The 144,179-nt window shown below is 43.2% G+C and overlaps 2 protein-coding genes across 2 annotated transcripts in view; both read right to left on the reverse strand.

Annotated features, from left to right (window-relative positions):
- Window positions 1-47,362: 47,362 nt before the first annotated feature.
- MREG (melanoregulin) lies at window positions 47,363-113,941 on the reverse strand. Its single transcript, XM_082841883.1, has 5 exons — window positions 113,570-113,941; window positions 89,306-89,462; window positions 51,269-51,359; window positions 49,907-50,070; window positions 47,363-49,344 (listed from the first exon to the last, which is right to left on the reverse strand). The coding sequence occupies exons 1-5, from the start codon at window positions 113,665-113,667 to the stop codon at window positions 49,210-49,212; spliced, it is 645 nt and encodes a 214-aa protein (XP_082698009.1). The 5' UTR covers window positions 113,668-113,941; the 3' UTR covers window positions 47,363-49,209.
- A 23,421-nt stretch (window positions 113,942-137,362) lies between these two features.
- Window positions 137,363-144,179, reverse strand: part of PECR (peroxisomal trans-2-enoyl-CoA reductase) — a gene marked incomplete at its 3' end in the record, with an annotated part of 29,279 nt that continues 22,462 nt past the window's right edge. The window contains exons 6-7 of the mRNA XM_082841600.1: window positions 140,123-140,234; window positions 137,363-137,448 (exon numbers count right to left, since the gene is read on the reverse strand). Of these exons, the coding sequence (XP_082697726.1) occupies window positions 137,363-137,448; window positions 140,123-140,234 (198 nt within the window). The remainder of the gene's footprint in view (window positions 137,449-140,122; window positions 140,235-144,179) is intronic.

The following is a 144,179-nucleotide window of genomic DNA, read 5'->3' on the forward strand; positions in this document are numbered from 1 at the left end:
TTAAATGTAAATCAGAAATTACAAGTCCCTCTGAGCTTTCCCTTTGCTCCTAAAATGAAACCCACACCTTGTAACGTGTCCTAGGCTAAGTCACACATGTGATCTGGCCCCAGCCCCTTCTCCAGCTTCACCCCACACCTTTCTCCACTGCATGAATTACTCTCCAGAGGCATTATCTGATTCCATCAATATACCAATCAATTTCCCACCTCAAGGTTTTAACACATGCTGTTCCCTTTGCCTGAAATGCTCTGGTACCTGGTCTTCATCTGGCTAATTCCTACCTCTTACAGGTCTCAAGTAAAATGTACAGTTTTTCCTGACCCATCAACCTAAATTATTTTAAATTATGGTATTCTTTCTCAAGGCACATACATAATTCTTAGCACTCACAGCAATTTAAATCTACCATATGCATTGTGTGTTTACCTTTTTAATGACAATGTCTCCCATTATACTGTAATCTCCATGAGAGCAGGAACCAGGTATGTCACTCTGGTTCACCTCTGTTTCCCCAGCACTGACCCTTATACATAACAGGTGCTCAAGGTGTTCAATGTGTAGATGAACAAATGAGCAGAAACCAAGTTTTAGTGATATTTTTGCTATTCAGAGAGTTTTCATTTAAAAGGTCCTAGTATTTATTTCCTTTTTTAACTTTTTAAAATTTTGATTTTATTGGAGTATAGTTGATTTACAGTGTTGTGTTAGTTTCAGGTGTACAGCAAAGTGATTCAGTTAAACATATACATGCATTCATTCTTTTTTAGATTCTTTTTTTTTTTTAAGATTACAGAATATAGAGAAATATACAGTTGAGTTAAACAGGTCTTGTGTTCAAATACTGCTCGTTCCACTTAATAGCTGTATAACTTGCGGGAGTTTCTTCCCTCTCTGCATCTTAAGTTTTTAAACTGTATAATTGGGATAATATATTCTGTTTCATAGTAGGTTGAAGGTGATTTGTATCTTTTCTTACAATTTTATTGTACGTTTCAATTTTTTTAATCAGAGAAGAACAGTAAGTATTATTTTAGAAAATGACTATTTTGCAAAGATACTGTGAAAACTATTGTTTTCCACTAACTTATGACTCAGTATATTAATTATCTAGTGCTGAGTAACAAACTACCTCCCAAAACTTAGTGACATAAAACAGCAGCAGTATTGCTGATCTTTTTGTGGTTCTGGGATTCAGGAGGGGCGCAGCTGGGCAGTTCTGGCTCAGGTCTCTCATGGGGTTGCAGTCAAATACAGCCAGGACTGTATCATGTTCAGTCATCCGACTGGGGCTGGAGGATGCACTTCCACGGCGGCTCACTCACATGGCTGGTAAATGGATGTTGGCTATTGGTCATTTCCTCCTCTTCTGGATCTTTCCACAGAACTACTTGACTGTACTCCCAGGCTGATGGCTGGCTTCCCCCAAGGCAAGGAATCTAAGAGAACGAAACAGAAGTTGCAGTGCCTTTTATGATCCAGCCTCGGAAGTCACATACTGTCACTCCCACCATATTCTATTGGTCGCATGCAGTCAGCCCTGATTCAGTGTGAGAGGAGACCACACTGGGGCCAGAGTACTGAGAGGCATAGACCATTTGGGGCATTGAAGAAACTCTGGAACTTTAATTTTTCTCCCTACAAGATGCCCATGAACTCTCACCACTATGTGTACTGTGTAATATTGGCAATTGCTAATTGTGATATGACTGGATTTTTTCATTTTAGTGCTACGCTCTTGTTACACTGCCTCTGGTAAAGCAAACTGTGTTGTCTTTTGTGTATTTTCAAAGATGTGTCTGAATCAATTTCATTTAGTTTAGAAAATGGTTAATTCTCAGCATGCCATCATCTCTGTCCATATTAGAACATAATAATTAGAGACAATTCATCATTTGATAATGATGGGAGTGGTTACTCCTCTCAGTTCATTACTCCTTATTCCAATCCAGAGAAAGGTAATTTAATAAATTTGTAACTCTGCTATTTTGATGTGGAAGTTGGAAAGAGGAATGCAAATGAGCGTAATAGAAAAGCCAACTGCAATTGGAAACCTAATGTTTAGTCCCATATCCAATGACATGTCATTGACTGAAATTGATTGAAATATTTGAGCTCTCTCCTTCTTATTTATCCCCCTTACTAAATAAAATTGATAATAACAGTCCTCATCTTGCAAGCACAAATTGGAGTATCTATAAGCTAAACACATAATGAAACACCAGGATGCCTCTAGAAACGGGAAGTAGCCAACTGGGGGAAAGAAGTGAAAAGATTATTTTCATTGCATACTCTTTTGTACCATCCAAATTTTAAATTATTCAATGTACTATCTAGTCCACATCAAAAGAAATTAAATTTTTTAAAATTATTGAAAGGAACTCAACTATTCATCAATAGGAAACTGGTTAAATAAACCATGGTCCATTCAGAAAAGGTGTCCTATTTAGTTGGAAAAGGAACAAGGTTTATCTCTATACACTGCTATGAAATGACATCCAGGATATTTTGTGAAGTAAAAAACAGAAAGGTGTAGAAAAGTGTGCTTAGATAAAAGTATCTAAGAAGGGGAATATATGTGTGTGTGTGTGTGTGTGTGTGTGTATATAAATATACACACATATGTATATTATTATATATAATATGCATATATACATATACATATATGTATATATGTATTATATTTAAATATATATTAAGAAGGTGAATATATATTTATATATATAAACATGTATAATAATACTTTAAAATAATTGGTTATCTATAGGGGAGGGAAGACATAGGGTGAAGGTGAGAGGAATGGAAGTTAGATTTATTTGAATGTTTGTAGATTTGACTTTAAAACCATAAAATTTTGCATAATTATAAAACAAAATTTAAATTTAAAATGTAATTCCTAAAACCTTAACATGAAATGGGACAAATGAGCCTGACTGTGTCCATTTGGTGGCACAACCATAGAGTGAGGAGCCTTTCTGAGTGACTTCAAAGCAGAGGAATCCCCCGAGGGTGAGTGGGAGCCAGCCAGCACTGGTTCTCACAAGCTGTGTGCACCTCTCCCCAGATCTGCCTTCAGTGGCATCAAAGCAGACACAGTGGATATATTTGCACCATGGAAATCAGCAAATGTTACTAATCAGGCTTTTGCTTATTCTGGTTTTGTTGTTGTTCCTTTGTTTTCAGAATATGACTATTGAATATTTACCAGCATACCACTGAATTTAATGGTACCTACTTAGAGACAAAAATAATTCAAATCAAAATCACCGCAAAATAGTTTCAGTAATCATGGTGTTTGTAATAGTGTTGGTATTGTTATTCTGAGATTGTCTTTTGTGTAGTACAGGATAAACAAATGAGTAATTATGTTGCTACTCTTAAGAGCTGGGATTTTGGAGAGTGGGAGAAGGAAGACACAAATGTAAGAAGAGATTAAGTTAAAAACACTTAGTACTAAATTTCAGTTGGAAATATCTATGTGAACACATAATTTTATTTTTATCTAACATAATCATGGGAGTGGAATCAGCAAAATCCAAACTGTGGAAACTCTAGGGCAAACCACAATTTCTTCAACAAAAATAATAACAACAAAATCACAAGACAAATAAAAAGAAATGGAAGAGGGTATCTATTGATTAAAAGAGACGTAAAAGATATTTAACTAATCTCACTGTATGAACTCTTTTAGATCTTGATTCGTACCAAAAAAAAAAAAAAAAAAAGGAAAGAAAGAGAAGAGAATGCATTCCTAGGACAATTAAGGAAACAGATACTGACTGAATGTCAGATGTTATTAAGGAATTTCTATTCTGTGATTATTGTGTATTATTTTGTGTATTGTGATTAGGTTTTAATAGTGTAGTCCTTTTCTTTTAGAAATACATTCTAAAATATTTACATATGAAATTATATTATTGATATGCCTAGGATTTGCTTCAAAATAATCAGAGGTAGGAGTAATAGGAGGAGCTATAGAAAAATAAGATTGATCATAAACTGACACTTGTTGAAGTTTAGTGATAGATACATAGACGGTTAACATATTAATTATTTACTTTTGTATTTGTTAGGAATTTTTCTTCAAATGCTTTTCTAAAGATGAAGATTCCTACACTCCTATGTCTCCTAGATTTTGCCTTTCCCAAGTTTCTTTAAAAATATAAACATACTTTTATTGAGATAAGTTTCTGGGTATGTTTTTACTGTTATCATCTACTAAAAATTCTTTACTAAGTGCCTCATGTGTGCGTCTCAATTTAACAAAATTCACTTATCACCAAACACAGACGTAAAACCATATTGAATTAGTTAGGAAAAACAAGTTAACTCAATAGAGTCAATTTATAGACCAAAAGGCCTGGGCAACTATTAACGAAATGCTTAATTAAGAACCACAAACACTTTCCAAACAATCAGCCATCAAAACTTCTTACAAAGTCACATGCCTTTAACAGGGTGATTGCTGCTATATAACACTACATAGGCCCACACAGAAAGATTCTTAAAGACATCTGGGATCCAAGAACATCTGCTACAGGTGAGCAAACAGAGCCTCCATAAAGCCACAGAATAGACAAAACAAGGTGACCGGCCCGAGGGGCACTTTTATGAATAGCCCTTTAGGAAGAGGCATAGACAACACTCCTACCCACTGTGCATTTCTCAAGAAAATGAAATCACATAGAAGTACAAAGAGGCACCAGCCAAAACCATCCCCATTTGCTTTGGGTGTGAAATATCCTTTCCCAATTCAGACAGACAGCAAATATTTAACAAGGAAAGAAGAGAAGCAGGTGCAGAATTTGGGCCCTCGGTAAGGACTCCTCGCACCTTCTTGAGTCAGCGGTGGGACATTTAGGTCAATGACCTTCAGACACAGGTAGTGCTTTTGATGATTATAAAAAGTAGAAGGCATTTTAAGAGGAGATCCAACCCTGGCCCTGGCCCCAGAGTTAAAACCAAAAACAAAATCCACACACCATAGTAAGTTGGCGGTGAGAAACCTTGGCCACAGTAAACCCTCAAAATGTCCTGAAGACAGACTTCAGGTGAGAATCCACAAGGTGTTGACTTTTGGAGCTCCTAGTTGGTATTTTGAAAGCCTCAAGTAATGCAAAGAGAACAGTTTTCTGAATGACTCCAAACCAATGTCCCCGCAGATATGTCTACTGGGCCACCTGCATCAGAACCACTTTGAGGTAATGTTAAATACAGACCGTCTAAATCAGAATGGCAAGCATGACTAAGGAACCTGCACTGTTAATAAGCCCCCTGAGTGGCTTTTCATGACCATTAAAATTTGAGAACCATTATATTAGACCAGGCTTGAACAGTAACTGTTGTTACAGGTAGCAAAATGCACGACAGCAGAAGCAAAGGCTTATCATTTTTCCTTTATGTACAGTATGTGTAAAATCATTTTTAATCACATATCTCAGATCTATAAAATTTGATGGGAGGATGGGAGTTAGGTTTGGGGGTTATTCAGGGTCAGAGACTCTCCCAACCCCCTGTCTTCTAGATAGATTTCTTGTCGTTCTACTCCTTGAGTCATCCAGGTTAAGAGTTCGTGTTCGTAGAAGGACATTCTGACACATCATTTTTATTGATTATCTATGGTATAGAGTATATTCAAACCAATATTTAAATATTCAAGGGTGCATTCTTTTTTTTCCTTTTTTTTTCTTTTTGCGGTACGCAGGCCTCTCACTGCCGTGGCCTCTCCTGTTGCAGAGCACAGGCTCTGGACGCGCAGGCTCTGGACGCGCAGGCTCTGGGGCCATGGCTCACGGGCCTAGACGCTCCGTGGCATGTGGGATCTTCCCGGACCGGGGCACGAACCCGCGTCCCCTGCATCGGCAGGCGGACTCTCAACCACTGCGCCACCAGGGAAGCCCTTCAAGGGTGCATTCTTGTTGCCTGCTATGGAGAGATTCAAACCCTCGCCCAGATCAGTGAGGGCTAGCAAGAATCTAGAGCAGCTGTATGGCTTTAGATGGGTCACCTCAACTTTCTGAGCACGTTCTCCATGTTTAAACTGAGAACAATGAAAATATCTACCAGGATGTTGCGAGGAGTAAGTGAAGCACTATATGAAAAAGACTTTTGAAATCTGCTGAATACCAATTGAGCATAAATTGTTACAATTACTCATTCGTCTGATAGCATTCAGTCATGTAATTAATACCAAGCATCTACTGTATGCAGACTCTGTGCTGGTAGGCACTGGGCTCTTGCCATTCAAATAAATCACACGTAGTACTTACACGACTATGACAGACAGGGCGGGGTCCTCCATCCAGAAGGGGTTTTTGAAAAGGACAATAGAGAGAATTGTTGAGCTGGGAGAGGGGCACACTGAATGTTATGTTTGCTCTGTCCATCCCATGGGGAGGACAGTCAATACAGCATAATCTGTCCCCCAAAATCATTTATCCTTAGGACGCAGAATCCTGTGGCAGATTCTGGGTCAAGATCTCTACTTGTGGAAACTTGTAGGGATCCAGCTTTGAAATCAGCAAGTGACTAGAAGAAGAGAGTGTACTTCCTTTCCTGGTCTAGGGATTTAAAAGAAAGCACTCTCTCCCCATCAGTTCTCAATGGGCAGTTTTTCTTGACTTTTCAAAAACCATCTTGTACAATTGACCCTTAAATAACACAGAGGTTGGGGTGCTACTCTTTTGCACCCCAAAAATTCAGAGTCAAAAATCTGAACTTATAGTCAGCTCTCCCTACACTTGGTTCCTCCGTATCCCTGGTTCTGCATCAGTGGATTCAAACAAGCCAAGGACTGTGTAGTACTACAGTCCATAGTTATTGAGAAAAGTCCACGTATAAGTGAACCCACGCCATTCAAACCCTTGCTCTTCAAATGTCAACTGTGTTTCTATTTATCAGGAACCAGTCTGTGTGGGTGATGTGACTTTCCTCTTCTTCTCCATTGGAAAGTGGATATAACCGAGCAAGGTGGGCTCAGAGAGGTCTGCTTGGTTCGCCACAGTGCCCAGACCTCCCCTTTCCATATCCTTTGCCACTCCTCCTTCTCCCTTTTCTCAAAGCCCTGTATCCTGAATCTGTCCTAGCAGAGGGAGAAAACTGATAAATCACTAACATGATTTTGGTTTAGTTTACTGTGTTACCTTTCATAGTGCTGTGTGTGATTTAAAAGAGGAAACCAAAGGAATGTACAGATCTTCCGCAATAAACCGACTTACGGTAAACGACTTACGATAAACCCATCGCGACTTACGATAAACCCATCATAAATTGAAAAAATTGTAAATTGAAAGTGCTTTCAATACACCTAACCTACCATACATCATAGCCTAGCCTAGCTTAAACGTGCTCAGAACACTTACATAAACCTACAGTTGGACAGAAACATCGAACACAAAGCCTATTTTATAATAAAGTGTTGAATATCTCATGTAATTTATTGAACACTGTACAGTACTTAAAGTGGAAAACAGTATGGTTGCACAGGTACAGAATGATTTAAGTGTATTGCTTGTTTACCCTGCTGATCACATGGCTGACTGAGGGCTGTGACAGCTGTCCTGCCCAGCATCGCGAGATGGTACCACATATGGCTAACCTTGGAAAAGATCAAAATTCAAAATTTGAAGTATGGTCTCTACTGAATGAGTTGTGCTTTCACACTGCCATAAAATAGAAGAAGTCGAACCATCCTAAGTCAGAGACCATCTGTATTCCTCACAATGGAATTTCAGGAGGGGATTTCTGGGGTGGCGGTGGGAGAGAGATGATCCCCAATCACAACGGTGAGTCACTATGCTCACACCTCTGGAACTCAGTGCCAAGCTGCTCGAGTCTCACGCCCTGGCCATGCTCGGTACTTCGTCGCCCTGAGATGCTACGTAGCCAGGCATGACTGTCGTTGTTGACCCTCGGTCATTTCTTCCTTCAGGAAAAGCCAAAACTTGCCATCCTCCCTGGAGCCCTCCCACCCCTGCCTGATGAAGAACTACTTTTGGCTTCCTAAAATCATTAAGAATGACATAAACACATTGGGCTTGGCACTGGGAAAGGGAAACACTGAGAACATAAGTTGTTACCCAGGGACAACGGTGAAACTTTCTTACCCCCCTGGGAATTCCCCTAATTCCCACACCTCTTTCAAGACTTAGCTCAAATCTCATCTTCTCATGGTGTCTGCCCAGAGCAATCCTATTGAGAACCACACCTGTTCCTCACCCCTTGCCCACGCTCCCAATTATTTTTTTTCTTTCTGCCATAACATTTATCAACATTCAAGATGCAGTAAAATCTATGTGCTTATATTGTCTATTGTTTACGTCTTTCTTCTTCCATGGGTTGTAAGCTTCATGAGGGCAGGAATATTTATTTTGTTCATCAATGTATGGCAAGCAAGTGTGCCTGACACATAGTAGGTGCTCAATAAATAGTTGCTGTTAATATTAATAATATAATAGATACAATATAATTACATTAATAAGCAGGTTGAATTACAGTTGACCCTAAAATAACACAGGTTTGTACTGTGTGGGTCTATGTATACACAGATTTTCTTCCATGGTGAACGCTATAGTACTACACCATCCGTGGTTGGATGAACCCATGGGTGTGGAGCCTTGGGTATGGACGGGTGACTCTAAATTACACACAGATTTTTGGCTGTGTGGAGGGACAGTGCCCCAACCACCACATTGTTCAGGGGTCAATTGTAATGATATAATTTAAATTCTTATAATAATAATAATAATGGTTGTGTGTTGTTGATGGCTAATCAGTATATTTTAAAAGCACAGCTGTTAACTGGAGAGGTGAAGGGGCGGGGGGACCCGCCCTGTGCTGGGCACTGCACAGGCATCCATGTTTATTAATACAGAGTTCCTCATCCCCACAGAATTTCTAGAACAAAGACCTTTAACTGACAAGACCCAACCTGACAGTCAGTCCTAAAGCTTGGCCTGGGTGGCAGCAAACAGGAGAGCTAAAACGTATTGATACCTCCTCCCTAAGACTCCTGGAAGTTCCCACAGGGATAAAGAAATGCTGCCCCATTGGACTTACACCCTATGTGCCCCCCTCCACCATTCCATCCTTGGTTCATTAAGAAAACCTTCAAGGTGTTCAGAAACTCCAAGTAGCTCTTGATCGGAAAGCCCTAGGGAGTTGCCATCTGTTCACCAAGGGCCCTGCAGCAGGCCTGGACGCAGCTGATGAGTCCATCACCACCTGCCATAAAGTAGATAAATCCAACATGGTCTGGGCCATTAAAACTGCATTAAAAACAATACACATGAGCAAATGGAGCCCATAAGACAAAAGCAGGGTTGCTGGAAAAATCATCGGCTCAGAGCAAGGGACTGGGTTTGGCCCCTGCATCTCACCAGGCCTTAGTCAGCCCCAATCACTCAAATCCTCCTTGTCTCCTAAAATCTAAAACAGTAGCCTCAGCACTTAGGATCCTCCCGCCTTCTGAGATGGAAGGCAATCTGTCCTGGAAAATTTCCAGAAGGGCATACACTCAATCGTTAACAACAGTCACCTCTGAGACAAGAGCTCATAGGAGAAGCGGAGGGGCTGCTTTTAAACTCATGCACTTCTGAATTTTATAAATGTGTCAAAACAAGCATGTATTAGGGTGGAGGTTGTGAGGATGAGGATAAATGGGCCAAGTTTTATTGCTTTTGTAATTAAAAAAAAAATCTATCGTGAGTCTCTTGTTTTAGGAGTTCTATATTGGAGGATGAAAGGAGACAGACGTGCCGTGACGTATGTAAATTCTCAGGGAGAGACAGCTCCAGCCTGCTCCGGTGGGTAGCCTGGAAAACACATACCTCATCCGCTCGGGGACCCCAGAGCCACGTCATCCCGGAAACCAGAGTCTCACCTCTCAGATGGGGCTCCACACCTGGGATTCTCCTGTGTGTCTTTAGCCTCTACGAGCCACATTCATATTCACTTTTCAAACAGTTCTACCCCAGAAGGCAGCCTGCTGTGTCCTCTGCAAGTCAGCCTGCCCGGGACTAGGGCTACTCCCAGTCTATCTCAAATGATCCTTTGTTTGCAGGACACCCAGAGTTCTGCTGAACAAACTGGTTTAAACCCTCAAGCCTTGTTCCGACGGGATATAGCAAAGATATTTATGAGAAGTAGCGTCAGGAGGCAAGAGGAAAATGTGGGTAATAGAAGCAGAGGCTTCTGCCTGTGGTGTGGAGCTAGACGTCTGCCCCAAGACCAGGCAGGGAGCTGGGCCGTGCTACCTGGGCTCCACAGAACCACAGTGGCCCCCATTCAAAAAGCCACACCCCGTGGCCCAGAGGCTCCGTGCTGAGGGCACCTTTTCCAAAATGTAGCAACTCAGACGTGTAACCGGAAAGAGTCTGCATTTCCCCGTGGTGTCTGTGACTGAGAAGGAGGTGAGACTGGCGTTGCACAATGACTTCCAGAGTTGGAAGTGACTATGGCGTAGACTCAAAGGGTGATTTAAAACTGGGCTTCACAGAGTCCCCGGAGTCAGGGCCGGCATCTCAGGGGACAAGGGTGAGGCCAAGGGGGTATCTGAGCTGCCCATTCTGCCTTCTTCGAGTGGTTCCGTATTTACCTGTTTTCTATCTGACTTCTGCCCCGTGAATGCCAGACAGCCTTGTGGTCCACCCTCAGCATGGAGTCACGTTCACAGAAACAGCTGTCCATCAAAACTATATAATCCAAAGCAATACAAATCTCTACTCAGCCTCTAAAGAAAAAGCCAAAGGGGTAAAATGCATTCCTAATGAGCGCCAAGATATCTTTCAAATCCATCGCTCCCCATCTCTGCTATTCTCAGTATCCTCTACACGGATGGCAGCTGCTTCCTGAAATCTTACTCTCCTTCCTACTCCCAAAGCCAGACCGAAAACTTTCCATGACATGAAGCCTGTATGGTTCACCCCCCGTCCCCCTCCCTTGTCTCCTCCATTCTGTATCTCAGCTTAGTCGCTCTGGCTCCACTGGCTGGGGTTTGGGGGTTTTCCCCCCTTGCCCCATACCGGAAAGCCCAGACGTTAGTGCAGGGAGTATGACTCCTTCTTCCTTACAAGGCAGGGAAAATGGAGACAGACTATGAATTCTAATAGAGTGAGTTGTTTTTTTCTTTATTGTTTCGAGATCCCGCAGAAAATTTCATTTTTAAAAGGATGCCATTGATCCAGTCCATTCTAAGTGGAGCCTCTGTGAAAACTCTAACTGGTAATCGTCCTGCCTCTATACATTCAGCAACAAGTTTGTTACTTCACAAAGCAATATGCACAGTTTGGGGCCAGTTTTTATTTATGAAAGGTCTTCCTTAGCCAGATTTTTGGTGGGGCTTGTGGTCTGGCCAAAGGTCCTCTGCTTGAAAATATTTCTCTCCATCAACCAGCAGAAATGTCTCAAGTCTAAAGTTCCCACACTGACTTCCCAAAGACTGGTTACATATAAATATATCCCCTAAAACAGGTAAACCCTTCAGTCACTGACACCAACCTCATTCTTTGAACTCAATTCTCAAATTAGCCGGTCAGGCAAGCAGCCATACCTTGAGGCGTTCTATGAGGCACGAAGAAGAAGATTCCAAAGTGCGAGGTGACCAAGAGGCAAGGCCCAGAGAGAACACACAGCAAGGTGGAGGAGGAAATGAAGCAGTGGGAAAGGACAGGTCCAGAGACAGGCCTGAGCCCCAGCCCCCAGAGTAACAGGCCCTGACCCACCAGACACGGCATACTTTTTGTTTTAGTTTTTGTTTTAATTTTTAAATTTTTCATACGATTTTAAAGGCTACTTTCTATTTACAGTTATTATAAACTATTATCTGTATTCCTCATGTTGTCCAATACCTCCTTGAGCCTATTTTACACTCAGTAGTTTGGCCCTTCTTCTCCCCCTCTCCCCGCCACTGGTAACCACCAGTATGTTCTCTCTCTATCTGTGAGTCTGCTTCTTTTTTGTTATGTTCACTAGTTTGTTTTATTTTTTTAAACTCCATATATAAGTGGTATCATACAGTATTTGTCTTTGTCTGACTAATTTCACTTAGCATAATGCCCTCCAAGTCCATCCATGTTGCTGCAAATGGTAATATTTCACTCTTTTTTATGGCTGAGTAATATTCCATTGTGTATATATACCACATCTTCTTATCCATTCATCTGTTGATGGACACTTAGGTTGCTTCCATGTCTGGTAAACGTAAATCAGGCTGCTATGAACATTGGGGTGCATGTATCTTTTTTAATTAATGTTTTTGTTTCCTTCAGGTATACACCCAAGAGTGGAATTGCTGGGTCATATGGTAGTTCTTTTTGTAGTTTTTTGAGAAACCCCCATCTTGTTTCACACAGTGGCTGCACAGGTGTACTTTTGGAGCGAAGACACGTCCTCAACAAGTGCTTCAGCTAACTCACTAACTCTTCTCTCTTCTCTAACAACCCCACCTGCCAGCTTCCTCACCTGGTTCCAAACACCACCCCCATCCTGTTATCCCTGCTCTGTCTCTGTTCCCACCTGCTGCACCTCTCACCCTCCTGGTGGGCTCCAGGGCCTTGCCCTGACCCAGCCCAGACTGTGCCCAGAACACTATAAGCTCTGGCTCTCCAGATCCTCTCCCCTCCACCAGGCCTAGTCGTCTCCCACGTGTCTCTATTTGCTCCTCATAGCTAGACCTCGTGTCCCCTGACTCTGATGAACTTTAGTTACCAAACAGTTTACCCAGGAATCTTTCCCTGCCTAGCATCACAAAACCCCACTGCTGAATCCTTTCACTCCCAGGGCTCTCTAAATGTGTTCAGTGAGTGAGTAAGTAAATGAATTATGAGTAAATGAGAAAAAATAATGAGAATAAATGAGTGAATGAATAAATGAATGAATCATTGCATGCTTTATAAGATCTGGCAGGGAATGTCGTGAAAACTACCAAATAGAGGTTCCCTTGAGTGACACAAGTGTTCACCAGTAACAACAATAGAAAATATCTTATGAAGTTAATGCCCTTTATGTAGCTGTCCTTGGAGCCCTTTCTGACTCCAGGATCTATGGACATTCATTGTTTTTGTCCAATCGGCATCCATTCCCTTTCTTCTGATTTTCCTTGGGGCTGGGATATCAAAGCACCCGTGGCAAAGAGATGAGCTGATGGTCTGATGAGGCTGTGCGAGCCTCTCCCCTCCAGGGATTTGTCTCTTGCATTGAATGACCCAAGAATTGAAATAATTGGAGCAAATTCCTCCAGAAGGCTGTGTCTTGCAGAGACCGGCCAATCGTTTAAGAGGCAGGGTAGCACCATGTGCCCTGGACCAAACAGGGATCTTCCATTTATTATCCATGTGTCTTTGGATTAGAGTTACTTAACTCCTCACTGCCTCAGTTTCCTTTGCTGTATAAAAACAATATGCAGGGCTTCCCTGGTGGCGCAGTGGTTGAGAGTCCGCCTGCCGATGCAGGGGACACGGGTTTGTGCCCCGGTCTGGGAAGATCCCGCGTGCCGCGGAGCGGCTGGGCCCGTGAGCCATGGCCGCTGAGCCTGCGCGTCCGGAGCCTGTGCTCCGCAACGGGAGAGGCCACAACAGTGAGAGGCCCGCATACCGCTAAAAAAAACAACAAACAAACAAACCAAAAAAACAATATGCAATGCCCATACTGGTCTTCTTAGGTTCAGATAAAGATTCAGACTCACAAGACAGCAATAGGCTCTGCACTTAGCATCAGTTTCTTCAGAAGCATATCAGATGTTCCTCTTCAGCCCAAGAGCCCTTGCAATAGTCTACACAGTACATTTCAGGTACAAGGAGCAGGATCCACACCAAACGGGACAGCTCTGGCTTAAAAAATTACAACCTCCCCTCCGGGAGCTAGTGGTTCCTATGACAATTCCTTAGGCATAGCTTGCGAGTCTCTACATTAAAACATGCCAGTTGTAAGAGGCATAGAAACCCAAAACGGTATGTGTAGATCTCCCTGTGTCAGAGCCAGTTACCAATCAGGGGTCATTTTTACCATAATGAATGTTGCCTGGCATTAGGGTTGACAAAAATCATTATATCTTGTCTCCAGAGTAGCAGTTAAGCAGCTAACCTAAGGTCAGATTTCCATATGCTGCAGGACAATTGAGTTTTGTGAGCCCTTTCACCCACAGGATAATAATGGTACCCACCTCATAGCATTGTTGTGAGGGCCAGATGAATTATCACCTGTCCAGGGCTTAGAACAAGGGCTGGAGCCTATAGTAAGCCCTCCATAAGTGCTACTGTTCCTGTAGATTTCAAGAGCTGCCTGCGTTTCCCTCCTTTCCAAAACACGATTCCAGTTTTTTTTTATTTTTCTTCTCTTAGCCATCAGTCATCCTTTCAGTAAGTTGAACTTTTGCTTCAGTTAACCAGAGTACCTTTCTACTGTCAGTGATCAACTCTGGTTACCCCAGACAAAAAGGAGCCTGTCTGACCCAGGTGGTCTAACACGACCTGGCTCTCACACCCTCTCCTAAGTGCCCGATTTCTAAAATGACCCCATGAGAGCCTGAAACATCCAATGTCCTTCTGGCCCAGAGTGACCAGAGCCTAAGGTGCTTTTGTCATCAAGGATGAAAAAGGAAGAAGTGTGTTACTGGGCTTCCCTCCCTCTGAGATTTCAGGTCACTGTGTCTACTAGTGACTTGAAGGCAGAATGTTGTCAGAGAGCACAGGTCTCAGGAGAGAGCTGCCCAGGGACGGTGAGCTGTTGGAGCAGCTCATTAGGAAGAGTGAAAACTCAGGTAAACAAGACCAGGATGCTTCCCCTGGGTGACCCTCGGCCAAGCACAGACCTCAGTCCAGGGAGAAGTCAGTTACAGTAACTCTGTCCATAAAGGAGACGCACCACAAATGCCACGTTCGTTTCTTTCTCCTGCCATTCAGTGCACAGGAATGAAGGCGTCAGCAGATCTGTGTCCCTCCATTTCACTGAGGTAACTGGTGCAGAAGCAGGATGACTCACTTGAAAACATTTCTCCTCCTGTCTCCTTTTCATGGTCATGGTGTCTGGGTTTTGAATTGATAATTCCTCCCCTGGTCCCAGTTTCCCCAAGTCCCTTACCTCCAACATCCTGTGTCAGGTCTGGCTTCCATCTTCCTGCTTCTGACACTCAAACAAGTAGAGCGAGAAACCAATGCGGCTTTCCTGTCCTGGGTCTGGTTGGGGGACAGTAACTGTATTTCTTATTAAAGCAAGTTTTCATGCCTGCTCTCTGGGTCTAAGGAACATTGCCTGAGAAGATGACTTATTTACAAAAGGTGAGAGGAGAAAAGGATACAGAAAACTAGCACGTGTCTTGATACAAGCTGAGACTCCACTGCCATCTTTCCCTTCAGAAAAAAGTCAACCAGGTGAAGCCCACCTGTGCAGCCCACCCACTGAGCTCAAATTTCTTTGTGCCACTGTCCTTCCTGGCATAGATGAGTGCTCCACAAGTGCCAATCATTTTCTTTGTACAGTTGTCCTTCGGTATCCCCGGGGGATTGGCTCCGGGACCCCCAGGCAGGTACCAAAGTCCATGGATGCTCCAGTCTCTTATATAAAATGGCGTAGTATTTACATATAACCTACACACATCCTCCTCTATACTTTAAATCATCTCTGGATTACTTATAATACCTAATACATTATAAATGTTATTTAAATAGTTGTAAGTACAGCCTAAATGCTATGTAAATAGTCGCAAGTGCATAGCAAATTCAAGTTTTGCTTTTGGGAACGTTCTGAAATTTTTTTCCCGGATACTTTTGATCTGAGGTTGGTTGAATCTGTGGGTACAGAAGCCCCGGATACAGATTGCTACCTGTTCTGTTAGTTACCTATTTTATTTCAACATCATTTCAAACATGAATTCCTACTCACCCTCTCCAAACTCAAAAGAGTCATGCAATCACAAGTTTAATGTGCTATCTGTATTATTTCCTTAACAAACACTTAGAGAATTCTTACAGTACCTCAGCTCCCACTCTAAGTGCTTTATAAATATCAGCCCATTGAATCCTCACAGCAACCCTATGAGGTAAGGGCTGCTATTATTCCCATTGTACAGATGAGGAAATTGAGGCTTAGATTGATGAGGAGGGAATCACACAGTAATTAGGAGAACTGGGATTGTTCACCCGGTAGGAGGGCTCTAGAACTTGAGTTTCACCTGAGTTAAACTAAGTTAACCTCTATGCTATTTGGCTATATCTATTTTTAAAACTATTAAAAAGTTTTCATTTTGATTCATACACTGCCTAAAATCATCTCATGGACCACCCAGTGTTATATACCACACTTGGAGAAGCATCAGCTGAGTGGAAAAGAATGCTGGACTCAGAGAAGACTTAACTTCAATTCCTTCTTCACTACTTACTTGCTGTGTGGCCTTGAGCAAATTTTCTGACCAGTGTAAGCCTCAGTTTCCCCACATGGTGACTATAGACAAGAATCCCTACCTCTCTCACCAGTGGTTGTAGAGACTAAAGAAATCACACCATTGCAAGTGCTGTGGGAAACATTATGGCCACAAGTCAACATCATCCCCTCTGATGATGAAGAAATATTTAAGATTAAGGAAATAGTGCCCCTACTTTTTCACTACAAGCAGCCCTCGCTGGTTGGAAAATATTTCAAATAAAAAGTAGATCCTTATGTTCCTTTGTGTTGTAGAGGTTGTTGCTTCTGCTGTCAGTCCAAAATAAATTACTTCATGAAGTAAGGTCTGTTTATATTATTCCACTACCTGATAACTTCCTGTGTATAACATTCAAATGTGAGCATCTCAGCCAAAGGCCCATAAAGCCATTTTCCCTCACACTTCACACTTCACCGTGCTAAACATCTGCTTTTCTTGGCCACCTGAGCTGATGAGTTTCACTTTGCACCACGGTGAGGTCCAGGTGTCAGGCGAGGGCCCAGACATTTTCTCCCCTCATTGCCTCAAGAGGGGTCTGGTTTATAGCCCCATATCCCCCACAAGAGCTGGAGGGGGAGGGAAACACTGCAGCTGGGCGTCATTACCCTCAATCAACGGCCATGACATTTTTTTTGAAGGTAGCAGGCAGGGCCGAAGAAGGTTGCATCCTCACATTTTCAGCCAGGTTGAAGCTGTGGCCATCTGGAGAGATGGATATGAGTATAAATCTCAATGAGGGAACTTTTATTTTTCCTTCTTTGGGAGCTCCCGCAACTTAAAAATTCCTTGGGTCCTCACCCTGGGAGGAATGTGTTTTTTAGACAGAGCCTGTGAATGTGGACAGGGGTCTGATCACTGTTCCTTTTTGCTCCACCTCATTATGCATATGGATTGAGAATAAGGAAGGCAACACTCATGGAGTATTTTGATATCCTGGTAGGGACTGTCATCTGTGATGAATCAGTGAAACCCCAATATCACAGATGCCCTTTGGGAGGATCTCCTACCTGATTCCAAAAACCCTGAGGTATCAAAGGACTTCTTTTGAGTCCTGTGTCCATTTTCACTGTGGGGAACACATCTCAGTATGAGAGAACTTCACCTGATAACTGATCACCATGAAAGGAGAGGCAAGATACACACGGAGGAAACGTCTCCTAAATCCTGCCTGGCTTGTCCCTGTGCCTCCGTCAGCCAAATCAGAGCCTCCTAACATGGAAAGAAAGCAACTCTCTTATTGAAACAATCTGGATCGTCTTTTGAAGGCCAGAGCTTATTAAAGAAATGATTCAAAACATGTTGCAGCTACACCAATACACTGATATCCCAGGCACTGCCCTTCACAGCTTTTGTACTTAATAACATGGGGAACTTCACAGTTTGACAACACCTCAAAGGATGGTGGTACAAATGGAAAATGAACGAAGAGCACAAGCTTACATTCTCTCCTGAAAGGGGTTTGCACACAGGGCGCCCTCTGTCTGACGCAGTTCCCTGCTTACAGTCAGATCCCGCCGGGAATTGTCCTCAGCCACCTCCATTGTCACTAGAACAGATCACTTTTTTTTTTAACGGTCCAGGTTGACTGTAAATAACTGTATTCATTTAATTGCTTGGGATTTTCTCTTCAATCGCCCCTTTATTGCAGGAATATATTAAAAATATATTTTTAATATTGGCTTCAAAATGTGACCTGTCCTTACATGTATACAATGAAATACTACTCAGCCATTTGCAGCAACATGGATGTAACTAGAAATTATCATACTAAGTGAAGTAAATCAGAAAGAGAAAGACAAATACCATATGAAATCACTTATATGTGGAATCTAAAATATGACACAAATGAACCTATCTACGAGACAGAAACAGACTCACAGACATAGAGAACAGATTTGTGGTTACCAAGGAGGAGGGGAGGTGGGAGAGTGATGGACTGGGAGTTTGGGGTTAGTAGATGCAAACTATTACATATAGAATGGTTAAACCACAAGGTCCTACTCTATAGCACAGGGAACTATATCCAATCTCCTGGGATAAACCTTAATGGCAAAGAATACCAAGAAAAGAATGTATATATGTGTATAACTGAGTCACTTCGCTGTACAGCAGAAATTAACACAACATTGTAAATCAACTATACTTCAGTAAGAAATACCTAAAACAAAAAAATGTGACGTGTCCTTCCCACATCTCCCAACATCACTCACTTTATCACCCCACCCCCAAGCACCCTTTTCACTACTGTATTTTATGTTCCCAGGCTATGGGCCCAGAGAGCATCCTGTCCCTCAAACCTTCAGCCTTTAGATTCTATCCACCTTTCTTTTTTCTTTTTTTTTTTTTTCAATTGTAGCTGGAAGAGAAGCACCAATTTTTTTTTAAGATGTTGGGGGTAGGAGTTTATTAATTAAATTATTTATTTTTGCTTGTTGGGTCTTAGTTTCTGTGCGAGGGCTATCTCTAGTTGTGGCAAGCGGGGGCCACTCTTCATCGCAGTACGCGGGCCTCTCACTATCGCGGCATCTCTTGTTGCGGAGCACAGGCTCCAGACGCGCAGGCTCAGTAGTTGTGGCTCACGGGCCTAGTTGCTCTGCGGCATGTGGGATCCTCCCAGACCAGGGCTCGAACCCGTGTCCCTTGCATTAGCAGGCAGATTCTCAACCACTGCGCCACCATGGAAGCCCTGTCCACCTTTCTTTACTAGAGTTGCTGCTTCAGGCACTGTGTCAAACACCTTCCCACCCACTCCTTCATTTGATCCCCAAAGCTTTATGATAAGCAGAATGCCCCCATTTCACAAGCAGCAAAACTCAGGCAGTGGGGGTAACAGAACTTGTAGTGGTTGACCCAGGGCTTACAACCGGGTCTTCTCCAAGTCTCGCATGCTCTCTGTTAAATAGAGAACTTCAGCTCCTCTCCCCTCTGCTCTGAGCTGTCTCAGCCAGCATCATGAGTTGACTTACTTTCCTCTCTGCAGAAAGTGTCCTCTCTCCGTTCTATCTACGCTTAGAAGTCCAGCCTCCCTGAGCTCCTCCCTCTGTCTCCTTTCTTATCACAACCAGATTCCTGAAAAGCCAGCCACACTCTTCCCACGGCTCAATTCCCATCTGCTGTTCACTCCCTTGAAATTGCCCACCAAAAAGACAGCTTCATTTCACTGTTGGTCTTTTCCTTTATTTTTACTATGTTCTGATTCCACCCAGACCTCAGCCAAACAAGCATATGCTGATTCGTATGCCAAGAGGAGATATACTCAGATACACATCCTTATCCACAAAGTATTTAAAGCAACTTACTAAATATTTTTCTGGGTCTTTTATTTTTTTCCTTTTAATTGTTAAACAATTCAAGCTACCTAGAAGAAAGGACTATGTCCTCTTGTTTCCAGTAGTGGGCCTCAGGACATGAATGCAATCAAATTAGAATCAAATAGAATTCAAACCACTTCTACAAAACAAAATCAACTGCACTTGTTCTTCAAATACCAAAGCTTCCATAACTTCAGAGAACAAGAGTAAAAAAAAAGTGATGTTATTTAGGAAACAACAATTTTTTGCAAGCTAGCTAAGATTACATGGAAGTCCCATTTTCCATAGATGGAGGAGGGGTGGAAAGAAGAAATTGTTAGCTCTGTTAAAAACTTGAGTTAGGGCTTCCCTGGTGGCGCAGTGGTTGAGAATCTGCCTACCAATGCAGGGGACACGGGTTCGAGCCCTGGTCTGGGAAGATCCCACATGCCGCAGAGCAACTAGGTCCGTGAGCCACAACTACTGAGCCTGCGCGTCTGGAGCCTGTGCTCCGCAACAAGAGAGGCCGCGATAGTGAGAGGCCCGCACATCACGGTGAAGAGTGGCCCCCGCTTGCCGCAACTAGAGAAAGCTCTCGCACAGAAACGAAGACCCAACACACCCAAAAATAAATTAATTAATTTAAAAACAAACAAACAAACAAAAAACTTGAGTTAATTGTGTTACCAGGAATGGGGTGGGTGGGTGAAGCACTCTGCTGCTTCGCTGGTGTGAGTATAAATTGGTAACACATTTTGGGAGGAAAATGTATGAATATATATCAAAATTAAAAATGCATATACTCTTTGACCCAGCAATTCTACTCTTTTAGAACTAATTCCACAGGTTTACTCATATCTCTGCACAAAGAAAGGTGTGTTGTAACATTGTAGCATTTAAAAAACGAGGCAGCTTAATATCATATGAAATGATCTCCAAGATATGATATGCAAAAAAAGGAATATGCAGAACAATGTGTATAATGTGCTAATGTTTGTGAAGGTAGGACACACACACACACACAGCCTTGCATTTGAAAAGACTATAGACCTATAAACAGACACACATTTGGACTTGAAAAGACTGTCTCTGGCTGCTTGTACCAGAATATTCTCTTAGCACTTGTTTTGGGGAGGGGACTGTAGACCTGAGGTGGGAAGAAAACTTTCTTTCCCTCTAGATTTTTATGTGCTGACTTAAAATTTTTGTTTGTGCAAGCATTAAAGCAAGCATTAAGCTTTTTTTTTTTAATTTTTAAACAAAAAGAAAATTTTTAAAGCTTGGGTTAATTTAAACATCTTTTTTCCCAATTAAGCGTTAAGAATGACTGTAATTTAAACACTTTAAAATGCAATTTAGTGGACTTCCCTGGTGATCCAGTGGGTAAGACTACGTGCTCCCAATGCAGGGGGCCTGGGTTCGATTCCTGGTCAGGGAATTACGTCCCGCATGCATGCCGCAACTTAGAGTCCTCGGGCTGCAACTAAAAAAGATCTCGCGTGCCACAACGAAGAAGCCACGTGCCACAACTAAGGCCTGGCGCAGCCAAACTAAATAAAAAATAATTTTTAAAAAATGTAATCTAAACATTTTCAGTTAAGTGTGAAGAGTTGCTGTAAGATTTGAAAGGCATGCGTGGGCCGACTCTGAACTGAGGTGTATCGGCCACAATCTAGGATGAAAGCGAATTTTCTGTTGCCTCCCACTGGTTTTGAGTTTCACTGTCTTCAGAACTTTTAAATGGAGTGTTGCTATAAAGAAGGCACAAATTACTTAATCCAGACAAAGAGCCAGAGTCTCATTAGTGCATGTTCAGTTCTCCTTGGTCATACAGTGGTCATCAGCTATACACAGGAGATGTTTCTAGGGACAATCTCATTGCTCCGTGAAATACGCTTCCGTCTTCCAGGTTCTGGGTCTCTTTCACCAGCCACAGTCCAGTCTGTCTTTATATAGCAGGTAGAAGGAGGCATCTTCAGGTCAATAACGTTTCAGTCAATATTACTCCATCGTTTCAGCTATCCCCTCAAGCTCTCTATTTCCAGCACTCAGTTGCTAGTTTATGGTACCAGGACAAGTCCAGACCTTCCATTTCTGGCTCAGAATAACTGCTATCTTCCCTCAGGAGTCCCCCTAATCTGACATCTTCTCAGCAGTCAACCTCATACCCCAGGAGAGAAGGGGAAATTCTGGTGACAGGATCGCCTGAGCCAGGGGTCCCCAGCCCCCAACCCGTCCACGGCCTATTAGGAACCGGGCTGCACAGCTGGAGGTGAGTGGTGGGCAAGCGAGCGAAGCTTCATCTGCCGCTCCCCATGGCTCCCCATCCCTCACATTACCACCTAAACCATCCCTCCCCCTGCCGCCCGGTCCGTGGAAAAATTGTCTTCCATGAAACTGGTCCCTATGCCAAAAATGTTGGGAACCGATGCCCTGAGCCATCTAGGAGGCACCAGAAGACAGCCATCAGCAGACATCCTGGGACCTCAGGCAGCTCTGAGGTCCTCTTAACAGCTATTTTTGGAAAGCTGATTTTACAGTAGCCACTGTTGCTGAGTGGAAATAAATCTTTAATAATAAGAATACAGCAGTGGATTGACACTTCGGTTCTTCTGGAACAGCCATCCAGGGATATTCCAGCCTTAAAGTTTTATCAGTTCAAGCCAAAATTGATGTTTCCACCCCACAGGGAACACTTCAGCCCTTCTTCTCTTACAAGCAGAAGTGGACGTGAGAACAAGTGGCAGGTGAGGACCTGGCCATTGCCGGGTAGCCTGTGAGTGAGTGACCACTGAGTGATTGAGAACCCTCTCTGTGTCTCTGTCGCAGTCTTTCTTTACCACTAGTCTTTCTTTACAGCAAAGACTAGTCTTTCTTTACAAGTTTCCTGTAGGTGTGGTAAATCCAAACGCATGGTTCTCAGAAGCTATAAACTCTCGCTTTCTCTGGGCGCCAAGCAATCTTAGAATGTTAAGATGCTTTTAACAGCCCACTCTTCCTTCTCAACTTGAGCTTCTGACATCGATCAAGAAAAGGAGACTGGGCTTCCCTGGTGGCGCAGTGGTTGAGAGTCCGCCTGCCGATGCAGGGGACGCGGGTTCGTGCCCCGGTCCAGGAGGATCCCACATGCCGCGGAGCGGCTGGGCCCATGAGCCGTGGCCGCTGAGCCTGCGCGTTTGGAGCCTGTGCTCCGCAGCGGGAGAGGACAGACCCATTTGCCCTCCTCAGTCTTGTTATGTGCCATCAAAATGCAACTAAAAGTATAAAAACTAGTTATAACCACAAATCACATCTGGCTTTTAAACAATCTCTAATGCACAGATTTAATTTAGCCACACTTTGTGCCAAAAGAGTTTGGATGGTTTTTAAAAGAAGGTTTGTTTCTTCTTCCTCCCTTTTCTTCAGACTGATGTGTTCAAGTTCCATGGTGCTAAGACCTCGAGTTAAGTGAACTACTGTTATTCATGATGGATTTTCAAAAATTCAAGTGCAAGAGAGAATAGAAAGCTCTCCACCAATGTCTGCCTGTTGAAGGAAGAGGAGAAAAATGAGTAAGCAGACAGAGCTTTATGATTCAAAGCAATGGCTTGTGCTAAATTCTTCATAAACAGGTAAATTCTCAAGGGTCACCTTTCAACCCCAAGACTAGAGGTTGATCTTGTGTATGACTACTCATAGGATTCATGATTCCATGACTCAGAAATACCAGCCCGTTTCGGGCACATTGCTTCCCCCACCAATATCTATGTCTCCATCTTTAAAAAGCACGAATTTCTTTCCTATTTTTACCACTCAACCTCAAATGGCTTCGTCTGGTCTGAGCTATGAGATCAACAAAAACTAGTCAGAACTGACTTTTCAGATGTTGTATTTTTCTTTTCTATCTTTGTGAGAATGCTCTGGTGAAAGTAAAGAACATGTGGTCTCAGAAAACCATTACTGTGTAGGGTTTTCAGTGCACAACTCTCAGAGTGCTCCTTTCACAAAGACAGTCCTCCTCGTCCCCCTCCACATGTCCAAGTCCTTCCCACCCTCCAAATCACATTAAGGACTGTTCTAATGACACTTCTTGCCCTAAGACCCAGCAAAGAGCCAGCCCCACATGAGCACTCAAAGGACTGTGGAAGGGTGATGCCATGCTTTTCTGGTCTCGAGGGAGCTGCAAGTCATAAGCTTTCAAGGCTTTCATGTATCCACAGGATGCAGCTCAAGGTAAGGCAGAGGTTAAAAAAGATGACCCTTAGGTTAATAACATTTGGTCTAGGACTTCCCTGGTGGCACAGTGGTTAAGAATCCACCTGCCATTGCAGGGGACATGGGTTCGAGCCCTGGCCCTGGAAGACCCCGCTTGCCGTGGAGCAACAAAGCCCGTGCGCCACAACTACTGAGCCTGCGCTCTGGAGCCCGCGAGCCACAACTACTGAAGCCTGAACGCCTAGAGCCCGTGCTCCACAACATTCTGTAGCCACTGCGATGAGATGCCTGTGCATCACAACGAAGAGTAACCCCCTGCTCGCCGCAACTAGAGAAAAGCCTGTGCCCAGCGACAAAGCCCCAACACAGCCAAAAATAAATAAATAAATAAAACTATTAAAAAACAAAACAAACAAACAAAAAGGCACCTGGTCTAAAGCTTAGCTGTAACTCTTTTCTGAGGAGGTATGTCCACTCACATCCTGTGGTTAAACACCCTTTCCCGCTTATCCTGAAGGCTACCCACAGACGTTTCATCCTGGCTTTTTGCAGTAGCTTGAAGAGGAAGTTACCGATCAGCTTCTTTTCCTCAAAGTACAGTCTGTTTCCCAAAACAGAATGTTATTATTAGATAATCAAACATATATGAGTGGAGAAAAAAATTGTAAAAGACTTTGAAATGGTTCCAAACCACTACAGGTTGCCTTCCATGGAAAACTTGACATTGTGGAAGTGTACACTTCCAGGTTATCTGACTTCACTAGGCCTCTGTGCCTTTCACTGGCTGAGCTATTTTTATAACTCTGTAAGTTGTGGATAACTGATGGTAATGCAAATGATTCTTGTCCAGAGACATGAAAACGAATTTTATTCCCTGAAAATACAATTGATTATTCTCTCCTACTGTGGAATGAGCCGGTTTTGCATCTACTTGTAAATTCATTGCTGCATTATTGCCCGGTTTCTGAATTCTCCTTTGAACCAGTTATAACATCTTACTGGTGCCCTCATTCATTATTTAAATAGCATCACTAACCCATGTTCAGTTTGTGTCTGAGATTCATGATGATATTCTATTTTGAAAATTATCCATTAACACAAGTAATCCAGAAGACAGTACAAAACTTCTCTTCACTTTCCTCACTGAGGAATCCACAGAGTCCTCTCAGGTGGGCATCAACGAGCCCCTCCTTCTCTGGTCTCTATCCTTGTTCTCTGCCACACTTAACCCTAAAGTCTCCTCATTATTTTTAGTCATTTATAGCCCACAATGGGCTCCCAGCCAGCCAGTTCCATCTAAAGGGAGGAGAGAAGAATGTTCTGATTCTTCAGTTTCCTCAGCATATAACAGCTACAGAAACAATTAACTTTTCTATTGCTAGTGTTAATGAGACCCGAACTTCAGTATGTTACACTAACTTCAATTTTCAAAACTTACCTCTAAGAAAGAGGGTGGGAAGGAAGGGCCTAAAACTGTGTTCTGCCACTCTGTATTACGTTTCTTTTCCTGTTAAAAAGGTATGTTGCTGTATTAACTTATAAGGGCAAAGAATCTGAAAAAGAATATATATATTTAGCTGAATCACTTTGCTGTACACCTGAAACTAACACAACATTGTAAATCAACTATACCGCAATAAAAATGAGGAAAATGAAGAGATGTTGCTAATTTATCTTTCCACTAATGAAGATGGTTTCTGTGCATCCACTCTGCTCTTTCATCCTGTTTCTTTCACGGCTCTCAATCAGTTCTGTGAAACAGTAATTGCGCATTCGCTCCACGGCAGGCAGCGTTCTATTTTCTGGACATTCACAGACTTCAAAGGGCTCACAGTTTTGAGAGAATCACCTCCATGTGAATGAAGAGTCATAAAACAAGACAGCAGTGTGGCATTTAATAAACCTGTACACTTTCAGGGTGTCTGTCATGAAGAAAATGACCAGCCTGTAGCAAATTCACACAGCTAAAGGCTGAGTGGAGCACTCAAGCCTAAGGTCCTTGGTTTTTGTTTGTTTGTTTGTTTTTTGCAGTACGCGGGCCTCTCACGGTTGCAGCCTCTCCCGTTGCGGAGCACAGCCTCCGGACGCCCAGGCTCAGCGGCCATGGCTCACGGGCCCAGCCGCTCCGCGGCATGTGGGATCTTCCCAGACCGGGGCACAAACCCGTGTCCCCTGCATCAGCAGGCGGACTCTCAACCACTGCGCCACCAGGGAAGCCCTGTATTTTTTTTTTATTTTTATTTTATATTGAAGTATACTTGACTTACAATGTTGTGTTAGTTTCAGGTGTACAGCAAAGTGATTCAGTTATACATATACATATATGTATTCTTTTTAGATTCTTTTAAGCCTAAGGTCCTTGATTTCTTTGGCATAAATTTGAATAAACCCAACCATCTCAGACCAGAACCTATCTGAACACAGAGATCAGGTACTTCAGATGGCTAACTATCAAGTTACTACTCACAACCCGAAAATGCCACTGCTGGGACTTCCTTGGTGGTCCAGTGGTTAAGAATCCACCTACAAATGCAGGGGACATGGGTTTGATCCCTGGTCGGGGAACTAAGATCCCACATGCCGCAGGGCAGCTAAGTCCACGTGCCACAGCTACTGAGCTCACACACCTCAACGAGAGAGCCCATGTGCCACAAACTACAGTGCCCATGTGCCCTGGAGCCCACGCACCACAACTAGAGAGAGAAAAACCTGCACACCACAACTAGAGGGAAGCCTGCATGCTGCAACACAAGATCCCGCATGCCTCAACAAAGATCCCGCAAGCCGCAACTAAGACGACACAGATTAATTAATTAATTAAAAAGAAAAAACAGAAAATGCCACTGCTGAGTTTGCCTTTCAAGATGACAATTCATGAAATACAGGATTAAGAAAGCTATCTTGCAGGGCACGTGAATGACTGGGACACTCTGCATTGAGACTTCACATTTTGAGGGGGCAGTTCTGGTTGGGGATGCCTTTCTAAAGTGAGTGGGCAATTTATTCCTCCGACCTCCAAGAAGCTTCCAGAGTTTGTCATGCTTTATGAGTCATTTTTAAAGTACATTCTAGACCTCTCTTCCTTTCCAGTCACTCAGGCTTCACAAGGCTTTTGAACTTTCTGTTTCTTTACAGTACAAACAACTCTACCAGCCAGCCTCCTGCTTCTCCCCTCAGGCTATGCGGAATTATTCATACCCAAGGTCTAAAGAGGAACATCCGCATGAAAGGAAAACAGACTAAGGACTGAAAACAAATTAGCAACCAAAACAGCCTTCTCCCTGCCTGTCACCGAGAAGGCCTTTGGTGTCTCCTCCCAGAGTCAAGGGGTTTTCTGAGTTGAAGATTAAAGGATACATTTTCAGGGCTCGGAGAACAGACTCCGTGAAATATATATTTACCGGAGGGGAGGCAACCCGGACAAATTACGCATCTGCAGAACCAGGGCATGTCTTCAGCTCTGCAGGGGTCTCCACGTTGGATTAGCCTGGCGTGAAAGTTTGGTATTCTGCACCCAACAGGAACAGGCCAAAAAGCACAGTTCATATTTTCCTTCATGCTTGGATAAGAAGAAAGGAAAAACAAGAAAAAAGCTAGATAAGCCAAAGAGAGATAACTCTCTTTGGGTGAGTTGTAAAACCTTATCTTAAAGCAGTAATTCTCAACTGGGGTGATTTTGCCCCACAAGGAAACATTTGGCAATGTCTCAAGATATTTTTGATTGTCAAAACTGGGGGTGGGAGGTGCTACTGGCTTCTAGAGGGTAGACAACAGAGAGGATGCAGCTAAACACACTTTAATGCACATGGCTGCCCCCCGCAAGCAGGAATGATCTCATCCGTGTGTCAGTAGTGCTGAGGTTGAGAAACTCTGCCTTAAAGAGACTAAGCAGTGAAAACAGAATTTTTAAAAAGCTTCTCCCTCTCTCTCCCTCTGTGTGTGTGCACGCACGCGCGCGCGCACACACACACACACGCCTGGCGTCACGCATGTGCAACACGTGCAGATTCTCAGACCCCTATGCTCAGAACAGTCCCTGCACTTGATAGAATCCTCTGCTGTTGCCATCTTGAAATTATTAATAATTTTGAATGAGTCCTTGCATTTTCATTGTACCCTGAATCCACAAACTATGCAGCTAGTACTGGTGCAGATGCACGTCACCTAGGAGAGTCAGTCCTTTACTGCAGCAGAACCATATGTTCTCCACAGCACCCCCTTTTCACCCCCAACATTCCACTTCAACATAGCAGTGCACGTTAGTGTTCTGTTTTTTTTAAAAAACCCCTGTTTGGCATATGGCAGAGCTGAAACTTGAAAATATACCCATGTCGTGGATTTCAAAATGCCTGCAGTTTCCCCTCTTTCCCATCAAACTGTCCAGGAAATCCACACAGGCCACCAAGGGGCAGGCAGTGAATTGTGTGACATAAATAGACATTTTCTCAAGGAAAAGAAGCTGTAGGGACTAGAGAGGGTGTTCTTTCCTGCAAGGGCAGTGGGGCTCTGCTCCAATAACCCTTGGAGAGAGGCCAAAAACAATCCAGGGCAAGCATCTCACTACCTGTAATCAAATCAGCTTTCACATCTATCTTTTTCTTGTGAGTCATAGAACATATAATGTTCTCCATTTCTAACAAACCTTTGAATATGCTTAAAATGCCCTATTCAAAACCTCAGTGAGATAAGAACCATCACTTTGCTTCTTATTAATCGCCTTTAATCTACTCCCTTAGGTCCATCAGCAGCAAATTACTGAGCAGCTGTGAAGGGGATGGAAGATCCTGTCCACAAATAATCTGGTTCACTTTTCCAAATGGATCCTTTAAAATGTCCTGTTCGTGAGATTATCTGCCATGCTTACGTTTAATAAAAAATAAAATAAAATAAAAACCCATAAGAGCAACAACAAATTCAGTTTTTGATACTGGACCAGTCTGAGGAACCCTGCCGAAGAGGTCCGGTTCCCTTCGTAGAGACCTGCACAATGCGTCTCTGCTGCCACCTACTGATGACACGTCCAGCACAGGCGTCCATTAGCATCTGCTACTCGGGAATCTGCCTGAGCACTTTAGAACTGCACTTGCAGAGTAAATAGGCTTTGAAAACGATATTAAAGCACAAATCACAGTTGCTGCCACATTAGTAAACAGTCGAGACCATCAATAATAATTTCCAGGTTTGCAGGCAGTCTGACTTAAAACCGTACAAACAGCAGAATTCAACTGCGTGGTCTGGGAGCTTGGAGCGGCGGGACTCGGGAGGGACCCTCACAAGGACTGTGGGAAAGGCCGAGGGAGAGTCCACAGGCTCTGATCGTAACAGCTTGAAGTCTTTAGAGATTTTTTGTTTTTTATCTGCTCCTATGGAGGAGAAAAGATCAAGAGCCGTGAACCCACTTTTCCAGGTAAAGTAGAAATATAGTCCATCACCTGAGACACGCCTAGCTCTCCTTTCACCTTTGTACACAGCAACCCAGACCAGATTTGCAGTAATAGTAATGATAGTGATGAGGTAGATTCCACAAAGGCACAGACTTGATTCCACTCGCTGCTATATTCCCACAACTAGAACAAAGAAATGGTCATAGCTGTCATTTACTGATCATATATTTTATGCCAAGTCCTTTACCATTCTTATCTCATTTCGTCTTTGTAATAACCTATGAGATATATATTACTATCCCTGTATTATTGATGCAGAAAGTGATATTAAGCAGACTTGGTAGTAGCCAGACCAAACAGGGGGAATATTCATATTATATTACCGGTGGCCCACGGGGAGGTGACTGCATCATAATAATAAAATCAGTTACGAGTAGTTACTTTGTGCCAGGACGGTGCTCAGCATTACCTTATTTACTCCTAACAACAGCTCAGAGAGACTCTGCACTTGCTGTTCCCTCTGACGGAACTAGTCATCCTTCAAATCTTTGCATGATTGGCTGTCACTCATCCTTTACATCTCAAACGTCCTCTCTCAGAGAAGACATCCCTGACTGCCTTATGTAGAGGGGTCTAGTTCTGCTCTATCTCATCCCTGTTCATTTTTACAGTCCTTATTGTAATTTGTAGTTACCTTGTTTATTTGTCTACTCTTGTCTTCCGTCTTAGAGACTAGGTTTAATGTTTTCTTTATAATATACTTATAATTAATTAAACATTTGTTTGTAATGAAGGAGTGAATGAAAACCCACAGAAATCCCAACATTTCGAGACTAGTTAGGAAGGGATCTAGCAAAGGAGACTGAAAAAGAGCTATATTCCTGAAAACATCTCCAGAAAAAAAAATTAACGCGAACAATAGGATTATAGGATGCCAGTGAAGCTGTGAAAAACCTGACAATGATTTTTTATATTTTACTGAATGAAAACAATAGCAATAGCACGCAAAACAAAGAGATTATCAATAACATTTTGCAGAACTGAAATTCATAATATTGGGTATGACATAATTAATTTCCCCACTTGTTATTCTAGTTTGAATTCAACAATTGGGAATTTCCCTCACATAATTCTAAAGAGATGCTTATAAATTTCTTCTGTCTGGTGTGAAGGTAATATGAATCAAAGAAGCACTTTTCTTATGGGTGTGGTTCTCCATCCAAAGGTTGGATGCTTTTCTAATATTGACTATCTCAGAGTCATTGAGTCACTTTTCCCAAGTTATGACCCACAGAGGCTAACAATTCACATATATTCTTCCAAAATTCTTACTGTTGCAACAAAAAGAATAGAGTATTGTAGCCTCAGTTGTTTGAGGATAGCAGTGAGGAAGGTTGTCCATACTTCAATTAAATGAGAGGCAAGGAATGAACGATGGAGGAAAAGAAGTAGTTGGGCAGGTGTCCTGGAAGATTTAGATCTACAACTGCCCAAGTACCTGTTTTTTATCCCTCCATCGTGCCTAACCATGCGGAACCATACCGTCTCAAGATTCTGACTCGGGAGGTCTTCAGGGAGCTTTAGAGATCTGTACATTTGTAACTCCAGAAACATTCTGACATGAAGTCAAGGTTGGAGAAAACCTTTGTAAGCCAGGCACTGTGAAAAAAAATTGAGTCACAGAAGTAAAAAGATGACCAGGATTTGGTGCCATCCTAGAGGAATTCCCTTCTGGGAACAATAGTTTCGTAAACAAGTATTTCAATGCGATATGATAAACATTGTGAGCACGTTGCTATGAAAGTACAGAGGGAGAGCTGTCTCCGAGTCTGAGTCATACTTGTTCCGAAGAATGAGGGAATTCTGAGGACTAATGCAGAGCAAGAGCTCTCCAATGTTGTTTGCGATTTTCTATGTTTCCGAATAACTTTTAGTGATCTGTCTTTTGAGAGAGAACCCTCTTTACCACCCGTCAACAGATCATAGAGTTTGAAACTGGTCTTAACTGGCCCATGTACCTTTAGTGCTCAGTTTGCTAAAATTATAATAATAATGAAAGGAAGCTAAAAGGACCTGGCAAGTTTTGTTAAATGGTATCCCAGACTATATACTATGTGAAGGGAAACCAACTTGCCATGGTTGGCGTGGGGCGTTGCCTGGGGTTGCTACAGGAGGGATCAGGGACTTTAATAAAAGTAAGGAGTGATAGCTAGTTTTGAAGATAGGAGACAATAAGAATTAGCACAGCTTTCATTTAACAATATCTGGGTTCTGTGAATGTAGTGAGATCTCTAGGGAAATTCTTACAGGGGTATTTTCAGGTTGGAAGTGCCAGCTGGAGAGGACCTTGTACTGTCCTTGACATTGGATTGTGTGCCTCCAATCGTGTGCCAGTTTATAGCTTCCCAGGGATCGCAAGTATATCCTGGTTGTTTTGAATTTTTTATAGAATAAAATGCTTTAAAATATATACACATTTACAATACACACAGCTATTATAAATCTATCTTTAACTAAATTTAACAGTAAAAAGCTTTTGAAAATGTATATGCAGGGCTGGTCTTCAGAAGAGAATTAGCTATTCAGACATGCAAGCAGAAATCAAGTTGAAGAGTACTGTCATACAAATACTTTTTGGAAATAGAATTGGGTTTGAACCAGACTGTACCATCAATTAGCTGCATCAATCTGGGCAGTTCCCTAGCCTCTCTGATCCTCAATTTCACTATCTGTAAAATGGAGATAGTAAAACCAGCCTAAGAGGAAGATTAAGGCGATAATTATGTAAAGTTTGGTAGTTTTTAAAGTGATGAGATAGTTCACGGAGTGTGGTTTACTAGTCTTTCTACTTTTGTGGTAAAACGTTTTTTAAGTGAAGAGTTTTGGTTTTTTTAAGTGAAAAACAAGTAATGGAGACAAAACCATGGAGGCAGTAAAAAGATCAGTGGCGGGACTTCCCGGTGGTTCAGTAGTTAAGAGTCCTGGCTTCCACTGCAGGCGGCACAAGTTCGATCCCTGGTTGTGGAATAAAGATCCTGCATGCCTTGAAGGGTGGCAAAAAAGAAAAAAAAAAAGGCCTAGAAAACTTAAGCCTTCCATCAGCCTTCAGCCCCCACCATCCATGAAGCTTCCCATTGACCGTTGGGCCTCAATAAATTCATCACATGAACATGCTTACAAAAAACAAAAAACAAAAGGGGCTTCCCTGGTGGCGCAGTGGTTAAGAATCCACCTGCCATTGCAGGGAACATGGGTTTGAGCCCTGGTCCGGGAAGATCCCACATGCCGCAGAGCAACTAAGCCGGGGTGCCACAACTACTGAGCCTGAGCTCTAGAGCCCAAGAGCCACAACTCCTGAGCCCGTGTGCCACAACTACTGAAGGCTGCACGCCTAGAGCCCGTGCTCTGCAACAAAATAAGCCACCACAATGAGAAGCCAACACACCTCAACGAAGAGTGGCTCCCGCTTGCCGCAACTAGAGAAAGCCCGCGTGCAGCAACAAAGACCCAATGCAGCCAAAAAGAAAGAGAGAAAAAATTAAAAAAAAAAAAAAAAGATCAGTGGTCACCAGTCCTTAGGGAGGAGAGAAGGATGAATAGCACAGAGGATTTTTAGGGCAGTGAAAGTACTCTGTATGGTACTACAATGGTAGATCCGTGTCATTGTAAATTTGTCCAAATGCATAAACTGTACAACACCGAGAGTGAACCCTCATGTAAACTATGGACTTTGGGTGATAATGACATGTCAGTGTAGGTTCATCAGTGGTAACAAAGGTACCTACTGATAATGGGGGAGCTACTGATAATGGGGGAGGGTGTGTGTGGTGGGGGGGAGGGAGTGTACGGGAACTCTCTCTACACTCTGTTCTATTTTGCTGGTGAACCTAATACTGCTCTAAAAAATAAAGTCTATGAAGAGAAAAAAGTCCATAATGCCACCCGCAACCTGACCTACTGAGTAATAAAGGCAACCATTAGGCATATATCTGATTATGATTTTCAAATAAATGCCAAAGGTGGAAACAATCTGGGATGTCACAGAACTAGATAAAGAAACAAATAGGTTTGAGGGAAACTGGAGTCTCTTTTCCAGCAGAAACTGTTAGATACAAAAATGATCTTATTTACAAACCCCGTGTGAGTTAGTTGACATTCATACCTCTTCCTCTTTCCATTTTCTGCCAATTGTCAAATGTTCTCTAGAAAAAGACAATTTTTTTTTTCTTATTTTTTCTTTAATTGCCTCTCCTCACAGAGGCCAGGGGAAATCTTGATGCTAACAGACAGCAGAGTGAGTCAACAGTGGCATCTAGTGTTCAACCATATTCTTTCTGCAAAGCCTCTGGACAGAGATAGGAGAATCCATGCGTTCATTTAAGATGCAAATCTGTTACTTTTAACCAACTGAGATCATTGAGACCTGAGCATTTACAGTGCTGTTTCTACAAATGTTCACAGGGAAAGGACGCAGGTCGTCCTAATTCCAGAGACACCCAACATCTCAAAGCCTTGGAGCACACCTCAAGCTCAGGAATTGGTCCATCCCTTCTGCCTCAGCCTCTCCTCTATCCCACGTTCAAAGACCGGATGGTAAGTCTGAGAGTCCCAGAGGTGAGAGCCCAGGGTGATTGTTTAACAGCCTTCTCTTGGAGTAAATTGAATAGATCTTGTTAACTTTGGGAAATAATCCTGGTTTTGCATTAACTTTATCTTGACATCCTGAACTCCTCAATGAATAGCAAATTCTGGGGGGAATGATTTAACCTATTGCATTCTATAAATAAGGGGCTATTTTTTTATCTATACATGCCAGTGGTTTTCTTTGTTTTTCCAGGTTTATTGAGATATAATTGACATCCAGCACCATATAAGTTTAAGGTGTGCAGCATAATGATGTGATTTACATACATCATGAAATGATTACCAGGATAGGCTTAGTAAACATCTATCATCTTGTATATGTACAACGTTAAAGAAATAGAAAAAAAGTATTTCTTTTCCTTGTGATGAGGCCAGTGATTTTCAACATTTTTTTTTTTTTTTAGTCGCAGTGGAAACCTTTAGGGGAAAAAGTGAAATATTGTTTGGAATGACAATTTACAAAGCATAGATAAATTTAAATAAAACTAGATAAGATATAGCCGCTCCATTTAAAGCAAGGCTAGGTGGAAGAAAGGGATCCCCAGTTTTCAGGCTTCCTGAACCCTACCCTTCTCTCTGCCACTCCCTCCACATCCCTTACTCCATGCCTACCCTGACCCCAGCTTCTGGGGCTTCTCTGTGGAGCCCTAGATCCTCCGACCACAAGCCCTTTAAACTTGGATCTATTTTCCCTAGGTGACAATTGACAGAAAGTTACCTGCAGACCTACACAAAGGCTACAATGTACTTTAATACAGGTAAAGATGGAATTTACTTAACACAGAAAACTATGAAGCAGGCTGGGCAGCATTTTATCAGTTGGAAAGATAAGCTTCCCTTTCTTTCTATATCCATGAAGGTGCCCTACCCTCATCCTCAGGCTTTTGCTGATAGCACCACATCTTTGGATGAGGATGCCATCAGGTCCATCAGGTCCATGGAGAAACTTTCCTTTGCCAACCTTCTGGGACATTTTCATACCCTTTTGTTCCGCCTCCCCCAACCCCCCTGCCCCCAGGGCTATCTGCCTGTCTTCTCACAGGAGCCAGTAATTAGTGACAACGCAAGCAAAATTCTAAAAGTTTACTGGAAGGCGAGCCAATGGTCAGCGTCCCGAGGTCAATTTCCCAGGAGTAACATCCCCCTAACAGACCCATGCGCCAGGCCTGTCTGCGACATATTCCTAAAACTTTGTACCTTGGAGTACATAGTTTCTCTATAATTATCAATTCATTCACTTCTCATTCACTAAGAAGGTGTACCGGAGCATCTTCCAACCATCCAAATCAAAAGATCAGCATTTTTATGGTTGGGAGTCATTTATTTTTCTTGATAATGAAATTAAAAACATCTTCTAAACAAGAAACTGACAGCCATATCTTACAACTGAAATGTCATGTGTACGGGTTCATCAGAAAATAAAGTGAGAAAAGTTCCTCTTGGCCCTTTTCACTTGGTCAAAACAAGCATGAGCACTTGGTAAGCTCCATGTGACAAATGCATTGTCATTTCTACTCAAAGTTTATTAATGAGCGTTGACACTGAGTGATTTCTACAGGACAGGATTTCTTCTCAATACCTTATCTTAGGATCTCTCAGCCTCAGCACGATTGCCATCTTGGACAGTTCTTTGCTGTGCAGCTGTCCTGTGCATTGCAAGATGTCTACCAGCATCCCTGGCGTCTTATCCATTAGATGTCAAATGCACATTCTCTAATTAGGACAACAAAATATGTCTCCAGACATAGCCAGATATTCCCTGGGGGACAAAATTTCCCCTCTCCCCGTTGAGAATCACTGCCTTGTATGAATTAATTGTACAGTTCTTGCAAAAATCCCTATGAATTAGATAGTTTTACTTCTCCTATTTAACAAGTGAGGAAAGCAAAATTTGCATAATTTCCCCAGCTTTACACAACTGGACTCAGTTTAGAGCCCAAGAATCCAACTCCAGAGTGCGTGCTCTCATCTACTCTGCTACATCCTCCTCAAAGTTCCTAGTCTGCTTCCTGCCCAGGATCAACAAAAATCTTAGGCGAGTTGGCAATTTCCCTGCTGCTGCTGCAATCTTGTGAAGACTTGCTGGCCCTTCTAGAGACTTGTGCAGTGAAAAGAAAGACAAAATTTAAATTTGATCACGTTCAGGTTTGCCGTAATGTGTGAAACTATACTCCTCAGGCCTTGTCAGCTTAGAGGTTACTATAAATTTACAAGAGCAGTCACAAAACAAAATTTCTCTACCTTCATTTCAACGCACTGTGGAATTCCACCATCACCTTTAAATGCCTTCCAGAATCTTCCGGTTCCCCATCCACAGCTGGAGCCACCACAAGTGGGATCTTAGTAGATGCTGCCTGTGTTGATCACTTTCCCTGCATGAGCTCACTGAAACTTCATAACAAGCATTTTACCCATTTTCTGTAGAGAAAATTGAGGATTAAAGCAGTTGAGTAACTTGTCCAAGGTCATGTACCTTGTTAGTGACAGAGCTGAGGTCTGAATATTAAAGCCTGTGCTTTTAACTCTTAAGATGTGCTTGTCCCCTTGGCCACCTATGGTGTCACCAATCTTTGTGGTGAAATTGCAGCTCTCCCCACCCCTCTCCGCCTCTGCAGAAGCCACAACCAACAGGCTAAGACTATGGCCATTGCTGTAGAAGGCACCAACCTTGCATAGAGAGCTCGTTCTTATGAGCTGTCAATGCCACTGGTGTCAACATTGCAAGCATCTCCCAGTGTCTCATGGGGGACACAGAAGATAGCTTGTTTAGTCTTTTCCTTTTCTTTTTGAATCTCCTCACTTTAAAATTCAAGTATGATCCTAGAGTGGGAAAGAAGAAGGGAAATGTCAGTGGCAAACAGAGCGAAGCTCAGAATGCCTCCCCTCCATCATTGGTCCTTTGTCCTTGAAACAAAGTCTGCCTCTTGACTCTCCTCCCTCAGGATACAGCCTTCCTTCATTCATTCTCTCAACCAATATTACTTAATATCTTCCATACACCAGCCACCCTACTAGGCACTGGGAATAGATCAATGAGCAAAGGTAGATATGGTGCCTACCAGCTTCATGGAGTTAGCAGTTTATGGAGTAGGCAACCATTAATCTAATAATCACATAGCCAAATTCAAGATGATGGCTCTGTTAAGAACCATGGAAGAGGGACTTCCCTGGTGGTCCAGTGGTTAAGACTTTGCCTTCCAGTGCAGGGGGTGCTGATTCGATCCCTGGTGGTGGAGCTAAGATCTCACATGTCTCATGGTCAAAAAACCAAAAACATAAAACAGAAGCAATATTGTAACAAATTCAATAAAGACTTTAAAAATGGTCCACATCAAAAAAAATCTTTAAAAAACCCCAACAAAACCTATGGAAGAAAAGTGCATGCTGCTCTAATATGATGTATTTTACAGTGGGTCTAAGCTAATCTGTGGGCTTGGGGAAGACTTCGTTGATGAAGTTGTATTGAACTGAAACATGAAGATCTGAAGAATGAATGGAAGGTAGGAGCAGACAAGCTAAGAGGGAGATGGAGTGCAGGGAGCTGTAGAATGTTCGAAATAAAGAACACCACACGCGCAGGCTGAGAAGTGGGAAGAGCGAGCAAAATGCTTTACGGTTTCCACTACTAGAAGGAGGCCATTGGAGCCGGCTTGCAGAGTGAAGCTGCAGAGGCAAAACATGTCTAGGATTTTGAACTTTTTCCAAAGGATGTTGCTTTAAGCAGGAGAGGACATGAACCTATTTGCATTTTTAGAAGATCACTTTGCTATGAAAGAATAGAAAGGAAGGATGAAGAAAGGGCATGAACTATTTGCAGAATATAAACACATTTTTGGTGGCAGCTTTCCTGAAACAGATACTGCTGATCGCCCACTTAATAGCCATACTCCCCTTCTTGCTAACTCACAGGATTCTACTGTTTTGTTTTTTTTTTTTTTTTTGCAGTATGCGGGCCTCTCACTGCTGTGGCCTCTCCCATTGCAGAGCACAGGCTCCGGATGCGCAGGCTCAGCAGCCATGGCTCACGGGCCCAGCCGCTCTATGGTATGTGGGATCTTCCCGGACCGGGGCACGGACCCGTGTCCCCTGCATCGGCAGGCGGACTCTCAACCACTGCGCCACCAGGGAAGCCCCAGACTTCTTGTTGAGTAAGACAAATAAGGCCTTATGTGTGGGGTTCTCTATGACTCACAGCTGGAGCATTAGGGAAAAATAAAGGAAATGTGAATAAAGTATGGACTTTATTTGATAATAATGTATCAGTATTGATTCACTAGATGTGACAAATGTACCATACTCATGTCCAATGTTAAAATAGGAAACTGGAAGTGGGGTATATGGAAACTTTCTGCACTATCTTTACAATTTTTCTATAAATCTGAAACAATTCTAAAATTAAAAGTCTATTAAAATGAATATTCCCAGCCTCCATGCTAATCCTACAGAATCATACTATCATGAGTGGAACTCAGGTACCTTCGTACCCTCAAGTGTGAAAACTACTAGTATAGGCCTAATCTAAGATCCCTGCTACATTTGAAAGGCAAGACCCTTTAGGCCACCTTCTTGGCTGCCATAAGGAAAGATGCAGACTTTTCAACAGACAGGGGTATTCAGGATATCCAAGAGTAAATGTTCAGCTTCTAGAACAGAGCAGGTAATTCCTTTGTTGTGTGTATTTTATTAACACCAAATGCCTTTGGATGGAAATCACTAGTTCAGCGTTTTGCCCCCAAATTGAATCTGAACCTCTGCAATAATGATGCTAATAGAGTTACCGCTAATAAAATATCTGGACTGCATTTTTGTGCTTCTATCATTAATAAAGGAAAACATTTGGTGACTTAATTTGTCTTACTTCTTTACAAATGACCCAATTTCGTTCCTTTTTATGGCTGAGTAATATTCCATTGTATATATGTACCACATCTTTATCCATTCATCTATCACTGGACATTTAGGTTGTTTCCATGTCCTGGCTATTGTAAATAGTGCTGCAATGAACATTGTGGTACATGTGTCCTTTTGAATTATGGTTTTCTCAGGGTATACGCCCAGTAGTGGGATTGCTGGGTCATATGATAGTTCTATGTTTAGTTTTTGAAGGAACCTCCATACTGTTCTCCACAGTGGCTGTATCAATTTACATTCCCACCAACAGTGCAAGAGGGTTCCCTTTTTTCCACACCGTCTCCAACATTTATTGATTGTAGATTTTTCGATGATGGCCATTCTGACCAGTGTGAGGTGATACTTCATTGTAGTTTTGATTTGCATTTCTCTAATAATTGGTGATGTTGGGCATCTTTTCATGTGCCTTTGGCCTTCTGTATGTCTTCTTTTGTAAAGCAATTTTATTCCAATTAAAAACAAAAGGAAAAGAAATAATTTTTCTTACTTCTTGGCTCCCACTGTTACCACCATTATCTCTTGGAATAAACGAGTAACAAAACCAATATTTATAAAGGTTTTCCATGGCTCTCCGAAAACTTTTCATCAGGCTTGAAAGAGCAAAATATTTTCTGTAATGGATTTCTGATGTGAGTATACAGAAGTGCAGTCATTCATTAGTTGAATTCAGATATATCAGGATCAAATTATAGTGCAAAATGTAGCAATACACGCAGCAGGAGAGGAAGGCAGCATGGTGACATGGAAAGAAAGTTAAACCAGAGATCAGAGGCCCAGGTGGTAGACGGTGGTGCAGTTACTTGCTAGCTGTGTGGCTTTGGAGAAGTAATCTGGACTCAATTTCACATTAGCAAAATGAGCAGTTTGGAATGGATGACTTGTAATACCCCTCTGAGCTCTGGAATTTTGAGTATGGAATCTCAAAGCCAGGAGTTAGTCTTACACCTAATAACATTAAGATTGTATTTATAAATTCAAAATAATTCATAACTAATAATTCAGAAACCAATCACAAAATATAGGTGTAAAACTTCAGCAGTCTTAATCCTTGAGAATTATATCCCACACAATGAATTAAAGAGACACAGCCAGTATCAAAGCCTATTTAAAGATGCCCTTCAATTCATTTTGCCACTATCGTGGATGCTGCCAGGTGAGAGAGTGAAAGCCCCTGGAATGAAAGCTGACAAGTAGAGAAAAGCAAAGGATGTTTTAAACATGAAGCAGGTGTTGATGTTTATTTATACCTGGTTGCTTTATAGATTGACATTGTTACAATTTCAAAGTAGGAGTTGTCCGCATAGACAAAGGACAAAGGAAACAAATAGACCAGTCACAAAAGAAATAAAAGTGGTAAACAAGCATACGGAATAATGTTCACCCTAACTAATAAAGAGACATGCAAATTAAGTCAACAAGGAGGTACCATTTTTCTTTCTTTGCCAATTTTTTCCCGGTATACCCCTGAATGATGACAAACATATGGTGAAACTATATTCTCATACATCGTTGCTAGAAAGAGCATAAATTGGTACAAACCTTTTGGAAATATTTCATGATGTACATAAAGTGTGATTTAGATATTCATGTTTTGATTCTGTAATTCCACTAAGAACACAGGACAAAGCAATGTGCGTGAAGATGTTCATTGCAGAGAAAAATTGGAAACAACCCCTAAATGTCCAAAAATAGATGAAAGATTGTAAAATTTGTTACATCTACTCAATTTAATATGCAGCTTTGTAAAAATGATGCTTCCAGAGGGTACTTAGTAACAGAAAATGTTTATGATCTGTGAAATGTGGTAAACTGTCCTTTCATATATGTATATATATCTTTGGCTAACACAATACTTTTAAATTTAGTAACCAGTATTTTTAAATGGATAAAATTTACATAAAAATCATGTTTGTTTGGCTCTTGCCAAAAAATCAGAATAACTGGCAGAACTGAGCCCTTTTGCATGACAACAATCATTTGGAGCTAAGTAATAATTGTTCCCTTTTTTTTTTTTTTAAGGTAAGAAGTGGATTTATTTAGAGAGAAACACACTCCACAGAGTGTGGGCCATCTCAGAAGGTGAGAGGCTGTAACTGTTCCCTTTAGAGTAAGGAACACAACTCTCTTTGGTCCACAGTCCCTACCCAGTTACCCTTGGAGGCATTTGAGCTCATGAACCCTCACCTAAATTTAATAATCAGGATAGAAAATTGTACATACAAATTGCAAAGATGCACATAAAAAGTGAACCCTCCCAAAATGTTATAAATGATTATAATAGAATTCTAGTATTATGGTTGGTTTTTTACTATTTTAAAATTTTCTGCATTACTTTTATATTTTTAAAAGAGGATAGTAGTTGACCTAAGTCACTGTGACCTTTCAGCAGATGCCCAGGCTTTTAGTAAATATCAGTGATCTCCAGCAATTACAAGAAGAAGGTGAAGGCGATAGGTCTCATCTCCCATAATCTTGCAACCAAGTGAAAGCAAATCTTAGCCCAGATTCTTCTAAACATACAACATTCATTAACCAGGAATTATGCATCTGCTTCCTGTAATCCCAAAGAAGTCCCCTTCTTTCTTTTTTCAGGACCCACAATATTGAAATAAATGTTTGAAAGAAACTTGAGTCAAAGTTTCATTCTTAGGCAGACACAACAGTGTTCTGATAACCAAATCAGACAGCTTGGTGTCAGGCCTTTGAAGTAGGCAGACAAAGGTGCTCTAGCCCTTCAGCACGTCTGGAAACGAAATTGAGCTATTTGTAATGAGGTGGATAGACCTAGAGTCTGTCATACAGAGTGAAGTTAAGTCAGAAGGAGAAAGACAAATACCGGATGCTAACACATATATATGGAATTTAAGAAAAAAAAAATGTCATGAAGAAACTAGGGGTAAGACAGGAATAAAGACACAGACCTACTAGAGAACGGACTTGAGGATATGGGGAGGGGGAAGGGTGAGCTGTGACAAAGCAAGAGAGTGGCATGGACATATAAACACTACCAAACGTAAGGTAGATAGCTAGTGGGAAGCAGCCGCCTAGCACAGGGAGATCAGCTCGGTGCTTTGTGACCGCCTGGAGGGGTGGGATAGGGAGGGTGGGAGGGAGGGAGATGCAAGAGGGAAGAGATATGGGAACATATGTATATGTATAACTGATTCACTTTGTTATAAAGCAGAAACTAACACACCACTGTAAAGCAATTATACACCAATAAAGATGTTTAAAAAAAAAGAGAGATTCTTAACACCTTCATCCTGCAAAGATGATGGAGGCCAGTCAGTCTTTCTAGCCAACCACTTACCCTACTACTCATTTCATAAATGGAAAATCATTCCTAACACACTTTACGCAACTTAATGAATTTTCTGGCATAAATTTTGATAAAGATGATTGAAATGATTAAACAACCATCTTGGAAAGTAGGTTCCTGATTAGGATACTTCAAATGCTAAATACACGTCTCTAGGATATTTGATCAACTTTACTTACACATTTCACACTACTAATGCGGAAGAATTTTTAAAGTAAATTGCTACCTAAAATCTACAGCTTTTGGGGCTTCCCTGGTGGCGCAGTGGTTGAGAGTCCGCCTGCCGATGTATGGGACACAGGTTCGTGCCCCGATCTGGGAAGATCCCACATGCCACGGAGCGGCAAGGCCGGTGAGCCATGGCCGCTGGGCCTGCGCGTCCGGAGCCTGTGCTCCGCAACGGGAGAGGCCACAACAGTAAGAGGCCTGCGTACCGCAAAAAAAAAAAAAAAACACTACAGCTGTTGGTTTTTGAAAGAGTACTGATTGATTGGTCTGTGCTTTATTTAGCTCTTATACATCTCATAATTTTACTTTTGTTCCTTTTATATTATTATATATATATACATGTATACAAAATACTGTTCTTTCTAAACTTAATCTCACTAAATACTTAGAATATAGATGAGTAGCAAAATCAGATATATCCCATTTAGTTACTAAATGATTAAAGGATGAGAATCAGTTAAGACTTGGTTCCCTGACTCAGTTCTCCACAGCCCAGGTTTCTAAACCCATAAGCTAAGAGAGATGAAAATTGAAATGCCATATGTCCATTTGTAGTCTGTCAAAGCAAAATATAGAATAATACACTGGAAGCTAATAATAACACTCTGTGAAACATTGTAAACGAAAGTTCAAAGTGGCTGGCCGTTTTCACTCTGTGCACAGTAGTGATTTGGAAATTATGGGTATATTCCTTTCAATGCAACTTACTCAAATTCAAACAGATTTCTTGTGATGTTAGTAACAGAAAGTGACCTGAGAGAATGGATAAACGCATTAATCCAACAGAAAACAAGCCATCTTTGTGCCACGATCCCTCTTTGATCATTGGCGAGTAATCACATAAACTAGTTCCTGCTGTTGTCAATGCGGTCCTCTTCCAGAAGTTACTGACTTTAATTTCTCAGCGAAATGAAAGTTAATTTCATGATGATCTTTAAAAATGATTTAACCACTTATGTTAAACGAATTTACAAATAACAACAACTACCTAATTAACATTTTTTAAAATAATGCCCAAATACCAAAGATAAATACATATTTAATATATTTTAATGACTCATAATGAAATAACATGTATTTCAATAGATAAATGCTCCAGCACTAATGGAGCATCACTATGAATGTGTTAGCTACAGTTGCAGACTTGTGTATTTCATTGTTGACTCCAGATACTGTCACGAGGGGGTTTCCTGAAGAAAAGACTCTGAAATGGAGATTGGCGTGCAAGAAGTTTATAAGCAAGTACCTACGGAGGAGAGAGGAAAGGCAGGGTTGGGACAATTGTACTGAGATGTCACAATAAAGGCCTCAGTCAATCTAATGGGGAGCTCTAGAGCTAGGATAACTCTTTCTAGCCCTGCAACAACTAACTAGTCAGTAGAGGCAGGATGCCCCTAACAGGGGAGCGGCCTTGGACAAGGCAGCTCTCACTGGTTGAGGTCAATTCCTACAGAGACCCGGCTGAGATCTCAGACACCAACACTGCCAGAAGCTGAGGAATGAATAGTTCAGTCCCAAAGGGGGCACACCCGAGCAGTACTCCACATCATCTGCTACAGTGCATCCCTGTGTTGCTTGGATCCACTTGCCTTTTTTGTTTTTTTTTTTTTTTTTTTGCGGTACGCGGGCCTCTCACTGTTGTGGCCTCTCCCATTGCGGAGCACAGGCTCCGGATGCGCAGGCTCAGCGGCCATGGCTCACGGGGCCCAGCCACTCCGTGGCATGTGGGATCTTCCCGGACCGGGGCACGAACCCGTGTCCCCTGCACCGGCAGGCAGACTCTCAACCACTGTGCCACCAGGGAAGCCCCCACTTGCTTTTTATGGCACACCCTGGGAGAGGATCCTCTGGGAGTCTGGGGCATTTCTTTTCCTGAAGAAAGGCTAATTGAACGACTTACAGCCCCACTGCTACAGCTGGTCTCAAGGCCACAGTAATACTTATCATCTCTCTTCTAGATTCCCTAACAGTACTCCTCGAAACTGTCAAGGTCATCAAAAGCAAGGAAAGTCTGAGAAGCTATCACAGCCAAGAGGAGCCTAAGAGAACATGATGACTATATGCAATACAGTGACCCGGACAGGATCCTGCAACAGAAAAAGACATTAGGTAAAAACTAAGGTATTGGACTAAACTATGGACTTTAGTTAATAATAATGCATCAATAGTGGTTCATTAGATGTGACAAATGTACCATGCTACGGTTTGATGTTAATAATAGAAACTTGATATGAGGCATATGGGAATGCTCTGTACAACCTTTGGAACTTTTCTGTAAATCTAAGACTATTCTAAAATTAAGAGTTTATGTTAAAAATAACAGAGAAAAAGTAGATTGTTGCTAGACTTTGCACTCATGCCTTCATGAGTCTGACAAAAACCCAACTCGTGATAAGCAGTTTTTCAAGTAATGTGTAATTATCCCTTGCAAATGGCATGGCCTTACTCCAGAACCCGAGGAGTCTGTGTTGTCATTCTCCTATTGAGTTTTCCATAAATTCCACATAGCAGCTTTTCTTATCACTGACTTTTAATACTAAGGGGTCTGCAGGGTCCTATGATACAAGCATCAAGCCACTTGGCCATAGCCTGGACGTGCTTTGGAGCCCTTTCTTGCCCTGGACCTCATTCAGAGCTAGCAGCTTTTCATCTCCCCCAGTTAAATGGGATGGAGCAGTATTTCTAGGTGACAACATAAAGAAGCCTACCAAGCATTCTGCTGGCTCCGTAGAGGTGGGAGGTGTAATATGAAATAACTCAACCTTTCCTTTGAGGGGATGTTTCAGCATGCCACAGACCAATGGACCCCTGAAAACTTCACCGAAGTGACAGGCCCCTGAGACTCTGTAGAATTTCTCTCATCCTTTGAAGTGCATGTCTTTTCTTAAGGTCTCCAATGCATTTGCCACTTGGTACTCATCGGATCTAAGGTTACCGATATAGTAACCGATGTGATGTTCTGCAGAGTCCACACGGTCCAGATCCTTTGGGGCTATAACAGACGGCAGGAGAGTTTAGACAGCTCTGGAGCAATACCGTAAATGTATACTGGTATGGAAAGAACGCATTTACCACATCAATAGTCCCATTGTAGCTGAGGCTTGTTACTTTATTCTCACAAAGATCCCATCTCTAGCTCAGCAGCTGCAATTAGGGCTACTGCTTGGTTGAATTTTCAATAATTCACTTTCATTCTCCAGTGTCCATCTCGTTTTAGGGCCAGAGTGGTGAATTAAATGGAATTATAATCAGGACCAACACTCCTGCATCCTTTAGGTCTTTAAGGGTACTAATCTCTGTCACCTTTCTGGAGTGCAATATTGATTTTGGTTTACTATCTTGGCCAGGGGGTGAAGCAGTTTCAGAGCCTTTCACTTAGCTTCCTCATTAAGATGGTTTTTAACCCACAGGCCAAAAAATGAATGTTGGTTGTGCCGAGTCCCAAGTATACTCAGCCCAATAATTTATTCTGGAACTGGGAAGGTGACCACTGGGTAGATCCATGAACTCCGTGGACCTACTGTGAGTCAGAACTGGGGTAGGACTCCATTTATTATTTGAATTCCATTTACCCTCCTTCTAAATGGCACACTGTAATGATACTCTTGTCCGTGGGTATCAATGTCAACTTGGATCTTGTGTCCCATGTCCTCAGAGTGTTTGTGTATACTCCTTTCCCCAGTGTACAGTTATCTCAGCAAATGACCATAGGTCCTTTAGAGGCAGGACTAGGGGAAGCAGTGCCGTATGCACTTGCAGTGGTGTTTCAAAGTCTTCCTTCTTGGGGAGCTAGTCTTTCCTTTAGTCAGTAGTTTCTGGGTCTAGAAAATACCCAAGGTCTGGAAACTTGGCAAGAGATCATAACTACTTATTATGTGGCTGTGGCTGGGTCCTACCTATCTCCTGATCCTCCATCCTTGAGATCTTTTGACGGTACAGCCTCAGCAGTACTCTTATTGGCTACCCATCTATTTTGCCCCTAGGGATGCCATGATCCATCAACCATCTCCAAATCTCTCTGCAGGTAACCCTCAGATCTGGCCATTTCTTATGATAATTGTGTCCACTTGTCTCCTGACAGTGAAGCATTGCCACTGGGCCCCTATTCTGCCATCCCCATTGCTACCAGTGAGCCCACTTCTGGAACACCCTCTGGCCTACAGGGAAACTACTGAGTTTTCAGTGATGCTGGTGACTCCTCACCAAAGCATTCTTTATCACTTTGGCCAGTGTGTCCACTGTGCCTTCCTGGGGCCTCCTTTAAGAAAACATAAATACTTTATTATTTGTTGCAATAATTTTTTTATTGCAACAAATAATATTTGCAACAAATATTATTTGTTGTTTCATGGAATAGGAAATCAGGCGTTCTATCTGCTAATTACAGGGTTTTCCCCCTGGTGCACACTAAAATAAGTAACTATTAATATAAAATTTTCCATCCATCTACCACCTGAAACTGCCCTGCAGACACACATGAACCTTTGGATCCCAGTTGTGCTGAGCACCTTGTGACCTGAAGTGGTCATGTCAGTCACCCTCAAGCCTCTCTCATGTACTCCTCAATGGATTTGAGCACAGATCTGCCCCTTGACTAGCTTTAGAATGATGGGAGGTCCTTAAGCCCATCTATCTCTCAGCCTCTTTACCCTTTAATTTAAAGGAATTATGGAAAGAATATCTGTTCCTTCTTAATTCTCAGAAATATGACATTCAGCTGAAAAGTAAACACAGAAACCTTTTAATCCTTTGCAAGGCAAATTTCCTGGATAATTCCATGAGTTTTTATAATCATAGAGACAATTTTATCCTTACTTATTCATTACCAAAACTAAAGACTATGGTTATAATGTATTCTCCATAGATGCAAACAATCTCGTCTATTTTGACACCAAAAAAAGGCAGAAAGACAAAATACCAATTCCAAGGACGAGGATGAAAACAATATGATTTTCAAGGTTCTTTATTTGTTTGGTTTAATGTATTGTTTGTTTTTGTTTGTTTGTCTCACTGTTTGTATGTTTATCTTGCAAAAGCCTACAGATGTGAGGGAACATATCTGCAGGCTAATTTTAAACAACGTGAGAGAGGTACTAAGTACTAAATAAAACAAAATAAAAAATGTCTTTTTTATTTTAAAAAATAAAACTTTTAGTTTACTTATTAAACTAGGAAGAATATTCCTGAAACATGTGAGTTAAATCGGTCTGCAAAGCATTCATAAATGGAGAACATGTATCTCCTCTAACAAATATTTTAAACACTGTGTTCACTACCAAAAGAGCTAATCAGGGTAGGGAAATTGTGAAGTCACAATCCCCCGCGCAGACTAAATACAAGTTACTTTTTAACTTGAAGTCAGAAAAGTAAAATCTGTAAAAGTAAAAATATTGCCATTGTTCTCAGCAGTCTACTGACAAATACGACAAGCTCTCAAAGTCTTTTCAATAAAATGAACCCTGATTTCATGGCAAGCTCCTTGCTTAGGTGGCAATTAACTTTTTTTTTTTTTTTTTTTTTGCGGTACTCGGGCCTCTCACTGCCGTGGCCTCTCCCGTTGTGGAGCACAGGCTCCGGACGTGCAGGCTCAGCGGCCATGGCTCGCAGGTCCAGCCGCTCCACGGTATGTGGGATCTTCCCGGACCGGGGCACAAACCCGTGTCCCCTGCATCGGCAGGCGGACTCTCAACCACTGCGCCACGAGGGAAGCCCGGCAATTAACTTTTGCAACTGGGCTGCTCAATCTGTGGATAGACGCAAACTGTATTGACAGAATTGCTCCACTTTGAAAATCATCTTCAGGATGGAAGAAAGTCCAGCAATGACCTTCTTCAATGCAACACTGCCTGAAGAGTTGCTACTGCTGCTGCTGGTGCCTCGCGGGGCTAAGCCCCAGGCTGGCAGGGTGAGCACTGACCCCAGTGCACTCTGACCACGGGCTCTCCGTGCCCACTCTGGGTCCTGGAGCTGAGGCCACGCTGCATGAGAGATCCCTGGGCAGGTGCAACTCTCAGTCAACAAGCTGGAAACAGGTTAAAGAGAAGAGAAGACAGTAAAGGTCAAATAGATGCTATCCCAGATAAAAGATCAAGGGCTTGTGGACTAGAGCTGGACAATACGTAAAAATGAGGTAACCAGATATCAATAACGTTGAGAATTCAAGATGCTTGTACCACAGCTGAAGACACAGCTTTTCACATGGAGCTGCAGGAAGTTCTGCTTGGGAGCACTCTATTTAGGATTCACTTCTGAGCGGCACTCCTAGATAGTCCTCTTATTTGGTACATCTAAACTTCTGAATAATCTCAAAATGATGCCTCCAACACCTCCAAGGTTCTGTAGGTGCTTCCAAATCAAAGAAAGGTCTTGTCACACCTGGTATTATTTTGGTGTTAGCCTATATTATATAACAATTATTTAAAAATTGGTAATCCATATTTGGGCTCAATGATAGCTCTATTAATCTTATTTTATTAACTAGAACATCCTATTCTCCCAATAGGATTAGTGGCTAGAGCTTATTGTACAACCAAAACCAAAATGGGGGCAATGGGTTCTTGGAATCTAATCACCCATGATGAAATATCCCACTGACCCACTCTCTGATGCAAGATCACCAGGGCGTTTCAACGCAGCCTCAACTTTCATATAGTCAAGACCTCATGATGAGCAGATATCCAAACGCTTAGACTTTTGTAGGACTCAGAATCCTTTTTCTCTTAGCTAGCCTCTTCTTGCCCGTTTTCTTTTACATGCATCTGTCCAACTTTGGTAGGCTGTTGAGTTCCAGTAAGAGAAATCCCATTCTGCCTCGTAGACTCTCCCTTAGGGACTTGGAAAGGGAAGGTAGTGCAGTCCTTTCTGGCCATCTGCCTGGCATGGGACCCCAGGCTTCTTGGGGTACGTCTGACTGGCAACTTTAAAGAATTCTTCCGCAGCATCGAGTGCAATGAGACGGTCCTGTCAAAAAATTAAAAATTCAAATGTTGTCAAGATGGGAACCAAGCCACGTTCATGGGAAAACCAATCTAAAAACTACAATATCCATCCTAGAAATAATGATGAGTGAGTAAAACATTTATTAAATTTTTCCCAACAAATTGAGAGACACTCCTTAGCCCTTACTTACATTATCCAAGAAACATTCCACTGCTCTTAGTGTCCTTTCAAATCATATTTCAATCTTAGGTTATACACACAATATTTCTCACATCTCTTTGACCTAGAAATGGTTCAAAAAGCTGACTGCACAGCTAAATTGGCTGAAAAATACAGACAGATTCTTGGGCCACAATGCAAGTCTCAGCCGGTCTAAGTGCAATCCAGAAACCTGAATTTTTAAAGCCCTCCAAGTGATTATGATGTGCTGGCCACTGGGTACCAATGCATAAGATGCCGGAATCGTCTGCCATACCTCATACCATGGTGGAGCTGGTGGTGTGAGAATGCTGAGAATATGGACTAATAGAGAAGCAAAACTTTAGAGCAAAATCAGAGCAGGTGGAGAAAGACATCCACTTACCACAACAAAGAGATATCTCTCCGAAAGCTCCCAACCGGTTGGGAAAATATTGGTCTCTTCAGCCAGTCTCAACAATATCTCCCGAGCCTCCCTTGTGTTTCTAGAATCACTGATGGTGCTGAGTTTGGTCACTGACAACAAAGAGTCTACTTCCTTTTGAAAACCTAAGGTAAAGAGATTGAACCCTCACGTTAATTAGTCACAAGGAAATGATGGTCCTGCAGGAGATTAAGGGACCCAACAGTGGATTAGATATATGAGAAAACTGAAGCCCAAGGCACCACTGCCTGTGCTGCTTCCCAGCACAGTGAGGTTGGTGGGGTCCTTAATTAAAATTCCCTTGCGATTTCTTCTTACCAGATTTTCTTTGTTAACTTTTTCCTCCGAGTTAAGCCTCGGATACTCATCCACTGACTGCCTGCTGCCCCTTTTCTTGGTTTGGAAACCCTTCTCCCACTCCCCACTCCTCACCTCCTCCCCTGTTTCCTGAATTCCTACTTCCCCTGATACCTGCACAATGGTCACCTTCAGGCCCTACTTCTCCAAGCCCAGATTCCCTTCCCCGGGGCAATATGGCTGACTGGTTAAATTACTTACTGCAAAGGTCTAAAAGACTCATAGATTTACCCTTCCTGGGATAACTTACATCATAAAGAGGAGACTATGAAGTCAGGACAATACTGGGTGAGTAAAGAGGGAGAGTTCCACCCCACCCCATCATATCCCAACTAAAGCAACAGCGGCTAGCAACTTGGTACCCCACTTTTGAAAGGTTATGATGCCAAGGTGTCATGTTCTCTTTCAAAGCAGAAGGGCTGAGGACTTCAAAATTGATAAATTCATTATTCTAAAACATGAAAACAAGCTTACTTTGTAATGTGAGGACCATGTTTATTGTATCACAACCCTGGCAGGTTTAAGAAAAATCAATACCCAATATCTACTCTAATACCACAGGTATTTTGCTGTCTCTCTTACAAATAATATTTCTCCCAATCTGCCTTACCTTATAAAGCTATGATTAACTGGCCAATCACTCCCACATAATGCAATCAATGTGCAATGCCCAAAAAAGTCAGTGGTGGTGCCCATATGATTCCACTGCCCTGTGCTACTTGATACTGAGGACAGATGGAGTAACACACAGCAAAATATGTCCTCCAGACAGGGTCTGGTGACAACAGAAACATCAGATGTTTATCTGAGGATACAGGGAGGACGGGATTGGGAAAACAATTAGTACACAGTAGCCTTAATCAGTCAGTTACTGACATTCCTTTCATAAAAACCATGCTGGAGAAAGTGAAGAGGAATGCTCGCAACTGGATATTTTTACCATTTCATAATCACTTTCAGACTCACCTAAATCTTCTAAAATGCGTTTCCATCTATTTCTCACTTCCCTTCGAATCTGTCGCAGGGTGTAGATATCGTAGTTGAGTTTTTGCCACTCCTGTAGGAAAATAAAAATTCAGTTCTATTTTTACATTTTGGCCTAAATCCCTAATTCCCAAAGTTAAGCTGTTTAAGCCTGTGGTTCTCCTCTTCACTAATCTTCAAAACAAATCCCAAAAGAACAGAAGGAGATGGGAAGATGACATCAACAGGAATACATCAGCTCCATGTCTGGAGAAGCTGCTGTATACCAGGTGATGTGACACATTACATAAATTATCCTAATTAAACTCTTCACATTACCTATTCTTTCAACTTCAGTGATAACACCTGTAAAGTAGGGATAACAAGAGTGAACATTCCATTTAAGATAGTTATAAAGATAAAAGGTATAAAAAAACCTTTATATATAAAATACCTGCACACAGTGAGCACCTAATAAAATCTATGTATTACTGAAGCCATTTTATAGATAATGAAACTGAAACCAGGAAAGGTTAACTGGTTAATCCAGTATCATCCAGCTAACGGGTATCAGAATTGGTGTTTGAATTCAGATCTCACTCCAAAGTTCATGAGAAAAATGACACACAGAGATTTCCCTGGCGGTCCGGTGGTTTAAAAATGGTCCACATCAAAAAAAAAAAAAAAAAATCTTTAAAAAAAAAAAAGAAAAATGACACACAAAGAATTTGTGTCTTTCTTTGTTATCAGAATAAAGCAGACCTGAAGTAGATCCCAAGTTTCTTGACTTCCAGCCAGTTTCTTTCACCGTATCTCAGCATTGCTCTCATTCATTTATGTTCCCATTATAGGATGAATCTTTCAAGCATTCAGCAGAACTATTAAAAGATTATCATTCTGAAAACTTCAATCTTATGAGTAGTAGGTCCCCAAACAGAACTTGAACCTTTCAGGAGCATCAGAATCTTTACTGAGCTAGGCATTTGTTTTAAATGCCATGGAAATTTGTTTTCAAGGAGACTTCTCTATCGAGAAGGGTCATTTTATAGAGTATACCTTTTCCTCTTGGCAAGAGCATTAACCACACAAGTATCCTAATGCACAGCTTAAAAGAACATCATTCTAAATGCTCAATTTAAGACTCAAGTTATATGATATTCTGACTCCACTAACCGGAAATGTTTCAATGATGCCATTATTTCCCTACCAGGTTCCTTTCAAGGCTTGCCTCGCTCATCCCTAATCAACTGTCATGACTGGTTAAGAGAAATCAGTTTAGCTGCCATTCCCAAACATTTATAGATACCACTTTGAGAAAGAAAAGCTAGCAAAATAAAGCGCGTTTTGTTATGATTGCATTTTAGATCTTGGATCTGAAGATACAAAGGCATCAAAAAGTCATGGATTTCACAAGACTATAATTCAAAAAGATATATGCACCCCTCTGTTCATAGCAGCACTATACACAATAGCCAAGACGTGGAAACAACATAAATGCCCATCAGCAGATGACTGGATAAAGAGGATGTGGTACATATATACAATGGAATACTCCTCAGCCATAAAAAGAATGAAATAATGCCATTTGCAGCAACATGGATGGACCTAGAGATTATCACACTAAGTGAAGTAAGTCAGAAAGACAAATACCATATGATATCACTTATATGTGGAATCTAAAATATGACACAAATGAACCTATCTATGAAGCAGAAACAGACTCACAGACAGAGAACAGACTTGTGATTACCAAGGGGGAGGGGAGAAGGGGGAGGGAAGGATTGGGAGTTTGGGATTAGCAAATGCAAACTATTACATATAGAATGGATAAACAACAAGGTCCTACTGTAGAGCACAGGGAACTATATTCAATACCCTGTGATAAACCAAAATGGTAAAGAATATGAAAAAGAATGTATATATATATGTATAAATGAATCACTTTGCTGTACAGCAGAAATTAACACAACATTGTAAATCAACTATAACTCAATAAAATGAATTTTTTATAAAAAGGTCATGGATTTCAGCAATTTTCTAGAAATCAGGAAGTGGTGAATCTGAGTACTCTTTCCTGGTCCTCTGTTTTTGACCAAAGGTGTGTATACACATGTGTTTGCATAAGTGTGCAGGGGCTGGGGTCAGGGATGAAGCCTGTGACACTGGAAGGCGACGCTGACTGCGTCATCTCAGAAATATGCAATCCTGACCTCATCTTCAGCACCATGTTAAAGCACTCCTATCTAATGCCCCACAGACTGTGTAAGTATTCAATACAGTATTGCCATTTTCATTGGATGGGTCATTCAGCATATACAGCATTTTGGAAAAGAGCATGGGTGTTAGAGCCAGACTTCCCAGGTTTGAATCCCAGCTCCATTATTTATTAACAGCCTAACTTCGGGCAAGTTCATAACCTCACTGTGTGTCAGTGGACTCATCTGTAATATGGAGATAGTAACACTACCTACCTCTCAGGCTTATTGTGAGGACCAAATGCTTTAATGCAAGCCCTGAAAATGGAGTTTGGTGCACATTCTCCTCCAAAGCAGTGTAGGCACAGGTAAGAAACAGTCTTCCAAGACTCAGGATGATTTCTATTATGAGGATTGAGGACACTGTACATGACATTAGGCAGTACCTCATTTGTGAGGACCTCCAGAAGAAAATTTTCTCTGCTCTTGACATTAGGTAGGATTTCACTTTTCCTAAAAAATGTTTCACTGTTCTGAACATTGTGAATTTTATAACTGATCAGTTTCCATGCTTACCTGAAAATGTCGAGTCCTTTCATGGAAAACATATAGGATTTTGAAAGCATTTTTGAATTATCAAAATTTTTACTACTTTTTATATCTTTATGTTTTTTCTCTTTTCTCATCTTCTTCTAGTTTGTGCCCTCATTGTATTTTCATGTACGTTACCTTAAGTCCTTTTTGATTAAAAAAAAAGACTATAGGGCTTCCCTGGTGGCGCAGTGGTTGGGAGTCCACCTGCCGATGCAGGGGACGCGGGTTCGTGCGCCGGTCCGGGAAGGTCCCTCATGCCGCGGAGCGGCTGGGCCCGTGAGCCATGGACGCTGAGCCTGCGCGTCCGCAGCCTGTGCTCCGCGGCGGGAGAGGCCACAACAGTGAGAGGCCCGCGTACCGCAAAAAAAAAAAAAAAAAAAAAAAAAGACTATAAATAAACAAAAGATTACACAGAGCAGCACTGTGCTTATTCTCAATGAAACTGACCCTCCTGGCTGGACTAAATGAAAAGTGACCAGGCTTCGACTCACACTTGATTAGAGACCCACACAGTCAATCCACAGATGAGATGCTTTACATATTCACACAACCTTAAATGATGTAACATACCACTAGGTGGCTTCATTAACTTGCGATTAAAGGTCTCTGCTAATTTTTCTTTTAGCTCCTTAGGCTGATGCCTCAGAACTTCTGTCCTGAAGGAAGTGTAGCCAAATTTCTATTTTTCGGAGACCCATTCATCACTGGGTAATCCAGGCTGCAGACTTTTTTTTTAATCTTTCTTTTCTTGCTGTCCATCTATCAGTTATTTTGCTATTCCTAAACACTAACACGGAATGTTATACAAATCCATTCCGTTTCAGTGTCTGTTCCTCTGATAAACTGTTAGATGGTGAAGCAACGATGTAACATTTTAAAATCCGCTAAGGATGGATCCACACACGATGCACGTGATAAGTACCTGTTAGGATTAACAGAACGAAACGCTGCATGTCATAAATCCATATTATAACTGTCTTCTTTTGACAGAATAGTCATGGATAATCATATATGGAAGTATTTGAAAGTTCTGTGCAAAATTTAAAGCTCTAAAACCAGAAGAAGCTTGGGCAGAGTTTTAACTAAGTACTGGCTTTTGAAAAAAGAAATAAGAGGGGAATTTGAACTCCTCTTTAACATACGACCCCAAAGGACAGAATCTAAATGTAGCAAATGAGAAACGGTGATGAACAAAATCTTACCCACAACTAAAGAAACTCATTTATTCCCTGGTATTAGAGAAAAGCAAGTCTTATGATGTCCTTCTACATTTTAAAAATTGTACCAATTTTCTTTAGACAAACAATTTGAAAATAACAAGTTAAATATTCTTCACAAGTGACGTGATGCTCAAATCTATTAGACATCAGAAGTTAAACTCTTATTTTAAAAAAATCTTTGTTTGCTCGTAATTTCTGAAGTAATACATTGTGGTCTTTGTGATGCTGCGGCCCGAAACTTTTACCAATGAATACACTAGCAGAGGTGTAATAAAAGAAATCATGCAGATTTAATTTCATAAGGTACCTGGGAACCAAGTCAAACTGAAAAAATGTGATGGAAAACAAGTAACTGAAGATGCTTAGCTTAATTTTTGAGGTTTTTCTCCTCCCTGGTTTTTGGCCAAATCTGATCGGGGTTGCTAGATGAGAAGGATGAGGCCAAACATGAAAGAAGAACAAAGCTCAACCTCCTGCCGCCATCACGAGCTCGGCCTCCTGCAGCTTTCCATCCCATGAGCTTGCCTTGACCTTGAGTTGCGATCATTTTCTCACGCATAAAATTAAAACATTTTATTCATACCCACACTGTGTTAGTGTGAGGTTGTGGAAACATAGCACAATCAAAAAGTACTCTTACTTCTTGTTAAAAAGGTGATTTATACATTTAAAGAAATGTATGCTAACAATAGGTGACATATATATATTATTTGTTATATTCATATTTAGGGTTTATTACAGTGAAAGCATACAGATTAAATTCAGTAAAGCCAAAAGGCACATGGAGTGGAGTCCAGGAGGGACCCAGGCACAGGCTTCCAGTTGCCTCTCCCATGGAGTCATACAGACAGTACTTAGTTTTCCTAGCAATGATGTGTAACAATAGGTGACATATATTTTAAAATCATCTTATACTCTTAGGAACAACTTCAAAAGAGATTAATTTATTTTTAATTATAAAAATAATATAATCACATAGAAATAAAAATTCAAAGAGAACAGAGGGTATAAAATGAAAACTAAAAGTTTACTTTCTCATTCTCTATTTTTGCCTTATTTCAGAAGTAGTTACTTCTGAACATTTTTTTTTCTTCCTCCTCCCCTCCCTCTCTCTTCTTCTTCCTCCTTCTCCTTTCTTTTCTTCTTCTCTGGTAGCTACTTCCATAACTCCTCCAAATATTAGGTTTACACTTCCAATCTCATATGCATTGACTTTAAAATTTCTTTGTGCTCTCTGCTATGGACAAAGAGAGCTATTTAGCTCTTCCCTCTCTCTCTCTCTCTCTCTCATTGCAAGGCAGACAGGACAAGTGGGGACACAGATTCTCATTAGTCTTTGGACAAATCACGATCTATCCCCTGGGGCTGGTACACTGTGGCCCCAAACAAAATCTGGGTTCTAGTAGCAAAAAAGAAAGATGTGATACAGACACTGGGGCAACTGATCTGTCTGCCACGAGCAGACATTTGACGTTTGCTTCTCCAAGATATATTTTCCCCTTCTCTCATCAGTCTGTCAAGTTTACCCCAATTTTCCTTTAGAGAACAGTTATATTCTCAGCTCTAAGACTGGACACTGATTGGCTTAAGCTAATCAACTCAACCTTGCAACATATTAGAACCAACAGGGAATATTTTAAAATACCAATGCATGGGATCCACCTCCAAGAGCAATGAAATCAGAATCCTTTGAAGGGGTGCCAGGCTTGAAATCCAATAACTTAAGCCAATCAGCATATCCTATTGGCTCAGGTATGGGCACAGCACCCAATTCAATCCAAGGAGATGCAACAAAATCCATGGGGCTTCTGGGATGATCGAGAGTGGTGTTCTCTCCTCCCCTGGAGGATGGGGTGTGAGGGTACAAAACCGAGAAATGGTCCCATCACTTTTACTACACTGAGAAGAGCCAGCTTAAAGAAAAATCAACATTCAGAAGAGGACGAAGACGAAAGTATCACATAGAGGTAGAGCCTAAGGCCATCCTGGGCCTCAGGATCAAACTTCATCTGAAGTCAGTCCTGTTTCTGGAACTCTGTTACCTAAGCTGATTCCATTCTGGTTTAGACAACTGGAGTTCTCTTTCTGGTCCTTACATCTGAAAGATTCACGTTATAAAGCCCACTCATTGCGTACATACACAAAAAGGTAATTATAAATAGAGCACAAAATATTAATCTCATATTTTCCCACCTCTAACCCCTGGGGAAAAATGTTCAGCATATCGAGCTGTTTAGCTGGGAATGGATATGGCTTCCAGAGAATGCAGTATTAATGGCTCTACCTAGGGTTCAACCTTTCCATCCCAGGAGTGACTTAGGCAATGACACAGATATAACAGCAGTCCTTTTCTGCATCCAGGGATTGCTTTATGGTGCCTCCCCTGAATTCTGTCCACCAGAGCAGAGCTTCTCAACTCTCACAAGACTGTTGCTATAACAGGGGAAAGGAGATGGCTTATACCTCATTGGCTAATTTCTTCCAAAAATCCGGAGGAGAAGGGTCTAACTATCATTTGCTTAACCACTCAATTTCCTTAATTGCAAAGACATGTTGAACACTTCTGGCTGGATATAATGATCTATTCAAAGTTAACTTTTGATTCATAATAACTTTCAGCCAAAATCCATTCACCACCTGGAACCCAAGCATTAGGATGATCATGTCTTTTGTCTTTCTTGGATAGTGAAAAGCCATCTTCGGAGGAAGATGCTCATATCCAGGCTTAAATCTGCTTCATCTCCTTTATTTCATGCCCTCAAATCAGATCATCACAAACTTAAGTTTAAGGAACGGTCCTTATTATATTTGATCTGCATAAAAACCCAGCCAAGAAGGTCTTTCCCAAATTTTACATGAAGTGAGGCAACTTTCCCTACGTTCAACTGCCAGTAGCAGCCAAGTCAGAATTCAAATCTAAGTACATCTAATTCCAAGGCCCATACACCCTTAATAAAAGGAAATAAAAGCGTAACTACTTATTGTTGCTGCCCTGACCCAGCTTCTTTTTCCTTATGCATTTATTGTTTGTTTATTTAAGTTAGGTAATACAGTCATATGATTCACAATTCAAAATGCACTACAGACTGTCCCTCAGCCACCAGTGTCCTCTCCACAAGTAATAAATGTTACCAATTTCTCCGGTACCCTTCCGTTTTTTCTCATAAATGGTAGCAAACTATACCCTGCACTTTTCACTTAATAATATATTTTAGCAATCATTCTGTACCAGAATATAAGGTTCCAGATACTTCTTTAACTTGACTTTTTGACCGTCTGGTATAGACAGAAACAAAATTACAATAAACATATACACTTGTTTTATAGAAAATGGTCTCCTAAAAAAATTACAATATTTTCCTAAATGTGCCTCAAAAGTAGAAAATGCCTTAAGACATTTTACTTCCTAGTCATTCTTTCTAACATCACTATCAAAAAGTACCAAGTAGGGACTTCCTTGGCAGTCCGGTGGTTAAGACTCTATACTTCCACTGCAGGGGGCACGGGTTCGATCCCTGGTTGAGGAACTAAGATCCTGCATGCCATGTGGCACAGCCAAAAAAAAAAAAAAGTACCAAGTACCCGCATGTATCATACACTGTATACATCCCTTTGGGAATTCCCACTTCAACTCAACACTGACATTAAAAGAAGACTCCATACAATTGTGGCTATAATAACACTGAACTGCAAAAATTAAACATCGAAATCAGGGAACTGCAAAATGAAGAGTAACCAAATACTTTTACTTGAAAGTGATAGCTTTTTGGTAAAATGAATTCTTTGAACATTGTAACTGTTATCTCTTCCCTTTCAACTTTCACTAATTCATATCGTCTTATGCTACTCTCTATTTAAAATGAAGAGAGAGTCTCCAAAAGATAGAAAAATCATATTGACTTCTTCTCCCATTTTGCTTTCTGCTTTCCATTCTGCCTACAGCTTTCTTTCATTTTGTAGGTAGTGGGAAATTTCAGATAAGTAAGAGAAAGACATGTACTACATGGGAGGGTGGGAGGTATATCTGGATTTTAACAGGCCCCTAACAGGTTCTCTCATGTTTGCTTTTCACAGAGAAATGTGAAATGGATAACGCAGGCTCGGGTAGTTTTGCAGCTACTGAAGAGTACTCAAAACTGTTGATGTCAGCCTGGAGGAAGGTTTTTAATAATGCAGGAAAGGGCTCAGGGTTTCCGTTTCAGGGCCTAGTCATTTTTATCAGTGACTTCATGAGGTCAAAGGTCACAAAAGTAGCAGAGATAACTAACCCACGGAATGTGAGAATCAAGGTTTGAAACATATAACAAATAAGGCCTAGGACATTAAAAACTGTAGGTCGAAATTTATTAGCAGCAGTTCATGTGGAAGACACATCCTTGCATCTGGTCCTTTGGCTATGTTGACATTTTTCAACCTAAGAATCGGATGTATTTTTATTTGCTCCTAATAACAAGAACTAATAACTTTATTTATTCCTTAGTCTGCTAAGCCTTGTTAGTGTTAGTAGAGCCACAGAAAGAAGATCAATGTTGGAAGGAACGCTCTATCCAGAATGAAGGTTTTGCAAGATGATGAGCTCTCCATCACTGGGGCTGTAAGCTATAATTTCTATACTTTGGTAGAAATGTATAATTTATATTTCATAACTTCTAGAAATTTATAAATTGTATTTTATACTATATAACTTATAACTTCTAGAAATATAATTTCTATAGGCTCTTTCAACATAATATATTCTTTCTGTGTCACCTGGAAAAATCCAAAAAGGATCTGAAGGAATTTACAACAAAAGAGAGAGAGACAGAGAGCACAACAGACAGACAGACAGATAGATAATATTTACAGAGGACTTACTACTTCCCAGATACTGCTCTAAGCTCTTTATATGTATTTACTTAGTTAATTCTCATAACATGACGTTACTCCATGAGATGAATATGATTAGAACATCTGAAGAACAAGGGAACTGAGGCTCAGGGAGGTGAAGTGCTTGCTCAGGTGTGCACTCCAGTAAGTGAGGAGCTGGGACCTCAGACCCAGGCAGTCTGGTTGTAGGGCCAACACTGTCCACACTGCCCCTTCAAACTGGAACGGAGGGGGTGTGTGCGCAAGGTAGGAAGCGAGGGAAGGACGAAAGAGCAGATACTTAGAACAGAGACCGACCTGAAGGAGGAACTACGAAAACAGCATTGAAATCCTTGAAGCAAAACAAACTTTTCTAGAAGCAAAGTATTCCCAGGCTCTAGCCAAGACTGCAGCCAGGTCCAGGAACGTCCTTCCCCACGGCTGACTCCCTGGGACGTTGTGCTCCGGTCCTTCCTTTGGGGACTTTGGCTCTGCTTCCCCTCCTCGGAACGGGTGGAAGGACCTCAGCCACCTCCCACTTTCCCCACCCGCCCTCCACAGGCCCTCCCGTCCACCTGGCTCCAAGTCATCTCCGAGGAGTGAGACAAAGACAAAACCACTCCCTTCGAGATGCGGACAGGGTGGGCAGCTCACTGCCAAGGTCTGAGATTATGAAGACAAAGTTGAAAAGGTGAATGTTTGGAACCGGGCTGTGCTTGTCTGCAACAGAGGGAGCTGTGAAACTGCTCATACTTTTCTGAAACTAAGCTTCAGGCTTCAGGACTGGGGAAAACCCTGGGTTTCTTAGACTCACCTACCTACTGGGTGTTTCCTCTGCTCCCTCCCTTGATGCCCCGTCGCTCATTTCAGAAGGAGACCCCTGGAAAAGTCCCCGGAGAGCTGGCGGCCCTCTCCTCCCAGGCTTACAGGATGACAGGGTCACAAGACGCCTAATTCAGAAACCCAGCCAAGGTCCCGACGGCCGATGGGCTCAGGCGACCAGCTGCAGTTTCCCTGGCTCATGTGACGGGCTTCCACCTTCCAGAGTTAAGCAGCTGGCACCTTTGAACAAACACCCGAAAGCTTGAACCTCAGATGCCGAAGCCAAGAAAAAGAATTCTGCAAGAAACTAGCTCCCCCTTCCTGAGAGGACAGCTGGTTTCACTGACGCACTAGCCAAGATGCCCTTCCCTTTACCCCGAGGCTTCCTCAAATGCCACGTCGTTCTCCACCCTCCCTTCTTTGCCACGTGGCTTCAAAGGGAGCTTCCATAGCTGTTCTCACTTCCTCCTCAGCTCCTTACTCACCAGTCCCTGGCAATCGGCCTTTCAGATCTGCAAGCCATGGCAAGTGTCAGAGTACTGTCCCCACCTTCTCAGCTCACTAGTGACTGAACAGGGACGCCCCTTCCTAAAGCACTGAATGCTGATGGCCTCCCCTTCTTCCCGTGCCTCCCCAGGCTTCTGCGGGAGAGGTGAAAAGGAATGAGCGTCTACTAAGTACCCCTCAGGACACTTAGTGGGGTGGACGTTAATCCCATCATACTTGGGAGGAAAGGTCTGGTGCTTGCCTGGAGTCAGCCAGCAGGAGGTCTGAGATTCCGACCGTTGCCTCTAAGACGCCTCTTCCAGCTTATCTCCCTCACCCTTCTTCTTCCCTTTGCAGGATCCTCTTCTTCCTCTGCCTCTTCTTTTCATGCAGTCCTTTCCCAAGGCTCTGTCTTGGACCTTCTCATCTCCACCTGCCTGGATAATTTCCTCTAACTCCCTAGCTTCTGTTGTCACTACTTCCCTGCCGGTGACTCCCAAGTCCCCTTCTGTTGCCCTGACCCCAAGCCTCAGCTCCAGGTCTCCAATGCACCCCTTCTGCCGGACACCTCCACATGTGGATGGGAGGCTGACCAGGCCACTCGACAGAGCCCAATCTGACTCCCCACTGGCCTCCACCAAGCCAGTGCCCGCCCTCTGACACTCCCGACGTGGTCATCTGCTACTCATTCCCCTTCCATCCCACCTTCCACATCCAAATCTGTCACCGCATCCTGCTGCTTCGGCCTCTGTCACAAGATTCCCGTCTTTTCTCTCCCCACTGCCGCAGGCTTCATTGGACTGAACGGCTCCAGTAAAGGTCCCTCTGCTTCCAGAAGCTAACTCCTCCAGTCTCCTCCCAACCAGCTATCTTCCCAAAGGTCAGACTGGGTCATTTCCCTCCCAGAGAACTCCAGGGGTGCCCCACCACTTACTGAAAATTTTAATCCTGGACAGGACCCTCCATCTTGACCCTGTGTGCCTCTGACCACGTTCACTCCCGCCCGCGTTTCACTGCCGTCTTTTACTCACTCTTCCAGGCTCAGCTCAAATGCCACCACCTTGAGAAGCCTTTGCCTTTCTTACCAGTTGAAAGTAACTGTCGCTTCTTTTGAAATTCCTCGGCCCCTTTATGGGAACTGCTGTGGAGTTATTTACTGTCGAGATAGTTATATAGGCATTTGTAACGTCTCTTTTACCGCTAGACTGTGGGCTCCATGGATACAAGAACCTGGATTCCTCCACGTTGTATATAGTCCTCTGTACACAGCCGGCGTCCCGATGAGTTGGCTGAACGCAAGTGAATATGACAATTCACAGAAAGGCCACCTTCTGCTGGTGACTGAGTGCCTGCTTTGAACCTAGAAAGCAGCACTACATTTATCAGGAAAAGCCACGTGGCTTCTAATCCATGTGTATTCTGAACAAGGCAGGTTTATATAATCAAGATATTTTGATCCCCATATTTTTGGGAAACAGAATAAATTCAAGAATGATGAAATAAAACAAAATCATCCATTCACCTCTCCTGCTCTGTGCTGATCAAGCATCTGATATTTGAAAAGTACTTTTCACGGGTCTCTTTAAATAATAACAGATATGGAGGCTGCACTGCGAGGCAGGCACCATCCCGGGCCCTCTACACGTGTCCTTCCTTTCATTAGAAAATCCGACGAGATGGGTTTATGGATCCCTTTCTAGAGACGTGTTAAGTGAGACCCCAGGAGGCTAAACAACTCAGCTGCAACCTCACAGCTATTAAGTGGGGAACCTAAAATTTAAACTCAAGTCTGTCTGACTCCATAACCTGTGCTCCTCCCAGCACCCTAAGCTGCACCAATTAGGCCCAAATTTAGCCCATTCCATTGTCCTTCCCTGTCACCAATGCGGAAACTGGGACACAAATAAAGAAATGGAACACAACGTGCAGGGACTTTCATTCCAAAAGCAGCTCAGGCACAGCCACTTGGGTCCAAAGGACGGACAGGCCCGCCCTGCTCTCCAGCTGCCCCTGGCCACACACCAGTCACTGCCCAGCAACCAGATCCCAGTGCGAGGGGCCGGCAGGGAAGGCAGGAGAGAGGAGATCGTGCAGAGGAAGCTCAGAGCTGGTCTGGACAGTGTCAAGGCCACCCACCCCAGAGAGGCATCCTCTGTCTGGACTAGAAAAGCCCATTCTCTCCGTCCTCCACGCATGGTGTATGAGCAGGGAAGGTGGGATGGTATCTCACTGTTCCTACACAGCCACTCCACTCATTCGCCTTCTGCTCTCACCTCGGCCCAAATGGCACAGATCAGATGACAGAAAGAGAAACTCGGCATATTAGAGGATAAATCACAGACCAGATGAACCTTGCAGGAGGAAGTAGTAGGGACTGGAGGCCAAGGAGAAGCCAGTGCCCGGGGGTCTGCAACTCGGTCCTCGGGGGCTCCAGAATTTGGAGGACCCTCCAACTGCTCTCAACATGGCTTGGCCTTATTGAGACAGGAGGTTAGGGGACAGGGCACGACCTTTAAAAGAATGACATAGCTGTTGAGGAGACAACACAAACTGGTTAGCATCTACTAGGCCCAAGATGGTGGAAGATTCCACTTCCAGTAGACCTGGAGCCTCATCATATGCTCATTGTAATACGTAGGCATATGCTAAGTGACACACCCACTGGCACCATGACAGTTCTGAGGTGGACCATAAAAGGCCAAAGAGCGGGTGGTGGCCCAATTCCTGGAAATCTCCACCCCTTCTCCAAAATAGTTGGAATAATCCACCCACTTGTTTGCCTGTGAAATTACCCAGCCCATAAAAACTAACCACCCCCCGACACCCCGGGGCTTCTAGCCTTCTGAGACGGCTCACGCCCTGTCTTTGGAGCGTGTATCTCCCTAAATAAACCTGCTTTCCCACTTAGTTCTCGGGGCAGAGCTCTCTTGCCTGCCCACGTGTATCCTTCACGAGCGTCCTCTATCACGAGCGTCCTCTATCAATAAATCTACTTCTTGCCTGTCACTCTGCCTCTTGCTGAATTCCTTCTCTGCTGAGACATAAAGAGCCTGAGCCCCATTGAGTCCTGTGACCAGATGTGTGGTTTCAGCTGGGAGATTATGGGTTCGAGTCCCCGCCTAAACCAGATATTGTGGGTTCAAGTCCCATACAAAGGAGTGCGGTTAGAAGATTGTGGGTTTGAGTCCCAACTGAGATGTAACTGGGCTCGAGTCCCAGTCTGAGGTGTGTGGTTTCATTATTGCTTCTGCCAGGACATCTCACGACTCTGGAACACTCACACTACAAAAGGCCCGTCTGTTGGTAACTAGGACCTACGGAAAGGAGCATTTTCAGTTGGGAAGGTCAAACTCTGCTGTGGTTCTCTCTCCCAGCCTTCTCAGACCCACCAATCCAGTGAGAGAAGAACAAGCCTGTGGCTTACATGTTTGCATCTGGGTCTCCTCCTTACTGACCTTCCAGAGCTATTCATTTGCCTTTTCTCTGAATCCCAGGGAAAGCTGGGCCTTAGTGGGGTGAGCCTGCTTCACTGACCACTAGGCTCTGAGAACCCCACCCCAGATGCTCTAATACTTAAAAGATAATAAAGTGAAACTTGACTAAAGTCTAGCGGTTTGGGCAGTTTGACTCAACATACCATGCAGAGCCTCAAACCCCAAATATCATCCTGCAGTTCCTGCTTGAGGCACCTCGGAAAGGCACATCCTCCCCTGGTTGCTACTGCAGTCCCACTGCCTTTTGTGAGCTCCTGTGTTATGACCTAGAACCAGAGCTAGAAGTTTGACCTAGAACAACTCAAATATAAATACCAAGTAATGCTTTTCCGACTCTCCCTGCTTATTTTTATTCCACAGCTCCGCTGGAGTTCTGGAAACAGGCTGTTTTGCAGCCAGAGGCCCCTGACCTAATTCTTATCTGGTTTTAACCAGATTAAAGCCAAGGGATAGCTCGCAGCTCCGGCTGGGAACTGTGCCAGCAAAGCCACGGAATGGGGCTGTTAAGCAAAGAGATTTCAAGTCAGTTTTGCCGAATTTGGGGGGTTCCAGCCCATGTACGGCTTTAGCGATGGGAGAAGGGCCAAACTCAGGATGTGATTTGGCTAACGCCGCCAGTGGGAAGAACTGGGCCTTGATGTTTTCCTGTGATATCGTTATTCCTAATCAACTCACTGGAACCCATTCCCGATTCTGCTGCTCAGGCCACTGCAGGCAAGAGAGACAATTAGTTGCTGTCACCAAAGGCAAAGGATAATAAGATTAAATTCCTGTTCATGGAGAGGAAAGGGGGACTTGAATTTCTGGCAAGATAGAAACAGCCAATTATTTTAAGCGTGTACCGTCAAGGAAGGCTGCTTCTTCAAAGTATGGAGGGCAAGTTTGGACGTAACAATGGACTGTCTGAATGCAGAGTCTAGAGGACATCTCAAAGGTCTGTCTACCTCTCAGCATCCAGCCCTGGGCTGTGCAATACGGCAGCCGCTGGCCACACATGGCAAGTCAGCAGCTCAAGTGTGGCTCGTCCAAACCGAAAAGTGCTGTACAAATGTCAATACACACTGTGGCAAAGTTTGCAAACGGATGCCTCTTTACCCAGACCTACCAGAAAACACTCTTGTGTGTGTCCTTAAGGACTACAGGTTCTTTCCAGGTGACAGTGGAGCGGGGAGGAGTCACTGCTCCTATTATAGGTAGTGTGTCTTTCACTGTCTAAAATGCTTTCGTACCCATAATCTCATTGAACTGATAGCTACACCAAGACAAATGTATTACTTTTAAAAGACCTCCAAGACAACAGAAAAATATATAATTTGACAAAATAAAAACCTGAAACTTTTAGTCATGAAGAAAAAAAAATAATAAAAAGGCAAGCAAAATACTGGAAAAAATGTTTGATACAAATACAGCAAGGGGTGAATACAGAAAGAAAAATCATATTAAAGAACAGAACCCATCAAGAGATAATTCACAAAAGGATCAGTTAAGAAATAATACCCACCCTTCAAGAATTCTCAGTGAATATTACTCAGCCATAAAAAGGAACAAAACTGAGTTATCTGTAGTGAGGTGGATGGACCTAGAGACTGTCATACAGAGTGAAGTCAGAAAGAGAAAAACAAATACCGTACACTATCACATATATATGGAATCTAAAAAAAAAAAAAAAAGTCATATAGAACTTAGGGGCAAGACGGGAATAAAGACACAGACCTACTAGAGAATGGACTTGAGGATACAGGGAGGAGGAAGGGGAAGCTGGGACAAAGTGAGAGAGTGGCATGGACATATATACACTACCAAACGTAAGGTAGATAGCTAGTGGGAAGCAGCCGCATAGCACAGGGAGATCAGCTTAGTGCTTTGTGACCACCTAGAGGGGTGGGATAGGGAGGGTGGGAGGGAGGGAGATGCAAGAGGGAAGAGGTATGGGGACATATGTAGATGTACAACCGATTCACTTTGTTATAAAGCAGAAACTAACACACCATTGTAAAGCAATTATACTCCAATAAAGATGTTAAAAAAAATTCTCAGTGAAACAATTAATATTTTCTTGTTGTCCAGCCAAATTATCTATTAAAAATAAAAGAAAATGAGAATGTCCAGTGCTGGGAAGGGTGTGGTGAAAGGGGCTCTTTTGTATTAAGATTGAGAGTTACAGAATTGGTGTTACTTTTTTTCCTCAAAGATAGTGAAAACTATTTGGCAATATGTATCAGAATATATAAAAATGGGTAAAATCTTTAATCCATGAATTCCAGTTCTAAGAATCTATCCTCAGGAAATAATCTCAAGTGCAAAACAGTGAATGCAAATAACATGCTTTAAAGCATTGATTATAAACACAAAAAGGTGATGAAAAAAGACTTAAACGATATATTAGTGATCAGTATTAAAGCAGACTATATATATTTATTACAGCATATATTTTTTTGAAATAGTGTGTATATATGATATATATATATACATAATATACACATATACATACACATAATATATATAATATATAATAGTGTATATACATAATATATGTATAGTATACATATGTATATATATTTCATCTCAAAAAAAAGCAGAAGAAAAATTCAATGAAACAGTATAATAGGGGCTTCCCTGGTGGCGCAGTGGTTGAGAGTCCGCCTGCCGATGCAGGGGACACGGGTTCGTGCCCCGGTCCGGGAAGATCCCGCATGCCGCAGAGCGGCTGGGCCCGTGAGCCATGGCCGCTGAGCCTGCGCGTCCGGAGCCTGTGCTCCGCAACGGGAGAGGCCACAACAGTGAGAGGCCCGCGTACCGCAAAAAAAAAAAAAAAAAAAAAACCAGTAGAATAGTGGTTTTTTTTCTCCTATACTTTCCAAATTTTCCACAATGGTCATATACTTCTTTTATCAGAATAGAAACTTTAAAATCCCCAAGAAGGATTATTTTTAAGGGCTTCCTTTGTTAACCTGACCGAGTATCTAATTACCTCAATAACAGAAAATTCTAGTTATGGCTATTACTGTAAATTGAATTTATTTTTAAAAGTATTTACTGTGTTCTGGATGGCAATGCACAGACCTTAGCTCGTCTGATTTCAATGAATTCTGTTAAACTGAAAAGCCTGTCAATAAATCTGCCAAGTTCCTGTGCATGTCGCAATATTTAGCTGCAAACACTGTTGCTTCTGTGAGGCATGTACTCTGTATTCAGGAGCTCTGCCAGCTTCAAAGAGGAGGACCCGGGAGACAGAGCAAGGACAAGACGATGACCAGGAAGGGGGTGTGATGCCCTCGATACTCAGCAGAGACACAGGAGAGAGGAAGGAAGGAAAGAAAGTAGGAAGTTATCATTCGCTTTTAAAACTAACAACCCCCCAAATCTGAAAGTTTCCTATTTTTTTAACCAAAATACTTCTCATTATAGTGATAATGCCTTTTGTAATTACCCTTCCTCCATACTTTATCACCAGGGAAACAAATTATAGTTGTTCTTCCTTTATTCGAAAGCTGTCAAGCTGTTTATTTCTGCCTGACCCCGACCGGTCCTTTTCACCTTCACCCCCCCAGGTAGGAAGGACTTAAACAGCTGACCTGTGGTCCATTTACTGACTCTGTGCGTGTGTGTGTGTGTGTGTGTTGGGGGGTAGGGGTGGATAAGCCCCCCCACCACAAAAAAAAGGAAAGAAGGCAGGTGACCCTATCTAATTTCTTTATCAAGTGAACCTCCAGGTAACTAGACTAACGATATTTGCTAGGAAGAAGCCTTGACTACAGAATGCCCTTAGCAGGATGTCTCTGCCCAAAGGAGGACGTGGACTCAAGACACCCAGCATCTTTGGGGCAGGGCCCCTGGAGAATGCCACATATTCGACAAAATAATGAGAAGTATACAACAGAGCTCTTTCATAATTTGAATGCTTTGCACTGTGTGAGGTAACCCAGCGGACCTGATCGTGACTCATCTAGTGTTCTGAGTCAGAGGTGCAGGCCCTGTGGGGACAGGGGCCCTAGGGAGACATTCTCAGGTCCCAGACCTCTCTCTGCTTCTCCTGAGCCTCTTGGTCGTCTGTGTCTTTGAAAGTATTAGTAAAGCTTGATACTGGGTATAATCTGTGACCCATGTGCATCTGATTTGACAGTCTGTGTTCTGATCACTCCACCTCTCCCCCATCACTTGATTCCTACTTTCTAATTTTTCGATATTTTCATTGTCTACTCCAGACCTTCTCTAAACTATCTCTATCCTTTTTAAGACATGTACCTGGAAACTAAACCACTTCCCTAATCACTCCAAGCACATCTCCAGCATATTATACCCCTGCGAACACAACCCAGAGTCGCACTGACCCTTTCAAAAGAGGCACAAGGTACCTCCCTGGTGGCGCAGTGGTTAAGAATCCGCCTGCCACTGCAGGGGACACAGGTTTGAGCTCTGGTCCGAGAAGATCCCACATGCCACGGAGCAAGTAAGCCCGTGTGCCACAACTACTGAGCCTGCGCTCTAGAGCCCGTGAGCCACAACTACTGAGCTCACGTGCTGCAACTCCTGAAGCCCGCGCGCCTGGAGCCCGTGCTCCACAACAAAGGTAGCCCCCGCTCACCGCAACTAGAGAAAGCCTGTGAGCAGCAACAAAGACCCAGCACAGCCAAAAGGCACAAAATGCTCACTCTCTCTGTCACCTGCCAATGACAATAGGGTTCCTGTAATAGTTGGAAGCTATTATTTAGATTCAAGCCTTGTAAAACATCTTCCTTACAATTTCAGCATCTCATTTGCTGTCCACGTTTTACTCCCCTACAATCTTCAGTGGAGCCCCCAGATTCCACCTCCCCCACTCAAGTGTTTGGAGGTTACCCTGACAAAGCCTCAAGCATGATGTAATGCCGCGGCCTCAAGGCAAAATAATTGCTTAAGTGGAAGCAGTCCTGTAATTGCCTGGAAACTCACTGGTTAACACATGGGTTATAATTACCCCAGTCTTTACTGGCTGTTATAGACACATGGATGACCCTTTGCCAAGCCCATTAGGAAGCTGCCTCATGAATCCTACATTCAGCAGCCATTTCCAGTTTTCAAGACCTTTCCCCTGTCAGTCATCCGCCTTTATGCTTATCAACATGGCAGGCTTTAATTAATTCAAACAAAGCCCCAAAACAATTCCTCTGCATTTAAAATCCCCGAATGTGAAGGGAGAACAGTGCCATGGCACCAGTCCATGGTACAGTTAACAAGCTTAGAAACTGCAGTTATTTTTTAAAATTTTGACTAATCTCACATGATACATAATTGTATAGGCATTTTTCAAAAGAAAAGAATCATCAGTAATTGAAAGATGTTTTGCACCCCGTAAATGAAAAGGCTAGAAGAGTCTCTCAGTTTCCAAAGAGGATGTCTTCTTCCAGAGTATCATAAAGCAGTGGCTATGGGATGCCCCCCTTAAGGGGGCTGGTTGTGTATCCTTGTTGTATGAAAAATTAAATTCACACAAGTATTTGAGCCAAGTCTACTGTGTGCCAAACCAAAGGCAAAGCATGGCCTCAAGCCAGATACTAAATATTCTAGGGTTTACAAGACATAAGGTCTCTGTCACAACTAGTCAACTTTGTCACTTGTAGTACCAAAGCATCCAGAAAATACACATAAACAAGGGGGCGTGTCTGTGTTCCAATAAACCTGGATTTGGCCCCTGGGCCACAGCTTGTCTAGACTGTGGAGGAAAATGTGGGGTGGAGGAATCAAAGCCACCTGATTTACTCTCAGAAATGCCCCCATCCCCATTCCCATATTGAGTGCATCTCACTCAAAGGGCGTGAATGAGGTCTGGATCCTTAAAATGCAGACACCCAGGACTACAGCACAATGTTTCTTGGGTTAAAAGCTACATTACTGCTCCATAGTTCACAAGCCTTTAAGTACAGAGACTTTTAAGACCATGTCCTCCACATCTCCCTCTAGCCTGGTTGAGAAAACAGGCCCAGAGAAGCTGCGTGACCTGCCGAAGGTCACACAGCACATTAATGGGAAAGTTAGGAGACAGTAGTAGAGCTGGGTCTGAACCCCAGGAATCCTTTCTCCTGTGCCCCATTCCTCCTTGGACTCTATGAAATAAGCATCTGCTTTTGTGTTGCATACCCACTGCCAGAGCTCCAGGTAACAGAGTAAAGAAGATGAGCTTTCAAACTTGTTTCTGTGGGAGAGTCATTTTCCCAAATGATACCTCACACAGAACCCCACCATAAAAGATATGTGAAAAGGAACGGTGCCCCTCTCTCTCTGCCAGACCCCACTCAAAGTTTCTGAGGCAACTCGAAGGGATAAGGATCAAGGAAACCAAGTAGTTCAAATGGGATGTGATTTATCATCTACTATCTTCTCAGCACCTCTGGTTTATAGCGTTCTCCCTTACAGCCCTGCCCAAATGCCCAGGGCCCACCACTGCAGTGCCTGCCTCTCCCAACCTCCCCCTCCATAGCCTGTAACTGAAACGTATTAAACCTGGAACTCATTCCTCAAAAAAACGAATTTGTGCTGACATATTTATGACTGGGAAATTAATTTTTTGCTAAGACATAACTGATCTGTCTCTGATAAGAATAATGTATTATTGATACCAGATATCAAATTTGAGTTTTAAAGGGGCCTTTAGTAGGTCAACACAGTGTTTTTGAAATTATGTTGGGTGGCTTTTCCAAAGATGCCTGGGGGACGTCCTGAGATGGGGAATCTAGGTTCTTGCCTTTACTTAGACCAAGGCAGCTTTAATTTGATCAGTTTTCTGGTAGATTTCATTCGGGGTGGGGTCAGGGTTCCAAAAATAACAGAAAAAAGTTTAAAAAGCACACACATGCACCAAAGCACGGACCCAGGTCAAGCTCTCAGTCATGATGCCAACATGAAAGCTATTTTAAGGGTGTCAAGAATTGTGAAGCATACAAGATTTGACTAACAAGCTAATACGGTCTGGTCTCCTGTCACAGTTTCATGGGTGCTGGCAAAAGACATGAGACTCCAGGGTCAGAGACAAAGGACTCGGCAATAGCAGATCAGCATTCTTCTTTTTTTTTTTTTTTAATTTACATTTTGGCTGCGTTGGGTCTTCGTTGCTGCGTGCAGGCTTTCTCTAGCTGTGGCAAGCAGGGGCTACTCTTCCTTGTGGTGCGCAGGCTTCTCATTGCAGTGGCTTCTCTTGTTCCGGAGCACGGGCTCTAGGCATGCAGGCTTCACTAGTTGTGGCGCACAGGCTCAGTAGTTGTGGCTCTGGGCTCTAGAGCACAGACTCAGTAGTTGCGATGCATGGACTCAGTTGCTCCACGGCATGTGGGATCTTCCCAGACCAGGGCTCGAACCCGTGTCCCCTGCATTGGCAGGAGGATTCTTAACCACTATACCACCAGGGAAGTCCCCAGATCAGCATTCTTCATGCCAGATCCCACACAGTAACAGGAAGAGGGCCAAATGATGCCTGCACGTGCATCATTTGCACGTGGAACCCTAAACTCGGGGGACCTGACCTTTTAAAATGGGATAGGCCTGCCTGCCTTTTGCTCCAGAGGGAGAACTAGCTATACATCCTAAGGCTGCTCACTATAAAAACACCCTTGAAAAGACAGTCGAGACAAAGGGCAGACAGTGCCTCTGCCCACAGTGCATGCAGAGGCCAAGAGACCCCTGGAGACGTATCTCCCAACAGGGACGGGGAGGCATGGTGTAAGGCCAGGCCTGCTCAGGACTCCCAGGGAATGTGAGCTGCCCAGATTAGAAGTAACCGGGCCAGAGGAGAAGAACAGCTCTTGCAAAGGGACAAATAAGCATTCTCTACTTGATTAGTTCAAAAGGACTCCCCACCCCTCTTAGAACAAACTCCAAAACCCTCACTGTGCCTACCGGGCCTTCGTGGTCTGGTCCTTGCCAGTTTGCTCAGGGTCACACAGCACAGCTCCTTCCGTTGCTCTCTCTGCGGCAGCCACACGGGCCTCCTTGCTGTCCCTGGCACATACCACGCTCATTCCTGCCTCAGAGCCTCCACACTTGCTGTTTCCTCTGCTTGGGATGCCCTTCATAAGGCTTATTTCCCACCTCATTCAGGTCTCTGCTCCCCAGCCCCAAGTCACTTTCTGTCCCTTCATATTATCTTATTTTTCTTCAAAGTGCTTATCACAGCCAAAAGGGAGCAGGTTTTGTTACCCCAAAATACGTATCTTCGGCATAAGGATTATTTTGAGCTAAAGGCAATCAAAACCCAGCAGATTCAGGAAAAGCTCTTTACCTCCCCCTCAACTGCCTAAATTTATATTGGAAAGGGGGCCTGTATCCATAATCATTTTTTATCTGGGAAACTTATCTGCATAACAGGGAAACTTTTGTTTTTCAAATATCTCCTCTGCCTTCCCATGAATGGCTTTCCTCCCCTTGGTACCACTGGACGCCTACCCCTTTTCTTAGCTCAGGATGTTACAGAAGCCTCAGTTATGTCTTCACATCTTTATGGGAATCCTGTATATACATAATTAAGTTTGTTTTTCTCCTGTTAATCTGTCTTATATCAATTTAATTATTAGACCAGCCAAAGAACCTAGAAGGAAGGGAAAATTTTTTTGCCCCTGCACGACCTACATTATAGTTATTTGCTGTCTGTCTCCCTTCAGTAGAATGTAAGCTCCCTGAGGGGAGACTCTTTCAACACACTACACCCACAGGGTCTACATCTGACCACCAAACCAAGTAAGTATTTTTAATCCTATCAATGGCGTGCCTACAATTAACGGGTTGACTTGTGTCCCCGCAAAGTGTATATGCTAATGTCCGGTGCCTCAGGATGGGACCTTATTGGGAGACAGTGTCTTTAAAGTATAACCAAAATCATTAGTAATGATCACTAGGGTGAGCTCTAATCCAACATGATTGGTGACCTTTTAAGAAGAGGATGTTTGGGCTTCCCTGGTGGCACAGTGGTTGAAAGTCCGCCTGCCGACGCAGGGGACACAGGTTCGTGCCCCGGTCCGGTCCGGGAAGATCCCACATGCCGTGGAGCGGCTGGGCCCGTGAGCCATGGCCGCTGAGCCTGCGCGTCTGGAGCCTGTGCTCCGCAACGGGAGAGGCCACAACAGTGAGAGGCCCACATACCGCAAAAAAAAAAAAAAAAAAAAAAAAAGGAAGAGGATGTTTGCCAGATACACAATGTCAGCTGCCATGATTGGTTAAAAAAGCAATAGTGCCAACTGCAGTCCACACAATAGAAAACCATCACTCTGAAACATTTCAGTACGTGCCTTTTGCTATATAGTCAAAGGTGCTTTCTATCCCCCAAATATCACTTTAAAGCAGGCAAAAGATACATACCATGTCATGGATTAAAATATGAAGGTGAGGGGCTTCCCTGGTGGCACAGTGGTTGAGAGTCCACCTGCCGATGCAGGGGACACGGGTTCGTGCCTCGGTCCGGGAAGATCCCACATGCCGCGGAGCGGCTGGGCCCGTGAGCCATGGCCGCTGAGCCTGTGCGTCCGGAGCCTGTGCTCCGCAACGGGAGAGGCCACAACAGTGAGAGGCCCGCGTACCGCAAAAAAAAAAAAAAACAAAAACAAACAAAAAAAAAAAATATGAAGGTGAGGATTGAAGCATCAATGAAATGCTGTGTTTTCGAACATCCAGCGATCGAAAGCCTAGATACATTTGGACCTGAGTGAGTTCCTCTCAATGACTGAATCTTACCCAGCATCGGCTGAGACGTTCCCTTTAAAGACAAGCACTAGCTAGCTCGGTGCTTTGTGACCACCTAGAGGGGTGGGATAGGGAGGGTGGGAGGGAGGGAGACGCAAGAGGGAAGAGATATGGGAACATATGTATATGTATAACTGATTCGCTTTGTTATAAAGCAGAAACTAACACACCATTGTAAAGCAATTATACCCCAATAAAGATGTTAAAAAAATAATTGCTACGATTTATGTCAAAAAATAAAAAATAAAGACAAGCACAGACAGAGGTGAAAATAAGAGCAAGCAAAGTGGAGAAAAGGATGGATGAAAAAGCAGGTTCGGCTTGTCTCCCCACCTGGGTGTTTTACAAAGCCCTGCCCTCGGCTGGAAGACGAGTCAGGAGCAGGCAAACAGGAGAGGAAGAAAAGACCTTTCCAAACTAGGGCAGAGGAACAGGCAGAGTGAGTGGTAAGAACGGCAGCCAGTGTTTCAACATCAGCAGAGGATCTGCCAGCTCGAAGGGGGACTGTTTCTCAAATGCCACCCCTTACCCGCCCTCAGATTGCTAAGCCATCCAGGCACCCCCGGCTAGTTGTCCACATTCGTGTGCAACTCAAGGGTGTTCTTCTTGTGCTTGATGCTGACTGCCAGCTCACGCCCAGGTCCACCCCTTTCAACAATTCAGGCCTTGGGCCCCACAAAATCCTTTGGGACCAGAAGCAGTCTGGCTCATCCAGTGCCTTGGCCTCCACCCTCAGGGCCCTCATGCAGGACCCTGTCCCTATCCCAGGAAATCTCACACGGCAAGTTTCTGGCGGTGTTTGCAACGTGATGAGGCTGCTCCAATCCCAATTCAGGAAAGACCGAAAATCACAGTGACGATAGGCATGAATATATCTGGAAGCCCCGCAGGAAACCACTGAGCTGAGCTGCCCTCTCTGCTCAGAAAACCTCTTCCGCTTCCTCAGATTTCACCAATGATGATGAGATTGGGGTCCCAAGTGCCTCCTTAAATCATTCATACTCTTCACTGAATTCCTCTGGTTTTGAACTAACACCTGCTTCTTTCTAAGTTCCAGTTAAGCTGAGCCTACACAGAGTAAATGGACATTGAATTGGGTGGAAAGATGGAAGAGAAAGTGTTAGTGATGGGAAACTTGGAGAGGGCTGGGGCAGGCTGATGAGCCGCCAACAAAGGGGACATAGCCGTAGGGTAACATGAGAAGAACCCTGGGAGGGGGGCCCTCCAGAAGTCAATGGGGGCCCCAGAAAGGCAGGGAGAGGGTTCTGCACCCTTCTGCCCATCTTGCGGGTGACAGTACATCCTTGGGTAGCTCAGTCCTACACCAGACAGTCCACCGCATCCTGACACATCACCCCTTCCCTCCAGACGTCTGCCTAGAGAAGCAAATGGATGATGGCTTAAAAGCATGGCCTACAGTCATTTCCCAGTAAAAAAAATACGGAAACCTCGCTGACTTCTGATAGACAGATGACAGTCTACGCAGTACAAGACGACAGAGGGCATTTTTAAAAGTATTTTCGCTGACTGTCAAAGCCAGCCTGGAAGAGCAGGCACCCTGACCAGTCCTTGGTCAGAAGGTCTCTCTTCTTACGAGCTGTTGCCATTCCCACTCATAGCTTTCCTCGGAGTCCTTCTGTGCTGGCAAAGAGACAGGGACCAACGGGTGAAAGCACGTCCCTGAGTACGTCCTGTGTTTAACAACAAACTCAACGGCAGGGGGGGGTTATCTCCACCCCTTGTACCTGGTTTCAACACTTCCTGGTAAATTCGCCAAGGCTGGCAAAAAAAGTAAGAGTAAAAATCAGTGCCAAGAGACAAGTACACTCGGCTGCACAATGAAACAACAAGTATCTCTGAGGACTTCCTCCTGCTCGCCCCTCCCTGGTGACCGCCCAGCATCTGGGCCTGGGGAAGCAGCACGAGCATGTGGATCTTCCGGTTCCTGGAGCCCCAGCCAGGACTGACAACACGGGGTGCAAACACACACTGCCCACCTGTGTGCGGCCTCCTAGCGCAAACTGCATCCGTGTAGAAGGAATGAGGTGAACGGTGGCTCAGGTCCACTGAACCTGGCTCCAAGCTGTTTATGTTCTTAAGCTTTGTCTATGCTTACTTTACTTTTTTTAATATTTTAATTTTATTGGAGTATAATTGATTTACAATATTGTGTTAGTTTCAGGCGTACATCAAAGTGATTCAGTTATACATATACATATATTCATTCATTTTTAGATTCTTTTCTCATATAGGTTATCACAGAATATTGGGTAGAGTTTCCTGTGCTATACACAGGTCCCCGTCAGTCATCTATCTTATATATAGCAGTGTGTGTGTGTTCCTCCCAAGCTCCTGATTTATTCCCCGCACCCCACATTTCCCCTTTGGTACCCATAAGTTTGTTTTCGATATCCATAAGTCTGCTTCTGCTTTATAAATAAGTTCATTTGTATCTTTTTTTAAATTAGATTCCACACATGATTGATATCATATGATAACTTGTCTTTCTCTGCCTGACTTACTTCACTTAGTATGATAATCGCTGGGTCCAGGCTCCAAATTACTTAATAATAACAATGACAACAGCAACGTGGTAAACAAGCTTGGATGTGACTTTACCTCACCTCTTTTCTAATTAAACAGGACGATTATTTCAAGAGGGTAGACTCAGTTTGTATTCATAAGCCACCTGACCTGTCTCTCCTATCGCAAAACCATCAAAGGGCGCAGCTCCCTCCAGGGCGGTAAACAGCATGGTGTAATAATCACGTGACAACAGGTACCCAGGAACTGGGTACCTAAATGGAAGGGTGGTTTCATATCAAGAAAAATACAGTCTCCTTCCAGAACACTTCGGCGATTTTAGGACTGAAAAGCCACAGATCTGGGCCCCCATCAGAACCGGGCAGGTGCTGCCATTCCCCCTCAGCATCCACTCAAAACCAAAAAGCTGTACTTATGGAGGACTCCTCGTAAGCCTTCAGAGAGTCCCCAGCTGAGCACATTCACACCGTGGAGACCCAGCGCGCCAGTATCCAGGGCTCTAGCCGGCTCTGTGCAATTAAGAGCCATTTTCAGTTATTCTAAGATGAGCAAAAGACCAATCAAAGGAAGAGGCGGGGGCAGGGTGGTGGGGAGGGGGGGGAAGAATCGAACAAATACGTCTCTGTTAATTACCATGTGAATTCACAGGCAGCTGGAGGGAAGGCGAGCTTCAGAGAAAGAGCCTGATCTACTAGATGAATGTTATAATGTTCAAAAGATAAACACCAACTGACTGCTTCATGCACATTCTGCCATTCAGTCCATTTGGCAGGATTCCTCAAAGTGTGCTCCAGTCCTCCTAAACTAACTCTCATTTTCTCTCTCTTAATCTCTCTTTTTCTCTCTCTTCCTCCCTCCCTCCTTCTTCCCACCCCTTCCCCTTTCTCCAACATACCCACACTAAAACAAGACAGATTAGAAAGACCTAAGGAAACAGCCACCATAAAGTGTGCTGTGAAATAATTATTTTATACGAAGTATATGTATACAGAAGCAATACACACATATAGTCTAAAATTGCTTTCAAACAGTACAGAAGACCATAAAGTTAAAAGAAAGTGAAAGTACCCCTTTCTCCATCCACTTCTACTCCCCAGTGGTCACCAAGGCTAAAAAAAGTTCATAGGTAACCTTCCTACGAAGAAATCTTATTGCTGTATATTAGCATACATATGCTTTTATACAAATGGGATCTCTTTCTACACAAATGGGATAATATTATACATGCCCACTTAGCAATAGATCATAACTATCTTTCCAAGCCAGTATCTATAAATCCTACCCTGTTACTTTTTAACCAGTACCTTCATCAAATATTTTTATTTCCAGATTTTTACTTTTCAAAACACTACTGCAGAGAACGCATATCTTTGTTTAACTGTGTGAGAATATCCATAGGATGGACTGCAAACACTGGACCTGCCGGATGAGTTGATATAACTTAGATTCAATATTTAAGCTACTCCGGGGACTTCCCTGGTGGTCCAGTGGCTAAGACTCCGCGCTCCCAATGCAGGGAGCCCGGGTTTGATCCCTGATCAGGGAACTAGAGGCCACATGCCGCAACTAACACGCAGCACAGCCAAATAAATAAATAAGTATTTTAAATATATATATTTGGGCTGCTCAACCTTAAAAGAATTTCAAACCAGCGAATGGGGCCAAAACAACTGTTGCGAAAGCAAAGGAGCTATTTTGATCACAAGGGATACCACTCTGAGGCCACCACTTCCCCTGGGCTCTCTTGGGTCTCAGCCAACAGGAAAATGTAGAACTGTACTGAACGCTGCCACAGTCTGGGCAGAGATTCCTCAAAGCGCAATAGCCTCATCAGTTTCTGTGCCTTCAGTCCAGCTTTATATATTAAATAATAAATCAAGAAAATGAATGTGCCTTCAACTGGAGAGGTGTAGCTGTCCATGGGCAACAGAGATGATGTCATTATTGGATTGGGGAAATAGTCAAGAGGTTCCAAGGGAGAAAATGGGAGAGTAGGACTCGCCGGGCCTTGGCAATGCATTAAATTCTACTGCAGTAATCTACACAGATTATTTCACTCGGACTGAAATGTCTAGAGATCCCTATCTTCCACTGCTAATCTGCCGGCTCTGTTTGGGTAACTGCCTAGCCCCTTCAATTTGAGCCTTTATTCGAAATATCTCCCTTGGTCTCAGTCGCAGATTCGTCTAATATTACACGGTTCTGGATTTCCCTTGATTCCATATTCTGCTGCCTGCCCTCCCGAATCCCTGCCTGTGTCCAATTCCTGAAGCTACAGTTCACCTGGGGGTGATGTTCAGAAACCTCTATCTACCACCATCAAGGGGCAGGGTGTCCTAACCAAATCACAGGAATAGCTTTATACTGGAGATGAAAGCACCAGGTCATCACATCTGGAGGCCAACAGCAGTTAACACTGTGTATGTAACATACTTGGAGCAGCACCGGGTACACAGTAAGTGTTCCATAGATGGCAGTTGCCATCGATCTCTGATCCCTCTTTCCCAGTCACCTTCTAGTGTGGTCACTCGTTTCCTTTACGTATTTCATTATAGGGGAGAGGCTGGACGGACCGGTCAAGTTTATGGCCCATCAAATGGTTATGTGCATTTGGGTTTATACGGCAGTCTCTTGCAAATTTGATGAGCATTAGTAAAATCCACTATGGTGGTTCATTTTATGTTCCAACTTGGTTGGGCCACAGTGCCCAGATATTTGGTCAGTCATTATTCTGGATGTTTCTGTGAAGGTGTTTTGTGGATGAGATTAATATTTAAATTAGTACACTCCAAGTAAAGCAGATTACTCTCTATAATGTGGGTGGGCCCTACCTAATCACTCGAAGGCTCTAATAAAACAAAGCTTGGCCTTCTCTCTGCAGGAAGGAATTCTGCCTTTGGACTTGAATTGCAACTATTCCCTAAGTCTCCAGCCTGCTGGCCTCCCCCATCAGATTCTGAATTCACCAAGCCTCCACAATTGTGTAAGCCAATTCCTTTAAAAAAATGTAAATAGACAGATGATAGATAGATAGGGATGACAGAATTCTAGAGATAGATAAGATAGAGAAATAGAGAGAGATAGATATAGGTATAAGTATAGAGATAAAGAGCTATAGAGATACCCATAGTATCACAAGCCTGTGAGCTTTGCATGAACAACCAACCAGGCTCCCTCACGCACATGCCCATTGTGTTGACCTAAGATAGTTGTGAAACTGAAAGTGGGTCCTTATTTTGATGAAACCAGAAATTCTAACTTAATGGCAATAGAAATCAGTTCGTCCTCCTACTGAATTGAGAGGCAGGGGATGTAGGAAGAACAGAAAAGAGTTTTCCACATTGTTGACCCTAAATTAACATCAAGACTAAAAAGTATTAGACTCTCAGGGATACAGAGAACTGAAAACACTCATTACAAACCAAGCCTGCCTAATTAAACATTAGACACATTGTTTTTAATAAAATTAACCAATAAATAGACACATCAGGCAGAATTTGAACTTTTGTTGAAACAAATCCTGTATATAAAATAGCACAGATACATCTGAAAAATCAATCTCACACTGCTGTTTTCTAAAGAAGGAAATAAGTTGGAAAGTGCCTTTTTTTTTCTATAGAGTTCTTTTACCACACGATTATTCCTGCTCACATTTAAAATAAAGGACAAAGAAAATCATTCAGCTATCTGCCCTAAATCCTCAGATCCTTCTAGCTTTCCTTCTCCACCCCAAAGGGAAGGCATCGAACCCTGAATCAGAAGCCCATTTCTGGACACTATCAAGAAGAAACCTCTTCGGGTCTCTCTCTCACTGTCTTTTTTTTTTTTTTTTTTTTTGCAGTACGCGGGCCTCTCACTGTTGTGGCCTCTCCCGTTGCGGAGCACAGGCTCCGGACGCGCAGGCTCAGCGGCCATGGCTCATGGGCCCAGCCACTCCGCGGCATGTGGGATCTTCGCGGACCGGGGCACGAACCCATGACCCCTGCACCAGCAGGCGGACTCTCAACCACCGCGCCACCAGGGAAGCCCCTCTCACTGTCTTTTAAATAAATAACTCATCAACATCAAAAGACTGCTGTGGAAATCCAGGCAATGCATGGAGGAGGCACCCTGACTCTATGACAGGCAGGCATTTCTGATGATCTCACTTGTTCTAGAAAAAGCCAAAACTATCACTGTGTAGGTCACTGGAGGCTTAACTTGGTATTAATCCCTGTGTTTCAAATTTACAACTAGTCAACTATAATTTAAAAAAAATACAACTCTTGAGGCAGCTTTACGGTTTCTGTTTCTTCTCAGGCCCAACTGGTTTATGCAAGTTGCAAAAAAAACGAATGGAGAGTTAGAATTCCTTATCAGTGAATTATCCTGCACATGCGTGCCAATAAACATGTGGTCTGCCTTCTGGAAATCCACCATCACAAGCACAATAACTCAGAAACCCAGAGGTGCAGCAACCTGTTACTGCAACAGTGAAGTTCTAGTAATGGAAAGAGATGGCCAGCTCCCTGCCCTTCTCCTACAGGCACGGCATCTTCCTGGAGGTCCCCAGTGCGTTGTACACCCTCTCTGTCACTGACCTGTTAGTACTCCCAAGGTGTACTATCTACTATCTTTCTGGGGCTCCAGGGGAAGTGGGCCAATGAGGACAGAACCTAAAGAGCAGTAAAAGAATCAGGGCCTGGCCATTACATTTTAGTATATGGATGCTTGGAAAAAACAGAATAGAATTCAGGTACAAAGAGCTCCCCCAGTTTTCTGACCTATTTCCCTTCCATGGACAGGCAGCTCAGAGGGAGGCTCTGTCAAGATATCAGCCTCTTCCGGGTTTACATCCCTAAGGCTGGTATTCAGTGGTGGTGACTGGCCCACAGTTTCAACTGTCTCTACTCTATGTGGATGTGAAAACTGATCAATATGAAGTCATCAGCTGTTTTATTGATCAGTTTAGAGGTTAAGAAATGTGATCTTAATAACAAGTGTTGGTGAGGATGTGGATAAATTAGAACTCTCATGCCTTGATGTTGGGAATGTAAAATGGTGCAGACATTGTGAAAAACAATATGGCGGTTCCTCAAAAAATTAAACATAGAATTACCATATGATCCAGCAATGCCACTTCTGGGTATATACCCAAAAGAATTTAAATCAGGGACTCAAACAAATATTTGTACACCCACGTTCATAGCAGCATTGCTCACATAGGCCAAAAGCTGGAAGCAACCCATGTGCCTGGTGACAGAAGAATGAATAAACAAAATGTGGTTTATACATACAATAGAATATTATTCAGCTTTAAAAAGGAAGGAAATTCTAACACATGCTACAACATGGATGAACCTTGAGGACATTTTGCTAAGTGAAGTGAGCCAGTCACAAAAAGACAAATATCGGGCTTCCCTGGTGGCGCAGTGGTTGAGAGTTCGCCTGCCGAGTCTCCCCCTCTAACCCAAACAGTCACTAGCAAAGTCAAATAAAGAATGGTTGCATTCAACAATCCGGATCATCTGGACCCCAAACAAAAAGGCCTTTTGAGAAGCCCAGAATGATCTAGAGAATTGCTTCAATTTTCCACTGTTATTTTGCTCCTTCACGCTTGGCGTAAAACTTGCAGTTCTATCGCCAACCATGGCCAGTGTTCACCCACTTATAGAGAAGTCAGATGGCCTGACCAGAGCGAGCCTCGTCCAGCGAGTGGAGACTTGCTAAGACGGAGCCGTGCAGAGCCCAACCGGAACATCCCACCTCCAAGCGCTGCAGAGCGATGTGGCTGGTACCCGCCCTCTCTCCCACCACCTCACATCCTCCAACCAAACATTCCAGTTAACTCTGTTTTACCCTTTCTTTTAGTACCAGGGATATGACAGGCTAAGCCTATAATCCAGACATTGCAAACAAACCCCTGGGAACTTCTGCTGCTATCTTAAACATTGCATAGGAACTGTTTATAATGCCTGGCAACACTACGCCAGCAGGGAGTCCTGACACACAGGAAGAGCAAACAAATTGTAAACCAGGGACATTTTATGTTTTTGCCTCTATAGTTTTAAAAAATAATAACATGTAGCTGTTCCCAGGGGTTCAGCAGAGGGAGGTTTTCAGGTTTTCACAGGATGGCTTGAGCCACACAAGCATCTGGTGTTCACATGGTTCCTGCCAGTGTATAAATACTGCTTTGCTCAGTGACAGGCACTCATCATCAGAGTGACAAACATTTCCGAGCATGCAATTACTTAATAGCTTTAAAAATAAGCCTAGAATTTCTATCACCGATTATGTCAAACAAACATCACCTATTTTGAACCAGCATAGTCCTTAAAAGTGTTTATGAAAACGATTTGATTTTCAGCGCTTACATTCTTAATTTTATTTACTTTTTATTTTTGGCTGCGTTGGGTCTTCATTTCTGCGGGAGGGCTTTCTCTAGTTGCAGCCAGCTGGGGGCTACTCTTCGCTGCGGTGCACAGGCTTCTCATCGCTGTGGCCTCTCTTGTTGCAGAGCACGGGCTCTAGGCACGCGGGCTTCAGTAGTTGTGGCTTGTGGGCTCTAGAGCACTGGCTCAGTAGTTGTGGTTCACGGGCTTAGTTGCTCCGCGGCAAGTGGGATCTCCCTGGACCAGGGCTCGAACCCGTGTCCCCTGCATTGGCAGGTGGATTCTTAACCACTGTGCCACCAGGGAAGCCCAGTACTTACATTCTTAATCAAAAATGTAAAAGCCTTCTTTAACAGAGTAAAAATCTTGAAGCCATGCACGAACTCCTAAAAGAACTATTACTGAACCTTCAGAAGGGGCACCAAATAACACGTCAGAGAACACTGAACAAAGAGACGAGGGATGGGGCTTCCCTGGTGGCGCAGTGGTTGGGAGTCCGCCTGCCAATGCAGGGGACGCGGGTTCGTGCCCCGGTCCGGGAAGATCCCACATGCCGCAGAGTGGCTGGGCCCGTGAGCCATGGCCGCTGAGCCTGCGCGTCCAGAGCCTGTGCTCCACAACGGGAGAGGCCACAACAGTGAGAGGCCCACGTACAGCTAAAAAAAAAAAAACTGAAACCCTGGGTTGCAGTCTTAACCAGCTGTACTCACTGTGTAAATGCATAATTTGGGAAAAGCGTATTATGACTGGGACCACTTCCTGAACTGCAATCACGATCCCCAAACCAAACATAGTTCTTATTCCCCTGATGTGAGAGTCCCTTTCATATCACTGGTTTCAAAAAGTCACAGAAATAGGCTTTGGACAGATTCTGTTCATGCATTTTGAAAGCTACATGGGATCACAGACAATATCTAGTCCCCTCTAACAATTTCAATCGTGGTGCTCATTATATATTTTGTCTCTGGATTCATAAAGCCCAGATTCAAATCCTGACTCCATACCTTCAACTGTGTGGCCTTGGACAAGTTGCTTCAAATAGAAATAATAACGGCACCCACCTCACAGTTGTTGTGTAGAGGACTTAATTAATCTATGTCAAGTGGTTGAACAGTGCTTGTCACTGTTTTCACTATTATCTTGGAGGACGAGATCGTTCAGTGTGATTAGAATTGTTTATACAAAATAAGTAAATAAGGTACAGTGATATTTCATTAACCATTATTAAGCTCCCTAGAACAGAGTGTTATGTGAAGTACAACTACGTTGATGAAAATGAACATAAGGATAATGATGTAGTGACATGACTTTGAGGTTTTTACTATTTCTTCGGTATGCAGGCCTCTCACTGTTGTGGCCTCTCCCGTTGCGGAGCACAGGCTCCGGACGCGCAGGCTCAGTGGCCATGGCTCATGGGCCCAGCCGCTCCGTGGCATGTGGGATCTTCCCGGACCGGGGCACGAACCCGCGTCCCCTGCATCAGCAGGCGGACTCTCAACCACTACGCCACCAGGGAAGCCCAATGTTTACTATTTCTTAAACATAAGGTATTTTACAAAGTCAAAGACGAGAGCAAAATTTTTTCACTACTTGGAGATCTGTAAATGCATCAGTTATTCTGCTGACAGTCTTCAAGCTTTTGAAGGCTTGTGTAAATAAAAGTGGATTATATTAGAATTAAATAATGTTATTGTTTTATTTTCTGACACTGCAAGTAATTTTAAGTTCATGCCTTTGCTTCATTATTTGCTCTCCTATATGTCTTCTTTTCTGATTTTTTTTCCAATTTGGGACAACACAGCGAATGTAGCTTTAACTATATTTGCAGCCCTTCCTCCACCAGCTCCAGATTCAGAAAGGGAATGTAGGCGGTGCACACACTGTTTTGAAATTACTCTTCATTTTTCATAGAATTCCAAATATGGACGTTCCTGGGTCTTTCACACTATTGCTACTCAAGAAAAAACATAATGTTCAGTTTTCCTTAACGCCTTGCTTGAGCTTCTAAATTGTATCATGCAAAAATATCTAGGGTTTCTTGTTCCTTAGTAGGTGGAATTTGTTTTTCCCTCAAAACTAAAATCCTCCGTTTTATTAAAATTTGTACCAATTTTACCCTGCATGAAAAAGAAAATAAGCAATATGAATGTTCAAACTTAAAACAACCCCAGCTTCCCCCTTCTACCTTTTAAATCAATGGTGAGTTCATTTTTCAATCATACTGAACAAAATAACAATAATATCAAGTAGTAGTAGTCCTTATTGTAAATGTTCCTTATATATCAGTAGCCCATAAACGTATTTTGTTTAGCTGACACACTTTTTTAATGTGAGCTATCATTTAAAAATCTGGACATTTTATATGTAAGTTTGGATTTTTAGCTTCTCTTAAAAATCCAAAGTTCTGGCAATTCCATCCTCAGCATGGCAAACAGCTACCTGGAGCTTAGCAGCTGCTCCTCTTAAACACTGAATGAACTCCCAATGCTAGTGAGTTTTGCACCCTGAAGTGTTTTTCCTAGGTTCCTCCAAGAACGAAGCACTGTGACAATTCCAACATTTTAAATACACACATACTCTTTTTTTTTTTTTTTTTTTTCCGGTACGCGGTCCTCTCACTGTTGTGGCCTCTCCCGTTGCGGAGCACAGGCTGCGGACGCGCAGGCTCAGCGGCCATGGCTCACGAGCCCAGCCGCTCCGCGGCATGTGGGATCCTCCCGGACCGGGGCACCAACCCGCATCCCCCGCATCGGCAGAAGGACCCCCAACCACTGCGCCACCAGGGAAGCCCCACACATACTCTTTGATCCAGCAATTCTACTCCTGAAAAAATAATGGCAGGGCATACAAGTATATATGGATACCCACTGTAGCATTGCTTCTGCTCCTAATAGCAAAAAACCTGAATCAACCTAAATATGAATAGGGACTGGCTGAATAAATGATAGTGAATTCATGCAAGAGAATACAAGAGAGCCCCCAAAACCACTAAGGTAAATCTACACATGTTGAAGTGAAAATATGTCCAAAATATATTATTAAGTGGAAAAAAAGCAGGGTACAGAATGATATGTAATGTATGATCCAATCTGTGGGAAAATGAATAGATATATTAATATATTAATATATGCTTTTATATGCATTTCAAATTTTTGGAAGAAAATATATGAAACATTTTTTAACCATGTATATATATTATGTATGTATGTATGTATACATACATACCTTAAAATATATATTTTATATATACCTTGTGTATGTATATGTTTTTTGTTTTTTACACCTGAAAAAAAAAGGAAGCACCATGAACAGACACATTTCACATCATTTCATGTAAAATCATCATCATCACATCTTCATGTTATTGACCTGACGGCCTGTCCTGGTTGCAGAGTTCCTCTAGAGTTAAACTTGACTTCATTTCTTAGGCAAGGAGAAGAAAAAGCCTTTGTGGCGGGATGAATTGGGAGATTGGGATTGACATATATACACTAATATGTATAAAATAGATAGCTAATAAGAACCCGCTGTACAAAAAAATAAAATAAAATTCAAAAAAAAAAATCTCTGGGGATGGGGTCCAGGAAACTTATTTTCAAAGTAATTCTTATATACGCTCAAGTTTGAGAATCACTGTTATAAAAAGTTCCCAAAAATGGGACCTGTAGCCATTTAAAGTAGAGGTAAAGTGTAAGACAGAGACATGATCCGTGCCGCTGAGAAGTTTACCAGTCAAACTACGTACAGAACATTTCTACATCTGGAACTCACTCATTGTACACTACTCCATTAAATATGAATGTGAGGTGCTGTATATATACATGTTACACAACATTAAATGGCCTAGATGACAAAGTAGTGGTGTACTTGTATTCAAATCAAGAAGAGGTTTTTTCCAACATATTGAGGAAAATATAGGAGAAAAGACATTGCTTCTATGCTTACTTATTTCTTCTGTACCAGAATAATAGAGGATTGAATTTCAGCTAATAAAAAAAAAAAGAAAAAGAAAAAGCCTTCTGGAAGGCCCTTCACACAGGTCCAAGAGCAGCACAGAAGTGACACGGTGGCTGCTTTGGAAGCCATGTTTATTCAGAGCGCTTTGCAGCTCACGTTGCCTCCTCTACTGCCTTTTCAAAAGTAAAGACAAACAGGGCAGAGAGACAGGAGCTCCTCCAGAGACAGCTGCCAGGCTCAGGGCAAACACCCTTCAAGCCCCTTTCACATCTGGCCTGAGGCCCTGCGGAGACAGAGAAACGTGTGCTATATATATGTATATCACTTCCCTATTGCTGTCACAGCTTTGCACAGAGTGGAGAAAGAAAAGGAAGAAAAGAGAAGAACTAGTTCCATTCTCACCAGCAGAAACCCTAACTGGTCAGCCCAATACAGCAGGGTAAGGATTAGCGCTTCCCATTAAAGGGAAAACAAGGTCATGCAAGAATTCCTGTCCATATGCTCAGGAAGGGCAGCCAGGATGGCTATTCCTGGCCTGAGCAGCCTTTATGATGTCCTTTAAATGTTACCAGTGGAGGAGGGGATAGCAGGGGGGAAGCCAGGGGTAGCGCAGTGCATGGCCACTAATATGTTATGCCTCTGACTTAAGCGCTGTGATGGATATCTAGCAGGAGTTGTCCCTACTAGCACTCCACACCCAAGAAAGGATGCTCATCAAAGCCACTGGGGGACTCTCCAGCCTACTCTTCCCCCAGGCCTCAAGAATCAGAGGCAACTGTCATTCCCCGCCTCTCAGCCCACCTCCAACCCCCCAAAGACATCCCAAGTCACACCAGAATAAAAGGACCAGGACACATGACTCTTCTAAAGTTATCATCTCCTGCTAACGCATGTTTTCGGGGGAAAAACAGTTAACAATTCCCCCGCAATAAACCTGCTCCCATACATACACACTCTGGTGCTTTTCTTCATAGCCTAAGCCTGAGATTTTAAATGTCTCTGTTCTTCTCAATTACTATATGATACAAAGGAAAACATAAAGTGATATCTAATATAGGCATCTACTCAGAACTAACAGATGAACACAGAAGTTAGAAAACTTAGGTTGTATTACTTGGAAAATGATACACATAATATTATATTGTATTATGATAGTACTATAATACTACGTTTGGAATAAAGGAGAAAATAAAATATCATCCCTTTTGCTGTTTTCTCTTCATTTATGAAGTTGTCTCCTTCTCAATATTCTGGTGTTCTCATATCAATGACTTTGATTAAAAGTCCATTAAGAGTGGTTTCAAGCCTTATCACAAAAATCACCTCAAATATGGCAGATACGCTGTTTGATCCATAAGCACAATTTAAGAAGATACAAACAGAAAAAAAAAAAAATTCAGGCCCCATTAATTCAGAAGTAGTGATGATGCAAAGTACCTCTCAACCTTCAGTCTGAATCTTTAATGGTGGCTTGCTAAACAGTTGGAAAGATTAGAGATGGACTGGTTAAGCCATTTAAGACCATAAAGTATTTTCACGATCTGAACAGCACTGCCTTGCTGTTTCCCTACTGCTGTAATTTGTATCATTAAAGTAACAATTAGAAATCAGTCTTATCTGTGTATTAAACAGGTGTACCAAGACCAGCTAAAATTAGCAACTAGATGCTGCTAAAAGACCTGCCCTACGTTTCACACATCTCATCCTTCATTCTTTTCTCTATTCTAAGCTGGTCTTCTCCGTTATTGCTGTTTTTCACTGGACATTATCACCTGTGCACAGCAAGATCTCAAAAGGTGCTTACCTCTGAATCTTTGGCCTGTTGATTACGAACAACGATCAAATTGTAGAGGATCCTGTCATCGTCTGCCTCTGTGTGGGACACATCGTGAGGCACACTCCACAGATTCTTGTCATCATCCCTCGCCAGCGTGGCTCCAAAGGAAGAATATGGATTATCGCTATGGGATAAAAGAGGGGGTATAAGGGCTTTGTAATATATATTAAATATGATATATACATCATATGTAGCTAATATATAATATAAATAAAAATGTATATAATATAACATATAAATATATATATTCCTAACAAAAGAATCTGAATTGTCTTTAATGATTAAGTATAACACAATAGAACAACAAAGAAATCACTTTAAAAACAACAGCGGGACTTCCCTGGCGGCGTAGTGGTTAAGAATCCGCCTGCCAATGCAGGGGACACAGGTTCGAGCCCTGGTCCAGGAAGATCCCACATGCCGTGGAGCAACTAAGCCCGTGCGCCACAACTACTCAGCCTGCGCTCTAGAGCCTGCGTGCCACAACTCCTGAAGCCTACGCGCCTAGAGCTCATGCTCCGCAACAAGAGAAGCCACCGCAGTGAGAAGCCCATGTACTGCAATGAAGAGTAGCCCCTGCTCGCCGCAACTAGAGAAAGCCCACGCACAGCAATGAAGACCCAAAGCAGCCAAAAATAAATAAATAAATAATAAAAACAACAGAGGACAGATACAACAGGACACCTGGGCAGAGGTAATTTTACTATGTTAAGCGTGAAATTTAGCACAGAGTACCCCAGCAGCTAAGAAAAAAAAAAGAAACAAAGAAATCCAATGGGGAATAGAATTCTCATGATTAAAGAAGAAAACAATTAACATGAGGAGATGAACTTTTTACTGGCTCTGAATTCAAGGAAATGCAGTTAATGTAGAGTGCAATGGTATGGAGTATCTGTCAAATTCCCTACAACAAGAAAACTAAGTAATAAATATGCACATCCAAATACTTTCAATAAACAATATGGGATGTTGCGTAAGGATTTCAGGAGCCCCATGTTGTATATCTGTCTCATGGTTCACCCTCTATGAGGCAGTATCCATGCTCGGGCTTAGGAGGAGCTGAGTGGCAGAGCATCATCCCTAGGACATGCTTATACACAGACCTGGTAAACTTCCGTGGGACTGGTCAGGTAGGATCGTGCAGGTGTTATCCCCATCATCTAATAATATGCGTGAGGCACTGACCCCATGTTAATTACAGGGCTCAATAAAATTGTGAGCAACACGGACATGGTCCCTATCCTTGGACCTCACTAGAGGGAAACACAGTAATGAATGATCACGTGACTATATAATTAAAAACTGTGAGAAGTTCTATAAACGAGGAGTTCAGGGAGCTGTGAGAGCTAGCGAGGGTAGCAACAGGTAGGCATTGTGGAAAAGGGGTGCTTGAGCTCTAAGCTGAAAGACAAGAACAGAGTTCGAAACAAAGGAAATGGCATGTTCAAAGGCCCTGGGGTGGGAGGAAGCAGGATGTATGCATGAGAAGAAGGGGGATGTTGGCTAGTGAGTGAAAAAGAAGCTGAGGAGGCCGTTGGGGCCAGATAGCCCTGGCTTTGTAGGCCGTGTTTCCTAACATTCTTCAGAAATGTGGTCTTTATTCCTAAGAATGAGGTAAGATGAGGAAGGGTTTTAAGCAGGACTGTGATGTGACAAGAACAGTATTACATCTTGAAAGATCTTTCTGGCTAAAGTGTGGAGAATGCTACAGAGGGGTGAAGAGTGGACTTGGGGGATTCATTAAGATGCAGCTGAGGTAACTCAGGTGAGACAGGATCGGTATCAAGATGAGAATGACAGCGTGCAGCTGCAGAAAAGTGCATTATCTGGGAGCAGGAGAGGGTAGGAGCCCTCTGGCTTTTCACCTGTGTGGTGAGTGACGCCCTTGTCTGAGGCAGAGCTAGGATGCCCCACGGCCAAGGGGTGGCAAACACATCTGCAGGTGTGACATGAGTGAAGAGCAAATGAGGGCAGACAGTGGATACCAGATAAGCAGACAGCACCTGGGAAGGAGGGATGAGAGTAACTGACAGCTGGACTGAAGGTAAATGTTAAGGTTTAAACAAACATGAAATACTCAGAAGCTGGCACTAAGGAGATCTTGCCACTGAAAGCAAAGTCCTGGTCACGAAATTGGGGATCAGCACAGGAACCCTCCCATCAAGGGAAGGGCTCCAGTGCTTGAGTGATGGGGTACAGGTCAGGCTTGAGAGAGCCAACCACGGCCCACTTGTGAAAACTGGGGAAAAGAAGGGATGGGATCTTGGAACCAAGGCCGGCAGGAGGCCAGCTACCTAAATGGATGCTGGAAAGCGCTTTTTAAATCCCTCTAGCTGAGGTTCAGAAGTGGAGGGTCTGAGACTGGGCAGTGATCGGAGTTATGGAGAAACAGTGACTTACAGGGAACCAGACACAGCTCGACCACCGTGTTCTCAGAACTGCCGGGTTTTCCCTTAGCCGCCTGGCACCGCAAAGGCTGAAGTACAGAGAGACCCACTCCTCTTAAGAATGATAAGCCAGTGAAAGAGGAGGCGAATGAGGCCTTGGTGCCCACATGGGCCTTAACGAGCACGTCAAACTCATTCATTCATTCATTCAGTCGTTTGTTTATTCAACAAGTGTATACTGGTGCCGGGACGGGTGCTCTGCAGACTCGAAAATAAAGAGCACATTGTCCCTGCTGCTGGTGTGACTATAATGCAAGGAGGTAAGTATTTTTTCTTTTTAAGTGCAAACAGGAAATTGTAGGAACAGGGAAGGAGTGACACATTATGTTTGATGAGAAGGAAGTTCGAGAAAGGTTTCGTGGAGGCGACGTCATCTAACCCAGACCTAAGGAGTACACAGTCTTTCCTCAGGAAGAGAAGCATGGGGAAAGGTGTTCCTGGCAGAGGGAACACCACCAGCAGTGTATGGAGGCTTCAGGTGCCTGCAGGGCTGGGGAATTCCAAGTGTTCACGCAGGCCCACCACACAGGCCCAGAGGGAGGGAAGAAAAGGTGATTTGGGGTCAGACTGAGGATCTGCTGGAGTTCAGCCTTTGTTCTGTGAATGGTGACCAGTTATCAAGGTGGTTTTGAGCCTTGTCGGGTCTGGGTTTTACAGAAACAGCCCTGGACAGAGAAGGAACAGAGAGATAGCTTAGGAGGCTGTCACAATCAACTGGCACAAGAGGGTAGGTGTGGCTTTCCTGCCATGTTCTTTGAGTTCCTAGTGTCAGGGGGCCTCAGGACCACTGTTGGGGAGGAGTGGGCCAGGAGATGGGCAGGGCTGCCCGGGCAAAGAGAGAAGGAAGCCGCTCTGTTTAAACCTCATTTGTTAGAGTTACAAGGAAGATTTCTTTGGGGTATAGGAAAGGTGGAGTTCTACTGATAAATAAGTACAGGTTTAATTCTAAACGTTTCAAAATACTGGTTGGGGTGAGAGTGAAGGAGGGTGTGGTCTCGAGAACAAGAGGGGGGAATAGCTGCGAGAGGATGGGTTCCAGCAGCATCACAGACTCTCAGACGTGGCCGCCCTGGTGACGGTGATGGGTGGCACAGAAGTGGAAGGAGAGGAGTCAGTGCTGACCGTGTGAGGGCGATGCCTTTCCCTGGGACGGCTCGGAGGAAGCCAAGGCCGACCTGCAGGCCTGCAGGACGTGCAGACAGCAATCAGGATCTGGGCTTAGGAGTGAGGACAGGGCGGGAGATCGAGACTTGGGAGAAATGCTCGTGCATTTCCATCACTGCAGAAGCCAGGGGATCAGAGGAAGCGTCTGGAAACAAGCAGGGAGTGACGAAAGGAGCAGGGGTGGAAAGCAGACTGGAGAGACCAGGGGAGCCCAGAGAGAGAGAGAACACTGGGACAAAGACGAATTCCCAAGAGCAGGCAGCACTGCAGTGTGAGAACGTGAAGAGTATTAACTCCAACTTCTTTTTGCCTAAATAGATTTTGCAGCCAGTGGTAAACCACACAGTGCTCTACCCAAGGGCCTCCACGCTCCATCCCTCCAGTTGTACAACCATCTGAGGTCAGAAGGATGGATGACGCTACCCCCCCTTTGCAGGCAGGAACAAGCCTAACAAGTTGTTTCACTTCTCCCGAGACAGGCAGCCAGAGGACAGTCCCCCCCAGCACGAGGTCCTCGATGGGGCGTCTCCAAGCAGCCACGGTCATGAGACTGAATCCAAGTGCTGTGACGGGGATACACCCACAAACGCATGGGCTCGGCAAATTCCCCTGGGGCTTCTCCTCAAGGCATCCAGACCCCGGGGACACAGCTTTCACCAGGAGCTGCAGCCACGGGCTGCTGACACCACAGCACACATCCCTCCTGGGTCCTAAACCTCGAGTGCGTTCCAAAACCGGTATTTTATTTTTCCCTAAGTTTGTTTCATCTGTATGAGTCTTGTCTCTTCATCAAGTTGATACGTTCCTCTAGGGCAGGGATTGTACCCAGTATTTCTTTCACATCCCACATCACCTGGCAGGAGTGGGCACAGAGTAGCTGCTTTAAAAGTATTAAGTATCCAATACTTAAATGGAACAAACTGAGCTGTGATCCCAACGTGCTAAAGGAAACCCCAGACATAGCTCAGTAAAGCTTCCCTAGACCAGGAGGTTTAGACGTTGGCCGGTACCCACCTGAATAATCAGGCATAGACAACATTTGACCAAGAATAAGCTATCTTGGTCCCTATCTGCTTGATAACCCACAGATTCTTTTCATGCTTTGAGAAGACAGCCGCCTCCCTGGTCAGTTGCTCCTACCCTCACACAACCAATCAATCAATCTCTCTGTCTTCTCTTTTTCTCTCTACTCCCCCCACCACCCCCATACACGTGTGTCTCCAGCCAATGTTAAACAGTAGCTTCTCATCCTTAACTTACGATTGCTGTAGGCAGGTCAGTGTCGGGCCTGTGTGGATGTCTCCAGACAGGTAGTGCCTCCCCAGCTCCCCCTAATTAGGGGCAGTGCTCCCCTGAAGCAGTGTGAGCAATGACTCTCACCCAGGGTGATGCTCTCAAGCTTGGGGTCTAGGCTGCTGTCCTCTGCGGTGCAGCCCCGACTCCGCTTGGCTGCCTACCTCACCTGGACCTCGCTCCCACCACCTTCTCCTCATCCGTTAGAGTTACAAGTCAGGGTTCTTTGGGGGCACAGACATGGTGGGGTTCACTGCTAAATAAATCATTAATAATTTCACCAAAACACCAGTCAAGGTGAAAGTGAATGAGGGAAGGACCTGTCAGACCAGCCTGGCTCCTGGGATCCCTGGTCCCCATTCCTTTCGTCCTGCTCCACCACCCAGTCAAGGCAGCATCCACTTTGTTGGGGTTTTTTTCTTTTTTTTTAAATTTAATTTTATTTATTTATTTTTATACAGTAGGTTCTTACTAGTTATCTATTTTATACATATTGGTGTATATATGTCAATCCCAATCTCCCAATTCATCCCACTACCACCACTGCCCCCCCCCAGCCCTCTTTCCCCCCTTGGTGTCCATACGTTTGTTCTCTACATGTGTGTCTCTATTTTGAAACTTTTGGATGAAGAAGAGACCAGAGCAAAGAAAGGCCTAAAGTAAACAACTAAAGAAGCAGCTTGGGAACCTCTGTGCTCCTGAAACTGTGAAGGACTGTGGGACCTGTGTAAAGAAAGCTCCGTGCAAAGGCCCTGGGGTCTGAGCCCGAAGCCCTGGGAGGACAGAGGAGGGGGAAGAGGGCACTGAATCGGAGCTTCACTTTCCCTCCCTCCCCCATATAATGACCTCTAAAAGGTTCTGAGGAAAGTGAGAGTGGCCGTTTTGCCCCCGGCCACCATCTGCTGATGATAAATATTTTATTAACCTCGGGCATTTGAGAAGTGGCTCTGAAGTTACACACAAGCGAAGCAGAGGCTGCTTTGACTCCCAAAAGGTAGGATAAGCAAAGGCTCAGGTTCCACCCCCAATCCCACCTAGGGCGCTGGACCAAATCACTTGGGAATCTTTTCTTTCAATACCATCTAGGGCTAAAAGGAGACTCCAGGCTTACAAACACTGGACTCCATGCCTGGGGACTGCATGCTAAGTGCCACTCAGCATTACAGCTGCTCACAAGGGTTTCCCGTGAGTCCTCGCTACCAGCAAAGGACCGTGTATGAAAGCTTCTGGAAAGCCCCACAAAACACGCATTCACAGGCCGGCTGCTGAGGCCAGTGGTTCCAGTGACTTTACTGCTCTCCCCACAGACAGGCTGGGCGTCAGCCCTCACTGGTCCAAGACTGAAGCTCTGACAGTGAAGAGAGAACATCTCCAGTAAACAGCAAACAAAGGTCTCAAAAAACAGACCCCAAAAGGCTGTTTAGTGCGACCCCCTTGACTACCTAAGGCCTCCTGTCTGATTCCCTACTAGGAACTGGCCTGCCTCTTTGCCCCTGACTTCCAGACTTTTCCCCTCCTCCTTCTGTGGTGACTTCCTGGTGAAGGGGCAGGAGAAGCGAAGGTCCTTACCCTCTCCTTCTTTTTTTTTTTTTTTGCGGTACGCGGGCCTCTCACTGCTGCGGTCTCTCCCGTTGCGGAGCACAGGCTCTGGACGCACAGGCTCAGGGCCATGGCTCACAGGCCCAGCCGCTCCGCAGCATGTGGGATCTTCCTGGACCGGGGCACGAACCCGTGTCCCCTGCATCAGCAGGCGGACTCTCAACCACTGCGCCACCAGGGAAGCCCTAGCCTCTCCTTCTTTTACTCCCTCCTCTATTCTCTGCCTCCTCTCTCCCTCCTTTCCTCCCTTCCTTCTTCTCCTCCCTTCCTCCCTCCCTCCCTCCCTCCCTTGTTCTTTCCTTCCTTCCTTTCCCTGCTTCCAAGACAGATACTCTGACCAAGTTAATTCAATGTCTAAACATTATTTAACCCCAAGTCTAAACATCGGTCCATAGATTCTGGAGCTTTTCTCATTGTTAACTACCAAGGCTCATCATGACTTCCTTCAACACCAGGGGCATCAACCTTCTCAAAGTACAGGAAGAAAAACTCTGGGTACTTTTCTGGCCCCTCTCCCTGACATGTTCCCACCCTTCATGCCTTCTCATCCCAAGGCTGAAACAGAGCACCGTGTGATCACGCCTTTCATTCATTGCTTTAAGTGCTTTAAAGCCTTGAAGATGGTCCTGACAAGAAGTCTGTGAAGTAGGAAGGGGAAACATGATTTTTATGTCTCCCAGCTGAGGAAATGCTGGGGGCTCAGGAAGATTAGACTCAGCCCTTGGTCTCTTCCCTGTTTATATTCACTCCCAGTCATGTCACACCAGTCTCATGGTTTTAAGTACCATCCTCTCGAGGAAGATTCTCAAACCCATACCTGTAGCCCCAGTTCAGACCTCGCCCCCAAGTCCCAGACTCCTGCATCTACCTGGCTTCTTCCCATCTCCATATGGATGGCTAGTAGACAGCTCCAGCTCAACATGGTGGACCAAGCCCCTGACCTTCCCTCCAAACCTCCCCACCAGCAGCCTCCCCACCCAGATGATGGGAAATCCAACCTTCCGATAGCTCAGGCCAAAATCCTTCAAGTCATCCTTGGTTCTCTCATCCCCAACATCTGATCCAACAGAAAATCCTATTAACAATACATGAAACAAATACCCACCTCTACCACTACCCCTTCCCAAGCCAAGGCACCTGTGTCTTGCAAAAGAATTCCTGCATTTTTTTTTCACTGATCTACCTCTTTCTGCCATTGCCTCCACCAATTCGCAGTTCTTAACACAATCAAAGGGGTCCTTTTAATATGTAAAGCAGATCATGTCACCCCCTTCCTCAAAACCCTCCAGTGACTCCCATTTGACTTAGAATATAAGCCAAGGTCATACAATGGTCTATAATCCCTCGTGACACACCAGCCACTCTGGCCTCTTCGCTGTTCCCTGAACCTACCAGTCACACTGCCGTTTCGGGGCCCCTGCACTGGCTGCTTCTTCTACCTGTAATATTTTCCCCCAGAAGTCCATATGCCTCACTCCCTCCCCTCCTTTAAATCGCTTTTTAAACATCCCCTCCTCGATGAGGCCTACTCAGACCAATCTATTTAAAATAGCAAGCATGCTCCCCTGCCCCTGCTCTACCTCCACTTCCATGAGTTCTGTATCCTGGGTTGGGGGAGGTGGGGGAGATGAATCCCCTGCAGATACTGAGGGACAACTGGACTTATTTATCCTCTAATTTACTTATTATGTTTACTGCTTATTGTGCCACAACCCCCGCCACGCGCACACACACACACACACACACACACACACACACACACACACACTACAATAAAAGCCCCCTGAAGACAGGATCTGTATCTCTTTTGCTCAGTGATGTATCTGGAGTACTTAGAATAGGACCTGGCACTTAGTAGATGCTCAATTTGCTGAATGAATGAACTGCAATTTCCCAACTTCACAGGGCTATGAACGGTAGAAATGAGGCTGGAATCGACTCTCCAGACAAGTTCTTAACATGTTTGAACTGCTTAAATTCATGAAGGTGGGCCTTAAGAATCTTCCAGAGGAAGCAGACAGTAAGTACATATGTTTACGTCTGGTGGTGATCTGGGCTCTGAAGGAATACACGGTGACTAAGGGACAGAGCGAGGGCGAAGAGTACTGTTTTAAAGAGGATGGTCAGGGAAGAATTTTCTGATAAAATGACTTTGAGCAGAGACCTGAATCAAGTGAGGGAGTTTCCCAGACACATAAGTGGAGAAAGAACATTCTAGGCAGGGGGGACTCTGAGACAGCATGTGCTTGGTGTATTTGAAGACCCAGGAGAAGGCCAGTATGGCTAAAGGATGAATAATTTCCCCTTATGTGCTGACTTTAAAATCGAAACCATGCGTAATAGCCCCGAACTGGAAACCACCCAAAAGTCCACCAACAGAAGAATGGGTGAACCAAAGGAAATATACTATAAAGCAGTGAGAACCACCAACTACATGTGCCAACTTGGATGACGAGAACATACACAGTTTGATCCTATGTATGTAAAGTTTAAAAGCAGGCAAAACTAAAGAACATTTTTAAGGTGCATACATAGGTGGTAAAGCTATCAAGAAAAGCAAGGAGATGACTATCACAAAAGTCTAGATACAATCGGGTGAGAGACGTGGGGCTACCGATAGCTATCTCTTGCCTTGGGCGGTGGTTACGGGAATATCCACTTGATAGTTGTTCTTTACACTGTACATATGTTTGTATGTTTTCAGTCTCTGATATACAAACACAAAACTTTAAAAGTTAAGGAAAAAAATAAGTGAGAGACAATTCAGTAAACTCTCATTCCTTTCCAGGGAGTACAGGGGTACCTTAGATACATACTGTCTCACCAAAATTATTTCCTAAAAAAGACACCAAAGAATAGAGTGCACAGCATATCACTGGTACAAAACAAACATGTATTAACCAGACTGAAAAGGACTTCCACTGCCAACATAACAAGCTATTTTACCCAACATTTAAGCAGAATTCACTTTTTAAACAAAGGTGTAGTGGCAAGATCGCTTCAAGATATCTAGAGAATAAAAAGTTCCAGGAAACCTAGATCAAAGGATATGTACGAGAAAGAAATATCTTCTCAGGAACTTCCAATGTCACCAAGACTGACTAACACAACACAACTCACAAAAAGGGAAGAAGGATGCTGGGGGTTGCCTGGGAAGCAAATCTTTAAAAGTCATCCTCAGGGCTTCCCTGGTGGTGCAGTGGTTGAGGGTCTGCCTGCCGATGCAGGGAACACGGGTTCGTGCCCCGGTCGGGGAAGATCCCACATGCCGCGGAGCGGCTGGGCCCGTGAGCCATGGCCGCTGAGCCTGCGCGTCCGGAGCCTGTGCTCTGCAATGGGAGAGGCCACAACAGTGAGAGACCCATGTACCAAAAAAAAAAAAAAAAAAAGTCATCCTCAGATGAATTCTGAGTCATACCAAGATGAATTCTTGGTAAAGCGTGTACCTCCTACTTCTTGACCTGAGGCCCAGTTTCTGGGAACAGCATGCAGGACCCTCCCCCATCTCTCCTCTGTCTTTCAAGAAAGTTAAAGTACAACTCTTGGAGTGGATTCTTCCAGCCAGGAGCACCTTCCTGCAACAGGAATCCTTGATGCCTCTGCAGTCACTTCCTAAGAGTCACTGCCTGGCCCAGGGCTATGGGCCTTGGAACAGGGCAGTGCAGAAAGACCTGGGTGAGTTAGCTGCATCAGCTCAGGTAACCCAGCAGCAGATTACGGGAAAAGAGTCAGGCCATCTGGGCCCCAGTCTGAGAGATCCCACTGACACTAGCATATTAGTCAACATTTTTTAAAGCCTTCCAAAGGTAGAAGACAATTTGATCAGCTTGGAGGTCATGTGAGTCCACATGGTGAAATGAAAGATTCTAAACATGTGAAAGATTATTGTCCTAGAGTTGATTCTGATCACCTCTTAAATGTCTTCAAGCCACGACCCTTCTTTCCCACTGGCCCCTGGCTTCACAGCCTTAAGACAGAAAAATAAGCCAGTGTCTCTGGACCCCAAGCTATAACAATTCAGGGCCGGTCTCAGACTTCAAACACCATGTCTAGAACACACCACATAAGCAGCTAGATACACACCTCCCTGCACCCTAGGAGGGCTCTACTCTTTCTATGGAACCGAAGTAGAATAGGACTTGAATTCCAGCTCGGCCGTGAGTGCCCCTGAGCAAGCTACTGAAGTTCTTGGGCCTCAGTTTCTTCTGCTGTCAAGCAGGGATTACAGATGTAATTACAATCCAGCCTCACTATTCCCAGATTCCATATTTGCAAACTGGCCCACCCACTAAAATGTATCTGTGATCCCCAAATCAATACTCGTGGTGCCTTTGCAGTATCCGAGGCACAAGTTCTCATGTTTCCACTCTTGTACTGGGAACAAGTGTCCTTTTTGTGGTCTATCAGTGCCACGGTTTTTGGCATTTTTGTGCTTTTTGTTGGTGATTTCGCTGTTTAGCTCCCAAGCATAGTGCTGAAGTGCTAAAACAACATGTGTTAGATAAGAGTCATTGAGGCATGAATTACAGAGCTATTGGCTGTCAGTTCAACGTTAATGAATCAACAATATATATTTAATAAGGTGCCTTTAAGCGGAAACACACATAAAACAAGGTTATATACTGACCAGTTGATGAACTGGCTCTCAGGGACCTAACCCTGGATTTTCCCCTTGGAGCCATGATTCTTTATTTCAGTATTCGCAGTGACCACAGAATGTAACTACTATGACTCACAAGAACTGACCATACCTCATAGGGTTATGGCGAGGATTTAATTAATAGATATAAAGCACTTATGACAATGACTGGTATGGCATAAGTGCTACAGACAACCTATAAAGGATCAGAAGAGACTTTTCCATAAAGACATTCTGTTTGGCATTTCAGCTAATAAGGGTCTTGGTGCTCTGGCCGGGTGTCAGGACTGAGCCTCTGAGTGCGAGAGCTGAGTTCAGGACATTGGACCAGAGACCTACTGGCCCAACGTAATATCAATCGGCGAGAGCTCTCCCAGAAATCTCCATCTCAACGCTAAGACCCAGCTCCACTCAACGACCAGCAAGGTCCAGTGCTGGACACCCCATGCCAAACAACTAGCAAGACAGGAACACAACCTCACCCATTAGCAGAGAGGCTGCCTAAAATCATACCAAGTTTACAGACACCCCAAAACACACCACCTGACACGGTCCTGCCCACCACAAAGAGAAGATCCAGCCTCATCCACCAGAACACAGGCACCAGTTCCCTCCACCAGGAAGCCTACACAACCCACTAAACCAACCTTACCCACTGAGGACAGACACCAAAAACAGCAGGAACTACGAACCTGTAGCCTGTAAAAAGGAGACCCCAAACACAGTAAGTTAAGCAAAATGAGAAGACAGAGAAATACACATCAGATGAAGGAGCAAGGTAAAAACCCACCAGACCAAACAAATGAAGAGGAAATAGGCAGTCTACTTGAAAAAGAATTCAGAGTAATGATAGTAAAGATATCCGAAATCTTGGAAATAGAATGGAGAAAATACAAGAAATATTTAACAAGGACCTAGAAAAACTAAAGAGCAAACAAACAATGATGAGCAACATAATACGTGAAATTAAAAATTCTCTAGAAGGAATCAATGCAGAATAACTGAGGCAGAAGAATGGATAAGTGACCTGGAAGATAAAATAGTGGAAATAACTACTGCAGAGCAGAATAAAGAAAAAGAAATGAAAAGAATTGAGGACAGGACATATACACACTAACAAACGTAGTAAGGTAGACAGCTAGTGGGAAGCAGCCGCATGGCACAGGGATATTGGCTCGGTGCTTTGTGACAGCCTGGAGGGGTGGGATAGGGAGGGTGGGAGGGAGGGAGACGCAAGAGGGAAGAGATATGGGAACATATGTATATGTATAACTGATTCACTTTGTTATAAAGCAGAAACTAACACACCATCGTAAAGCAATTATACCCCAATAAAGATGTTAAAAAAAAAAAAAGAATTGAGGACAGTCTCAGAGACCTCTGGGACAACATTAAATGCACCAACATTCAAATTATAGGGGTCCCAGAAGCAGAAGAGAAATAGAAAGGCTCTGACAAAATATTTGAAGAGATTATAGTTGAAAACTTCCCTAATATAGGAAAGGAAATAGTCAATCAAGTCCAGGAAGAGCAGAGAGCCCCATACAGAATAAATCCAAGAAGAAACATGCCAAGACACATGTTAAACAAACTATCAAAAATTAAATACAAAGAAAAAATATTAAAAGCAGCAAAGGAAAAGTGACAAATAACATACAAGGGAATCCCGATAAGGTTAAAAGCTGATCTTTCAGCAGAAACTCTGCAAGTCAGAAGGGAGTGGCAGGACCTATTTAAAGTGATGAAAGGGAAAAACCTACAACAAATATTACTCTACCCAGCAAGGATCTCATTCAGATTTGACACAGAAATTAAAACCTTTACAGACAAGCAAAAGCTAAGAGAATCCAGCATAACCAAACCAGCTTTACAACAAATGCTAAAGGAACTTCTCTAGGCAGGAAACACAAGAAAAGGAAAATACCTACCAAAAAAACCCAAAACAATTAAGAAAATGGTAATAGAAACATACATTTTGATAATTACCTTAAATGTAAATGGATTAAATGCTCCAACCAAAAGACACAGACTGGCTGAATGGATACAAAAACAAGACCTGTATATATGCTGTCTACAAGAGACCCACTTCAGACCTAGGGACACATAAAGACTGAAAGTGAGGGAATGGAAAAAGATATTCTATGGAAATGGAAATCAAAAGAAAGCTGAAGTAGCAAATCTCATATCAGACAAATAGACTTTAAAATAAAGACCATTACAAGAGACAAAGAAGAACACTACATAATGATCAAGGGATCAATCCAAGAGGAAGATATAACAATTGTAAATATTTATGTACCCAACATAGGAGCACCTCAATACATAAGGCAAATGCTAATAGCCATAAAAGGGGAAATCGATAGTAACCCAATAATATTAGGGGACTTTAACACCCCACTTTCACCAATGGACAGATCAACCAAAATGAAAATAAATAAGGAAATTTAAGAAAATTGAAATCGGATCAAGTATCTTTTCTGACCACAATGCTATGAGACTAGATATTAATTACAGGAAACAAACTGTAAAAAATACAAACACATGGAGGCTAAACAATACACTACTAAATAACCAGGAGATCACTGAAGAAATCAAAGAGGAAATCAAAAAATACCTAGAAACAAATGACAATGAAAACACGATGGTCCAAAACCTATGGGATGCAGCAAAAGCAGTTCTAAGAGAGAAGTTTACAGCAATACAATCCTACCTCAAGAAACAAGAAACATCTCAAATAAACAACCTAACCTTACACCTAAAGCACTTAGAGAAAGAAGAACAAAAAAACCCCAAAGTAAGCAGAAGGAAAGAAATCATAAAGATCAGATCAGAAATAAATGAAAAAAAAATGAAGGAAATGATAGCAAAGATCAATAAAACTAAAAGCTGGTTCTTTGAGAAGCTAAACAAAATTGATAAACCATTAGCCAGACTCATCAAGAAAAAAAGGGAGAAGACTCAAATCAATAGAATTAGAAATGAAAAAGGAGAAGTAACAACTGACACTGCAGAAATACAAGGGATCATGAGAGATTACTACAAGCAACTATATGCCAATAAAATGGACAACCTGGAAGAAATGGACAAATTCTTAGAAAAGCACAACCTTCCAAGACTGAACCAGGAAGAAATAGAAAATATAAACAGACCAACCACAAGCACTGCAATTGAAACTGTGATTTAAAATCTTCCAACAAACAAAAGCCCAGGACCAACGGCTTCACAGGCAAATTCTATCAAACATTTAGAGAAGAGCTAACACCTATCCTTCTCAAACTCTTCCAAAATATAGCAGAGGGAGGAAGACTCCCAAACTCATTCTACGAGGCCACCATCACCCTGATACCAAAACCAGACAAAGACATCACAAAAAAGAAAACTACAGACCAATATCACTGATGAACGAAGATGCAAAAATCCTCAACAAAATACTAGCAAACAGAATCCAACAGCACATTAAAAGGATCACATACCATGATCAAGTGGGGTTTATCCCAGGAATGCAAGGATTCTTCAGTATGTGAAAATCAATCAATGTGATACACCATATTAACAAATAGAAGGAGAAAAACCATATGATCATCTCAACAGATGCAGAAAAAGCTTTTGACAAAATTCAACACCGATTTATAAAAAACTCTCCAGAAAGTAGGCATAGAGGGAGCTTACCTCAACATAATAAAGGCCATATATGACAAACCCACAGCCAACAACGTTCTCAATGGTGAAAAACTGAAACCATTTCCACTAAGATCAGGAACAAGAAAAGGCTGCCCACTCTCACCACTAATATTCAACATAGTTTTGGTAGTTTTAGCCACAGCAATCAGAGACGAAAAAGAAATAAAAGGAATCCAAATCGGAAAAGTAAAACTGTCATTGTTTGCAGATGACATATACTATACATAAAGAATCCTAAAGATGCTACCAGAAAACTACTAGAGTTAATCAATGAATCTGGTAAAGTAGTAGGATACAAAATTAATGCACAGAAATCTCTTGCATTCCTATATACTAATGATGAAAAAATCTGAAAGAGAAATTAAGCAAACACTCCCATTTACCATTTTTGTAACAAAAAGTATAAAATACCTAGGAATAAACCTACCTAAGGAGACAAAAGACCTGTATGCAGACAACTATGAGACACTGATGAAAGAAATTAAAGATGATACAGAAACAGATGGAGAGAAATACTATGTTCTTGGATAGGAAGAATTAACATTGTGAAAATGACTACACTACACAAAGCAATCTATAGATTCAATGCAATCCCTATCAAAGTACTAATGGCATTTTTCACAGAACTAGAACAAAAAAATTTCACAATTTGTATGGAAACACAAAAGACCCCAAATAGCCAAAGCAATCTTGAGAAAGAAAAACAGAGCCTGAGGAATCAGGCTCCCTGGCTTCAGACTATAATACAAAGCTTCAATAATCAAGACAGTATGGTACTGGCACAAAAATAGAAATATAGATGAATGGAACAGGATAGAAAGCCCAGAGATAAACACACACACACATGGTGTGGAAAAAAGGGAACCCTCCTGCACTGTTGGTGGGAATGTAAATTGATACAGCCACTGTGGAGAACAGTATGGAGGTTCCTTAAAAAACTAAAAATAGAACTACCATATGACCCAGCAATCCCGCTACTGGGCATATACCCTGAGAAAACCATAATTCAAAAAGAGTCATGTACCACAATATTCATTGCAGCACTATTTACGATAGCCAGGACATGGAAGCAACCTAAGTGTCCACTGACAGATGCACGGATAAAGGTGATGTGGCACATATATACAATGGAATATTACTCAGCCATAAAAAGAAACGAAATTGAGTTATTTGTAGTGAGGTGGATGGACCTAGAGTCTGTCATACAGAGTGAAGTAAGTCAGAAAGAGAAAAACAAATACCGTATGCTAACACATATATATAGAATCTAAAAAAAAAAAAAAAAAAAGGTTCTGAAGAACCTAGGGGCAGGACAGGAATAAAGATGCAGACATAGAGAATGGACTTGAGGGCACAGGGAGGGGGAAGGGTAAGCTGGGACGAGGTGAGAGAGAGTGGCATGGACTTATATACACTACTAAATGTAAAATAGATAATGGGAAGCAGCCGCATAGCACAAGGAGATCTGCTTGGTGTTTTGTGACCACCTAGAGGGGTGCGATAGGGAAGGTGGGAGGCAGATGCAAGAGGGAGGGGATATGGGGATATATGTATAGGAACAGCTGATTCACTTTGTTATACAGCAGCAACTAACACAACAATGTAAAGCAATTATACTCCAATAAAGATGTTAAAAAAATAAAAGGATCAGCAGAGCTTGATGGGAAGGCGCACATCACAATTTCAATCTCTCTCCCTCTTCGACATGCTGGCGCAGTATGACTCACGTGGAACCATTTCTTTTTTTTTTTTTTTTTTGGCTGCACGGCACGGCATGTGGGATCTTAGTTTCCAGACCAGGGGTCTAGGGATGGAACCCGCTCCCCCTGCAGTGGAAGCACGGAGTCTTAACCAGTGGACCGCCCGGGAAGTCCCAACTGAACCATTTCTTTATCATCAGGAAAATTCAATTCTGTTGCTGACACTCACAGGCCCCGATCAGTTCCTCCTCTGAACAGCCCCTCTTTATGGGCATAAAACAACCATCAAGAGCAAACTGAGGTTTTATTTTCTTTTCCCCTAATGGGAATTCCAGGCACTGGAGAAAAATAAAACACTGACATCTGTTCTCCGTTCACTGCCCACAAATGTGTGCATAAATTCTGTTATTAGGAATGGAAGCTGCAGGTGGGTATTGAGAAGAGCAGGGAGCAAAACAGATTTGGAAGATTGTTAGGTTCACTTAGGCAGCTGAAGAGAGAGCCACAAATAAAAACTCAACCATGATTTGCTCATTCTTTCCCTTTCTTCTTCTGCTTTTGAACAACTGGACACGTGATGCTTATCAGTTATTAATAGCCAATAAGTCAGAGAGTAAGAATTATACTCCCCTGAAAGGTTCCAAGTAAGCCTCGTGGAAGATGCTTTAGCGAGTGACATTGACACTGCACTTCTTTCCATTTTAGACTTCTCCAGGCCTCTGATGTTCCATATTGTATGGCATCTGGTGATAGACTTTCTAGCGGACAGAGGATTTGGGCATCTCTCTGCTTAAAGATGACTGCAGCTGCGCCTCCAGAATCACATAAATTCAAGGGGCACAACTCATGCTTAGGTGTGGATTTTTACAAGGCAAGAGAATGCTTTCATCACTGATGGAAGAAAGCTCTGCTATAAAAGTGAAATAAAAACCAATGCTTGGGCTTCGCTGGTGGCGCAGTGGTTGAGAATCTGCCTGCCAATGCAGGGGACACGGGTTTGAGCCCTGGTCTGGGAAGATCCCACATGCCGCGGAGCAACTGCTCCCGTGAGCCACAGCTACTGAGCCTGCGCGTCTGGAGCTTGTGTTCCGCAACACGAGAGGCCGCGACAATGAGAGGCCCACGCACCGCGATGAAGAGTGGCCCCCGCTCCGCGATGAAGAGTGGCCCCCGCTCGCCGCAACTAGAGAAAGCCCTCACACAGAAATGAAGACCCAATACAGCCTAAATAAATAAATAAATAAATTTATTAAAAAAACAAACAAACAAACCAAAAAACCCAATGCTTTGAGCTCAAACATTTTCCCAAAAGTACCCTGCAGTGGTTGACTAGTGTCCCCTCAAAAGACATCTTTCAGTCCTAATCCCCAGTTCCTATGAATGTGACCTTATTTGGAAATAGAGGCTTTACAGATGTATCAACAGTTAGTTAAGCATCTTGATACGAGATCATCCTGGGTTTAGGGTGGACCCTAAATCCAACGGCTGGTATCCTTATAAGAGAAGAGAAAAGGAGATTTGAGACCAAGAGGACAGAAACATGGAGGATGACGGAGGTAAGGACTGGAGTTGTGCTGCCACAAGCCAAGAACACCAGGAGCCACCCAAAGCTAGAATCCATGTCAAATAGAATTTCAGCTGACACAAGTCCACAGAAAGATGAGAGTCTGCATCAAGCCTGGAACGGCCCTTCAAGGCTGTATCTTAAAGTTGGATCTCTCCATTGGACAGAAGAAGAAATTAAAGTTCTAGGAAGTTAAGAGAGTTCCCCCAAATCCCACAGCCTGTTAATAGATGAGACGAGGACTCAGGTCTCCGAACTCCCCCTGGGCTTGGCTCTCAGGGCCAGGTTGCTCCTACAACTAGGTAGAAGAATTATACTAATGAAGGACATGGAAGAAGGGCAGGAGAAAGGGGCCACAATGGGCAGGAGCTAAGGCTAGTGATATCCACCAGTGTCTAATATATAAATATTATCAGTTAATGTTGGACACTGGTAGTTTTCTGAATTTTCTGCAATGCAAGGCATGGACTCTAAAGTCACACAGACATGGATTCAAATTCTGGCTCTCCGACTTGTCAGTTGTGACTTTGAATTAATTATCTGAATACTAAGCCCTGAGTTCCTTATCTATAAAATGGGGATAAATAACACCTATCTCATTTGGTCATAGCGACAATTAAATGACAGATTGTATGTAAAAAAAAAAACCAACTACATACAGTACGCACCATTTATATAAAGTTAAGAAGGCCAAACACAGATCAATTTAGAGCTCACCTATGCAGGGGACAGGGTGGGGGGAGCGTGCAGTCACGAAGGGATACATGGGGGGCTTCCACTCTACTGTTAATTTTTTTAATATTTATTCATTAAATTCATTAATAAATTAAATTAATAATTAAAATAATTAATTAATTTAATTAATTATTTTAATTATTTAATTAATAATTTAATTTAATTAATAATTTAATTTAATTAATTTAATTAATAATTTAATTAAAATTATTTATTATTTAATAAATAATAATTATTTATTAATTAATTTTTAATATTTATTCATTAAATTCATTAATAAATTAATAATTAAAATAATTGATTAATTAATATTTAATTAATAATTAAAATTCATTAATAAATTAAATTCATTAAATGAATTCATTATTCATTATTTATTTTTGGCTGTGTTGGGTCTTCGTTTCTGTGTGAGGGCTTTCTCTAGTTGCAGAGAGCGGGGGCCACTCTTCATCGCGGTGCGTGGGCCTCTCACTGTCACGGCCTCTCTTGTTGCGGAGCACAGGCTCCAGATGCGCAGGCTCAGTAGTTGTGGCTCACGGGCCTAGTTGCTCCGCGGCATGTGGGATCTTCCCGGACCAGGGCTGGAACCCATGTCCCCTGCATTGGCAGGCGGATTCTTAACCACTGCGCCACCAGGGAAGCCCAATGTTTTCTTAAGGTGTGTGGTGCTGGGTATGTGGGTGCTTATGCTGTTATTCTTCATAACATTTTGTTTTAAATACATTTCTTAAAATTTACACATAGGAAGAAATTAATGGCTATTATAATTTCTATTAACCCAAAACTATTTATTTAGTTCTTACTCCATGTGGGGGACTGTGCAACACAATAGCGAATGCTAAGGAAAGATTCATGCCCCCCCAATCTAGATTAGAACCTCCAGTCTGGCGGGGTTGCAGCACCCACCTTATAAGTGTAATAGTACCAGGCAGAATGCAGTAAGTGACTTGAGGGGTAAAAAGAAAGAAAAGAGACACCATAACTGCTTGGAGAGACCTTCTAAGACTTCATCATACAGGGGGCAACTGAAATGTGCCTTAAAACCCGAGTAGAATCTTCAGCAGTAGAGAAAACAAAAAGATGTCTAGCTAACAATTATGCCATTAACAGAGGCACCAGAAGGGAAACCAGAATGATTACACAGATCACGGGCACAGAGACTAGAGAATGTGAAATCAGAGGCCAGGGAAAGAGGAAATGAGAAATAAGGCCAGGATGGTCAGCACAGGGGTACTCGTGTACAGCGAGAAAATAAGAGCAGATTTCCTTCTCTTGAAACTTTCAAAAGAACAGTTTTCATGTAATCATGCAGGGGAAGGAGCGAAATCTCAGGATGAGTGGGAGGTGAAGAAGGAGGTAGGGGTACAGCTGACTATGCTTTAGAGACATTTGCACCTGCTGCAAAGGACGGCAGCTAAAGAAAATGGCAATATCAGGATGAATTTTTAGTCAAGGGAGGCCCCAGCATACTTCCAGAGAAAGGGCAAAGAAAGAACTAGTGGGACATCGAAATATACAGATGCAAACCAGACAAGCGACCGCCATTCTCTTTCACATACAAGGTTCCAGAAAAAGCAAAAGGAAAAAGGTCAAAAACACAAGTGGCAATGTCAGATTGGCAAATGAGCTGAGATTAAAAATTGGTTTTCTTGAACTAACGAAGAGTCCCTGGTCCACTTTGGAAAAGGACTACAGGTGATCAGGCACACAAATGACAAACGTTTTCCCTCTGACCACATCCCTTCCAGGCACTATTACCTTGGGTTATGAAATAAAACTTGAAAACCACTGTTTTACCATAGAATAAAGGATTTAGCTGGGGGGAGTAGATATCTGTACAAAACCTTTTTTATAAATGAAAAAAAATGACATGAAGAATGAAGTTCTTAATAAAAAATAAAGTTAAGACCATCTGACCATATCATTTCACCACATCAAGATTCCAAACCAGCCACTATGGAAAATAGCCTGGCAGCTCCTCAAAAAGTTAAATGTAGGGGCTTCCCTGGTGGTGCAGTGGCTGAGAATCCGCCTACCAATGCAGGGGACACGGGTTCGAGCCCTGGTCTGGGAAGATCGCACATGCCGCAGAGCAACTGGGCCCGTGAGCCCCAACACTGAGCCTGCGCGTCTGGAGCCTGTGCTCCGCAACAAGAGAGGCCGCAATAGTGAGAGGCCCGCGCACCGCGATGAAGAGTGGCCCCCCGCTCGCCGCAACTAGAGAAAGCCCTCGCACAGAAACAATGACCCAACACAGCCAAAAATAAATAAATAAATTTATTAAAAAAAAAAAAGTTAAATGTAGAATTTACCGTATGACCCAGCAATTCCACTTCTAGGTATATACCCAAGAGAACAGAAAACATACGTCCACATAAAAACTTGTACACCACTGTTTGTAGCAGCATTATTTATAAAAGCCAAAAAGTGGAAACCACCCAAATGTCCGTCAATTGATAAATAAAATGTAATATATCCATACAATGGAATATTACCCAATGACAAAAAAAGAATGAAATGCGGATACACCCTACAACATGGATGAAACTTGAAAACCTTACGCTAAATGAAAGAAGTCAGATGCAAAAGGCCACATAATGAATGATTCCATTTGTACAAAATGTCCAGAATAGTCAAATCTCTAAAAACAGAAGGTAGGTTAGTGGTTGACTGTGGGGAGTTGGGGGGTGGGGGGGAGTGGCGGGGGGGGAGGGCAGCAAGTGACTGCCAATGGATATAGTGCTTCTCTTTGAACTGATGAAAACGTTCTGAGTTAGATAGTGGTTACGATTGCACAGCTTTGTGAATGTATTAAAAAGCACTGAACTTCACACTTAAAAAAAATTTCAAACTAGACCTTCCAATGACTTGGGCAGGAAAGAACATGCCGGTACACACACACACACACACACACACACACACACACACACACACACACACACTCTCACGTCACTGCTCCACACACCCATTAATAGGCTGCTCTTCCCAAATATTATACTGAAATGATGCCAGAATGACACTAAACCACAAAAGACCAGTCCACCCATATGCACATGCTCAGAAGAATAGCAATGATACTTAATAATAACTAAAATTCATTGGCTGTTTACTATGTCTCAGGCACCATACTGAGCACTTCACATGGATTAGCTCATTTTGTTTCTCACTTCATCCCTTTGAGGTATTACCATGCCCATTTTACAGATGAGGAAATTAAGGCACAAAAAAAGTTTCATAACTTGTGCCATGTCACCCAGTTGGAATTTAACCCCAGGCAATCTGATTCATGAGCACTACGTTATTCTGCCCCAACTGACTCTGTCTTCTTAAATCATTTGCAAAATTCACTGACTTACAGTGTAAACCAAGGCAGGGGAGGGTTGAGGTTTTAATACAACCAAAACTGGGTTTCGCTGGTGGCGCAGTGGTTGAGAGTCCGCCTGCCGACGCAGAGGACACGGGTTCGTGCCCCGGTCGGGGAAGATCCCACATGCCGCGGAGCGGCTGGGCCCTTGAGCCAGGGCCGCTGAGCCTGCGCATCCTGAGCCTGTGCTCCGCAACGAGAGAGGCCACAACAGTGAGAGGCCCGCGTACCGCAAAAAAATAAAAATAAAAATATTTTTTAAAATAAAACAACCAAAACTATCATCTTAAGTAGCAATTCTGGAAAGAATATTGGAAAGACCCAAGGCACTGAGAATGAGACCAAGCTGAGAGCTGTATTTCATGTTACTATGAATATCGGTAAGTTGACTGTAAAACCCAAGCATGAAATTCCAGATTGTTACCCACTACTTTTAAGACTCATGGTAGATTACTTGGTTTCTCCCTGCCCGCAACAATCTAATAATCTAAGTGGGAACACCACTGCAAGAGCAAACAAAAACATTAGGTATTGTGTGTATGACTTTATACGTAGAATACAAACAGGACATGTTTACATACATGTGTGCTCACTAAACAGTGAGGGGCAGATGGCAAGTTCTAAACCCTATGTTATTGGAGAGGAAGATGAATAAGGGTAAAAAAAAATCAAAGAAGACTGCTTGAGGAGACCTTGAGAATTAGCATTTAGGAAGGGGCAGAAAGAATAAAGGTCGCTACTTGAAGCAAGCTTGGAGGGAATAAGAAGGTTGGATTGTTCCTAGAGCAGTAAGGATGCCTGTCTGATTAAATCAAGGAGTGTACAGTGTGTAATGTACCAGAAAATAATAGTGGACAGGAGGGAAGGGGTTATGTAAGATCTCAAAAATCAAGGTAAAATGTTTGGACTCGATAGAGTAAGAAAAGGTAAATCATGCTTTTAAAAAAGTTGTGAGGGACTTCCCTGGTGGTGCAGTGATTAAGAATCCACCTGCCAATTCAGGGGACATGGGTTCAAGCCCTGGTCCAGGAAGATCCCACATGCCGAGGAGCAACTAAGCCTGTGTGCCACAACTACTGAGCCCGTGTGCCTGGAGCCCGTGCTCTGCAACAAGAGAAGCCACCGCAATGAGAAGCCTGCGCACCGCAACGAAGAGCAGCCTCGTGGCAACTAAAGAAAGCCCTGAAGACCCAACACAGCCAAAAAAAAGTTGTGAAAGCTTTATCATATTAGTTGCATACTTCATAACAAACACTGGCTTCCACGTTTGCTTACCCAACTCTGGAGTTCTGCCTCATCTACTATTTCCTAATTTCATTTTAAATATTTTGTTTCTGTCATATCTACCTCCAAGTCATGCCCTAGTGAAACCTTAATTTCATCAGAGTCAGGATATAAAATAATTGCTTACAGTCACCGCCCTGAACAAAGCTGTGTTGGATGGTGCCTTCACAAAGCCACTTAGCACATCGCTAATGTGCATTAAATGTCCTCACACTTCATAGCTTAATCTGTAATGAATCAACGTCCCAGTGAATAAGCTGTCCCTTGAGAAAAATATGTACTTTTTTTTAATGTGAAAAGTATTTCCTTGCACTCAGTCACTGCAATCGTCTTCTTTCAGTAATAAAATTGAATGACAACGTATCCAACTTTTTTCCTGGGTGAAACATCAATTCACAGTTGCCCATTTCACTGAAACAGAAATAGGCAGTCACAGTTGTATTTAATCGGACCCCTATGCAAACTTCTCTCCCCTACTTCTCTGCGGGGTCACTGCACCCGAATTCTTGCCGTTTTCCACAGGCTTCCAACTTGGATCTCAGGTGCCTCCGAGGATCTGTGCTTTCAGGCAAATATTTTACCCGAGGAACAAACCCAAGGAGCAGGATCTCCTGTAAGGAACCCAGGGGCTTAGTCTGCGCCTCAGTGTGACCTTAAAGCAAGCGCACGTCCCCAGCTCTGACGAGCACACGAGTATCCGCACTCCGCGGCGCCCGGCAACGGTCAGGGAGCTCCAGATCGCGGCCGGGGCGCGCACCCACCTGACCAGGGGCTCCTTCTCGGGCACGGCGGGCTCCTCCAGGCACCCGCACGGGCAGCAGCAGCAGCACACGGTCCTCAGCCAGGCCCTCAGCCCCATGGAGAGCGAGGTGCCCCGCCGGCGCCGGACGACTCCGAGGAAGCCGCGGCGGCGGCGGCGAGCGAGCGCGGCTGCGGCGCGGCCACCGGACCGGCGTCCAGGTGCGGGGACAGTGGCGGCCGGGGCGTCGCGGGCCGGTCCGTGCGCATCACGCTGCGGCCGGGGACGCGGGCAAGGCGGGAGGCGCCTTCACGGCCCCGGGGCTGCAGGGCCGCGCGCTTTCCTCCACTTGGGTTTTGTTTAGGGCGCGGGTTTTGTTGGGGCTTTTCTTCTCTCGCTTTAATTCCCCGGGCGCAAATTGGGGCGCATGCGTTCCCGAGACGCTTCGCTGCTGCCCTCTAAAGAGGAAGCAGGGACTCCAGCCGCCAGACGGCAAAATCCGAGGGCACCGTGGGGGACGGGGCTGAGGGAAGGAGGGGCACGCCCTCGAGTCACTGAGCACGAGGTTGGGCTGGATCTATTTATACGTTTTATTGGCCTCGCTCCCCGAGGAAATAAAAGGTCCTCCTTCCCAGCCCCACCCTTGCCTTCAAAGCGGAGGTTAGGGCAAATTTTTAACATGTCAGTCCCACAAAGAGTAAAAGTTAAAGAAAGAATAGGGTTGATGCATTACAGAAGTGAGTTTTTTTAAGTACTATATTCACAACGAACTTTTAAAAATCGTTTTCAAGTCTCCCAGTCCTTGAATCATTCCCTCAAAAAAGGCAACCTCTATCATCAGTATTTTGCGACTTTCCAGAGCTATTTATGTGTGCGTGTGTGTGTATACTTACTTACCCTTCTGCACACTTGTAAGTATAGGCACCCATAGTCCTCTCCCTTTTTACCCCAACAGTGGCATACTCCACACATTTCTGTCCCTGACTTGTTTCACTCCTTTTACCATGGAGACTGTTCCACCCACTACATGTATAACTTCCTCTATCGTTCTTTGCATTTATGCATTTATGTAGTTGCATTTATGTAGTTGATGCCCTTATGTTATTTTAACCAGATCCTTATGAATGGACATTTAAGTTCATTCCAGCCTTTTGATATTAAAATAATGCTGCAGTGACTATCCTTTCACTGTGTGTTTGGATATGTGTATCCCTGCAGTGACTATCCTTTCACTGTGTGTTTGGATATGTGTATCCCTGCAGTGACTATCCTTTCACTGTGTGTTTGGATATGTGTATCCCTGCAGTGACTATCCCTTCACTGTGTGTTTGGATATGTGTATCCCTGCAGCGACTATCCTTTCACTGTGTGTTTGGATATGTGTATCCCTGCAGCGACTATCCTTTCACTGTGTGTTTGGATATGTGTATCCCTGCAGCGACTATCCTTTCACTGTGTGTTTGGATATGTGTATCCCTGCAGTGAATATCCTTTCACTGTGTGTTTGGATATGTGTATCCCTGCAGTGAATATCCTTTCACTGTGTGTCTGGATATGTGTATCCCTGCAGCGACTATCCTTTCACTGTGTGTCTGGATATGTGTATCCCTGCAGCGACTATCCTTTCACTGTGTGTCTGGATATGTGTATCCCTGCAGTGAATATCCTTTCACTGTGTGTCTGGATATGTGTATCCCTGCAGTGAATATCCTTTCACTGTGTGTTTGGATATGTGTATCCCTGCAGTGAATATCCTTTCACTGTGTGTTTGGATATGTGTATCCCTGCAGTGAATATCTTTTCACTGTGTGTTTGGATATGTGTATCCCTGCAGCGACTATCCTTTCACTGTGTGTTTGGATATGTGTATCCCTGCAGTGAATATCCTTTCACTGTGCGTTTGGATATGTGTATCCCTGCAGTGAATATCCTTTCACTGTGTGTTTGGATATGTGTATCCCTGCAGTGACTATCCTTTCACTGTGTGTTTGGATATGTGTATCCCTGCAGTGAATATCCTCTCACTGTGTGTTTGGATATGTGTATCCCTTGAATAAATATTTGGCAGCTGACTTTCTGGGTCATAGGTAAGATGCCTTTTTAAATTCTGATGGATCTTGCCAAATTGCCCTCCAAAGAGGTAATTCCCATTTACACTCTGACCGGCAACATATGAAAGGATGTTTCCCTAAATCCCCCCAATACTATGGAATTTTCATCTTTGTCAATCTTATTTATTCAACAAATATCTACTGAACATCTGTTATGTGCCAGGCATGTTCTAGGCTCTGGGAATACAGCAATGAACAAAAGAAACAAAAATCCATACTTTCTTGGAGCAAACATCCTAGTAGGGAAGTTCCACAAACGAAACAATACATTATTGAGTGCGTTAGAAAGTGGTATGTACTATGGAGAAAAATAAGGCAGGGAAGGGGATAAGAAGTGCCAGGAAGTTGTGTGTGTGTGTGTGTGTGTGTGTGTATGCGTGTGTGCTGGGGAGAGGGGTGGTGGCTGCAGTTTTAAATGGGGTGATCAGGGAAGACCTCCCTATATGGTGACACTTAAGAAAAGAAGATGATGAGCAGGGCTTCCCTGGTGGCGCAGTGGTTGAGAGTCCGCCTGCCGATGCAGGGGACGCGGGTTTGTGCCCCGGTCCGGGAAGATCCCACATGCCGCGGAGCGGCTGGACCCGTGAGCCATGGCCGCTGAGCCTGCGCATCTGGAGCCTGTGCTCCGCAAGGCAAGAGGCCACAACAGTGAGAGGCCCGCGTACTACAAAAAAAAAAAAAAAAAAAAAAGATGATGAGCAAGCTAGCCCTGATTTCAAGGGGAAGAGCATTTCAGGGAGAGTGAAAGCCGTGTGCAAAACCCCAGAGAAGAGAGAATCAACAGTAGGGTGCCTGAGAAAGAGCAGGGGTTCCAGGGGCCCTAGAGAGGAATAGGCCAGGAGGAAGAGTAACAGGAGATGATAGAATGTGGGGCCTTTGGGGACAGGGCAAGGACTCTGAACTTTGTTCCATGTGAGCTGAGCAAACCTTTGGAGGTTTTCGAGTAGAGGGAGAGAAGTGGTCGACCTACATGGCCACAGGATCCACTGGTTGCTGTCTTGAGAAGAAACTGAGTGTCAAAGGCTGTTTTAGGGAGAGGCAAATGGAGGCCATTCTAATGACCCAGATGACCATGATTTGGACCAGGGAGGAAGCAGTTAGAGGTGGGCAGAAATGGCTGGACTCTGAATGGAATTTGAAGACAGAGCCAACGAGACTTATAACAGATTGGAAGTAAAGTATAAAAGAAAGAGAGGAGGGAGTCCAAGGGTTGGGGCTTACAAGCTGTGAAAGTCGAACTGTCACTGATTGATTGTGATAAAGGACGTGGGATAGGCAGGCTTGGAGGGCTGAGGAGGAAGAGCAAGAGTTTATTTTCAGAAGTGTCAATTCTCACGGGCAGTGTGTTCATTTAAAAGTGTGTTACAGGGCTTCCCTGGTGGCGCAGTGGTTGAGAGTCCGCCTGCCGATGCAGGGGACGCAGGTTCGTGCCCCGGTCCGGGAAGATCCCACGTGCCGCGGAGCGGCTGGGCCCGTGAGCCATGGCCGCTGAGCCTGCGTGTCCGGAGCCTGTGCTCCGCAACGGGAGAGGCCGCAACAGTGAGAGGCCCGCGTACCGCAAAAAAAAAAAAAGTGTGTTACAACACGTAAGCTTATCCTGTTCTGGCTACATTATGAGGCTGAACGAACTTATCAAGTACATATTCATTGAGAGGCTGCCTACTGAGAGTTAAGGAAGGATAAGAGAAGGTCCCCGAGGGCTCTGACTTAGCTGGGGAGACAGGATATGGACCCATGATGAAAAGTTGAGAGGACATGACAGAGTACCAGCTGTCACCAGGCAGCACAGGGCTGTGGTATCAAGCCCAGCACCGCGTCATTTATCATTTGCAACTGTGCCAGGATGGAGTACTATGTACTATGTTCTGAAGTTGGATTTTGGATTTGAGTTCACCTACCTAGGTTCAAGTAGAAAGTGGGCCAAGGGGGCTGCCAGCAAGAAGATGAAAGCTAGGGTCTGACGGCTTCTGTTAACTATTGGAGTTGGATTTGTTGAGAATGGAGAAATTAGAGAAGGCATTCAGCTCCTGGAAAATACAGGTACTCTGCCCCTTTACTAACCTTGATCTTAGACAAGTCACTTAATTTTTCTGAACCTCAGTTTTCTAATTTGTGAAATGGAGATGATGAGTCGAGCCCTACCGACTAGAAAGTTGTGAGACTCGAATGAGATCATTTGAAAGCCATAAAGTACTATAGAAATAGCAGAATTCAACACAGTTGACTAAATCCAAATAGTATAGGCCTGTTGAGCAAATGTCAGTTCCAGTACTACTTGGCTTACATATGACAGTATTTCTCTTCACGTTTGTACCTCTGCCATGTGTGGGCATCTTTCATGTGGTGGGTTTCAGACAGGATATTTCTGGAAAGCCACAGAACCATGTCTATATAACAAACTTGTTCAGGAGGTTAACACTCTGCTTTGCTAAGGACCACATGTAGTGTTTGCCTGCTCTAACGACTTAGGAATATTTTCTTTTAAAATTAATGTTAAGTGTTGAAACTTATAAATGAAACATTCCTCTAAAAAACTGAAATATTACAATTAAGGTTCCCTCTGATCACAGTCCTGTCTCCTTTCTAGCCTCCTCAGGGTAACCGTATGCTACAAACCTTTTTCAGTATGCTACAAACCTTCTCTGGACACACATACACATATGTGCCCCGTGACGTATACATAGCATCATTGTGTATGTTGTCATTTTTTTTGTGGCTGCGCCGCACGGCATGCAGGATCTTATTTCCCTGACCAGGGATTGAACCAGCGCCCCCTGCGGTGGAAGCGCGGAGTCTTAACCACTGGACTGCCAGAATCCCTATGTTGTCATTTTTGGTAGTGAGGTTGGTTTTAATATACAAGGTACGCATTCATCTACCTGCAGGCTTTCTCCACTTAATAATAATGTCTTGGAGATCTAGCCTTATTAGTACACATAATACTACCTCATTCTTTTTAACTGATGTGAGTATTCTATTTATTAGTTTTCTAAGGATTATTATGTGTGTTTTCAAAGTATTCATCTTCCCAGAAGTTAAATATCGTCATGATTTCTGTTTTTTGGAAACTTAAGGAACGACAGCGCTACCAAACCCCGCAGCTTTAGCTTGCAGGTATCTGAGACCATATTCTGGCACCCCCATCTCCCGTTTCAGACTTCATTAGCAAGAGAGCAGCAAGCTTTCCTTTTTTTAGAGTGATGCTAGATTGTTCCTACAGCCTGAGTTGACGCCAACACCACCCACCACTGGCAGCAACATCTGGCATTTACCAAGAGCCCTTGGGCACACGATGTCAGGGGAGTGGGCAGTCCCCTGAGGCAACTGGTGACTCATAGACCCATTAGCTGTCTGTTTACAAGGCAGAACTGCCAGTCTATAGTTTCAGGTTTCTCCGTGGCAGGGAAAACTCTAGAGTTTGCTTTGAAAACAAGTAGTACAGTTTGAAGTCCTCTTTCTTTGAGAACTTACTGATGACTTCTGAGCGTTGGAGGAAAAGGCATACACAGGACGGGAAAAACTAGAAAATCAAAATTCTTAAGTTCCAACACCACATCATTAGTGCATTCCACAGAAAAGCTATGCTTGCAGCAACATAGCACAAGCTGGTGTCATTCAATTATTCATTCAACATGTATTTACAGAGCCCAGTACTAGGATACAATGGTGAACCAGAATGTAGATTCCATTCATGAAGACGGGGACTTGGTTCTTCGCAATATTCCAGCATCTAAAATAGTACAGACCTATCAAAGAGACTTACTAAATAGAAAGATACACTGTATCACAACTTTTAGAACAGTGCAGGCACATGGTAGACACTTAATAAATGTGTTGAATAAATATGTGTATGAAAACAGAAAAAGAGCTGGTGAATGCAGAGTTTGCATTATGCCAATTTCTGAAGAGTCTATTAATGAGCTGCCCAAATCCAGTATAGAGTTAAAAACCGTTGTCTTCCTGAGAGAAAAAGGACATCTTCTGAAACAAGCCAGCACCCCAGGCCAAGGCCACCATTATCACTCTCCCCAAGGGGCCCAAGATGGCCAGCCCACATGGGGACTCCAGAAAGGTCCAGACACAGGACTGGATGTCACCAATGTAAAAGCCCGCCAAGAGTCCCCGTTGGTCTCTTATTTCTGCCTCTGTAGTATGCCTCAGCCCTCCTTTTGGTAACAGCTCTTTGTTTTCCTTTGAGGAACACCCCCCTCCAATTCCACGAGTTGGGCAGACAATGAAGGCACTCCCCCCATCCCTCAGCCCCTGACCCCCAACAAGGGATGGGCAGGTGACCAAGATGAGCCAGCCCAGATACTCTTCCTGAAATTTGCAACTTAAGGGCAAGGACCCAAAGATGGAAAATGGCTTGAGTTGAGATATGAGTTATTCTGGGGACAGCATCTTGAAGAGGAGGTCCAACAGCAATGGGCGTTTTTATACCTGGAGCTTTCCTGTTCCTGTATTTTCCAAAATCTAGTTTGTCTACCTATTTAGTTTTCCCGTCATTCTGTGGGTTACTCCATAACTTGTTGATCAGTACATTTTTTTTTCTTTTTTTGCTTGAGTAAACAAGAATCAGATTCTGTTGCTTTCAGAACTAAACCCATACAGTCCCACTGCGGGAGCTTACAAGGCAAGAAAAGGGTACTTGTGATGGGGGGGGGGAGGGAGGCAGAGAGAGAGAGAGGGAGGGAGGGAGGGAGGGAGAGAGAGAGAGAGGGAAAGAGAAAGAGAGAGAGAGGGAGGGAGGGAGGGAGAGAGAGGGAAAGAGACAGAGAGAGAGAGAGGGAGAGAGAATTATGAAAGAAGAGTTCGCTCTCAAGCCAAGCACAACAATCCAGTTTGATTTAATCAGGTGAGATTTTTATTTCTATTTCTCTACTTGGCTTCTTCCTGAAAAGAAACAGATATTGTCTGCCATCTGCAAATCCTTCAGTTTTATCACTCTGTGGTTTCCCATAATGCAAAATACTTTCTAAATTTTCAAACTATTTTTATTTGGTATAGTTTGCTGGTCAATTTCACTTCCTTCCCTCCTCCCAAATGTATACTCTGAGAAAACCTTAATGATCAGTTCTTGTTCCTTCTTTAGTTTTAAGCAACAAACATCTTGCGTCCTCAAAATTTACTAAATAACTTCATACTCAGGAATGTCTAACCTTTTAAAAGGATGCCCTTGGAGAGAATAAAAACACATAAAGTAAGCTAGAACAGGTATAAAGCATATGGAGAGGATCTTCAAGAAAACTGGATTCTTTTTTTCTTAAGATTTATTATTTACTTATTTACTTTATTTATTTTTGTCTGCATCAGGTCTTAGTTGCAGCACGCGGGATCTTCGTTGAAGTATGCAAGATCTTTCAGGATCTTTCGCCGCGGCACGTGGGCTTCTCTCTAGTTGTGGCACGCAGGCTTCAGAGCACATGGCTCTGTAGTTGTGGCGCGCAGGCTCCAGGGTGTGTGGGCTCTGTAGTTTGCAGCACACGGGCTCTCTAGTTGAGGCGTGTGAGCTCAGTAGTTGTGGCGCGCGGGCTTAGTTACCCCTCGCGGCATGTGTGATCCCAGTTCCCTGACCAGGGATGGAACCCACATCCCCTACATTGTAAGGCAGATTCTTTACCACTGGACCACCAGGGAAGTTCCTGAAAACTGGATTCTTATAGTCCCAACATGTAGGGAATCTAACCCTGCTGTGTGTCAACTCCTTTTTTGTCTAGATCTTTGTGACCTCTGTGTTAACCCTCTGGGTATTAATCAGCAACAAATTGTGAATGACAAAAACATCACTCAGACTAGTTTAAGTATAAAAGGAAATTTACTGGCTCAAGTATCTGGAAAATTCAGGAAGTGATGCTAGCTTTAAACATAAATGGATCCAGGCACTCACTAAGGGTTGGTCTCTGCTAGAGATGGAATGTTTGTGCCTCTCCCAGATTCATATGTTGAAACCTAATCCCCAATGTGATGGAATTTGAAGGTGAGGCCTTTGGGAGATGATTAGGTCATGAGGATGGAGCCCGCATGAATATGATTAGTGCCCTTATAAAAGAGGCCCCAGAGAGCTCCCTCACCCCTTCTGCCATGTGAGGACACAGTGAGAAGATAGCTGTGTATGAACCAGGAAGCAGGCCCTCACCAGACATTGAATCTCCTGGTGCCTTGATCTTGCCTTCCCAGCCTCTAGAACTGTGAGAAATAAATTTCTGTTGTTTAAAACCCACCCAGTCTATAGAATGTCTGTTACAGTAGCCCAAACAGACTAAGACACTCTCTTTTCTTCTCTGGGTCTGAGTTGGTGACACTCACAGGCGCCTGGTAGCCCTGGATTTCACCATCTTTTCTGCTGATAATCTCAGCAGAAAGAGAACAGCTCCTTCCCAGTTGATCAGCAGGCCTGGGCCCAACTTTAATTGGCCTGAATTTTCAAAGGGAGAAATACACCTACTGAGTCTCATGTACACTCCTGCAGTGCTCAAGTGAAGAGGAACGGGGGAGACAGGAAAAGGAAGCCAATTGTACTAAGAGTGGGAGAGCTTCCTAAGGAAAATCAGATGGAGCGACGAAAAAAGGGAATGGATGCTGGCAAGGAAAAGCAACATGTGCCAGCTACACTCAGCAGTGGCAGCTGCTGATGCTCTGGTCCAAGCACGGTTGTGTGTGCCATACAGAATGGACAGAAAGGGCTGCACAAAGAAGAGCCACTCCATGGTTCCATCAGGTCCAATGCACAGAAACTCAGAGCACAGGAGCTGTCTGCCAGAGGGACTTCAGTATCCCACTGCAGTCCCTGAAAATGCAGATGGGTAAGTGATGAGTTCAGCAATTCTACTCCCAAAACCAAAGAGAAAAACAGAAATTACTTTACTGGCTGAGAGGAACTCTCACATGAGGCTGTGGCACAGGCAGAGTTTCTCAAAGGGTGATCTTAAACTCCTGCATTAGAATCCCTAGGGGTGCTTACTGAAACTCCAGACTCCTAGACCCTAGTTGAGATCATCTGACTTGTAAGCTCTGGGGTTGGGGCCCCAGAATCTGCCATTTGATCAGCCTGCCAAGCAGGGCTGGGACTGAGGTGCAGCTAATGAGGTGCTTGGGGTGCAGCCGTCAAGGGGGTGCTCACTCTGGGGTCAGATCCTGCACCTGTGCAACACTGAGAGCAAGCAGGTCCTTAAGAGTTCCACCCTAGCCCCTCACTTCCCTCACCCTAGTCCTGGCCCTGCTCCCAAGGCTTGGGAATTCTGAAGCACACTGTTATAGACTGAATTATGTCTGCTCCAAAATTCCTTTGTTGAAGTCCTAACCTCTAGTACCTCAGAATGTGGCTGTACTTGAAGATAGGGCCTATAAAGAGGTAATTAAGGTTAAATGAGGGCATTTATCCAACATGATTGGTCTCCTTATAAGAATAGGAGATTAGGACACAGACACAGACTGAAGACCATATGAAGACAAAGGGAGAAGACAGCCATCTATGAGCCAACCTCAGAATAAAATCAACCCTGCTGACACCTTGATCTCGGACTTCTAGCTTCCAGAACTATGAGAAAATATATTTCTGTTGTTTAAGCCACCAGTATGGTATTTGTTATGGTAGCCCCAGCAAACCAATACACATACCACGTTTGAGAACCGGTGGCAAGGCTGTTGAGAGCAGGAGCTCTGCTATCACACTGCCCCCGCTGTGGTTGCAGTCAGGATTAGGTGAGATAATCACATAAAGCACTTCATACAGTTTCATGAAAAATGGGAAGCAAGCACCCTGTAAATGCTAGCTATAATCATTGTTGTTAATAAAACATATGTACTTTAGTCAGCTTCTAACCCATCACGTTACACAGCCAACTGTGACCACCTAAAATTATTCAACTTAGCAAATACTTATTGGGTGTCAACTTTATAAACATAGCACTGTGCTCAACCTCTTCTGGAACCAAAGATGAAAAATGAGCAGTAGTCATCTTCAGAGCGCTACCAAGAGTAAAAACTGGAAAATTATGAAACTGAAATGTCCATCTGTGCTGCAATGCACCCATCATTTTGATTCCTGCAACGTGCCCTTCCTTAACTCACTCCTGACTTTTCCATGTTTAACAATACTGCCATGCCTAACTCCTATGGGAGTTAGCTATACTCCCATAACTAACTATCCTGTCATACCTTTACTAACTATACCCCCATAGCTAACTATCCTGCCATGCCTGCCTATACTCCCATAGCTAATTATACTGCTCCCTCTGACAATATTCCCACATCTAACTATACGTTTATCTAACTCTACTGTCATAGCTAACTATCCTGCTACAACAAACACTTTTCAGATGCCCAGAACAGCCTCAATTCTCACATCTTCAGATGTGATATGGAATCGGACCTTTTCCCACCTCTGGAAAACTACCTCCCCCTACGATCCCAAGAATTCTGCATTCTCCAAAGTCTCTCTACATTCTACCTAACTAAATTAAACATAAACCCAGACCCATTAATCATGCCACATTTATTCCTAATTCAATTAAACTCACCTTCATAAACATTTATTAAGCATCTGCTGTACACAAGGTGACACAAAGTTTTAAAATAAAAGACATGCATAAAAAACTATAATAATGGAGAAAACATTACCACCATTCATATTTGCTATGAAAGGCCCCTAAACGTTTGTCCCAACTTACACCCAGATCCTACCAATACGAATGTTAATAGACAACAAGAATTATGCCAATGGGTTTTTAGTTTCCCACTCATTTATAGTACTTCTTTCTCCATAACACTCACAGGGATGCAGAAACAGGTCAAAACCCTGGAAATTTTCCATGCGAGTTCCACAAATGTAAAAGGACCAGGTAAATCTTCCCCTATAAACCCTCCTGTAATTCTCCATGCTGCCATCTCATGGGCTTCCGTTGTAAATGAACTGCAGTTTCTTTGGAGATGGGACTAAGGATCTGACATAGGTTAGAAAGCTTTCTTTCACTCAACACAGGGAAAGTTGCTGCAGCAACAAAGCCTGTGCAGACTGAGATCTTAAAGGGCCACTGCAGTACTCAAATTGGAGGTTTAAACAGGCTCGAGGCTGAACTCTAAACCTGTCAGGGCGCTGCTAAATTGAGCAGTAAGCCCTCCCTTCTCTTGACTAGCATAAGCCAAACTGCACAATTACTGTCTAACTCTTTCATTTGATCTCATTAAGCATTGCTACTTGATTTATTAGCTTGAAAACCATGGAAAAGAGCAGAGGCTATTACATGTATTTCCTGACTTATCTAAAAGGAGTAATTTAAATAAATGATTAAAATGGAAGCGTTTTGGGCTTCCCTGGTGGCACAGTGGTTGAGAGTCTGCCTGCCGATGCAGGGGACACCGGTTCGTGCCCCGGTCCGGGAGGATCCCACATGCTGCGGAGCGGCTGGGCCCGTGAACCATGGCCACTGAGCCTGCGCGTCCGGAGCCTGTGCTTCGCAACGGGAGAGGCCACAACAGTGAGAGGCCGCGTACCGCAAAAAAAAAAAAAAAAAAAAGAAAAAAGAAATCTGGAATCATGCATTGGGTTTCCAGGGAAGCAGATTCTGAGATGGAGTGAGCTTACAGAAGGTTAGCAGGAATTATTTGTGGCTTACAGGAGGTCTAGTGGGTAGTACTCACAGGTTATAGGAGGCCTAGTGGGGAGTACTCACAGGTATAGGAGGTCTACTGGGGAGCACTTACGGCTTGCAGGAAGCCTACTAGGAGGCACTCGTGGCTTACAGGAGGCCTAGGGGGAAGCACTCATGGAATCAACACCTGTGGAAGGGAAGGGAAGAAAAGGGAACAGGGCTGGGCTTCAGCCAGCCCTAGGGGAACTTCATGGCTGAGCTGTTTGGGTTGGTAAGAGAGGGCTGAGCCTTTCTACTCCCATGATAGTCAACCTCTGGATGAGGGCCACCTGGGAAGGGAACATGACCCTGGCTAGGGCAGCTCTCTTCAGCTGAGGCTGTCCAGCAGGGGGCTGACAGATGAGGGCTGTCTGCTGGCAGCACTTCTAGTAGCCGGCCCAGTAACTCCTCTCCTCCTGAGGGAGGATCTGCGTGGCACGTCATAGCATCCACTGCCCAGCAGCCCCTAGACCTAAATGCATCCCTGTGGTTGTTCCACGAGCTCAGAATTTCCTTCCTCTGGAAATGCAGGGATTCTTTTATCAGATTACTTTAAAATAAGATAGGCTGAACTTTATGTTTTTCCTTCCTTTATTTTACTGTGGTAAAATATGTTAAGTCCTCCAGGCATTATCACAAAATCCTTCTGCTCTTAGGAGGGAACATTCTAGAAATCAAGGCTCAGAGAATTCTGTCCAACAGTGGAGGCAATGCCACCTATATTAAACTGATTAAAAATACATGCTGCAATTTGGATGAACCTCAAAAACTTACGGCAGGTGAAGAAGGCCAGACACAAAAGGTCACATGTTGTATGATTCCATTTACATGACAGATCCCGAGTGGGTAAATCCATAGGGATAGAATTCCACCTGGTTGTTGCCAGGGCTGCAGGGAGGAGAAATGAGGAGCAACTGATTAATAAATATAGAGTTTCCCTTTGGGAATATTTTGGAACTGGATAGAGATGGTGGTTGCAGAGCACTGTGATATACTAAATGCCACTGAATCGTTCATTTAAAAGTGGTTAATTTTATGTTACGTCAATTTCACCTCAGTTTTTTAAAATGAGTTTTTAAAAAAATCATCTTCTTTGGAGGCAGTCTGTTATATTAAAATTAACCCTCTACTGGAAATTCCCTGGCAGTCCAGTGGTTAGGACTCTGTGCTTTCACTGCCCAGGGCCCGGGTTCAATCCCTGGTTGGGATTGAAAAAAAAAAAAAAGAAAGAAAGAAAGAAAAAAAATTAACCCTCTGCTGTAGGAGCCTCCCGCTTTTGAGTAACTGGATATTATCAAAACATTGTAACTCTGTCCTCAGAGTAAATTTAGATTACATAAGGCAAGTCAGGTAAAACTCTGTATTTAAAGTCAAGCATCCTACTCAAGTAGATACTGAATAGATACAAAATTATGTATAACTATAAGCAACTGATTTAAACGGGGCAAGTAATTTCTGTTTACAGCTAAAGGATATTTTCCTACAAAAGGAGTTTGGAGTATTGTGATTAATACAGCCTGAAAAATTTTTTGAAATAAAAATAATGTTCAGATATTTCAGAATCTCCAAAATGATTTGGAAAGGGACACTTCAAACAAACAATTTTTTTAAATACTTGATGAAAAACATTCATCTTTTACTGGTAAAAACATGAAGAACTGCATCTGAATACTTTGCTTTAATGTGTCTGGTGTTTGGTGACAAGAAAGACAGAGTAACAGTGTAAATATATTTGTTTGAAGCTAAACGTTATGTGAATTAAGCTATATTTAAACAAATAACTCCCTTTACCCCTACGACCACTCCACCACTATTACCCAGCATAGTCTGAAATTCATAAGAGAAATTTAACTTTGAAGTAAAAGGAACAGTCCAAAAGCCATGAAACAGTTAAGATACCAGGACCTTCAAGTGTCGATTTAAAATATGCCTAATAGGGACTTCCCTGGTGGCGCACTGGTTAAGAATCCGCCTGCCAATGCAGGGGACACGGGTTTGAGCCCTGGTCTGGGAAGATCCTACATGCCGTGGAGCAACTAAGCCTGCGCTCTAGAGCCCATGACCCACAACTACTGAAGCCTGAGTGCCACAACTACTGAAGCCCACGCGCCTAGAGCCCATGCTCCCAACAAGAGAAGCCACTGCAATGAGAAGCCCACGCACCGCAACGAAGAGTAGCCCCCGCTCACCACAACTAGAGAAGCCCACGTGCAGCAGTGAAGACCCAACGCAGACATACATACATACATACATACATAAATTTAAAAAATACACCTAACAGCAAAAGTCCATGTTCTAGGCAAGTGAGAGTCAAATCAATTATCCTCTCCCCCATCCTCTCTGATAAAAGAACCATTTATAAATTTCATTGTTTTTCTAAAGCATTCCAAATTTGAAGTTTCTATATAAAATACTTTCTGAATTTCAAAACATATTTAAAACCTATTATATAATGAAATTTAAAATTTTAATGTTTATCTGAATTTTCAAGAATGCAATTTTCTTTTTTTCTCTTCAGTACAGTTACTCCAGACTAAAAATTTTAAATTTGAGACATGGCATTTTGAATTCCATACAAGAATTTGTATTTCTGCACTAAAACTAACAAGCTAAAGTTTCATGTAAATATGATATAAAACATGTGCTTTAAATTGAAATAAACTACATTTGAAGTGTGTTATGTTTGTAAACCAAAGTTATCTTTTAGAAATTGACTCCAAAAAACTTAGACAGTCCAAAAATATATACAAATCAACAGCAAAGTTTCCACTTGATCTTTGCAGGCAGGATTTAAATGTGTCATATCTTGATGTTTTCCCAGTTATAGTGCATTAATTTAATTCTGCTTGATCTTGATATATTCTGGATATTTTCTCAAATATACTTGAATTTTGAAAATTTGAATTTGTATAGCATCATGGAAGGTGATATAAAGAAGGACTGAGGCTGCTAAGTTAGGGCAGCCAAGGCAAATGATTAAAACCAGGCAGGAAGTATAATAAACAATTCCCACTGCCAAGAGGCTGGCGCTCCAGGTCTAGTAACTCAAACCTGTTTGCAGGTGTAGAAACTCAAACTTGTTATCCAGCTGTCCAAAGTTCTCAGAATTCAAGGATGCCGAATTATGTTCACAAACTCACCAGAAACTGAAGGATGTTGTCTAGACTTACATAAAACTCTCAAGCACGGGACTTCCCTGGTGGTAGAGTGGTTGGGAATCTGCCTGCCAATGCAGGGGACATGGGTTCAATCCATGGTCCAGGAAGATCCCACATTCCGTGGAGCAACTAAGCCTGTGTGCCACAACTACTGAAACCTGTGCACTCTAGGGCCTGCGAGCCACAACTACTGAGCCTGCATGCTGCAACTACTGAAGCCTGCATGCCTAGAGCCCATGCTCCACAACAAGAGAAGCCACCATAATGAGAAGCCCGCACACCGCAACGAAGAGTAGCCCCTGCTTGCCGCAACTAGAGAAAGCCCACATACAGCAACGAAGACCCAACACAGCCAAAAATAAAAATAATTAATTAATTAAACTCCCAAGCTGGCTGAAAATTCCTAGGGGCCAGAGCAGGCCATTAGCTCCCTTTAGCAAAGCTGCCCAGAAAATCAAATTTTTGAATTTATTTTTGGACATGGCTTTGGAGGAAAGGGAGATAGATGGTTTAATGAATTTAGCACTGAGAGTCTGATACATCCTTCTGCAAAAGAGGGATGTATATGCCAAGCAAAGTGAACATTTGTAGCCCTTGGATGGGGCATGTGCCTTATGGCTAGTGGTAGGTGGGCACTACTGTTGGTGGCCACATGGGGTTTTCTTACACTACCACGGTGGATCACTCTCCCACTTTTGACAGTGATGTATGTTTTTCTGTTCGCATTAATATTTTCAGTCAGATTAAAATTAACTTTCTGTGAAATGGCAGGACATTTGGAATCTACCCTAAAATACTTAAAACTCAAGTAGGGGAGAAAGACAGATTTGGAAAAATATAGATCATCGTTAAAGCTGGGCAGTGGATATTATTATATTATTCTCTTTACTTTAACGTGTGTTCGAATAGTTCCATTAAAGTTTTTTTTTTTAATTATTTCTTGATGTCTTGGTTCTGGTCTTTCTCAGTATACTGCATTGGGCACAGGCTCTAAAACTAAACTCCTTTAGTTCAAATCCCACTTCTGCCATCTGCTAACTGAGATCTTAAACAAGTTACTTGATCTGTTTGTACCAGTTTCTTCATTATAAAACACTGGTACTGATGAAATCTACCTCATGTGGTTTTCATAAGGTTAAAAATAAGATCATACATGGAAGGTGCTTGGCTGTGTCTGGCATATAGTACTAGCTCAATAAATGCTACCTATTATTATCTATCACGTACTGATTCTATAGTTTAACTTTGTGGGCATTGTATTTCTACTCTCCAATATGAGCTCATAAGCCAACTACAAGGCCCATTCCCACACACACACACACACACACACACACACACACACACACACACACACTCACAGACACACACACTTTGCTAGCTCATCAAAATCTGCTCTTCTGTATTCCACTGAAATCTCTGTAGTTTCATTCCTCCAAGTAAAATAGTAAGAACTAATTAAAAAGAATCAGATAAAGGCACCCACCCTCCCGGTCCCCTAATCTCCATGCCAACAATACAGGAGAACGTTGCTCCATCTCTTCTTCCTCCCCTCCACAGTCAATCCCACTAACACCAAATCCAGACTCAATGCCTTACAGGTGAATCTTCCTCCCGGAAGAAATAGACTATTCCTCTTGGTTCATCTGAAAACAAGAAGCTGAAGAAATCTAAGAAAACAAGCTTTGATATACAGCTCTGACTTCAGAACATTAAAATTACAGGGTAAGGAATTCTGAATTACATCTACTCTGAATCACCCATAGAAATGACTTTTTAAAAATCTTTGCTATTTAAGTCCATGATGATTATTAGCATTTGAAAGAAGGTGACTCTGTGGAGTCACACTTAGAACTATAAACTCGAAATAAATTTGTGCTTCAGTCAGGACAGATGAAAGAAGAAACTGAATGATCCAAAACATGCACGTGAAACCAGGAATATTGTTTTTACTTTGCTGATTTGTTCGAGTTGTTTCACATTTACCAATTGGATATCATCTTCCCATTCGATACATGAACTCAAGTACATCAGCGCTACCAGAATAATTGGACTAGAGTCCATCTCTGGCAAGCCTCCATGTTTACTCAACTGACTTGTGCTGGAGCTGACTAATTGGTAATATTGACTAAGCCAGTGTGGGAGGCTGGCCAGGAGCATGTGGGTTATGTCCAGGGTCTGCAGGGCAGAATTCAGTTTAAGAAGCAATGGCTTTGTACCACTAAATACATATTCCATATTGAATCTGAGCTTCCACGCCCTCTGCCACACCTGTGTACTCCCATAACCACTGGCTGTCCAGTGCAAATTCCCTCCTGTTTCTCCCAAATAACCTTTATAACTGACTAACTCTTGTCCATGTTACCCTCTACCCAAGTAATTAATGAGACCATTTTTATTTTATAATTTTTTATTTTTGGAATTTCTAAACTTATCCAAAGGTAGAGAGCACAGTAGGATTAGCCATATAACATATAATGTATCTGCCACCTTGCTTAAACAATTATTACCACGCTTCCAATGTGGTTTCACCTGCTTCCCCCCCCCCACCATTTTTTTCTAAACTGGAGTATTTTAAGGCAAACCCCAATACCAACATTTCTTCCCTAATGGGTAAAGGTATTTTAGAAAAATGTAACTGCCATGCCATTAGCACATCTAACAAAATGACCAGTAATTCTCTGACATTACCTACTAATACCCAATCCATATTCAAATTCCTCAATTGTCTAAAAGCTGTCACAAGAGCAAGTAAGTGGTAGAAGCTGGGATTTGAACCCAGGCAGTTGGGACTCCAGCAGACCCTAAAATCTATAACTCATGGAAAGAGAGAGCTCACCAAGAGCTCTGCATAAACAAGACGAAAAGACAACCCTCAGAATGGGAGAAAATATTTGCAAACGAATCAACAGACAAAGGATTAATCACCAAAATATATAAACAGCTCATGCAGCTCAATATTAAAGAAACAAACAACCCAATCCAAAAATGGGCAGAAGATCTAAATAGACATTCCTCCAAAGAAGACATACAGATGGCCAAGAAGCACATGAAAAGCTGCTCAACGTCACTAATTATTAGAGAAATGCAAATCAAAACTACAATAAGGTATCACCTCACACCAGTTAGAATGGGCATCATCAGAAAATCTACAAACAACAAATGCTGGAGAGGGTGTGGAGAAAAGGGAACCTTCTTGCCCTGTTGGTGGGAATGTAACTTGATACAGTCACTGTGGAGAACAGTATGGAGGTTCCTTAAAAAACTAAAAATAAATTACCATATGATCCAGCAATTCCACTACTGGGCATATACCCAGAGAAAACCATAATTCAAAAAGACACATGCACCCCAATGTTCATTGCAGCACTATTTACAATAGCCAGGTCATGGAAGCAACCTAAATGCCCATCGACAGACGAATGGATAAAGAAGATGTGGTACATATATACAATGGAATATTACTCAGCCATAAAAAGGAACGAAATTGGGTCATTTGTAGAGGCATGGATGAATCTAGAGACTGTCATACAGAGTAAAGTAAGTCAGAAAGAGAAAAACAAATATTGCAATATTAACGCATATATGTGGAACCTAGAAAAATGATACAGATGAACTGGTTTGCAGGGCAGAAATAGAGACACAGAAGTAGAGAACAAACGTATGGACACCAAGGGGGGAAAGCCGTGGGGGGTGGGGTTGGTGGTGTGATGAACTGGGCGATTGGGATTGACATGTATACACTGATGTGTATAAAATTGGTGACTAATAAAAACCTGCTGTATAAAAAAATAAAATAAAATTCAAAAATTCAAAAAAAAAAAAAAACCAAAACAAATGTGGCCAATGGTAACTTTCACAGGTACAGCATCTAGCCCCGTGGCAGCCATGAAAATGCACTGTTTACATCTCCTGCCATGGGGAACAGAGCTGACTGACAACTCTAGCTGCGGCACCGGTGGATCCACCACTGCATTTGCCCTTGGGCTGCTCCCACCTAGACTGAGCACAGCTAAGCTGTTAATTCACACCCATTCCTGACAGACCAATGGGTGACTTTGGCCCCAAAACTTGGGCAGCTGATGCGTCAGCCTGGTGGACCCTTCCTCCGACTGTGCGGCAGTCTGAGACTCTTCCTACCCAGGCCTCCTTCCTTCCCTCTCTCCTTCACCATTGTCAGAACTTCATTATAGCCACATTCAGGGGTGGCCCTGTAAGACAGTGGAGTGGGAAAAATCTTTCTCAGAGGCAGTCTGCAGGCGGTGCAGCTGGTATCCACACTGGAAAAAAGGAAGCCCAAGGTGAGAATGTACAGATTCCTGCACAGTGGCCCAAGGTCTGGTTCTTTGGCCAAGAACCTGGAAGGAAAAGGACTGAAAGATTGGAAACCAGGGGGTCTGAGGTGGAGACATATGGATAAACACAGAGGAGTGGGCACAACGTGTTTATTTCTGTCTCACACAGTAATGCTCCCCAGAAGGCATCCACCATGGAAGAGGCACAGAACAACCAAGCAGAAAAGAAGACTCAGCCCATCAGTGTTGCTCGGGCTTCCTCATCGGCCACCGCAGAACTGGCACCATGGGCTCAGGGATGGAGGAAAGCAGAAATCCAGCATGTAACCCCAATTACCCAAGGCCCATATAGTTAGTGCTGCCTCTGAATGTCCAATCTGTCCGCACAGAGACCAACGCTGAGCACCGAGATGGCACATTCCTCGTGGTGAACAAGCGCTGCTGGACGGCAAGTCGACACGTGAGCCAGTTATGGATGTATTGCTTCTCTGCTCCTTGAAAATGGATCCAGGCCCTTTACGTAGCTCCTCCTTTGCCAGCTAGCACCAAAGTTTTGTCAGTAGAGGGCGATGGAGAGACGCGGGAGGAAAAGGGTTTTGCTTCTTGACTCCTGTACTGCCCGCCACCTGGAAGCCCCCAGGCAGCAGTGCACCTTGGCCAGCAGCTGCAGCAGCTGCCCCCCGGCACCCTAGAGGGCAGATTTCTAGCAAATTCCACCAGCAGAGCACCACAGATGACGAGTGACTTCTCTGCCATCCAGTGAACCACAGCCATGCCCTCCCTCAGCCCTTGGGCGGAGGGGTGCGTGGATGGGTAATTCTCTTTCTATCAGCCCTGTATAGCTACTCCTTCTGTCTACTATTCCTGTATCCTTTAAAGTTCTCTTTACTTCCTACTAGCCAATCCCCTGTTAGAGTTAATAATTCTTTATATTAAACTTTCCCTGTTCAAATGATTGCATAGTATCTGTGTCACACCTTACAGTGAGAGAAGTGATAGATACCATTCCAGGTAAGAGTTTGCCTTTCCTGTTCACAGGAACTCAGACATCACTGCTGTCTAGGAGCTTATATAAGATGGGATCCACAGGTGTGGAATCCTGTGCCCCAGCGTCCAACCAGGTGATCAGAGTGGATCATGGAACCATTGATTGTGTCACACCCCACATTTCGAGAAGCAGCCAGCCTCACAGAGGACTACAACAGCCAAGGCACAGCTGAGGTGCCACCCACCATCTGAAAGGATGGAGAACTGTTCTTCAGGACGCGTGTCCCCATTGGCTTTGGGAACACGCTGGGAACCGAGGAGTGGAAGAGGGAGTGGCTCTACTTGCCATCGCTCCCTAAGATCCACCATGGGACTCTGTCCTCCCCGTCCCTGCAATTCTGAGCTCTGCGGCGTTGGAGGTCCTTGTCCCAAAGGGGCAACTCTTGTCAAGGGACACAGCAAGGTTCCATTAAACTAAACTGTGTCTGATTCTAGGGCACTTTAGACTCTCTGTGACCAGGTACCAGCTGGTGAGAAAAGGAGTTGCCATCGCCGGCAGAAGGAGTCAGAGCTGCTCTTCTACAGTGGGGACAGGGAGGGACAGGGAACCAGGTGACCCACTGAATGCCTCCTGATCCCCTTTTGCCCCACTGTGACTGTGTTCGCGCACGTATGGCAACCGTGGCTACAGTCCAAGGTGTTTCCTGCCCATTCCTCTCTTCCTCCTTTTTTTTTTTTTTTTTTGCGGTACGTGGGCCTCTCACTGTTGTGGCCTCTCCCGTTGCGGAGCACAGTCTCCAGACGCACAGGCTCAGCGGCCATGGCTCACGGGCCCAGCCGCTCTGCGGCATGTGAGATCTTCCCAGACCGGAGCACGAACCCGCGTCCCCTGCATCGGCAGGCGGACTCTCAACCACTGCGCCACCAGGGAAGCCCTCTTCCTCCTTCTTTTACAAGTCTCAGACTCCATCACAGTCTGAAGGCTGTGGATGCCTTCTCAGGCTCCCTGCCCTTTACGCTCCACGGGCACATTCCCCAGAAGTCTCAAGCACATCTTACTCTTCCCTGGCATCTTCTTCTCTGAGGACCTGAACTAACACAAGCCACGAACCAAAAGAGCAGTGTGTGTGGAAGGGGGTGACAAAGGCCACCTTATCAACAACCTCTTTTAACATGATTATAGAATTGCTTTTGTTTTTCTCAAGATGTCTTTTTCTTCCTGTTATATGCCTTTAGTACCATGACCTTATCCTCTGTAGCACCTAAAATAATGGAGAATTCTATGCTGGAGAGGAGAAAGGGAATCCTCCTATCCTGCTAGTGGAAATGTAAATTGGTGTAGCCACTATGGAAAATAGTATGGAGGTTCTTTAAAACAACTAAAAAGAGAGCTGCCATATGATTCAGCAATCCCACACCTGGACATATATCTGGAAAAGATGAAGACTCTAATTCGAAAAGATACATATACCCCAATGTTTATAGCAGCACTATTTACAATAGCCAAGACATGGAAGCAACCTAAATGTCCATCAATAGATGAATGGATAAAGAAGATGTGGTACATATATACAACAGAATACTCCTCAGCCATAAAAAAGAATGAAATAATGCCATTTGCAGCAACATGGACGGACCTAGAGATTACCATACTAAATGAAATAAGTCAGACAGAGAAAGACAAATATCATATGATATCACTTACATGTAGAATCTTAAAAAATGATACAAATGAACCTATTTACAAAACAGAAAGAGACACAGAAAACAAATGTATGGTTACCAAAGGGGAAAGGCGGGGATAAATTAGGAGTCTGGAATTAACAGATACACACCAGTATATATTCAATATCTTATAATAACCTATAGTGGAAAAAGAATCTGAAAAAGGATGTGTGTGTGTGTGTGTGTGTGTGTGTGTGTGTGTGTGTATGAAACTGAATTGCTTTGCTGTACACCTGAAACTAACACAACATTGTAAATCAACTATACTTCAATAAAAATAAATAAATAAAGATTATTTGGGAATTTTAAATTTCCGTGCATTTTTTTTTCACTACTGAACACCCGGCTCCCCCCATAATGCTGAGCACATAGTAGGGGCTCCAAACTATTAGCTGAATGAATGAGTCCGGCTATTCAGGAACATCCAACCTACAGCAAAATTTACCAAGTGCAGTAGCAGAAGAACATTATCGACAAGACGTTATTATGACACACACAGAAATCCTGGAGAGCAGACTTATATTTCTAGAGCACAGATAATGATCAGCTGTACAGTGACAGTCGAACAGGAGGATCTAATAAGGAGCTGGAGCTGAGTTTAGTGCTACGTAGGGCAGCCTCCATGTCTTAAACAGAAATAAGCAAATGTCAACCTATGGAGATATAAGGGGTTGTCAGCAGTCACCAACACGAAGCAATTTGAAAAGCAAGCCCTGCTTCTTCCATCTTCCGCACCAACCTGTGCCGGGGCCACAGGTTGTAATTCTTAGAAGCTTGTAATTCTTAGAAGCTGTGGCTTGTAATTCTTAGAAGCTGTGGTGTTATCATCTCCAGAAGGCTACTGTTAAAATGTAGTCTAGGAGGAAAGGAAGATTTCTGATCTTTCCACATTCACAGAATGAGGACAACGTTTAAGTGAACATGGGCTCACTCTCAAGGGTGGCCTTGCACTTGTTCACTTCTGAGAGTGAGCACCTCCTTACATGGGGCCCAAGGCAGCTCATTGGCCTCATCCTAGTCCCAGACCTGCTTGGGATGCTGCAAAAATTACAGATTCTGGGCCCCCCACCCCAGAGCTTGGTCAATCATATACTTTGAACTGACTGTTACTGATAAAGAAACTGCTTCACTTCAAGAGGGAATAAGTCTCTTTAAAGAGGTTTGATTAAGAGGAGAAATGAACATACATAGTTTGTAGGTGGCACGTCATAAATCGGGACTGATTGCCAGAAAGGATAAACTGAAGGAAGAAAGCAGAACCCTAATACAACTGCATAAATTTTAAATAAAAAATTTCTTTTGCGTAAAAAGGAGAAACATGGAGAAAGAGGAATCTTTGGCTAAGAAATCAAGACACATATCAAGCACTGCAAAAAATACTACTTGTGACTTTATTTTTCTTTTTAATTAAGAGGGTTTACACAAAATTGGCTTCATGAACAAACCACACAGCAATAATTATATAAAGCTTTACTGATCCGAAAGTATTATATCTGCCACCAAAAATGATTCTTTGTATATTTCTGTTGTAAAAATCATAATGATGCCACAATTTAGATTTACTGCCTACCTTTACAATTAAATATTAAATCCTTTTGGGAGATCATGGTACCCCTACCATTAAATTGAAATATTTCACTTTTCAAATACCATTCTTAGAAATAAAAAGTATAATCATAAAGTATGTTAACTTCCATTCCTAAAAATTTTTTTGATCACAAGCTAAAGGGCATTGGTTGGGACTTAAAAATGCATTTATTTCAGGAATAGTTTTTGCATAGATGTAATTGATAACATTAAAAAATCAGAATGTAAGTTTTCCATACAGATTATATGTTCCTGTAAAGTATAGAAGTGCATTGTCGAGATGTTAAGGTATTTGGGGACAAAGGACACTTCCATGTTTCCTTAGCCTAGAGCTTGCCTCTTTGCTTAGAAGACTCTTTAATCCTTTTGACAAAAGAAAGGTCCCCTACTCCCTCGGGCCAGTTGTCATGATCTGTTAAGTAAGTGGAAAACCTCAGGTCAGACGCAAATCTATTAACCTCATTAGGCCTCTTAGTTTCCACCAAACCATTTTGTCATTTTCCCTGGTTCACCCTTTTTCTCAGCAAGAAAAAAGAAATTACTGGGACGAATGGCAAAGGTTTTGAAAAAAACCTCAATTTGAATCCCATCTCCGCCACTTAGTAGCTTTTGTAGAAGTTACTTCTACAGATTTGGAGAAGTTACTCTTCCTGTGCCTCAGTTTCCTCATCTATTAAAGGGGGTAACAACATCTATCTGTTAAAGTTGAGAGAGTTAATGTGATTCCTATGTACAGTGCTGGACATAATGTAGACATTCAATCTTACGTCCTTAATAATAACATCTTCTAAAACATGCTTACTTTGTACCAGACACTTAGAGTTGCCCACACCCCCAGCAGCCAGTCTCCCATCTCCTCTCTCCAACAGCCTCAGTTTCCATTTAGAAAACCATGAGGTTCTGGGGAAGTGACCCTACTCAGATCAATGACTGATCTAAGTCATAAGTGCACTCTGTTCCCCTGGCTGGGGTTAGTGATTGAGGATGGACACTTGCATAAGCTGGTCCCAAGCAGAGGGAGTCTCAGAATTTGGTTAGAAATGCTGAGACAAAGTCATTCCCTCCCCTCTGTCTCTGTCCAGGTGGATGTGAACAAAGAAGCCTGTAGCTGCAGGTGCAGCAGGCAGCCATCCTGCTACCAGGAGAGTCCATCTTATAATATGTCCAACATCATAGCAGCAAAAACAGAGGGAAAAGGAAAAATATGCCCTTGATGAGATCACTGAGCTGCAGAGTCAAGTCTCACCTGTTATTTGAGACAACAAATTCCTTCATTGCTTAAGCCAGTTTGAGTTGTAGCTAAAAGCATCCTATCTGACACAGGACTTTAAACATGCATTAACTAATCTAACCTTCCCAACAGCTGATGAAATGAATACTATAAGGGACCTCACTTTATAGAAAAGAACATGAAGGCTTCCAGAAATGAATTTTCCCAAGAACATCAGCTAATAAGGGTATAGCCAAGCTTCCATCCCAGGCATTCTCACTGCAGGGCTGGCAATCTTACAGAATACTTTAGAAGGAAAGGCTGACTATGCCTGCTCATTATTTGGGGGGAGTATATTCTTAAAAGATGGGTGTGGCTGCTTTCTTCAAAAACTTAAAACCTGTTTTTTGTACTGATGAAAAAACTGTGGTAGAATTACAAAAGAAAACCATTTCACTGGAGGCCTGGAGAAGCACTCACCTCGAGTTTTTTTTTTTTTTTCTTCTTTAAAAAGGAAAAACGATGTACCTCACTTTAACAAATACTGACTCAACTCCACTGGTGAGGGAAGTGGAAAGATTGTCCCCCCACCCTTGCTACATTAAATACTATCAGAAAACAATACTGTATAACCATGTAGGCATTTCTGTGTTTCCAAATGAGATCCTTAAAGCCACAGTATCTTATGCACGTCACTACACTGGTGCTATTAGTAAAGAAATATACGGGAGGGGAAAATAATAAGTAATATTACAGATCCAAACTAATCAGTGATTAATGCAAAGAAGGTCTGAACCCTTGATAAGACTATTAGCACATAAAAGAGTAGGTTGAAAAGAGTAGGTCCCTGATGTTAAATTCAAGTACACATATGTTACATCAACCACATTTTAATTCACTAGCAGCCATTTAATCAACTATCTTCAGCAACAGTTCAAACACATTTGAATCTCATATTCTTTTCTACATTTTGGGAGTGATTAGCTTGGACATGCCTTGAATCCATGGATGTGTCTTGTCATTTGTTGAATCAGGATGCTGGACAGATTTTTTAGGACGCTTCCAACCCCCAAGTTCTATGGTCCAGCCATAAGATAAACACACACACACAGATATTTGCGTGTAATATCTACATTTGGATGAGTCTTATAAAACTGCTGTTTTGTACATCAAAAATGAATGAACACGGCAAATTCATATGGTTTCATTCAATCTATAACGCAAAGATAGTATAAAATAGCACCATATCATCCCTCCCCACCTAACAGGTCTGATTCTTCCGCTCAGATACACAAGCCACTTACTGGAGAAACAAAGAGAAGTTCACTCTCAAAAGTATGACACCTTCTTGCCTCCGTTCTATCTCTTCCTTGTACGTATATACTCATATTGAGAGTATTTTTCAAGGTTAAAATTTACCAGCCTATGCACACACAAACAACTTTTTTAATATGTAAAGCTGTGTGCTATAATATATTCAGATATTTTCTGGACTAGGAACACTGCCTTTAAAAATCATATGATGGGCTTCCCTGGTGGCGCAGTAGTTGAGGGTCTGCCTGCCGATGCAGGGAACGCGGGTTCGTGCCTCGGTCCGGGAGGATCCCACATGCCGCGGAGCGGCTGGGCCCGTGAGCCATGGCCGCTGAGCCTGCGCGTCCAGAGCCTGTGCTCCGCAGTGGGAGAGGCCGCAGCAGTGAGAGGCCCGTGTACCGCAAAAAAAAAAAAATCATATGATGACTATAAATATTTTGTACATTTTTGATGTTCTACAAGAAAAAAAAAAAAGCTTATCTCTTAAGTACCTAAAGAACTTTTGAAAACCTGAACAGAAGAAGGTGTAAAGTGAGTGACTACTCATTTCTCAACTGCTCACCTGGTATCTCAAATGAGTGGGTGTACAGAGACTGGCCCCCATCCACATCCACCAAGTGTCCGGTGATAAAGGAAGCTGCAGGAGATAGCAGGAAGCACACCAAGGTGGAGACGGAAGCACACACATGTATACGAAACATCAGATACTCCTCATTTTGGGCTGTTTCACATTCCCGAGTAAACGCATCTGAAGTTACAGGTCTGTATCTTGAATCCTACAGCCTAGAATGCCAGTCTGTGTGTGCTATAACCTGAAGGTGCATAGACAGACGCCTTTTTCTATTTGAGCATCATTAAAATTAGGTACGTGACTAGGGTGAAGGCAAGATAAAAAGAGCCTCGGACAGAGTCAAACAAACTACACAATGTGAAGTAGCCAAAAGTGAACGCAGTGCTCAGTGTCTGCTCTCTCCCATCTCAAATAATTCAGTTCTTTGCACATTCCTCATTGTTTTTGCGGTACGCGGGCCTCTCACTGTTGTGGCCTCTCCCATTGCGGAGCACAGGCTCCGGACGCACAGGCTCAGCGGCCATGGCTCACGGGCCCAGCTGCCCCGCGGCATGTGGGATCTTCCCGGACCGGAGCACGAACCCATGTCCCCTGCATCGGCAGGCGGACTCTCAACCACTGCGCCACCAGGGAAGCCCCTACAATCCTCATTGTTTTCAACACCACCACATGCCTTTTATAGTTTTCTCGCTGAAATAGTCATTGTGTCTGTATAACAATAAACTGGCTTTCTAGTTTGTTTAGTCCATGGTCCTTTTAGGCCCAAAGCCCAGCAACTCAGAGCTTTCTACCAGAGGGACCTGAGAATCCCACTGCAGCCCCGAAAAGTGCAGATAGGTAATTGATGAGTTTAGCAACATCTACTTCCAAAACCAAAGAGAAAGACAGAAAATATTTCACTGGATGTAAAGGAACTCTCACATGAGGCTGCTGGCACAGGCAGAGTTTCTCAAAGGGTGATCTTAAACCCCTGCATTAGAATCCCTAGGGGTGCTTACTGAAACTCCAGATTCTAAGACCCTACTTGAGATTGCCTGAATTGGAAGCTCTAGAGTTAGGGCCCCAGAATCTGCCATTTGATCAGGTTGCCCTGGGACTAAGGTGAGGCTAACAAGGTGTTGGGGGTCAAGGGTGCAGCAGTTAAGGAGGTGCTCACCCTGGGGGCAGACCCTGCACCTATGCAACCCTGACAGCAAGTGGGTCCTTGAATATTGTGTTTGTACCTTGCTTGCCTCACCCCAGTCCTGGGCCTGCACAGAGCACTATGGCATGTTTGTTTACATGGCCGTGCCTCTTTGAGACTCTGAGACCCTGGAGGGAAGCATAGCCTTCTCTCCATCCTTGTATCCCCAGCAGCTTTTATAGGACGGCACTGTCGAAAATGGAGGCCACTGGCCATATGACACAACCAAAGCATTTCCATACCGCTAGTCTGAATCGAGATGTGCTGTAAGTGTAAAACCACACATCAGAGTTTGAAGACTTGGTATGCAAAGAAGAATGTAAAATAACCTCATAAATAATTTTTATAATGATTACATGTTAAAGTGATAATGCTTTAGATATATTGGGTTAAATAAAATATATTTCTAAAACTAATTTCACTTCTTTTTAAAACTTTTCCTAATGTGGCTATTATGAAGTTTAACATTACATATGTGACTATTATCACATTTCTATTGGACACAGTTAGTATAGAATTAATAATTTATAAGTTCCCATATTCCTGGGGAAGGGCTGATGGGGCCTAGTCACAGGTGGCCATCAGAACTAGTTTTACCCTGTGTAATCAATCAATGACAACTCGCCCTGAGAACACGTTTTGTTAGTCAACCAATCAGTGAGAGCTCTTGGACTCTGCAAGTTAGCCAATCCGGAAGACTCAGTCCAATAAGCTCCTTTCTGAGTGTCAGCCAAACAACAACCCTCTCACCCAAGTAACCATGGCTTCTAGAAGTCTGCAAATCTCTAAAACCATACTTCCCCCCAAGGGGGGGGAATAAAAAGCCTCAAGAGTCTACTCCAAGAGACTGTGGCTGACCAGCAATAAATGTGGTTTTGTGCTGAGTTTTGTTTCAATATTGAGCAGTGGCTCCATCCTTTGGCAGTGTTTAGCATAAAATAACTACTTAATAAATGCTGACAGAGGGAAAGAATCTTTTTGCACCTCTCTCCCTCAAATAAAGGGAGTTTTCATTGCCTAGCTCTCAATACAGTGTTTTGCCAACAGACTAGGCACCATTAGATACTACTGAATTGGACTGAAACTACCTGTGAGGTATTAATAAAAGACATAAATATTCATGACACCTGATTTACTTTTGGAACTCAACGTGCAGGTAAAATGAACTAAAAAAATTTTTATAATTACCAAATTGAGCACTATTATAATACCTTCAGATAGATTCTTCCTAACTTTCATTTTAATGGAATCCATTTGACAGATGAACTTGAAGTACTAAATCGGGCATGTTATCAATCAATAAACACTACAGGAGCCTAGCAACTTGTATCCACGTCATCTATGTGGGTAATACCTCTTTTAGCTCAGTTATCTGTTTACTTTCAGCTCTGTTTATTAAAGATCACAGGGGTTTTATTTCATTATTTATTTATTTTTATTGGAGTATAATTGCTTTACAATTGCTGTTCATTTTTGCTGTACAATGAAGTGAATCAGCTGTATGTATACCTATATCCCCTCCCTCTTGGACCTCCCTCCCAGCCCCCCCCCCAATCTCACCCATCTAGGTCGTCACAGAGCACCAAGCTGAGCTTCCTGTGCTTTATAGCATGTTCCCGCTAGCTATCTATTTCATGCTTGGTAGTGTACATACATCAATTCTAATCTCCCAATTCGTCCCACCCTCCTCTTCCCCCCACCCCCGTGTCCACATATCCGTTCTCTACATCTATGTCTCTATTCCTGCCCTGCAAGTAGGGTTCATCTGTACCGTTTTTCTAGATTCCACATATATGCGTTAACATATAATATTTGTTTTTCTCTTTCTGACTTACTTCACTCAGTGTGACAGACTCTAGGTCCATCCACGTCTCTACAAATGACCCAATTTCGTTCCTTTTTATGTCTGAGTGATATTCTATTGTATATATGTACCACATCTTCTTTATCCATTCATCTGTCATTGGACATTTAAGTTGTTTCCATGTCCTGGCTATTGTAAATAGGGCTGCAATAATAAGTAGACTTGGGTTTGAATCCTAGTACCATGACCTGAGTATGGCCTTAGGCAAATTACTGAACCTCACTGGCTCTTGATTTCTTAATTTGTAAAATGAGTGTACAGGGTAAGTATAAGCCGTCTGAAGGGCCTGCCAAGTGCTGCGCTCCCTTCTAACAGACGTTGAGGGCACTGCAGAAGCCCTGGCAGTTCCTTTTAATACTACAGCTACACTGACCCTCCTGACTCAGTCCCAGGAACTGTCACTGAAAAGAAGACAACTCACTGATAAGCAGTTCACCAATAGCCTGTTGTGAAAGTTCTGCCCCCAAAAAGGGCATTAGTGATTAGCTGGGGCAATCAGAGTAGCTTGGAAACACGACCTAGGGATGCTAGGACCCTGTCAAGCAGAGGCTGAAATGCTCTCCTTATTCTGCAACTCATGGCAATTCATCACCTCTTCTTCCCCTTACAAGCAAACTTTTTGAAGGTATTACCTACGTTAGTCACAGCACGGTTGGCAAAACCCTGGGCATACCTAAGACCTTTTCAGGGGATTTGCGAGGTCAAAACTGTTTTCATAACCATACTGAGTCCTTATCTATCTTTTTCACTGTATTGACATTTGTCCTAATGGTGCCAAAGCCATGATGGGAAAAATGGCTGCAGCCTCAGCACAAACGTGAAGTGGTGATCATTATACTAGCAGTCATGATATACGTCACCAGCAAGCACTCCCGGTGGGAGGAAGTCTCTTTCACTTTCAGATGTCCTCGATGAGCACTGAAAATTATTAATCATATTAATCTCAACTACTGAGTACACGTCTTTTTAATATCCTGTGTGACGAGGTGAGAATCACACCT

Source organism: Leucopleurus acutus (genome assembly GCF_964270905.1).
Source record: "Leucopleurus acutus genome assembly, chromosome: 6".
In the NCBI taxonomy this organism is placed as follows: Eukaryota; Metazoa; Chordata; class Mammalia; order Artiodactyla; family Delphinidae; genus Leucopleurus; species Leucopleurus acutus.

Coding starts and splice junctions, on each gene's coding strand:
- MREG (XM_082841883.1), bottom strand. CDS start 113,667: ATGGGGCTGAGGGCCTGGCTGAGGACCGTGTGCTGCTGCTGCTGCCCG. Junction 89,463..113,569: donor GAGAAGGAGCCCCTGGTCAG/GTGGGTGCGCGC, acceptor TTTATCCCATAG/CGATAATCCATATTCTTCCT. Junction 51,360..89,305: donor AACAGGCCAAAGATTCAGAG/GTAAGCACCTTT, acceptor ATTTTCCTACAG/GAGTGGCAAAAACTCAACTA.